General features: G+C 42.0%; 2 protein-coding genes and 1 pseudogene across 4 annotated transcripts; 2 read left to right on the top strand and 1 right to left on the bottom strand.

The window, feature by feature from the left end:
* The first annotated feature begins 32,464 nt into the window (after positions 1-32,464).
* LOC115583158 (Krueppel-like factor 15) lies at positions 32,465-53,464 on the top strand. 3 transcript variants are annotated; one of them, XM_030419655.1, is made up of 3 exons: positions 32,465-32,690; positions 35,165-36,620; positions 52,040-53,464. In XM_030419655.1, exons 2-3 carry the CDS (start codon positions 35,389-35,391, stop codon positions 52,206-52,208), a joined length of 1,401 nt encoding a protein of 466 aa, XP_030275515.1. In that variant the 5' UTR covers positions 32,465-32,690; positions 35,165-35,388; the 3' UTR covers positions 52,209-53,464. The 3 variants fall into 3 exon arrangements, with proteins under 3 accessions (XP_030275515.1, XP_030275514.1, XP_030275513.1); XM_030419654.1 differs by having other exon boundaries at positions 32,465-32,703; positions 35,169-36,620; XM_030419653.1 differs by having other exon boundaries at positions 32,465-32,703.
* A 7,296-nt stretch (positions 53,465-60,760) lies between these two features.
* On the bottom strand, positions 60,761-66,787 carry LOC115583390 (uncharacterized; annotated as a pseudogene).
* Positions 65,501-131,654, top strand: aldh1l1 (aldehyde dehydrogenase 1 family, member L1). Its single transcript, XM_030419652.1, has 24 exons — positions 65,501-65,519; positions 93,585-93,621; positions 94,397-94,535; positions 95,135-95,369; positions 95,450-95,615; positions 99,636-99,737; positions 100,022-100,111; positions 102,753-102,890; positions 115,420-115,545; positions 115,649-115,740; positions 117,912-118,059; positions 118,165-118,284; positions 118,423-118,550; positions 120,716-120,866; positions 120,991-121,061; positions 121,301-121,406; positions 123,186-123,273; positions 126,257-126,350; positions 126,444-126,543; positions 126,637-126,735; positions 128,853-129,018; positions 129,108-129,213; positions 129,353-129,552; positions 130,932-131,654. The coding sequence occupies exons 3-24, from the start codon at positions 94,409-94,411 to the stop codon at positions 130,985-130,987; spliced, it is 2,709 nt and encodes a 902-aa protein (XP_030275512.1). The 5' UTR covers positions 65,501-65,519; positions 93,585-93,621; positions 94,397-94,408; the 3' UTR covers positions 130,988-131,654.
* Positions 131,655-144,179: the final 12,525 nt, after the last annotated feature.

Genomic DNA, 144,179 nt, shown 5'->3' with positions numbered 1-144,179 from the left:
CTGCTTGTTGCTAGGTAAAAGTTACCAAAGTTGTTTGAAAAACTACTTGTGAAATGCAAGTGCTTGTGGCCGCCGCGCCCAAAGGCTGCCATTGTGTGGAAGAGTGAAATTCTGCCGCTACTGCTGTTGCTGCTGTTACTGCAATTTGTGCATGCAAGTGTTCTCCTCAGAGACCAGAACACAGTGAATCAGACTCCTCTGCCCTGAGGGGAGTATATCAGTGGGAGGAGCTAAAGAGCCCGCCTCCTAACTTCTTTTATTGTTGCGCGACTCACCCAAGAAGTAACGATAAGCGCCCCCTGTTGCTCAACCTGGGTAAATCACCCTAAATTGTGAAAACAGCGCCCTCTGCTGTTTAAAAGGGACGAAGCGTCCTAAATTGTGAAAACAGCGCCCTCTGTTGTTTAAAAGGGACGAAGCGTCCTAAATTGTGAAAATAGCGCCTCTGCTGTTTAAAAGAGCAAAGCGTCCCAAGTTGCGAGAATAACGCCATCTGCTGTTGGAACTGTAGGAAGGCATCTCAATGTGTGAATAACTCTCTCTGTGCTTGACTCCCTGGAAACAAATTCTATCTTTATCACTAATGAAAGATTGTGATGACAACAAATACATTTAATTAATCTGTTTTGAGGATTGACTTGGTTAATGGGACTGTGATTTTTAGTTTAACTGGCTAAACTCTTAAACATTAACTTGGTAAACTGAAGTATTAAGGCCTTTGTTACTGCCATACTTACTACAAGTGAATCCACAAGGAAATCAAATAATTAAATTGGAATTTACTCATTGGATAACCCTGACCTAAATTTGATTAAACCTTAATTTCTTTGAAATCCTCGAAATTTGATTTTGACATATGCTCCACGTATGCCAGTCCAACAATTAAGGTGTTAACTAATATCAAAGTAGCTTTACAGTCAGATTAAATACTTTAGCTTGTGTGTTAAAACACCGGCTTTCAGACTTTTAAACTTTAGACCCCACCGTTTGAACTTCGAATTAAATAGCCAAGCAAGCTCCACTCTTTATTAAAAACAATTCAAATTAAAGGCTCAGATCAGATAAATAAAATAAACAACTTGCATAAAATTGAATTGGGATCTGAATTGAAATTTTAAATTAACATTTTAAATTAAACAATTTATTAATTTTTTTAAATTTGAATTAAAAAAAAAAAAAAAAAATTTCCAAAATTTTTAATTTTTTTTTAATTTTTTTAATTTCTTTTTTTTGAATTTTTGGTTTTGAATTCTAGAATTTTTTTTTTGTTGTAAAAAGCCTAGGCTAAACCATGGCAGGAACTGACGACCCCAAAGCTGGGGGCTCAAAGGGTGCTTTAAACAGCTTGGAGGCTGTAATAAGAGAACTCACTTCAGACCTGCTACCCGATTATGCAGACATGGTCCGAAAAACCGACACTAGTGAGCTACCAGGGATGATGGATGCCCTTTTATGTCAGGCTCTAACTGAAGAGCTCAAAGGAAAAAACAAAGAGAAAATGATGGGGAGCTTGCTTGTAGTGATGTTGGCACAGCAGAAACACAGCGACCAACTGTTACAACAAGCATCAATGGAAATAGACACCAGGAGAACAAAAAACAAAGCCCTTAAGAAGCAATGTGAGGAGATCAAGGAATCCTTAACTAAAGCAAATGAGGCCTTAAACAAATCAGATGAATCTTTAAAACAAACAAAAGAGACCCTAGATAAGGCCGATGGCCACATTAGCCAGGTGGAGTCCCAACTAAAAGCACAAGAGGATGAGTATGCTAAACTACAGGACGAACACGCAGACCTAAAACAAGTCCTCAGCGCTCAAGGAGCGGAGCTCGATAAAACCGAATATGAGCTCACAGTAACGACCCAACGTGCTGACCATATTAGCCGCGAACTTGAAAGCGCAACAGAGCAAATTGAGGACCTGAAGCTTAAGCTTCAAGTCTGGGAGAAAGCCAGAGAAAATGAAAATCAATTCCGTCACGACGCAAACAGAGAGCTAAGAGAAACTAGAGAGCAGCTCCATGACCTCCAACTCGATAAAAGAGAGAAAGAAAGAGAGCTTGATAAAGTAAAAAGGGAACTAGAACATTCCCTTGAGTATAACTCATTTTCAAAGGCGCCCGCCAGGGCCCACGCGAGTGAAGAAGCCAAAGGAAACAGGTATGACAGGGGCGCCCAACTAGACCTGTCTCTAGGAGCTATGTCACCAATAGATCCCGGTGCTCGCACTCGGACCGATAGGGATCTGGGTGACCGAGGCAAAAGGTCTTCCTCCCCTCAGCCACTCTCTGTCTCAAGAGTGCATCACTCTCGAGCCCCTTCCGACAGGGATCTAGACAAAATCGCGCGAAACATAACCCGTTATGAACCCAAAGCAGGCGGTAAAAATGATACCAAAGCATATCTAGAAGACATCGAGTTCTATCTGGGAAGATTCCCAGATGCCACCGTCGACGACAGACTTTATCTAATTAGAGGGACCTCTAGTCAGAAAGTCAATAAATTCATCGACCGACAGACCCCCCGTGTCAAAAACAATTATGAGATCCTCAGTAAGGCACTGATAGATGAGTTTAAGAGCTATACGATAAAAACAGGCCTAACTGCTGCTTTGACTGTCAAGCAGGGGAGGCAAGAATCCCCTCAAGAGTACTATGAGAGACTCCACGAAGCCTATTTCGGGCCCAAGAATGAGACAGAGATGGAGGAGGAGCTGCACTTTAAGTCATTGTTCGTGCAAAACCTCCATCCCTCAACTAGTCACCATCTAGGTGTCATGGCCTGCCCCGAGACCCTCACTAGCCGACAACTACGTGAGATGGCTACGAAAGGTTTCAATAAACAAAGACAGGCTCTAGTCAAAACCCCTGAAACAAACATCTTAAGCGTGTCCTCCAAAGGCCCGCCGTTGGAGTTAGAAGGAGCACCAAATGCCGAACCACCCGAGTCCGCCGCAACCTCCTCTAAATTTCCCAAACCTCCAATAGATCGAGGATACTCCCGATCCGATTCAGATCAGAGACACCCGCAAAAGCCCCGGTTTGCCGGTTACGACCACCCAAGAGGTGGATCAAATTACCGCTTCTCCGACTCTCGTGACACACGGCGTCCTTTTAACCAGTGGAAGGGCAATCGGAGTTATAACAACAGAGAGCCTGACAGGCGCGAACCTCGAAATTATGGTTTTAATGAAACTCGACACCAAAACCCCTCCGATAGGAAAGAAATCGGGAAAAGCGGTCATGTCAACAGTAGGCCAGACCGATCTGGCATAAACAAAGAAGACGTAGACGCGATTCGGAGAGTGATCGAACAGGTGCGCAAAGAGGACAAGGAGAAAGCTGACCTCTTCTCAGTGGTTACTCGCATAACAGCCCCTGAGGAGTCAGCTCCCTCCCCTCCAGAAACCTCCTCCTGCCAACCCAACGTGGGGGTGGAGGAGGAGGGGGGTCATGATCTTGATGAACCTGAGCCCGCATTGTCCCCTGACCCGAGTCCAGGGGTCCAGAATGACACCCCGGAACAACCGGGCCAGGGGCATAAAGACTCCACCTCTAGTGCAGTCCTAGTGGTCCAACTAAACGCAAACGAGACTCCTCCCACTAAAGGTCCGCCAATTTTTCAGGGAGAGCCACCTTTCCACCACTTTCTGGGTAACCTCAAGGAAAAGGGGGTCGCACATAAATTTTACCTTTCTGCCACGCTCGAAAACGAACTTGAACATGAAGCGCTCCTCGACACGGGTGCAGATGTGACCCTGATGTCACCAGGACTCTTCAATAAGCTAAGAGCGCTAGCACACCAAGCCAACCGGGACTTGAAGCTACAGCAGTGCTCGCTTGAAATCCAACCCTACTCACCCACAGGTACCACATTGACAACTCGGGCAGTGATTAATTTCACTATTGGACCAATGAATCTCGTACACCCCGTGTATGTGTCTCCTTTTGACTCAATCCCTCTTCTAATAGGTAAAGACCTTCTCAACCGATTTGAGCCGCTCATTGACTTTAAACGCTTGAAAATTTGGGCCCAGGTTCGCGAACCTCTTCCCATTGACGCTCCTTGGGTTATTAAAGCCCAATGCTACAGGCTGGACGCAAATGCCGCGGGCCCCGAGGCTCTATCGGGCCAGCGATTAACGGCAGAGGCCAGCAAAGCGACAGAGACAAACAAAAAGGGTCAAACATCCTTGATGTGGCCCCGAAGAGAAGCTTTGGCTTCCCGAGATAACTTCTTGTGCTCCTTGGCAGACTCATCTGCAATGCACGACTTCTGCCCACAGGTCGTAGGCGGCATTAAGCTTGAGGACGCCCACATCGATGATGTGGTCCTGGCCCTCTGGGCCGAAAAATCGGCCATCAGCCGGAAGTTGTACGAGACATTGATGCAAAATGACCCAAACATTTGCTTTGTACATAAAACTTTCCGCTTCCCTTCAGACCCAGTACCGCAGTCAACCTGGATGGCTGAGGGTGTCTGCGCACTAAAGGTGCAGTGGAACCAAAGAAGTCTGACACATCTCTTTCTGGTCATTCCTGATCTGCCACATCAAGTCTATGTCGGATGCGATGTTCTCGCAAGACTGGACGTTCAAGTGGACATGGTCAATAACGTCTTATGGTCACTGATAATAACCCAAGACGCCGGCCCCGCTCCTTCTTTGGACAACATGAGGTCAGGGCAAACTATCCCAGAAGTTTGCCAAGCCATCAATGAACATCATATGACGGTTCCGGCCAAAACCACGAATGTGGCCATACGCTTAAACATCAAACCTGGCCAGTGTCTCGATCACTCACAGGCTTTCTTCCAACCATCCCCTTTGTTTTCCAAACTGGGATTAGCTCTTGAAGCCACTCCTTTGTTGGACCTACGCTCCCGGTCCACCCACCTGCTGGTGAATAACAACACCGCAGAAGAAATACTGATACCAAAATCAGTGCCTCTGGGTTGGATGATCAACACTAAATTCCACGATTTCGAGCTGAGAATCCCGGTGATAGGGATCTTACCTCGCGCTTTGCTTCCCGATGAGTCGGATGAAGGTGTCATGTACACTAAACCTTCAAAGGCTATCGCCTTATTTCCATCCTTAAAACTCACGACAAACGCTATCTGCCGTGTTGATCTTGCCAACCACAAAGAAATGGTTATACAAACCATCAACACATCGTCACTTGGCTCTACTCAGGAATTCCCCTCAGAGCCGCACGCCAAAGAAACCGAACAAATGTCTTCAAACACCAAGCTTGACTCTGAAGAGTCACCTGACGCAGCTTTTGCTGCCCAAATTGAGCAGGTGGTAACAGAGGCGGACGCCCTAAGCTGTGACGAGGAGCGTGAAAAACTTCGCAGTGTCCTGCGTAAATACAAAACATCATTCGCAAAAGATTCTCTTGACTGTGGTCTAACCACCATTCACTCGGTGCGCATTCCCACTCCTCTTGACGCACCCCCAACGTATGTACGACAGTATAAAATCCCACTGGCATCCTATGAGCCTGTACAGGAAATCATAGATGACCTATTAGAAAAGGGTATTGTTCGGCCCTGCAATAGCACCTACTCAGCACCCCTATGGCCGGTGTTAAAACCAAACGGAAAATGGAGACTGACTATCGACTACCGCAAACTCAACCAACAAGTTCCTCTATCTAGGTGGCCAATGACCCAGTTAGGTCAAGAGCTCCCCAAGGTTAGAGATGCAAAATACTTTTCTTCCATGGACATAGCATCAGGGTTCTGGACCCTGCCAGTACATGTTGAGGATCAACACAAATTAGCCTTCACCTTTGCAAACAGGCAATACACCTTCACCAGGTGCCCATTCGGTTACGCCAATTCGCCTGCCGAGTTCAACATCTTCTTAAACAAGGCGTGTCCCGACGCTCCAGGTCGAGGCACCCTGATATATGTTGACGACATCTTGATACGAAGTCCCACTCTGGACTCTCACCTGGAAGAAATAGACCACGTACTCACGCAGCTAACAGCAGCGGGAGCAAAGGTCTCACTTTCAAAATGTCAATGGTGTAAAACCAAAGTAAACTACGTGGGTCTCCTTGTTGGGCCACACGGCGTCGAGCCACAACTCGAACGTGTACAGGGCGTTGCCAACATTGCAGCTCCGACAAACATTTCGGAGCTCCGAAGCTTCTTGGGCGTGTGTAACTACTCCCGCCAGTTCATTGAGAACTATGCAGACCTGGCCAAGCCACTCACAGAGCTTCTCAAAAAGAACAACCCATTTGTCTGGGACGAGCAACATCAACAGTCCATGCAGGCCCTAAAAGAAAAGCTCTGCACGGCTCCGTGCTTGGCCTATCCAGACTGCACTAAGGAATTCCACCTGGAAGTGGGATTCTCCACCGGTTGCATGAGTGCAGGCCTGTACCAATTGCACGACTGCGATAAACGGGTAGTGGCCTACGCCAGCAAAACATTACTGGCCCCAGAGCTCAAATACACCGACTGTGAAAAGGCCTTGTTAGCAACCGTATGGGCTGTCAAACACTTTTCCAACTACCTCGGTGGTCAAAAAGTAATTGTCGAAACCCATCATCAGCCGGTGACCTTCCTCAATAGCCAACGGATCAGAGAAGGTGTGGTAACTAATGCACGTGTTGCATCCTGGTTGATGGCCCTGCAAAGTTTTGACATGGAAGTGCGCTACGCACAGAACAACAAAACGCCCCTTGGCACGGGACTTGCAACATGCCACCGATGCACCAATGACGTGCCCCCAAACACCACTCTGATCCTGGACCCCACACCTGCAGAACCATCACCCCACCACTACTTCGATCAAAATGTCTGCCAAGACATGATCACTGCCTATGTGGATGGATGTTCCTTTCACCACGAACTTAAAGTTCGAGCAGGTGTAGGCTTAGTTTGGATCAACAACACACCAACTGATCCTCAGCGGTTCAATCTTGGCTCACAATCTTCACAATACGCTGAAATTGCAGGTGTGTTAATCGCGCTACAAATGGCTGTGCTGCACAAAGTACAGACACTTGTACTCTGTACTGACTCAAACTACGCACGTTTGAGTTTCTCTTGCCACCTGCCTTTGTGGAAACAAAATGGTTTCACTACCTCCAACAGGAAACCTGTTAAACACAAAGAACTGTTCATGTCCTGCGACGCCCTGGTAGAAACGCACAACATGCAAGTCTACTGGAAAAAGGTCAGGGGTCACTCTCGTATCCCTGGACAGGACAAAGAGTTCAATGATCTGGCAGACACATTAGCCAAACAAGGTGCCCTTGATGGCACCTTGTGGCAATTTGACCACGAGTCCGTTCCCTGCCCTCCCACCCCAATGGTCTCTGTCGTGACTCGAGCTCAGGCTAGAGCCGCCGTTACCGGCAGTGCTCCACTTTCGCCACCGGCTACCGACACTTGCCTCTCACTCATTCCTGGCTCGGCTCCTTCCAAGCCGACTGCAGCCATCTCGGTAGCTCCCCGCTTCACAGACTCTGATTTGGTGACTCTACAAGCTCTTGATCCAGCTATTCGACTGCTTTTAATGTCATTATCCGATCCCTCCAACACGGTCATTTCGTCTCAAGACCTAGAAAACGTTCAGGGTTTACGGCACTTATACAATGCCCGTCCTTCCCTTCGCGTCGTCAAGGGCCTCCTAGTTCATGTCTCTGAGACACACACTTCACCTGCGTTCGTGGTGCCTCATAGCCACAGGGGGGTGATGCTAATGCATGCCCATGACTCTCCATGTGCAGGACATAGAGGTGTCAAAGCAACACACCAGGCACTCCAACAAGTCGCCTATTGGCCACACATGCAAAAAGATGTAGCAGACTACATCAAAGGCTGTCTGGTTTGCTGTCAATTCCAACCATCAAACCCACTTCACAGAGCGCCCTTACAACGAAAAGGCATCTCCTTTCCCTGGTCAAATCTCCAGATCGACTGGGTAGGACCTTTAGCCAAATCAACCAGAGGTAACAAGTACTTCCTAACAGTCACCTGCGCATTCACCAAGTGGGTGGAAGGCCTGCCAGCCCCAAATGACACGGCCCAAACAACCGCCTACTTGCTAATGAACCATATCTTCTCACGATTTGGTCTACCAAGCCGCATCGACTCAGACAGGGGGACACACTTCACCTCTGAGGTCATGAAGCAGCTGTGGCAACTGCTAGGGGTTAAAGCTGATCTCCACATTAGCTACCACCCCCAGTCTTCGGGCCAAGTAGAACGGGCAAACCGAACAATAATCAGCATACTAAGAAAGTATGTAGCGGCTAACCAAAAAGACTGGGACGTAAAGCTACCGCTAGTCCTTATGGCTATCAGAGCCACCTCACACAAATCAACGGGAGTCTCTCCCTTTGAGATGATGACTGGAAGGCAGATGACGCTTCCACTACACTTGCTTTACCAGCCAGGTGAGGCTAACATCGCCACGGCATATACCACACACCAGTATATGACTGATCTAAGCGAACATCTCAAAGCCACCTTCGCTTTCGCCCAGGAACATCTGGACAAAAGTGCGGAAGGACGCAAGGCGTACTACGACCAAAAGGCGTCCCATGACGAACTCCAAGTGGGGGACAAAGTGTGGTACTACATCTTTGCTCCCCCGACCGGGAGAGACAACCAGAGCGCTAAAAGGCTTGCCCGCAAATTTCTGCCGCACTGGGCAGGTCCGTACGTGATCACCGAAAAACTCTCGGCCGTCGTGTACCAAATAAAAGTCAGCAAAGGCAAGAAAGAACCGACGCTTAAATGGGTCCACCGCAACCAAATTAAGCCACACAAAGCCCCCATGGGAATTGACGGGGACACCAATGTCCCTGTTAGGTCGTAAAATAAAGGAAAGAGAACACCCCTTTAAACGTTTAAAAGGGGCCAATCACAAGTAGAAATTTCCTCCCAAAGAAGTTTTCACCGCTTGTGTCATTTCTAAATAACTTGAGAATCAGACTTTGCCAATTAATCTGGTGACTCAGCTCGTTTAACCAAATAGTGTTGTTCAGACTGCTCAAATAATCTTATTCAAAGTGGGGGTTAACCTTATAGGATTACACCTGGTCTCAAGTGTACAATAATCGGATGGTGTCCCTAATCATGTGCGTTCTCCCCATCAGGATGATGCTGCTGCTCGCCATCCTGACCCTCGGGTTGGTAATAACCGCGGCCCTCCCCGAGATAATTGAACCAGGACCAAAATCTGGAATCGTTCTGAAGGAGCAGGCTGGACTTTTGATTACCAACTGTCGCCTGCACACACAGAAAGTGTTTGTAAGATTGAACCCCAGGGAGGTATGCAGAAGACATGTACCAACCACCTCTGAGCTTACCGGTTGGGCAGGCCAAAGGTGGTACAGGGAGGTATTAGAACACGCCGAAGCAGACACAACGCACATGTTGCAGCAGCTGCAGAAATTCACTATCACTCAATCTGAGTTAAGTGGGTTTAAGCACAGACCCAAACGTTTTATCGCAGGGCTCTTGACCGCAGCAGCTGTTGTTGGAACCATTTTTAACCTGGGACTCTCAACCGTTAACGCTGTTAGCTTATCGACCGTAAAGCGTCATGTCAACGAGCTGCAGGATGAAATACCAGAGATCAGGGAACAAGTCTACCGGCAGCAAGAAGAGCTACGGACGATAGGACAGTCAGTTAAGGGCACCATCTTGGTGGTCAATTCACACAGCGTAGCCCTTAACAAAACCATCCGCGCCGTAAATTCCCTTCTTGCGATAGTATCGATCGACTATGCTCACACACAACTGGTAAGCATGTTGATGAATGATATGTTACGTGACATTGGGTCCTCAGTAGACAGCTTAGCCATGGGTAAGATCCCTCCATACCTCATTCCATTATCTTTGGTACAAGACATTCTGTCCACCGCCACCAGAGACGTGGCCACGCCTATTCAAGCCCACTTAGCGTACACGCTGGGTAGTGCGGTCCCGATTTTTGTGGACCCCGAGGAGAGGGAAGTAGGTTTTATTATAAACCTACCGATAATCAACTCAGAGAACATTTACCGACTCAAAGACGTGGTAAATGTTGGATCCTGGCAAGGTGACGTCCACGTTAAAGTGCAGACTCCGTCGCTGGTTGCCTATCACGACAACAATCCCGACCTGTATTTGGCACCAAACACCCGCATGTGCACTCTCACCAAAGACATTCACTACCTATGTCCCAGTAAACCTTTTATACGAGACAACACAGATGGAATATGTGGACTGAAAGCAATGTCAGCTGATTCCCGTTGTCCGACTCGGGTCACGCCACGATCACAAGTAAACCAGACTCAGGTTGAGATTGTGGGAGGCCGCTGGTTGGTTAATACTCCAGTGAGAACGGCTGTTTTGACCTATGACCAACATGACACCGCCACTAGAATAACTCTGCCCGACGAAACCCTCTGGATTAGTGTCCCAGAGAACGCTATCCTACATATTGATGACTTAGCTCTCTACTATTTGGACCCAAACCAATATGAGGGTGAAATCGAAGTATCCGAGTTTTTCGACCAGCACCCCCTTGAGCTAGATCCAAATACCCTCACGCAAATACAGTATGAGGGTACTCGGACCATCAACTTAACACCTGTCAATAATGTACTTAAGGAAATAGCTGCCCAGGGCAACAAACCCCTTCAACCCATTCACTATGCCTGGTCAACACCCGACACTGTCTTAGCGATCGTTGCAGCGTTAGGATATTTATTTACCTTTGGCACTGCCTTTTTCTATCTTAGGCGCACCAGAGCCTTGCAGTGCAAACTCAACAAATGCACCAATGGTTTATCTAGGATAGCCAGACTCGGAAGACCAGCCCCAAATTACCCCGGTACCGGGCTCGAGATACCCGATGACGAAAGTGAAAGTAGCGGACGTTACACATCAATGGCGCCGGCACTTTTAGAGGTTGTTACTGATAGTGTTGTATTCTAATTTCAGACACTCGATCAAAAGAAGATTAGTGCCTCCTAATACAGGAGTTAGAATTATTAATATGACACTACCTCATTGTATATAAACTTTGTTAATTGATTACCCTTTAGGCACATGTTAGAAACAAACACCAACTCTGATTATCACAGTGTGCCATCTGGAAGACCTCGACGAGGGACAGTTCGACTTCATTGATCCAAGTTCCTGTTGCCGCAGTCATTGGATCAAAGTGGGGGATATGTAGGAACATGTCCCTTTTTAACCTCTTTTATATCACAGGAGACGCGATCTTCAGGTCCACACAGACCCCCTCTGATCCACTTTCTCTGACACCCTAATGGCCTGACTCTCTTCCTCCCCCTCCCTCCATTCACACTCTGATGGTGGGTTAAACAACATGTGCTGGGCAATAAACATTTCTTGTGATAAGGGACTGCTGGCTGAGTTCACAAAGGGGGGTTGCCAGACCCCAAAGGATTACCGCTGAGAGTGGGAAGACGACCATTTGTCACCTTAAGTTCCCTCTTACCTGACTTATATAGGGTCTATGCTAACAGGACACTGGACATTCGAGACTCAGAAAGGTCTCCTTTTACATCTGGATTTTGTTCACTTTGACGGGCTGTTGATAATTCAGGGCGCAGTGGTCACTGAGAAAAACAAGGTCCCAATTTGTTATACCAGACTTGTCATCAACAGATACCCTCCACATCTGGTACGAGCCATCAAAGTGCCACACGTGTGAATTATGACACTCAACCCAGCCCGAGTCTTTCTGCATTCCAAACAGGAGAAAGGAAGAGCCTTGATTTCTGTCTTAATGCTAAAAGGGTATTTAATGTAATCTCATCTTTTACAGGACAAAATATCCTTACTCAGCTGGATGATAACCCAAACATACTTTTTCCCCCTGTTTTCTAAGTTCAAGGAAACTACAGTTAGTAAATTCAGGTTTAATCTCTGAAAGTGTGATGGAGCCACAGCTCCACCTAGTGGTAAGTCCGGATATAGTTAAGAGGAGAGTTTCTGACACAAATGGACTTTATATTTGTACTTATAAATATGATTACCTACCTCCAACATATATTCTTGTACCGAAAGTTAAGCTAACCTTTTCGAAATGTTTTTAAGCCATCAGTGCTGCTAAAATCGTATGCAATTGTGTGTGGGTCTTGTTATAACCAATGACTCCCCTTTTTACTTTATTAGGCAATTCCTGTCATGTTCTTTTCATGTTTATGTAACAAAGGTTGATGTAAAGACCATGGTGGATTTAGGTGAATAAGTCGATCGTGATCTTGAGACGTTACAGCGTTATTATATTTCCTTAAGTAATAAGTTCGCAATATCAGCTGTAATATGAGCCGTGACGTCACCGGAGGAAGTGACGTGACAGTCCGCCCTCAATTCTGCCTTCAGCGTAAGTGTTAAAAGAGCAGACTTCACGTCACTCTTCTCTTCTTCTTCTTCTTTTTCGTAACCCTACCTGTTTAATCTTTTCTACAACGCGTTTACACTTATAATTCTCAAACTTAATCTCCGTACTTTGCTTTGTTCGCGCCTCCGGACTTTTTCTCCGGAGATTTGAGTTGCTCCCAGAACTCTTACCAAGAAACGCGCAGTTATTTTGAAAATAACTTCTTTCCAAAATCAAAGCGAGAACGAGATTAATCCTTTTTGTATTCTTTTATATCGCCAAGTATTGCAACTCAGTAAGCCAGAAAAGCTATTTTTGTTTTTGTATTAAGTAACTAAGACGGACTCGCCAGGCCAGCGTTTCTTTCCCCGTTATTTTTGTACAAAGACCTAATCGATATATGTTCGGAGCTCCGCAATATCAGCTCAAGAAAGAGACTCTGACCAGAACTCGTGATTATTACAAGTCGGTGCAGTTAACTGCTCAAGAAGCCGTGAAGAAATCCACAGCCTAGAGGAGAAAGAGCATCCAATCGTCTCCGACCGCCTCCAGCGCACACAAGCAAGAACACTGCTGGGCCAGGAGCTGTCCTCAGGTGAACCGAGACGGCATCGCTCTCCAGCGGCTCTGAAACCGCCGCCGCCTCCCTGCACAGAGACGAAGCTTCTCCCGGCCGTCCAGAGTCCGGGATCCCGCTCTTCGAATAAAAGTAGGCTAAACATTTACACGACAAGAGTCACACTCGAATGAGATCAGAGTTGGTGTTTGTGGAAGCTTCGAATATATATAGATATATCTCACAAATTCAAAGACCTCGCCATATCGCCTCAATAGAATAAACATTAATTCGTAGTGATAAATTACCGGTTACTTACACTAAAACCCACCATCGTTTAGAATTCATCTTGTCCTCATTTTATTTCACAATTTCTGTTAATATTGTCACATATTTGAATTTTTATTTCACATCCTTTATTCTGCATTTATTTAGTAAATAAACATATTTAACCGCATGTCGTTGTCTGTGCTCTTTTAATTTGAGGTGGGAAACCGACGGTATAGTGGAAAGAATTCATGACTTCAGAATAGGAGCAAATTGAAATTCAACAGATCAATTCGAGACTGATCTTTTGTGTTCAAGCCAAACTTGGACAGTTAATATTCTGGCTAGTTCCCTCCGAGCTAGTCGCACAGAGAATCATCGGAGGTGGTGCCCCGTCTAAAGTACAATTGATTACCAGCAATTAATTAACCCTTTTTATCAAAGTAGTGTCTCCTACATTTAGAAATACATTTCAATATTATTAATTACATTTCATAACATTGCAAATTGAAAACTTTAACATTGCAAAACTTTGACAGGAAACACTCATTAATTACTCATCAGAACTACAGATGGGACCCATCTGATCCAGTATGCATCTCTAATCAGATCTCCTCAGCAGACACCCTCTTTGCACCACCATCCATATAGTCAGGCCACCTGCATCTAACTGAGCTCTCGTGCCACAGCATCACAGCTGTGCTCAGATCAAAGTCTTTTATTTCTTGGGAGCAGAGTTGGATAATCAGAAGATCGGACAGAGTGTCAGACAGAAGGCTGGACCGCCAAACTTTTAAAGAGCGGTGACGTGCACGCTACGTTGCTTCTGAGGGGAACTATTTTCTACAGCGGTGACGTTGGGGGAGCTACTTCAGTGCAACACACAACAAATCACCGGTTTAGCACTAACGTTTACTGTCATTATTTATCAATTTACAGCTACTCCAATGTTTTGCTATATCATGCATAATTTATTGCAAGAGCACGACCATCGGGACAAACATTTACCCACCCTGTGGCATGTATCCCTCCAAAATTAAGTCGCCAGGGGAAGACCGCTAGTTTACAGCCCTGGTTATAGGTCAGTGACCTGAAGATCCCATCACTGCTTTTTGCAGATGATGTGGTCTTGATGGCATCATCAGCTGTAGATCTACAACGCTCACTGGATCAGTTCTCAGCTGAGTGTGAAGCGGCAGGGATGAGGATCAGCACCTCTAAATCTGAGGCCATTGGAAACCAGTGGAGGAAACCGGTGGATTGCCTTCTCCAGGTGGGGAATGTGTCCTTGCCCCAAGTGAAGGAGTTCAAGTATCTCTGGGTTTAGTTCATTAGTGAGGAGATGATGGGGCGTGAGATTGACCGGAGAGTCGGAGCAGCGGGTGCGGTGTTGCATGCACTTCACTGCACGGTTGTGATGAAAAGTGAGCTGAGCCGGAGGCAACGCTCTCGATCTACCGGTCAATCTTCGTCCCTACCCTGACCTATGGTCATGACTGAAAGAATGAGATCGCGGGTACAAGCGGCTGAAATGGGTTTACTTCGCAGGGGGGCTGGGGTTTCCCTTAGAGATAGGGTGAGAAGCTCAGCCATCCGGGAGGGACTCGGAGTAGAGCCGCTGCTCCTCTGCGTGGAACGGAGCCAGTAGAGGTGGTTTGGGCATCTGATGAGGATGCCACCAGGGCGCCTTCCTAGGGAGGTGTTCCTGGTACGTCAAACTGGGAGGAGACCAAGGGTGTAGACCCAGGACCAGGTGTAGGGCCCTATGATTTCTGCGATCACGGAATCGCGGACGGAATTGCGGAATTGGACGATTAAAACGGAATATACTTTTTAACGCGGAATATCGTGGAATTTGACATAATTTCACTGACATGCTGTTTTCATGTGGAAGAGGAACGTTTGTCGGGGGAAAAATGCCTGGAGGGAAGCAAATCTTGGTGGCACAACAAGTCATCGCCGCCCCCCTCCCCACAGACTGAGCTCCCCCGTCAAAACAATGTAAGCATGGCGAAGCGGCTGCCCATGGCTCCGTCTTCGTCGGCGAAAAAACTGAGAGACTCGACATTAACCCCACGGTACAGAGCCGAGCAGTTCCGACTTGTATGTGTCAGGCGAACTGTTGCTTTGCACCGAAGCAGACCTGAGAAATCATAATTAAAGGTGCAATTCGTCTGAGTTAGCCACCTGTCCGATTCATATTATCGGCAATATAATACCAGAGTAACTGCTAACTGCTGCTAACAGTAGCTGCTGTTAGCTAGCTAGCCCCGTTAGCCACAACCCTCTTAGCTGACTCTGCCTGGGCTGGGAGCTCAGAGAACAGGGGGAGGGTTGGTGTTTTCACTGCTAGCTGGTTAGTATGTTATTGACATAACGTCACGAGTATAATTTCTCATTTAGTTGGTCATCTTTGCAAATATTTTAAAATATTTACAACTTAAATTTTCAGAACAATTTTGGTATGCAAACATTTTCTGGATCTGCCTGAGAGCTGACCATGTTTTTATTCAATGAAACCCATAAAAACACAAAATATACTACTGTATGAAGACATGATGAAGTCAAAATGTTTTTGATGCACTTTACTGTACTGTATGGTACAGTATTGAAGAAATATGTTTGTCACCTCAATTAATTTAAGGCAATTTCTATTTAATTTGTGTACATTTTAGTCCTTTACATTAAAAACACACTGTTTTTGGTAGTGTAATAAGAGTAAAAGGTAAAAAAAATCAGGATTCCCAAAAATTAAAACGGAAAAACGGAATTTGGGAAAAAATAAAATGGAATTTGGGAAAAAATAAAACAGATTTTATAGGGCCCTACAGGTGGAGGGATTATATCTCTTCTCTGGCCTGGGAGTGCCTGCGTATTCCCCAGCCAGAGTTAGCCGATGTGGCCGGGGAAAGGGAAGTCTGTGGCTCGCTACTGAAGCTGCTGCCACCGCGACCTGATTTTTGATAAGCGGTTGACGATGGCCTTCCTTTGAGCTAGTTGAGTATCTGGAGCGTCAGCATTTGTGGGTTGGATTACACTCTCAAAATGGCCAGAAAAAGAGAACTTTCTTCTGAAACTCAACAGTCTATTCTTGTTCTGAGAAATGAAGGCTATTCCATGCCAGAAATTGCCAAGACAGTGAAGATTTCCTATAACGGTGTGTACCACTCCCTTCAGAGAACACCACAAATGGGCTCTAACCAGAATAGAAAGAGAAGTGGGAGCCTCTGGTGGAACTAAACAAGAGGACAAGTACATTAGAGCCTCTAGTTTGAGAAATAGAAGCCTCACAGGTCTTCAACTGACAGCTTCATTAAATTGTACCCGCAAAATGCCAGTCTCAACATCCACAGTAAAGAGGTGACTCCGGGATGCTGGCCTTCTAGGCAGAGTGGCAAAGAAAAAGCCATATCTGAGACTGGCCAATGAAAGGAAAAGATTAAGATGGGCAAAAGAACACACACATTGGAGAGAGGAAGATTGGAAAACAGTGTCCCGCTGTAGTTAACCTTGAACCTAGAGAGGACTAGGAACATCAGTGGTTTACACTCTTGTAATGTCAGTTCCAGGTCTTTAATTAACTAATAAATACAAAACAGCGCTGCTTTAAATCAGTCATATTGGTAAAAAAATATAATGTTAAACATTTTACATATTCAGTATGAATCCGATCTTTGTGTTTCTGGTTATACAAACTGGGTTCACTTAACAGCATTTCTGCTGATAGAAACACTACAGGTGCTTTTTATCCTCCACATCCCTGAATCAAGTTGCCCCACCTCTGGGCTACATCCGCTGTGATTGTTATTTACCATGATAACACCTTACAACCAGCTTCTTCCACACAGCGCCGCCCCTCCCTATACGCAGAACATGCGCTGTGCGTAGGGCCCCACGATCCATGGGAAAAGAAAGAACAGTCTTCAACAGCATAAACACCCCAGCTGCTAATCATGAGACAGAAGAGTAGATCATTCTGTCTAGATGTGGACTGGAGATTAAATTTTCCAGCGGCCCTGATTATCATTTATGGAATGTCTTGTTAACTGCATATACATTCACCACTGTTGAAAAAGTTGTGGTTAATCGACCAGTTGGTGGTCGTATGTTGGCTCAGGTTTATAGCCTATCAATGTAGTTTTGGGTATGACGGAGTATTAGGGCCATAGTAAGAGGAAAACATTTTTAAGAAACTACGAGAATAAAGTCGTAATATTACGAGAATAAAGCCATTATATTACGAGAAAAAAGCCATAATATTACGAGAATAAAATCATAATATTACGAGAAAAAGTCATAATATTACGAGAATAAAGTCATCATATTACGAGAAAAAAAGTCTTTATACTACGAGAATAAAGTCATAATTAAGAGAATAAAGTAGTAATTTTATGAGAACTCTTACAAGAAAGAACAGTCTTCCCCCTGCGTTAAAATGAGGAATGTTGAGCATCTTGTGAAGTTATACTTTGGTATCGGTTTCACAAATAAGGAAATACTTAATCTTCTGGCACATCAGCATCAAATTATCATAAGTATCAGGACTTTGAAGCGATTGTGCAAACGACTGTGTCTATTTCGAAGAAAGAACCACACGGACTTGGAAGAAATTGCTTCTTTTGTGGAAGAGGAGCTGTCTGGTAGTGGTCAAATGCAAGGCTATCGGTGGTTACATCTGCGTGCCATTCAAAGAGGTTTCGTTGTTTCTCAGGAAACAATGAGGATGATCATCAAAATTTTAGATCCAGAGGGAGTGGAACTCCGGCGAGCACGGCATCTACGATGTCGGTAGTACAACAGCAGGGGGCCCAACGCACTGTGGCATATGGATTCGTATGATAAACTGAAGAAGAATGGCATTGCAATTAATGGCTGCATTGACGGATTTAGTCATCACATAATGTGGATGGAAGCATATTACACTAACAGTGACCCAAAAGTAATCGCGGACTACTTCTTAAACACAGTGACACGCATTAGAGCAGTGGTGTCAAACTGATCCAGTAAAGGGCCGTGTGGCTGCAGGTTTTCATTCCAACCAAGCAAGAACACACCTGATTTGGATCCAGGCCCGTCGCGAGAAGGCAAGCAAACCAAGCAATTGCCTGGGGCCCCAAGACAACGACTGGTTATGAATAAAATGCAACGACAAACTGTGTGAGCGCCCCTTTGATAGTCAATGCAGTAAAGTGCAATGACACTGTTATCGGGATCCCCCTCAAGGGGGCCCCTCTCAGTAGTCGCTGACAGCAGCCAGCCAGCCAGGTACGGACCTCTGCTGCCGGCAAAATTCAAAACCTCTGCAGTCATCACATGAAGCGTAATTATGCATCAGGAAGCCAGAAAAGAAAAAAGAGAAAGTAAGAGGAGGATAAGAATAAACAAGATAGTGGTAAGTGATACATTATACTGGATAAAATAGCTCTACTTGTCTTGTACAATCACTGTAATTTCGCAGCAGGTAGGCTAGCAAAAAATGTTTATGTTAGCTACCTTCATGTCCATTTTGCTTGGGGCCCCCAAATTCCTTGAAACGGCCCTGTTTGGATCAGGTGTGTTCTTGCTTGGTTGGAAGAGAACACACCTGATTTGGATCAGGTGTGTTCTTGCTTGGTTGGAATGAAAACCTGCAGCCACACGGCCCTTTACTGGATCAGTTTGACACCACTGCATTAGAGGCTGTCCACAGCAGGTGCGAACCGACCCAGGTACGGAAAATGGGCATGTCAGAGAAATGCAGCTGTTCCTGCGGAGGAATCACCAGCACCATTATGCGGGAGAAGGAAGCTTCATTTACGGATGCAGCACGTCCAATCAACGGATAGAGACATGGTGGGGGGTCTTGCGTAAACAGAGTGTGCAATTTTGGATGGACATTTTCAAAACGCTCAGAGATGATGAATATTTCACACGTAACTTCTTGGACAAAAACCTGATGCAGTTCTGCTTCCTCAACCTTATCCGGGTAATTGCTAAATAAAAGGCATGATTATTTACGGTACACTGTTTGTGAATCAAAGTGACACATATTCATACAGTTATAGAGAATCCGCAGGCTAAGCTATCTGAAAATCAAAATTGTCTTGTGTTGTCATGGACACGTGTACATAGTGAATGTCAGATCATCTCTGCCTGCACAGTTGAGGCCCATCACACTTTTAGGTGTGCAAGCAGAGTTTACTTTCAACAGGTAGATATAATCCCATATCAATTCCCAGTAGCAGTGTCTTCAAACATTTTACTGATGTAAAAGTCCAAAAACCCACTGTGACATAAGGTTGACTTTTCCATTTCATATCAGTCGAGAGATTGTTATAATGCACTATCCTTTTTAGTGTTTATAGTGGTCCTGTTGATGCCAAGCATTTTAATTGAATATTTATTGTCATGCAGGATGAACTGGATGAGGCTGTAAGAACATGGAATACACACCAAATAAGACCAAGGCCTGCCCATGGGACACGTGGAGGACGCCCTGTTCTCATGTTCAGCATGCCACAGCTGTATGCAGCAGAGGACAAACTCCAGCCTGTTCTGGAGGAGGAAACGGCTGTTTGCAAGGAGGAGTGCATCCCAAAATGGCAGTACCCCTGTGATGAAACTGTTTTTGAGCTTTGCATTCTCCTTATGGATGAAAACGGCTGGGATGCTCCTTTGGATGCATATACTGCAGCATAACTGTATTCACTACTAAGAAATGAGATACTTGAAAATCTTTAAATCGCTGTAACATTAGCAATTACCTTGCCTCGGTGGATCTGCCTAAGTAAGAGGTGGAAGAAGCATTCACAACCTTTACTTTTGTAAAAGTAGTATAACCCGACTGTGAACATTTTCCAAGTGAAAGTAATTCTTTGAAATTATCAATGAAGTGAAAGTATGTATCATCAGAAACAAGTACTTTAAGTATAAAATGTAAAAGTGCTCATGCTCATGCATGAAAATACCCCTGTGAGTTGTGAAACGATATTTCCCTCTGGTTTTACATAGATTTGAAGAAAAAAGTAGCATGGAATGGAAATTCTCATTTAAAGTGCAAGTACCTCAAATTTGTTTTTGAGTGAGTACTCTGTCTGAGTGAAAGTAATGTATGTAGTTAAAGCCCACTGCTACAGAATAAACATTTCAAATCTTTCTCAGATTACTTTAATCATTAAGAAATTAGTCAACTATAAAACAATCGCAAAAATATTCATTACAAACTTTTTCAGTGTGCAAAAAATGCCATTGATTATAAAACTTCCTTACACAAGGAATTTGCAAATGACCCAAAGAAAACTCATTGTCTTTGAAAACCTTTTCTAATCCTTGACCATGAATGAAATGTATCTGCTTCAAACATTAGCACTGTAACAAGTTCATCATAACTGAAAGCTATAGTGTGTAACTTTTACAGATAAATGGATGTCTGTTACATTCAAGCCCTTGCCAAACGAGTTCACATAATGCCTATCACCACTAGGTAAATCTCTCTGTATTTCACAGTATACAGAATTTTCTCCCAGCCGTGGCAGGAATATCTACCCTTGGGAAATACAGAGATATTTAGCTAGTGGCAAGGGCTTGAATGTAACAGACATTCATATATCTGTAAAATGTATGCACTATTGCTTGAACATTCACTCAGTTTCTCTATAATCGAGATAGTGAACAGTGAGCGTCATAGAACAGCCTTTTCTACTAAACAAGCATGTGTGTGGCTTAATGCGTGTGTGAAGAACATGGTAATCCCTTTAATGAATGCATGTATTTGTGAGAATAACTGTTTCACTCTATTTAAAAGTGAAAGCATTCAGACTGCAACACTTGATATCCTAACTCCTGACTACACAATGTCCATTACCCAGATGTTGCTCTCTAGAATGGAATTGAACTCACTGCGGAAGTCAGGGAAATGATCATAGCTGTCAGACAGTTCTAAGAGCATCCCACATGTATGTCCAATGGGCCTTCTTGTGAAACTAGTCTGAACTGTAAACTCAACCTTAATAACACCAGATACCAACAAATCAGAGCCAGTGCAGAACCTCAGAAATCTCCCACGCTTTTCCTCATTAAGTTCCCTGACATATCTTTTCAGGTGCTGTGCCACCTCTGCCTGCTTGGATGTCATCCCTGTAGGAAAGTTTAATACTCCTGCTACTTTCTTTGGGGTGGGTTTGAGGTCACTGTACATTTTGGTCAGTTCCCCAGAGTTGAGATGAATCTGTGGCTGTGTGATCTCCCTCCAGCAGTCGATGACAAACATTGGTTTCTGCACAAGTTCCTTGTGAGATATTTCATCCAAGATTTCTGGAAGAGTAGCAGCAGTGACCCTCTTCCTACATTCATATCTGTCAAGCACTTCAAGAAGGTCATCATCATCACCAGAGCTAAAATCATCCAATGCATGCCTGAGGACATCTCGTTCTTGTGAGCTCACAAACTGAAGAAAGCTTGTCTTCAGGTCACTGTGCACTGCCCCGTAACGCATTTCCTCAAGAAAAGGAGGGGCAAGTTTGATTGGCAAGTACTGGCAATCTTGAAAACCTTTCAGAATAATTCTCCCAATTGCTTTCCATGTAGCAGCACAGAAATCATGCCTGAGAAAGGGCACTTTCAAAGTTGTTCCAAGTGTACAACGTTCATAAAACTCTGCCCAGAAGCTACTTTAGACATCTCTGATTACACCAGACCCTCTACCCTTCTCTACTGAGTTGTCAGGAAGTAGACGTCTGACTTTCAGTGTTTTGTTCAAGATCTCAGAGTCAGAAAATGCCTCTACCATTTCACTGAAGCTGTTTGAGTGGTGCAAGATCAAAACTGTTTCAGGCAAAATATTAAGAGGACTTTGAGGTAACTCATCAGGTTGATAAATCAGTGTGTCACTGAGGGAGTCATCATTCACTGTCTATTGTGCACCAAAAATGATCTCAGGGTCAGAGTCATCCTCAAAAATAGAATAGTTCTTGCCCACAGAAAAAGCCATGGGATCACTGATGACAAGTGTTCTTGTTTCTTGACTTGAGCTTTCACGGGTTTTCTGTGGTTACTGAAGAATCTGCGAGGACTTCTTCATAAACAATGAACATGACCTCTGGAAGGGAGTCATGGGGCTTATCTGTCGAATCCTGCCAATCATTTCTGTCCACTGATTGTTCATCATCAGGCTCAGAGACACGATCAGCACAGCCATGGTCATCATCATCATCAGACTCTTCACTTAGCACTGATTTTGGTTGAGTTGATATGTAAAAGCGCAGAAGTGGGAGTTTAACAGTGTTGTATATCATTTCGATGGAGACATCCTTGGGAAAAGGATTTTGCTTGAAATCCCAAACATCAAATTCAAAATCAGATTCATGACCTTTGCTGGATTCTCCGTCTGGAAAGAACAGTGACTTTCCTTGTTTTAGTATTTCTTCAAATCCTGCCTGAATGTTAACTGAGATCATTCTTGTTCCCCCACCTTGCTTTGCTCTGACCTGTTTTGTTATTTTGCCATCAGTGTGAACCCATCCTATTTCAATATTTCTTGTCAGTGTTTTTGCTCTAGCTTTTTTGGTTTTGTTCGAGGTTTCAGGCTCCTCCTCCCCTGTGTGGTTTTCCTTTCTAAGTTTGAGCTTTTCCCTTAGCTTTTCAAGAAGTCCCTGCTTTCGCTTCGATGACTGTGTTTGACGCTTGCAAAAGTTGAACAAAGCAATCCTGTCTCCATATGATGGAAGATAATTTGCCAGTTGAGCATCTTCCATTAGCAGGATGACCTCTCTGTCAATCTGTAAATAGGGAAGACACATGTCTGTTAACTTAAGATGTAAAAGGACAATAAAGAGGAGTAGAGGAGTAGGAGAGGAGCGGGAGGAGGAACAATAGCCAAAACCAGTGGGTATTAAAAACGTCTCCTAAACATTCTGTTAAATCCAAATCATTTCCAGGCCTGGAAAATTATTTTTCTAATTTCATTACTTTTACAGGAATTTCATGACCATGGGAACCCTGCTTATCAATGTGAAAGTAAAACAAAATGACTGAAGAAAAAGTCGACAAAGAAACACCATTGTATAATAGATAGATAGATAGATAGATAGATAGATAGATAGATAGATAGATAGATAGATAGAATTACTTTAATGATCCCAGACTGGGAAATTATTTTGTTACAGCAGTAGTGGGTCCGCAAATAAAACATTTCATACATAAAATAAATAGAATCCAATATATACATAGTGTATATATACAGTGCACAGTGTGCTATAAACAGTAAACAATAATAATATATACAACAAAACAAAATATGCAAAATATACTATAACAATAATGATATATACAACAAAACAGTAGAGAGACCAGAGTTCTCTGTCAGGCAGAGGTGAGAGAGTTGTTGTATAAAGTGATGGATTGTGGCAGGAAAGATTTCCTGTATCTATTGCTACGACAGCGAAGCTGAAGCAGCCTCCCGGAGAAGGTGCTCCGCTGTCTGACCGTGTGAGCTGGAGAGGGTGGAGAGGATTATCCATGATGGATAACAGTTTTTTCAGTGTCCTCCTCTCCACCACAGCCTCCAGAGTGTCCTGTTTGCAGCCAATCACAGAGCCAGCCTTCCTGATCAGTTTGTTGAGTCTGTTGGTGTCGCTGGCTCCGATGCTGCTTCCCCAACAAACCACAGCAAAGAAAAGTACACTGGCCACCACAGACTGATAAAAGATCTCCAACATCTTGCTGCACACGTTGAAGGATCTCAGCTTCCTCAGTAGAGTAAAGTCTGCTCATCCCCTTCTTGTAAACAGCTTCAGTGTTAGATCTCCAGTCCAGTCTGTGGTTGATGGTAACACCCAGGTACTTGTAATCCTCGACCACCTCCACATCCTTTCCCAGAATGCACAGAGGTTGGAAAGCCGTCTTCCTCTTCTTCCTGAAATCTATCACCATCTCTCTGGTCTTGCTGATGTTCAGCCGCAGGTGATTCTGTCCAGTCCACTCCACAAAGTTGTCTACCAGTGCCCTGTACTCCTCCTCCTGTCCCTCACTTATACACCCAACAACAGCCGAGTCGTCAGAAAACTTTTGCAGGTGACAAGACCCGGTGTTGTACTGAAAGTCAGTGGTGTATAAGGTGAACAGGAAAGGAGACAGTACAGTCCCCTGTGGAGCTCCTGTATCACTAACCACCGCATCAGACAGAACACTGCCCATACGGACAAACTGTGGCCTGCCTGTCAGGTAGTCAGTAATCCAGGAGATCATTGTGTCGTCTACACTCATCACCCGCAGCTTCTCCCCCAGTAGCAGTGGCTGAATGGTGTTAAAAGCACTAGAGAAATCAAAGAATGTGATTCTCACAGTGCCTCCTCCACCATCCAGGTGCGAATGGGCTCGTTTCAGCAGGTAGATGACAGCGTCATCAACTCCCAAGTGGGGCTGGTAAGCAAATTGCAGAGGGTCTCAACAGGGCTCTCACCTGCGGCCTCAGGTTGGCCAAAACCAGTCTCTCCAGCACCTTCATGACGTAAGATGTGAGGGCCACTGGTCGATAGTCATTGAGGTCTGATGGTGTCGACTTCTTTGGAACAGGAACCAGGCAGGAAGTCTTCCAAAGCACCGGTATTCTCTCCTGACCAAGGCTCAGGTTGTAGAGGTGTTGTAGGACAGGAGACAGCTGGCTGGCACATGTCTTCAGGATCCTGGGGCTGATACCGTCAGGGCCTGCAGCCTTCTGCTGGTGGAGTCTCTCCAGCTGTCTCCTAACCTGGCCTGCAGTCACAGTCATGCGGGGGAGGCTGCTGGTGTCTTCAGTGGAGGACGAGGAGGTGGAGGAGGAGGTGAAGGTGGAGGAGGAGGAGGAGGTGGAGGAGGAGGAGGAGGAGGAGAGGTGCTGCACAGGAGAGCTCACATCAGAGGAGTGAGGGGGGAGGGGAGGAAGCATTTGGGGCAGGGAGGGTGTGTGGGGGTCTGGAGGTGTCATGGAGACGACAGAAGGCTGTGAGCTGAACCTATTGAAGAATCTGTTCAGCTCGTTTGCCCTCTCCAGGCTGCCCGATGACTGTCTGCCGCTCACCTTACACCCAGTGATCTGCTTCATACCAGTCCACACATCCCTCACATTGTTCTGCTGGAGTTTGGCTTCCAGCTTCCTCCTGTAGGCGTCTTTACAGGCCCTCAGCATATCCCTGAGTTCATGCTGCACTCTCCTCAGTTCTTCCATGTCTCCAGACATGAACGCCCTCTTCTTCTTGTTAAGAAGAGCTTTCAGGTCATTGGTGATCCACGGCTTATTATTAGGGAAGCAGCGTACAGTCCGGGTTGGCATGGTGGTGTGTTCACAGAACCTGATGTATTCTGTGATGCAGTCGGTCATGCTGTCAAGATCCTCTCCATGTGGCTCAACAAGTGCATCCCAGTCTGTCGACTCAAAGCAGTCCTGTAGTGCGTCAGCAGCCTCCTGAGTCCACCTCCTCACGCTCCTAGTGTGGACAGGCTGCCGCTGAACAAGGGGGATATACTTAGGGGTCAGCAGAACCAGGTTGCGGTCAGATCTTCCAAGAGGGGGAGGGCTGTGGGACTGTATGCATCCTTAGCATTTGCATACAACAGATCCAGTGTGTTACAGTCTCTGGTGGGGCAGTCAACATACTGGTGAAATGTTGGAAGGGTTTTGTCCAGTGAGACGTGATTAAAATCCCCAGTGATGACAATAAATGCATTAGGATGCTGCATCTGTATCTGGGCAACAGCGGAGTGGATGACGTCACAGGCCAGCGCTGCATCAGCTGAAGGAGGAACGTACACACCGATAATGACGGCGGACGTGAATTCCCGGGGCAAATAATAAGGCCTCATCCCCACAGTCAACAGTTCAATGTCCGGGGTACAGAGACGTTTCTTCACGTGAACATGTCCGAGATTACACCACCTCTCACTCACGTACAGTGCAATCCCTCCTCCTTTCTTCTTTCTGCTGCTTGTCACGTCCCTGTCCGCCCGAACAGTGCTGAAGCCGGGAATCGCCACGCTGTGGTCCGGGATGTTTGAGTGAAGCCATGTCTCCGTGAAACACAACACACTGCACTCACGATATTCCCTCTGAGCCTTTATCAGCGCGGCGAGCTCGTCCGTCTTGTTCCCCAGAGACCTCACGTTTCCCATGACGATCGCCGGTACAGCCGGTCTGTGTCTCCTCCTCTTCACCCTCCGTTTGACTCCGGCTCTGCAACCACGGCGTCTCCTCCGCAGCTCCTTCAGGACCTCAGGCCTGGTTCCGGGCAGCAGTGCAGGTTCACACAGCGCAATCAGCTGGTCGCGTGTGTAAACAATGCGCTCAGTGATGCGCTCCTGACCCTCCGTTGCTAGGGCTAGCAAAACCATCACAAAAAAAGTGCCGTAAAAATGTAAAAAAGAAAAAAAGAAAGGTGTTCGTCTTCTCTCAGTCTCTGGAGAAGAGTTGCCAAAAGTTCAGCGAAAATCAGTACAGAAATACAACAAAAACTACGAAAAAACTTAAAAACCCACGGGAGCTGCTGTTACAGGCTGCCACCTAGTACGGCGCCATAGCAACCTTCAAGCTAATAAGCTAAGTAGGACAGTTATTATCACTATTACTTCTATGCTACATATCAAGTAGATGGTATTGCCAAAAGTATACAATAGATAAACAAGCAGTGATGTCCAGTCAGTAAAACAAACATATCGGCAGCAAAGCTGTTGGTTTAAAAAAAGGATTGCACAATTGCACTGAAAACTGTCTGCATCTGGATAATGACTTAAAAATATAAACAATACAAATAGCCTTCATGACAACACCTACATGATAAGAGCTATTAAAGAAGGTATACACTGAAAATGAAAAAAGGAGGATGAGAAGACATGCACAAGTTGTTCTAAAGAAGATTTAACCTGCATTCTATCAAATATCTTGGTTACTAATTATGGGCAAGAAAATGTAATTCTGAAGATCCCTTTCAGGGTTGTACAAAGAAACTAGGAAACTAACTAGCATAATTAACCAGTTCATCTTGTACTCATAGCAGTACCTTTTGCTCTTCAATCCAATTCCTCTGAGGCACCTCGACCTCTCAGGAAAGTCACAATTTCCGACAGTTTCTCTGCAATCATGGATCTGTGGAGTAGAATAAACAGTTGGACAGCTTAATTTCAGTGAACTCAGGAGTCACAGATCAGAAGAAATAGAAGGATAAGAAGGAAAGAACTATAAAAATGAATATGCAGATATGTCATGTATAAGAATTATGAAGACTACTTTATGAAGTAAATTAATTATAAAGGTTTAATTTAAATATGAAAAAAAATAAAAAAAATAATAATTTGGACATCATCTTCATATTATAGCTAGCACCCAAGAATATTTGGAAACAGTGTCAAACCTAGGTAAAGATCACAGCAATGTTGACTTATTAAAAGGTGAAACTAGGTACAAGCGGAAAATTGTGCTTGCATTTCTAGTAGGGCTGCTCAATCATGGCAAAAATGATGATCATAATTATTTTGGTCAATATTGAAATCATGTTTATTTAACACGATTAATCATTGACTTTGGAAACATCATGCATTTATTGAACTTTTTAAGAAAATTATGATTTTAATTGTGAGTTTCAATGAAATACAAAAAGGCAAGAGCAAAGCTGGTGAATGAAAGTAATAAAACATTATTTTTTGATTATTTCGTGAAAAATGAAGACAAATGTCTGCCCCTTGTCCTTAAGTGGCTTTAAATCAACACCAGACAACCTCCTAGTTTTGTGTAAGAAGCGGTACACAAGACAGAACTAGAGCATCATTGTGAAATGGAATGAGGCGCATTAATTGTTTTATCTCAATTATCTTGTTTTCATAATTGTTGGAAACAAAAATTGAAATGAAAAATGAGATTCGATTAATTGTCTAGCCGTACTTTGTGGTGCATTTATGTATTTTTAAAGATGCAGCAAAAAGAAAGTTATATAGAAAAGACAAGTTGTTTTTCATCGGTTGTTCATGATTAGCACAGGCTTTTGCAATTGTTGTGTTTGACTGAGTTAAACAATATGGAGCTGCTGTGTAAAGCAATATAATCTATGCCTTCCCAAAAATGTACACAGCTCATTGGTAACATTGTTGACTTAAAGCTGTAACATTATCAGTGCAGTATTTTTGACCAAACTATAAGTATGTAGTATGCAGTATATAAACAAAATGGCACTTTCAGTAGGTTTATACTATACATACCTACTGCCTACATACCTACTGAATACAGACCCATTTTAAATGATCTTGAAAATATTGCTAATAAAATACAGTATATCAATCAATCAATCAACTTTATTTATAAAGCACTTTTCATACATGAGTATGTAGCACAAAGTGCTTTACACAGGAAACATAAAACAATAATAAAGAAAGCCCCTCCCTCCCACCCTCCGTACTATATACATGCACACATACGTACACACACATACACACACACACACACACACACACACACACACACACACACACACACACACACACACACACTTACTACAGGAAATAAGGAGACATGGCAAGGCACTGAGGATTGAGGAAACGCCACCTTTGGGGCCGTCCACACTGGGAGGAGTCACAGGCTGTGCCACGGGGGGCACCAGTGCCCAGGCCCCCCGACCCTGACAGACAACGACTGGCTGGGCCAAAGGGACCCAGGGACAGCACCCCCAGCAGCATCCCAGACACAGCTCCCAGTGTGGAGGACCCCCCTGAGGAAACTCTGGAGTTAACCCTTAAAAACTAAAAACATAAGATAGGATAAAAACCCTGACAAAAGATAATTTAAAGAAGTGAACAGTTAAAAGAATAAAATGCATAAGATAATGATAAATAAAATAAAATAGTATCGAAGATAAATAATAAAAATTAAAAAAAAATTAAAAATTATTTAAGATGAAAATAGTTTAAAAAACACAAAAAAAAACAAACAAACAAAAAAAAACAAAACAAGATAGGAACAACAACATAAAATACGATAGAACCACATAAGAATGGAATAAGAATTTAAAATATTAGTTAAAAGCCTGATTAAAAAGGTGTGTCTTTAACCTTCCCTTAAAAATATCAACAGTCTCTGCAGACCTGAGGTTCTCCGGCAGGCTGTTCCACAAGCGGGGGCCATAGTGGCTAAATGCCGCCTCACCGTGGGTTTTAGTTCTTGGTTTTGGTAGGGATAAAAGGCCAGAGCCGGAGGACCTCAGGGTCCGCGAGGGTTGATATGGTAAAAGCAGGTCAGATAAGTAGGAGGGCGCAATGCCGTTAAGACATTTAAAAACCAGTAAAAGAACCTTAAAATCGATCCTGAAGCGCACGGGGAGCCAATGCAGTGACTCTAAAACTGGTGTAATGTGCTCCCGCCCTCTGGTCCTCGTCAGCACTCGTGCGGCTGAGTTCTGTAATAATTGGAGATTTAGAGTACTCTTTTTGGGAAGACCAGAGAGCAGGGCATTACAATAATCTAAGCGACAGGAAATAAAAGCATGCATTAGCACCTCCGTACTGGCCTGGGAGAGAAACGGGCGGACTCTGGCTATGTTCTTAAGATGATAAAAACCTATTTTTGTCATATTTCTGATATGTGGAATAAAATTCAGCTCAGAATCAAAAATCACGCCCAGATTTTTTACTGATTGTGTTGGTTTAAAATGTTGTAGTTTTGGAAAAAGTTTCTCTCTTTGGCCTTCAGGACCTATAACTAAAACCTCAGTTTTGTCCTGGTTGAGCTGTAGGAAATTCGATGCCATCCATGACTTGATGTCTACAATGCAGTTAAGAAGGGCATCAATTTGATCTGTTTCATCAAGACACGGCAATGTACAGTTGTGTGTCATCAGCGTAACTATGGAAGCTGATGCCGTGTCTCCTGATGACATCCCCAAGAGGAAGCATCTAAAGATTAAAATCTTTAAACCAGTATTTCATTTGATGCATACCTATTCCTCCTATGTTCCTCTTCTTTTGTCACTTATGAGCAGTTGACATGCAGCTCAAGGTGCATAGTCATTAATTCAATTTATCTCGATGTATGGCACATAAAATATTGATTTTGTTAACTCAATTGTCCTGTGAACATGCATCTTGCCAAGCTACCATTTACCAACAAACATTCTCTGCTAAAAAGCTAGTCTGAACAACCTGGAACTGGAGCTAACGTTAGTTCCTGTCAGTCTTTGTTTACCTGGTCTGCTGTTTTCATCTGAATGGATCCGGTGGTCCCTTGCCTGGGAGAGAGACAGAGACAGAGACAGTGACTGCTAGCAGCCTAATTTGAGTGGGTCATGCTAAAAGATGGTACCGTTAACGTTAGCCTGATTTTGAGTAACGTTAAGTAACGTTACTATAATGTAACGTGCAGGAATGGCAAGTCAAAATTCACATATAGGCCTACTGTGGGTCATTTGGACAAGCAATAACAATGTAGACCACAACCCCAGTTAATGTCACACATCATCTGTTGTAACGTTAATTATGTTAGGCTAAACGCGACGTGACAGGATGTTGTATGACTTTGCTAGCGTTAAAAAAAGTTTGAAATATTCTCTCATGTAGTAACAAATAACTGTAACCAACCTGTCAGCCTGTTGGCTCAGCCAGCAATACTGTATTTACAAAATGTTTAACGACGAAATGATCAATACGTTATTACCTGTTGACTGTAAGGTACGACGGAGACAAACAGCGCAGCAGCGACTGCTGGTTTCAGCCTACTGTTTGGTTGAGCTGGTCACGTCAGAGCTTGATAATGTTAACTCTATCGAAGCTTTTTTCTCATTAAAACGACTTTTTTTCTTGTACTATTATTACATTATTCTCGTATTATTGTGACTTTATTCTCGTAACATGACGACATTTTTCTCATAATATTATGACTTTATTCTCGTAATGTTATGACTTTATTCTCGTAATATTAGGACTTTATTCTCGTCATGTTACGATTATATTCTCGTGATATTACGACTTTAATCTCGTAATGTTATGAATTTATTCTCGTAATGTTATGAATTTATTCTCATAGTTTATGACTTTATTCTCGTTATATTATAACATTTTTCTCGTAATATTACGACTTTTTTCTCGTAGCCCTAATATTATGACTTTATTCTCGTAATATTATGACTTTATGTATATGTATATGTATATATATGTATGTATATATAAATATATATATATATATATATATATATATATATATATATATATATATATATATATATATATGTATGTATATATATATATATATATATATATATATATATATATGTATATATATGTATGTATATATGTGTATATATTTATGTATATATATATATATGTGTATATATGTATATATATATGTGTATATATGTATATATATATGTGTATATGTATATATATATGTATATGTGTATATGTATATATATATGTGTGTGTATATATATATATATATATGTATATATATATATGTGTATCTGTCTCTCCTCTGGAATGTCTCTATATCTCTCTCTTCTCTCTCTCCGCTCTCTCTCTCCCTCTATCTCTCTCTCCTCGCTCTGTCTCTCTCTCTATGTGTTCTCTCTCATCCACTGTCTATTCGTCATATCATATATGTATGTATATCTGTGTGTATGTATATATATATGTAGAGAGAGAGAGAGAGAGAGAGAGAGAGAGAGAGAGAGAGAGAGAGAGAGATATTTTCTGGACACTAGTCCATGCCATCAGAACTTAGGTTCTATATTCCGACACTGCTGTTTGCTGCTGCAACGCTTTACATTTCTTCATTGTGGGTCAAATAAAGGATTATCTTAATTCATCATATCTCTCTCTCTCTCTCTCTCTCTCTCTCTCTCTCTGTGTGTATGTGTATATATATTATATATATACATATATACAGTATATATACATACACAGACACACACACACAACAGTATATATATATACTTACACACACACACACACACAGCACTATATATACACACACACACACACACACACACACACACACACACACACACACACAGAGAGATATGATGAATTAAGATAATCCTTTATTTGACCCACAATGAAGAAATAAAGCGTTGCAGCAGCAAACAGCAGTGTAGGAATATAGAACCTAAGTACAAAATTTAAAAGTGAATTTATAAAGATATTTAAATATTTAAATATCATCAAATCAAAAGGGGCGCCCTGCCTCCACATATGTTGTTCCGCACAGCAGAGCCTCTCAGTGACAGAGCAGACGACCCGCCTCCATCCCAGTGCAACCGACCAATGAGGCTGCAGAGCGGGGACGAGCCCTCAGCAGCAGCCTCTTATTTCCCACTACAGTAAACCTGTAACACACACTGGTAGTGATGTGACGGTCATATAGTACAACTCAGCCTGCATTAAGTCAGTCCAGTCTGAGCGCCAGTGCTGCTGCAGCTTCATGGCTAGTCTTGAGGGCAGAAGCTGCTCTGACGATCGACTGCACCGGATCAGAACACTCTGATCGCGCCCTCTGGTCCGGGGATTATACTTGCTGTGAGTCAACAAGGTAGGACTGCTGCTTTGGTTCATGTTTCGATGGATTCAGGGTGCGCGTGTGTGTGTACCAATCTGCTGCAGCTGCTGCACGAAAACATGTTTACGTTTAGAGCGGTGCGCGTGCCTACTCACGCGTTGTGCAGGCTGTGGGTCGGGCACGCGGTCTGTGCTCTGGACTGTTCTGGGCTCCGGACGGTTCTTGGCCCTTGATCCGTCTCTGCGCAGTTTAACAACACAGCATAGATGAATTAGTTTTGGGCTTCTTGTTGCTGCGCCTTTGACAAGATGTATAAACTCCCCCGCTCCATACTGCCTTCGAAGTCTGAAGCTAAAGAACAGTTAATGGTTATACTTGTAAAAAAAACAAAACAACATTATTAGGATGATACAAATATTGGGTAGAGTTACAGTTGTAGGGCCCGTGCTGTTTATTATTTCCTCTCCACCAAAAGATGAAATCACTCAAAATGTTCAAAAGCCATATCCATGTGATGACTGCTGTTTGAAGTCGGTCCTCCAGCTTCAGAGACAGACTGGACTGATCGTCCTCTGTCTGTGATAATCATACAGGCCAGCTGATTTACGCTTACAGCGAAGAAGCGCGCACTGCTGGTGATAATAATGTTACCAGTGTTTTTGTTTTTTTTCATATCTTTTCTGGACGGGTTTACTGTCGGTCACTCAGACCGTGCAGGGGCCCCTGGTAGGGGAGGAAGGGGATGGGAGGAGTGAGTATGACCGACGCTCTCTGTTCCAGGAAAACAACCTATTTGTGAAGTGTGTGTAGTAGAATATTATCAAAACAAATTAAATCAAGTGAACCATTAATAACATATATTCCTATAGCTATTGAGCCACATGGAAAGCAACAACAGTGTGCTGAGCAACAGGTCATAACATTGTAGCCTTGAACTTAAATAAGTGCCTGAAAAGTTGAATGAAAACCCTGTTATGACAGGAAATGTAGCAAAGCATGCAGTAAAACTATAGACAAAAAACAATGTATGTAGTCATACCATGGGAGATCTGTGTCAATAACATTTCACGATAACCATCATTAATATACATGGTAAATGTATAGTTCATTAAACTTAATGATAGTTACTAAAGTTGATTATTTATTTCACTGTTAACAGTACAATATTTTATGAATCATTTATTAGGACATGGGAAAGGTTTATAAACTTAATGATGACCATCCAGATAATGTTCATAGATAAGCTCCTCAGTATTTAGTAACCATTTACAAATTATTATGAACATCCAGCGTAAGTTAATGCTTTATATTAATGTCCTTCTAGTAAGTGTTAGTCCTGTGTTAACAAGGCCTTTGAAAGTCCTTAGAAGATGCTTATTAACCTCAGTGATGGCAAAATAAACATGTTTATTGTTAGATATTAGACATTTACAAGAAACATGTTAATACTTTATAGACTGCATAAGAGTATCTAAGGTATTTCAAACATATTTATTAAGGTGAATTTAAAGTCCAGTTTGTAAGACATCTGATTGTTGAGTCTCAGAAGGTCTCTCAGGAGGTCAGCCAGCCACCAACCCAAAGCATCAGTATTTGGCATTTAACATCAATTTGTTTTACAAATTGGACCTTTAGTCTACATATTATTTAATCTTTACTAAGCTTTTGTTTTGCTTAATTAAGATGAATGTGTACCGTATTATGTACTTATAAGTTACTATGCTTTTTGCAGCTTTTTACATAATAATCTTTAACAACTATTGCTTATAAATGTCTTATAATCCAACAATAGAAATCCAGTACTTTTCATTATTATTATTCTAACTTATTCTAACTTAGAATTTTCTTATTGCAACTAGTCAGTTACCTGGAAAACTAATGCCTGTTTTAAGAATCTTATGTAAAGTGTTACCAAATACACTCAAAATAGGTTGCTACTTAATTTCTTTTTCAAACCTGTAATTGACTAATAATCAAGTTCTTGTTGCTGCTCTATTTTTAGTTGAATGTCAATTTGACATTTTTAATGTTTTTTCTCTCTAACAAGTTAAAAAAGTAGACAAATCAAGTATCCTTGATAAAATATTCTTAAATCAAGGTCTACTTACTAGATTTATTTCGGAGCTCACGGCCTTTATCAGTGGGTGTAAAGGGTCGCAAGCAAAAGGCTGGGGACCAGTGCAGCAGATTATTATATGACAATAATACATTGGCACAGTGACTCATTATCCTTTTTGTTGTGTCACGTATATTGTAATGTGGTTGTTCTAAATGGCTGCCTCATTCAGATATTAGCTTGCAGGTCTAAAATGCTACAGCATTTTGCACACCGACTGTGACTATCTGCTCAGAAGTATCAGAGGATATGGGACCATATACATTTTTCATTGGATGCATAATAACCTCATACTCTATTTAAAGGCAGAATGTTCTTTTAAAGCCGAGCAGTGTGGAATTAAGATGATCAGACTTCTCACTGTTTATTTCTCTTTAGAAAGACTGTATCCTGGCTGGAGACCTTGGATTGTTTCCCTGACACTGACTTTTTCCACCCTGAGAAGCACGCCAGGTGTTCCACTATCTCACCCGAATAGGAAGTGTGGCCTTGGGTTTGTTTGGCCTAACTTTCCTACCAACTCAAGAAATAATTCACCTACAAATCATCCTAAACTCAGGCTTCAAGTCCAACACGAGACAGCAGTTTGGCACAATCCAGGGATGGTAAATAACTCTCCAGTCAGGGAGGGGACTTTTCTTCCTTACTTTGGCTCTCCAAAGGCCTATTGGCTATCGGATATGATGACAGATCTTGGCTCCTACCAGGTGATACCCTCACCTTTATCAGAGGATGACCTGAGTGAGTCATCCAGCCCCTGCTCCTGTTCCAGCCCAGACCCCCAGGTGCTCAGCTCCAGCTACGGCAGCAACTCTAGTGCTGAGAGCCAGGACAGCATCCTGGATCACCTGCTATCCCAGGCCTCTTTAGGAGATGCCAAAAATGTACTGACAGGATCTGTGGCACCTATACCATTATCCCCTTTTCTCTGGGACTCACAGCGAGATGAGCCCTCAAAACATGTGAAAGAGGAACATTTTGACTTCTTCACATGGTCTGATGTGAAGACAGCGGAAAAACCTGGAGGATCATTCCAGCCCACACTGGAAGAGATCGAAGAATTCCTGGAGGAGAATATGGAGGTGGTAACTAAAAAACAGGCGATCAGAGAAAGTTGCCCAGGGTTGGGAATGGGACTGAAGGAGGCTCTTGGTCCAGAGGTTGGACTGGATTCGTGCAGGGAAGGCTCCCCTGAGCCTAAGCAGGAGCCAGAGGACATGTATTCAGACCAAACTGTCCCCACTGCTGGCCTAGCCACTGCTGCCTCCAGTGAGACCAAAACTACAGTTAACCACACACTTGAATCCAGCTTAGGGGTCAAGAAGGCTTCAGTGAGCAAACCTTCATCAGCAGACAGTGGTACAAACAGTAGTGGGGTGCCAGTCATTCTACGGATTCAGCCCCTTCAGATCAAGCAGGAGCCCACAGTAGTGCCTCATACCCCTGTAGCCCAGCCCCAACAGCCTTCTGCAGCCCCAGACATCAAAATCGCACAGCTACTGGTCAACATCCAGGGTCAGACCTTTGCTCTGGTGCCCCACATCATGCCGTCCCCCAGCTTTAATATCTCCTCCAAGTTTGTACGGATTGCACCTGTCCCCATTGCAGCCAAGCCTTTTGGGCTTGGGGATAACTCAGCCAGCCAGGGATCAGGGAATCTTGTTGGTGGACAAAAGTTCCAGAAGAACCCCGTGGCAGATCTTATCAAAATGCACAAATGCACTTTTCCTGGCTGCACCAAGATGTACACAAAGAGCAGCCACCTAAAGGCCCACCTGAGGAGGCACACAGGGGAGAAGCCTTTCATCTGCAACTGGCAGGGCTGTGGATGGAGGTGGGTACTGGTGAGGGAAGAGTCAGCTTATTGAATAAATGTCAGTGTTTCTCCACAAATCAGATTTTAATTGGCTGTCCAGCTAACTTCCGGTTTAGCACCGAGCTTACTTGGATGGGGATAAAATGTGACTGGATGGCTCTTCTAGACTTTCCAAGACCGAATGCTCAAACCTGACGGGGTTTTAGGCTTTTATTACAGTTTTGCAGATGTGTCTTTCACAATGTTAGCTTTTGGGGAAAAGTCCCCAGTGAATTACATGACAATGTAATTACGCCACTCCAAACAACTGCGTGAAATAGTCTCCTCCTCTTCTTCCTTGGTTTTACCAGTGGACTAAAAACCACATCGCCATCGGCTGTAACGGAGTCTATAACCTCATGCTATTCAATGACCGGTGCGTTGTCTTGAGTGAGTGAGAATGGGACGCGCAGCTCCAAAAATACCAAATCAATATGTGGCGGACAATGCTGATATTATGGCGGACGGCCACAAATAAATTAATATGTGGGAAACACTGAATGGATTTCTGTTACATGTAAAGATACAACACCAAACACTCGTCTTCAAAGACAGAATTATCTCTGTCCATTCCAAATGACCATAATCAGCCACTGCAGCTTTTGATGCATTTGTTATCTCACCAGATTAGACTCTGTGATTGACCCCTATTTATGGCTGCTTATATAAAGCCTGAAGGTTTGTTTGTCCAAAAGCCATAGCAATAATAGCAGATTCCAGCATGTGTCTGCATGATTTAAAAAAGGGCTTGACTCCCATTTGTTATTGTGGCCTGTTTGCTGGAAACAGCAGTTATTGTCAGTGGGGCATGTCTAAGTGCTGTGCATGGTGTCATTTTGCTCAATAGAACCAAGAGCAGTGCAGATTTGAACTGACACTTTGTCACTTTATTGAATTGACCTGTCGCTGGTCATCAATTAGCACTGATGAGGAGACTTGGAGGGTCTTGAGAGCCAGACCCTACCCCACCTCCCCAATGCTCCAAGGTGACTGAAAATGAATGTCATTATTCTTAATTGGGTTCATTGCCATGGAAGCAAAGCTTTACTGGGTTTTTGTTTGTAAAATGCCAGCGATATGCTTCAGCAATGAGATGGCGCTCAGTTAGTCAAGTAGAAAAGCAGAGGAAAAACAGTCATACTGTGTTGTTTTTGCTAAGCCCTGGAGCTGAAGAGCTCCTCGTAACTGTTACGCAGCCTCCCAAGTGTTGATTGGGATGGTGTGAGGCAAATACATTAAAGGTTAGATTTTCATAATGTAACTTTGTGTCAGGCAGTGAGATATTTGGGATGTGCAAGAACGGTTGCGGTGTCTATTTTATGCAGATGTAAACCAAATCTGTGGGCGGGATTCACATGAGCACAAGATGGGCATTTCCTATTGAGACTCAACAGCTCTTCAGTTGCTGTGGCAATATGAATGTGTGTGTGTGTTTGTGTGTGTGTGCGCGCGCGTGTATGCTTAATATAAAGCAGTACGATCGAAATTTGGAACCTGCTGTGTGAAATGGAAAAAAGCAGTGAGAGAACTTGGATGACTACATCAGTGAGGCAATTGCTTTGGTCATTAAAGTAAAGCATCTTTCTGCATTCATCAGTGTTTTTATGTGTGTGTGACAGAGTGTGACTGCAGGCCAGAGTTGCAAGATCTAAGCTGGCTGTTGTCCTAAAGACATCAGGTCAACCAGTGAGACTGACCCGAACTGGTAAAATTAGTGTGCCATTTCTCTTTAGATAGTGCACCTCACTGAAAGGTCAAAATGATTCTGACTGGTTTCTGTGCTTGTAAGTCAAGACTTTTTAAAAACAAAACACAATTTATATTAATGTGATTTTATAGCCCACTTTTAATGACAAGTTTAGTGCTGCTGAGTAGGGTGACAGTTGTTGCATGGCTAATAGCTGACTGAATATGATACATTTCAAAAACCTGATGAGCTGGAAGAAATCAGCAACTACAGTGACAGTTTTGTGTGAACATTTAGGGCCCTATAAAATCCATTTTATTTTTTCCCAATTTCCGTTTTAGTTTTTCCCAAATTCTGTTATTTCTGTTTTAATTTTGGGGAATTCCGTTTTTTCCATTTAAATTTTGGGAATCCATTTTTTTTTTTCCCCTTTTACTCTTATTTTACTATTAAAACAGTGTTTCTTTAATGTAAATGACAAGATGTACACAAATTAAACAGAAATTACCTTAAATGTATTGAGGTGACAAACACATTTCCTCAATACTGTACCGAAGAGTACACTAAAGTGCATCAAAAACATCTGATTTCATCATGTCTTCATACAGTAGTATATTTTATGTTTTTATGGGTTTAATTTGGGTTTCATTGAATAAAAAAATGGTCAGCTCTCAGGCAGATCCAGTAAATGTTTGCATACCAAAATTGTTCTGAAAATTTAAGTTGTAAATATTAAAAAAATTTGCAAAGATGACCAACAAAATGAGAAATTGTACTTGTGACGTTTTGTCAATTACATACTAACCAGCTAGCAGTGAAAACACCAACCCTCCCCCTGTCCTCTGAACTCCCAGCCCAGGCAGAGTCAGCTAAGAGGCTGTGGCTAACGGGGGATAGCTAGCTAACAGCAGCTACTGTTAGCAGCAGTTAACAGTCACTTTGGTGATATGCCGATAATATGAATCGGACAGGTGGCTATCTCTCTCGCATTACAACTTTAATTATGATTTCTCAGGTCTGCTTCTTTGTAAAACAACAGTTCACCTGACACATACAAATCGTTCGGGAACTGCTCGGCTCTGTATCGAGGGGTTAATGTCGAGTCTCTCAGTTTTTTCGCCGACGAAGACGGAGCCGTGGGCAGCCGCTTTGCCATGCTTACATTGTTTTGACGGGGGGTGGGGACTTGTTGTGCCACCCAGATTTGCTTCCCTCCGTGCAGTTTTCCTCAGACATACGTTCCTCTTCCACACGAAAACAGCATTTCAGTAAAATGATGTCAAATTCTGCGATATTCCGCGTTTAACAATAGATTACGTTTTAATTGGCCAATTCCGCGATTCCGTGATCGCGGAAATCAGAGGGCCCTGAACATTGTGAACTGGCTACAGACTTGCTTTGTGCCTTTGATAATCCAATGCAACAGTCAGTGCGTTTACATGACACTCAAGAAAACCGAATTACTGCGTTAGTCTGACTATGAACGGATCTTTAAGATGCATGTATACACCTTAGTCTGACTGAAATCGGACCGGATCGGATTTCTCATAGTCGAATTACACCACGTTGATTATTCGATTGATAGTCGCATTACTCCTGCATGTATACGTTTCCAGCGGATCGGATCGGATTTTGCGTTCTGCGCAGGCGTGAGATTTTTCCCCGGGGCCGTGAGCCGGAAGTAGACGGACGGTGATGGCGGTGGCGGCGGCGGCTTTCCTCCGAAATCAACGCAAGAAAGAGCGCCAGAGTGCACAAGGTTTGTGTAATTATCATGTACACCATATACGAAGTATACAAAGATGTAGCTTCGTCTCGCTCTTCGTACGCCATCTTTCTTGAATGCCGAGGCAGCTGGTGACGTCAAGAGGTCAGCCGGAGGTGCGCCGTTAACACTAGTTGAAATGGGTACAGCGCCACCTAGCGTACCGGGGTATGACATGCTTACGGCCAGTAATTCGATTTTCTCAGTGGCATGTATACTCGGATAATTGCAGTTGTCCGATTGAGCAGCATAGTCGAACTATGGCTGTAATCTGACTAAGCTGTGCATGTAAACGCACTGAATGGCTGATGCTCATTGGTGTAGTAGCATTTAGCCATTTGCTAAACAGCAAACCAATGCAAAAAAAAAAACAAGATTTCATAGTTGAAGAAAACTTTGAAATTGGAATTCCTTGTGAGGGAAGATACTTCTAGAATCAGTGGTTTCACAAACTTCAAAGGCTTGATATTTCATTGCACTATATGAAAAGAATTTGGATGAGAGTCATGTTAAACCATGTCCAAAAACCATTAGATACTTAAAGGGGGAATTTGTAAGCAGTGTTGGGGGTAACTCAGTATTTCCCACACATTAATTTATTTTCTGGTGGTCTGCCACAATATAAACATTGGCCGCCACATATTAATTTTGTAATTATGGAGCTGCGCATAACATACTCATTCTCACTCGCTATTCACTGACAGTGCACCCATCAGTGAGTAGCATGATGCTATATTTCCCTATTGTTTTTCAAAGGATTATTAGGGGGCCAAGCCCGAGGGGCCGAGAGAACGAGTATGCAAGCAGACGCGTTTCCTAGGACCAGCGGTGCTAGGAACCCTATTGTAATTGTAAAGATCTTTATTTTTCCCCCGCTAAAAGTGGTGCTGAAGGCTAAATCGTGCAAGGGAGGGTGGTGCAATTTGGAGGGTTGGTGCAGACACCTGCACGCACCTCAGACACAAAAAACTACATATATCCGCCTGCAGGGGGTGCTTTAACCTAGGCCAACAGGTTTTTGCCTATAACTCCCACACCATGCCCACTTCCGCCTAAAAAGTTATTTTTCGCAAAATTGCAAAAACTGGAAAACCTACTTTTTCAAACTCCTCCTTGGGATTTTGTCTGATCTACTTGAAACTTGGCACGTACCCTCTTCAGCTGGACTTGACCTAATGTTATCAAAAGAATTTTGCATGGTCAAAAAATGCGCAAATTATTAACAAATACATTTCTGTAGCTAGCTAAAAAAATGTAAACAGTTGGATATCTCGGTCAAACCAAATGCTACTAACACCACATTTGAGATCCTTGGTTGCCATGTGACTTGGAAGGGATGACCCAAATTTGGCAAATTTTGGCCAATAGGGAGCGCTAAAAATATGGGACAGTTATATCTCTTGAATGGCTACACCAATTTTATGAAATTTGATCGGTATAATGTAGGGCCAATCCTGAGGCCATCTCTTGAAGGTGGTCATAACTCGTCAATATGGGCGTGGCTTATTACAAGATAAACAACAAACATTCATTTCAGCCAAACTTTTATGCTGAGAGCTTTACAATTGATGTGCTACATATAGAATAGGACACAGTTCGTCCATACCAAAAATTGCACATGTACTCCACTATGTGGCGCAATAATGGCTGCAATCGCGTTTTTGCCTGTAACTTTCACATTTTTAAAAAACACATTCGCAAACCTTATATCCATATGTTCCCTGAATAGAGCTGGGTTTTCTGACATAGGACATGCCCACTTCTGCTGCACATTTCGTTAGTTAAATCGCCACATATGCAAAACCTAGTTTTTCGAACTCCTACAATTTAAGCGCCATCTGCCTGAAACTTTGCATATAGAATCTCCAGATGTTTCTGATGAAAAGCTGTCAAAGAATATCTGCTAGTTATAACCAAACAATCTTTTTTGCTAGCTAAAAAACACATATTGTTTCATATCTTGGTCAAACTAAAGGCTTTCAACATCAAACTTAAGTCAATTGTTCATCCAGAGGCTCTGTGCTAAATTCATGTATTTCCCGAATAGAGCTAGGTTTTCTGACATAGGCCCTGCCCACTTCTGCTGCACTTTTCCTTTAGTTAAGTAACGATTGGTCAAAGCGGGCGTGATTTAGTACAACAAATCCAAATCGGCACACATTCAGCCATTTGCACTTTCAGTGCACTACCCATTACAGTGAATACCACGGCTCAGGAGTTGGCCTGTGTCCTCACTTTTGCCCCGAGTCCGTCGTTCTTTGGGGCCTACTTCTGTGGGCTCTGCGGTGTGCGGGGTTCGAGTCGTGTGGGGGTACTTGGCCCCCATTTATAACTGCTTGCAGTTCTAGTTAGAGGGCCAAGCCCGAGGGGCCAAAGGAACGCGTATGCAAGCAGACGCATTTCCTAGGACCAGCGGTGCTAGGAACCCTATTGTAATTGTAAAGATTTTTAGGGCCCGAGCAGGGAACCTGCAAGGACCCTATTGTTTTTCAAAGGATTTTTTTTTTCTTTGTCCCAAATGATCACATTTTTCACTGCCTGAACATACCCCAAAACTCGCCAAACTTGGAATATAAGTCACACCTGGCGAAAAATGTTATAATCTATTTTCGTCCTGAATTTCCACCACTTAGTGGCGCTGTTATTAAGGAAAGTGCGTTTTGAAACTCCCATATACTTTGTCGCACATTCAAAAACCTTATATCCACACAATTTGTTGAATCTCGTGGTATAGGCCCCAAGCCCATTTCGCAAAATGTCTCCTGTTGTAACCTACTTAATAAACCTACATTTCTGGAGGAGAGCAGACGGTACCTGTTTTGTCTCGCGCTCTGCCACCCTAATTTTTCACTCTACAGAAATAAAAATGTCAGTGTTGGGAAAGTTCACTTTCTATATGAACTAGTTCAAAGTTCAGTTCACAAATGTTAAAATGAACTAGTTCAGTTCATAGTTCATAATTCAAAATTTTGAACCAAGTTCACAGTTCCAAAAATGAACTAGTTCATAGTTCTTTTTTTTTCAATATGTTGCTGCGAGCTATTATTTTTCTAAATTATTGCCACAGCCCATTTAGAACCACAGACAGCAATTGTTCTATCAGTTTTAACACTGAAACTGCAGCTCTCCCACAATATACTGCAAAGAAGGTTGTCCAGCTGCGGCTGGGAGATGAAGACAACGGAGCCGCTACTGTACACCGTTAATGTGATTTGGGTGGTAGAGGATCTGTTTTGGCTCGCTGTTGCCGTGTCTTTTGATTTTTCATTCACTCGCACAGACCTTGAAAGGCTCGCTGGGTGCTTTAGTACAATGTGCCATTTCAGGTTCGCTGTTGACGTTGTTGATGTATGGAGTTGCTTCTTGAAACCCGGCGGGCAAAGTTTACACAAAAAGGTCAGATTTTTCCCACCTGGATCATCACTGACCTTTTCATAAAATAGTTTTAAGTAATCATACATATCATCATCAATCATAGATGTCATATTAATGGTGGAGGCACAGTCTGAGGTAGTGCTGCTGCCTTCATTTGTTTTTGCCTCCATGCTTCACATGTTGATGACGCATGCGGCGGTGCGACTCTGTGGTGGCTGGTATTGCCAGTGTTATGCCCGTCCAGGACAAATTAATCTGTGTTCGTTTGGTAATGCCTCACTGCATGTTTGGTATGCAGCTGTTTCTCTCTGAACTAGTAAAGTTTCGTTTTGACCGAAAGTAAAGCGAGTTGCGTGCACAAAACTCTCGTCCAGCGTCCTTTTAATACACAACAGCCAGATTGGATGTTTTTTCGCTACCTGTTCATGATGTGTTTTAGCCGGTTTTCGCCTGGAAGGCTCGGTGGAAATCTGGCACTGTCTTGAACGAAGTTAAACTGTAAGAACGCGCCGTTCACAAACGCCAGAATGAACGTGTTCACAATAACGTTCATCAGGCAGAAATACAGTACGTTCAGTTCACGTTCGCCCAAAATATGAACGAGTTCATGAACGATCGTTCATTGAACGCGTTCAGGCACAACACTGAAAAATGTCATCACAGAGTTCAGCTATGTCTCCTGTTGTAATCTACTTTTATGAACTCCTCCCAGGCGATGTCACCGGTTTGCATGAAACTTGCCATGCAGCATCTGTAGACCCTCCTGACAAAAAGTAATTCAAAGAATTTTGATAGTCTAAACAATACACAAGTTATTAAATAACAACTTCCTGCAGATTTGATTCAAAACAAGAAGTGTTGCATATCTCCACATTGGTGTGGTCTAATGATATGAAACTCAGATTGCTACTTCCCCATGAGCCCCTGAGGCCCTGTGCAAAGTTTAAGATGATGACCACAAGGTGGCACTCTTTAAATTGAAGTATTTTATATCTCCACAACGGTTCATCAGATCAACACAAAACTTAGTACAATTATTGTCAGTGCCCTCCTGAGGAGAGCTGATGAATTGTTTACCGATCCGCCACTAGGTGGCGCTCTGGTGGCCGTTTAATTTAATATTTGGCACTGTGCCCACACCATAACACTTATGGAAATTAAATTATAGAGGTGCTATAGAATGGCCCCTGTAACTCACACTTTAAAAATGACCAGCAGGTGGCGCTATTTTCAATGCAAAAGCGCTTTTGGCCCATAAATCTCACATTATATGTAGCACATTGTTGAACGTTATATTTACGCGTTCCCTGAGTTGAGCTGAATTGTGTAGTGTAGCCCATGGCCATTTTCGCTGTAACTTTCCATTCGCAAAAAAAATGAAAAATGTACTTTGTCGAACTCCTCGTAGGCAATTTGACTGATTTGCACCAAACTTTGCATGTAGCATGCGTGGACCCTCCTGACAAAAAGTTATCAAAATTATTTTTGATAGTCCATAAAACGCCCGAAATGTAAAACAACAATTTGTTGCACATTGTGTTGAAAACAGCTATCTTTCATATCTTTACAAAATACTGTCTCATTATCACATAAATTTTCATAATTGTGTGGTATGGCCTAATGATGGTCTGTGTAAAATTTGTTGCAAATCGGCCAATAGGTGGCGCTCTGGTCGCAGTCTAATTATTGTGAATGGGAAGTAAATGCGAAAATCTTCATATCCTCTTCAAAACTCATTGACTTTCAACCTCTTCTTGCACCTTATAGTTTGAGCAGCAGACACCATTCCACCTTTAAAACAGTCAGAAGACCTTGAACTATTAGACACATATTCGGCTTTTTAAAATCTTTTACGGTTTTGAAATCATCACAGTTTTTGTTTTAAGGATTTTTAGGCCGTCTTCTGATTTTGTAATGGGTGTGTACTGCGTGAGGTAGAGTGCGTGACATCATCTCTAGAGTGGAAAGCAGCTTGAAATCTGGAGAAAAAATACTAAAAAAAACCTGATCGGGACATTCCTAATTATGTCAGACATCTGTGTATTGTGTTACAAAGATGTGTAGTGAAGTTAGCATGCTAACCAGCTAGCCCCATTCCATGCCACCACTTTGAACCACAAGAGGCAATTGTTGAGCTGAACCCTAATGATGGTTGATGTGTCGTTCCAATGGACTATAGTACAATCCTGGCAACCAGCCACCTTTCATGTACTGTACTTGTAATGCTGTGTGTGTCCCAGTACATGAGGGGAGCTGCAGAAATGTGTGCAACAGCAATCCAGGCTGTTTGTTCCAACTAACAAAAGGCTCTTGTCTGTATACAAAAGGCAGGATGTAGTTTGGATGGAAGTGGTTGTGTGGGACCAGTGTGAGTCTGTGTGTGTGTGTGTGTGTGTGTGTGTGTGTATAAGTGTGTCCATGCGTGCATGTGTACACATGGGGGGGGGGGGGGGATAGTTACCATGACAGTGGGCTAGGAGCGTCCAGGCTGCCACGCTGAATGAGAGAGAAGAGAGGGATCTGTCAGGGTTCCTTATAGACCAGGAGGAGCAGGGAGGGAACCTACACTGAGTCAGCTATTGCTATATATCCAAATGTAGAATAACAAAGTGTCCTCTATAGTGTTGCACGGTAAACTGATACTAGAAAGGTACCGCAGTACCCAGCCGTTAAGAACAATACTTTTTCATGTTTTATTAGTATCGGTACTTCATGAATTTCTGCGACATGCCACTTTCAACTGACAGACATGCGGACTTGTTCAAAGAGTTCAAAGAGCTGCAGGTTAGCGATAGATAACATAACGTTAAATATCCCCCGGATGGAAGTCAAACAAGGTTTTTTTTTGTGACAAGCGAACTATTTTCACCATCAGAGTTGCACGAGGCAGTCAGGGGTAAAGCTAACTGTTTAACAGTCCGATGTGGTTCCACACATCTCTGTATACAAACATAATGTTCACACTGGTAACATGAACTTTACCATAGCATGCGCTGGTGTTCACAAGTATGCTGATCAACAACACCACTTAATTATCTATTTTAAGTCAATCAGTACTAGTAATATAATCATAGCATGTACATTTTGTCAGTAATTTATAATATTTATTGTAATTTACATTATCAGAAAATCTTCTGATGAAAGCACAGACCTCCACCAGGTCTGGACCATTTGTGTTGTACTTAAGTGCACTAATGTAGTTTGCAGGTTAATAATCCAGGGTTTGAACTTCATCAACATGAAATGCAAATTGCAAATTTCCCCTTTGTGGTACAAATAAAGTATTTTCTTATTTTATGAATTGCCAGATTTGCAGTTAATCTCATTTATGTCTATTATTTTTATGCTGAATAAAATTGTGGTTAATGTGCTGTAAATTATTTTTTACTACTGGCACAGAGCTTTTAATGAAAAATCAGGTTATTTAATAATCTCTGAGAGCAAACAAGACAAATGCACAAAACAAGAAGACACTTGTCTTCCTGGAAACAGATACAGAAGCTATAAAGCTCAGCAGCTTTTACAAAAATATATATACAATAAAAAGAAATAAATCATTTTAAGTTCCACATTCTGTCATCTAAAATTTATGCCATTACTTTTGATGATGTTTTAGTTTTCCGTCGTCCTATCGCTTCAGTATCGGTATCGAGATGTTTTAGGCAGGTATCGTACCGAAGTCATAATTTTGGTATCGTGACAACACTAATCCTCTAGGTACATCAACTTACCACATGTTGTCTTTTTCAGATTTTTATTTGAAAATTGTTTTGCTTATTAGACATCAGTAACATGCTCATGTCTCTGGCACTGTAGATCAGTGGCCCTGGTGTAGAGTCTGCGCGGGACTGTTTTCTTCATCCCACTCCTGCCCGCTCCTGCTGAATTTCTGACCATTACCGCCCGCACCCGCAACGTGTGTGTTACACTTCCGCCCGCTCCTGCAATGTGTATGTCCACTCCCGCCCGCACCTGCAAAACTCTGAGAATTTATGCCCACACAATAATAGAGATGCATTGATTTTGTGTCTTCTCCTGTCCCGCAGGAGAAAACACGTCATTTTATAGGCAATTAATAAAGACACTCATGGGGTTGTTTGTTTCGTTTCCCTGGGCTGCGTGTCTTTTGACGCACTGGTCAGGAATAGCGCTCCTATTTCGTTGTTTTCATTTAGTTTTTAATGAAATAAAGGCTGTTTCATATTCTATTCTCCTCCTCTGTATTTTATTTATTTTTCTACCTTTATATAATCAGGCAGTGATTGAGGTTAAGGTCTCTTTTCTAAGACAGACCTGAATAAGAAACAATAATGAGAACACAATCAGCAGATAGACAACGGTACACAATAAATTTAAATATCACTTTGTTTTATCAAAACTTTGCACCGTCACACAATTGAGAAGCTTTTCCAAATGTCAGACTTGCCTTGCTTATTTTTTCTGTTGTAGAGACCTTGTTTTAGCTTTTTTTCTACTGCATTTGTTGACTCTGTCATCCTGTCACTCCCGCAGTGTTTGTTTTAGCCGCCCGTTCCTGCCCACAGCAAAGTTCAAACCGCCTGCTCCCGCGAGATTTGGGTTGGGTCCCGCGGGACCCCAATCCCAATGCAGCCCTCTACTCTGGTGCACCATGCTAACACTAAATACCATGTCAAATGGACGGTCAGGTCACTAGCATCACCAATCTTCAGATAGTATTGATAGTTAAAAGATCACTTATTATCAATTTAGCACAACCACGACTGGATTTAAAGGTTCCATATTATACTGTTTTTCATCAATTTCACACAGCTGTCAGAGGTCCAACAACTCTGTATTCGATATGCATTGCCCCAAACCCATGCGTGGTCCTGAATTTCAGCTGTCTCAAAGTCACTCTACTGAGCTCTCCTGAGACCAGACTGTTTCTGCACCTGTACCCTTACATGCTAATGAGTTCCGACTGTCAACGCCTACTTGGAGAGCCTTGGCTGTCACTCTCAGGGAGAGGAAGCCCCTTGCGTAAGTGATAGCATGCTCTAATGTTTTACGGTGGATGTGATGCTATGGCTCGCGGAGATTTTTCATTCAACTGAACCAGTTTGACCCAAAATTGGACCCAGAAGGAGAGGCTCCTGAAGAAGTACAGACTCTGCGGCTGTGGCAGGACGTTTCAGAATGGTTAGTGTATCTGAATAATGTTAGTTTGTTCGTATTTGTTGTAACAGTTACTACCATGTAGCTAACGGCTAACAGCTAGCGCAAGCTGTGTTTGTGGTCTCCAAACTCTTTGTCACTGTTCGCATATGCACATGTTTCCAGACTTTTTACTGTGACAACCAAGCTCCCTCACAATATTATTAACATTAAACTTGCTTCAAACGCCATTGCATAGCGGACAGAAGCGGAGCTAACTATTTAGCCAATTTCCAGCTGACTTCACCGTGCTCGTTGGCAACTGTAAATACAACCAAACGGCGGCGACACTTATCAGTGGCTCGGGTGCAGTTGCTGGGTCCCATATGGTTGGGACTGATCCTTTTAGGAGAGTCTTAAAGCCAGCTTTATATTGACCCTCGTTACTGATGCAGTCCGATGTGAAATGGTTAGCATACACATACAAGCTAACACAAACGGCAGCAGGCACGTTGTCGTTGAAAATGATACGCGACCACTGTCTCTTCTATTTTTTCTGTAGCTGGGACAAAATATAGACACTGGTGTTGATTTTTACAACCAACAACAGAGCTATTTGCGTGTCTAGCTTTTAGCGACAACTGTTGCGAAACACTGCTGTCTCACCGCTGGACACACTGATCTTCACCTTGGGGATGAACGCCCCCCTCTCGGACCTCTCCTATCATTGCGCAGAGGAGGTCGGCCTATGAAAATGACTCCTTTCGTTACGTAACGACAGGAGCAGAATCTGAACAGCCTGTAGGAGCGCCGTTTTACCAGTGGGTGAGCTGCAGAGACCATGCAGGACTCGCTTGTTTTCCCCACTCTGGGAGTTGGCAGGCTCAGGGAGAACCAGTTTATATATGTAGAGACCAGAGGAAACGTGTTTTTCATAATATGAGACCTTTAACCTCAGGGCAAAAATGACCTTTTGGGACCTCGTTGACTCTGGCCCAAACACATTTACATGTCCATCATGTGTGCAGTATCACTGATGGAAGGTAAGTAATTACATTTAGTCAAGTACCATGCTTGTACTTTATTATTTCCATTTTTGTACATTTCATACTAACCGTAATCCTATCTGGTGACTTTAGTTGCTGCAGAGAAAAAGCAGCATATTTTGAAATTTACATGATCTTTTTCCCCTGATGTAATGTGAAAAACACTGATTCTGATAATCATAAAAATGCTGAATAACAGATCTGATAATTATCTAAGCTGATCAGTCAACCCAACACGCATTGATTCTATGGGAACAGGGTCGGATCCCTGCTAGCTAAAGCCTTAATAATAAATTACAAGCTAATAAATTTGTAATGTACCCACACAAGGGGAATGCTTAATTGGAGGACAAGAACGTTCATGCATTTATACTGGATGTACTGCACCCATCCATTTCATGGTCAGAAGATGAGGTCTACACAAGATTTTCATTCCTGGCTGCAGTTGTGCCAGCTCAATCCAATACTCTTTATATGGAGCATTAGAATGCAGTAGTGCCTTTTTAAAACTGAAGAAATGTAAATCCAGCTGTTCAAGAAACACATTCAGCTGACAAGAAATTAAATGAATCCTTTTAAAGAAAACTGCTTCAAATTGATTCAGTAAGGCCTTAGGTAAGACTTTGTGTGGACTTGATTTGATGAAATGCTGTTTGGGTATGTAGTAGAATGGTCGTACTGCAGTGTCTGCTTGTGTAAGATGTCAGATGTTGCATTTAACATACTGGTGTCTATTACTGCAGCAGCATTACTTTCACTTAACTGTGAGCAACTGTGAACATATGACAGAGTCTGACAGGGTTTTTCTGTAGCTCCTTAAGTGTTGCTGCTTAATTACAGGGTGCAATTATATCGATTCATCATCTTGTCAGGTCAGCAGAGCAAAATCTGGGCTGCAGAGCTCAGCTGGGGACAGTCAGTTTCTAGGAAGAAGCCTCAGAGCTGTCATCTCTTTGGCTCCAGCCAAGTAGCCTTGCATGCTAACCTGCAGCCATGCTTGCTTGTTCAAATGAGTTACAGGAAATAAGTCACAGCATCAACATGTGAAATATTTGTGGTCATGACAGATTATTACATTGTGAGATTCATTCAGAACATTTCTGTTTCTATATCCAACATGCACACGCTTAAATATGCCTGAGCCTTTTTTCAAAGAAAATTAAAATTACATTTATATTATATATTTCTTTTTTATGAAAAAAAAAATGTCATGTAATTAGCCAAAATTTTAGTTTGTAAACTGAGTAGTTAAACTACAAAAAATGACCCAAAAAGTAGTTGAAATACTTGACGCAGCACAAAATATGAATGTAGTTTAACTACCAGCAATTAACAGCAAATTGTAGTTAAGCTATGTAGTTCCACTACATGTAGTTTAGGTCTCACCAACACTGGTTATGGAACTAGTTACACACAAGTGGTGCATGAAAGTCTTTGCCAAACCATACACACCTGAGACACTTTTTTTCCATTATGATTTATTTTCTATGGGTTTAGTTTTAAAGAAGTATCAAATTGAATGACATTTGATATGTTTTCATACTGAGAGTTACTTTAATACATGTATATACACATTAAATGATTGAAAACATCTAAACTGATTTGATGACATTTTGGATACTAAAAGCAAGAGTGCATTAATGTTTAGAATCATTTTATAAAACCTGAATCTATCATTCCCTTATTCACCTTTAAACTTAAGCAACAAAAGTTGAATATAACAGCCACTAGAACGGTGCCATCTTGGAAGAAGACGAGTTTAGGTCTGGAGACATGCTTGGCCAGTCCATCACCTTTACCCTCAACTTCTTAAGAAAGGCAGTGGTCGTCTTGGAGGTGTGTTTGGGGTCGTTATCATGTTGGAAAACTGCCCTGCGGTCCAGTTTCTGAAGGGAGGGGGTCATGCTCTGCTTCAGTATGTCACAGTACTTGTTGGCATTCATGTTTCCCTCAATGAGCCGTAGCTCCCCAGTGCCAGCAGTACTCATGCAGCCTCAGACCATGACACTCCCACCAGCATGCTTGACTGTATGCAAGACACACTTGTCTTTGTACCCCTCATCTGGTTGTCGCCACACACACTTGACACCATCTGAACCAGATAAGTTTATCTTGGTCTCATCAGACAACAGGACATGGTTCCAGTAATCCATGTCCTTAGTCTGCTTGTCTTCAGCAAACTGCTTGTGGGCATTTTTGTGCATCATCTTTAGAGTAGGCTTCCTTCTGGGACGTCAGCCATGCAGAGCAATTTTGATGCAGTGTGCAGCGTATTATTATTAAATAATAATAATAATAATAATAATAATAATAATAATAATAATAATAATAATTATTATTAAAATTGGAAATTACTTTTTCCATGTGTCTTTGTCTTATATAAAACAGCTCCTCTTCTTCTCCCCTCCAGGTTTTCTCGGTCAGATGAGCTGTCTCGACACAGGCGGTCTCACTCAGGTGTGAAGCCCTACCAGTGTCCAGTGTGCGAGAAGAAGTTTGCCCGCAGTGACCACCTGTCAAAACACATTAAAGTCCACCGTTTTCCACGAACAAGCCGGACAGTTTGCTCAACTAACTGACGATCCACTCAGATCACTGGGATCACTTGGAAAACTCAGACGTCCAATGGGAACAAGGTGTGGGCATGATTACTCGGTTTGAATATGTGAGAGGAAGGACACCTTACTTTGTATTGTACTACTTTGCAGTCTGTGTTGTTCTAATTTACTGGACAAATGTAAATGGACTTTTCCATTACCACCCTGTAATCAGCAAAAAGTTGTTGTTGCTGTTGGTGCTGTGGTATGTTGTAGTCCTTTTGTTTGTTCTGTCCTTATCCCCTGCCTCAGCAGAAGATAAGGAAAGCTTATTTCCTTCAGTCTGGATTAGGTGATAGTTTTGGTCTGCCTGGATCAAAACAACTGCCTTTTATCTTTGTGAAAGCTCCCAATATCTTGGACATTTGTCATGATTGAAGTTCTTTCAGACCTTCATTAACTACTACCAGAGTCGCAGTTACTCTTCCTGGGGTCCACAGATGTTTCTGCTGTGAGGTTTCTCTGCTAGCTTTATCCTAGTTCTTGCTGCTTTGCACCACATTTCATTGACAGTACAGTTGAATAACATCTTCATTATTCAACTTGGGAGACACATATGTGAGCTACTGCTTGCATAACATAGTAAGGAATATCTGACGATAAGCTAATGAGACCCCTCTCACAGTCCTTAGTGAACCTGTGGAGATGCATGGAGGAGGATGAGAGAGCAACACAAGAAATGCAAAATTAAAACAAAACTAAAAGGTTAAGCGCACACTGATTGTTGAGTTGGCCTTGTGATGAGGGTTACATGATCTTTGATCATTGTTTTATGAAGCTAAGTGATGTGTACCTATGTGCTGCTCTTCTATTTGTCTGCTTTTCAGGCCTTACTGTACCACAAAATCCTTACTGGAAAGCCAAATGCCTTGGGAAAATCAGGCTTTTCAGTGATCCATAGTTTATTGGGGTGTTGGGGTGAACAGTTACTGTTCAAAAGTTGTCATAACATGGAACATATCAGTCAGTACATAACCAAGGAACTGAATGTCTCAGTCTGCTTTTAATAATTTAACTATTATTTTGCTCATGACACAGATGACACACAATCTGCCTAAACTCTGGTTTTTCTGTTACTGGAGACACCCTGACAGCCTTTGACCTCAGCTTGCAATAATGTTACATTGAGGTGACAATAGGCGCGTTCAAGTTGAACTCCTGCTGCCTGACTGCAGCAGCGAGATCTGCTGGTGACTGCAGGGGTGGAGATACAAACGCTGCTATGAAGTCGGACACTCTCTCTTACTGTAGACGTGACAAGACTTGGCTGAGCTTGCGGTGTTTGCCTTCTTCGTCTGGGAAGAAATGGAGGAAATTGAAATTCCATTAATGTTTGAGGAAAATCAACAACGACTGTGATCAGTTTTCTTACCTGATGCTATGGGAACTTTGCTGGCCTTTTTCTCATATTAGTCCCCTTCGGAAATTATTCAATCAGAGATGTTCAAAATAGTAGTCAACCACAACTTGTAGGCTGAGGGAATAGAGCAATGGAACTGCTGCCGTGTTGCATGCAGGCGACCGGGGATCAAGACCCGTGTCAACTGTGTCTTTTACAGAGGGTGTATTTATCTGATTAGTTTTATATATATATATGGACAGTTCATATTTAGAGAACAGAACGTGACAGCTTTGTCACAATAACAACTTAAAATTTGGGTATTTTGTAATTGCTTCACTTCAAAACGGTCACACAGTGGCGCATTAATGGTCCAACTGGTTTATCAAGAGTAGATGAATAGCCTAAATGTTGTCTTACTGTAAATGCTCATGTTCCATTTTCCTTGTAATGTCACCATTAAAATAAATTTGAACTTTGTCTATCTGGTACATTATAGTAAGTCTTGCCCAATAGCAATACAATACAATTACAACAGTTGTTAATTATTATGATGACAACTGTGCTTAGGTGCATGATTATATCACAGCTGAGGGGAATTTGCTGACTACATTTAACCAATATGCATAACTATAGACACATAAGATGATGCATTTTCTTATAGCAATATTATTCACAATGAATGAAATACGTTTCACTGAATGAATGAAATACAATAATCAGAACAAATGACTGAATCAGATGCCTTGTCCCGCTGCGCCATCTCATCACACGCAGAATAGCTCAGGATAATTCTTTGTATTGTTAATTTGACGGGAACAGAAAGGGTTAATAAGAGTGGATAGTACAGATAACACTGGACATAGCCGTTAACCACTTCTCCATCATCACCACAAGTTGACAGAACTGAGCAATTTATTGACAACATCTTTCAGGGTTGTCGTGTTACATGAAGGATTTTATAGATTTATTCATGTTAACTATCCCATTGGTGCGGCCATACGGCTGCTACTTGACTGCAAGTATGTGATGTTTGAAGTAGAAGAGGCACAGATAGATATGGAAATTCATCGAAACACACGTCATATACGTCGGCGTAGATGAGAGCCAATTAGGGCAAAGTCCTGACGTCATGAAGGTGGGTCTAGGGTTGCGCAGTACCTGGAGAGAAACTGCACAACTGCTCTGCAGCCACCTTGCTCCCGCAATAACTTAAGGTCATGTGACATTGGATGCGGAGCAGAAACCACTACCATCCAGGTCATCATGGACACATTTTAACCAGCATGCATCACGATTTAGGCAGCACCGTGCAGCGCTGCGTGATCTTGAACTCGCCTATTGATGGACAGACTACAAACTATGGTGCTAAAATACCAGGAAGATGAGCTTCTGGGAGACGTAGTCACAACATACTTTTCCAGGCCATCACACACTTTCTATTTCCTGATTGCTCTCCAACAGTGAGCCACACCCATTGTGACTAAGTAGGGGTGTGACCATGCCATCAATGCGTAATTCATTTATGTAAAGTCACAAATGAAAGGGGTACACAACATTTTTAATGCTTGTGTGAAATCAGGTGTTTTAACGCATCCTATGAATGTATGCAAATATGCAGAAGTGTACATTGCTGCATCCAGGAAACACACAGATATCATTCTGATACCATATCTTAAAACAAATCAGTGGATGTGAAGATTTCTAGTGTAAACCATAAATGTGTACATAACTTAACATTTCAGTACATACAAATATATATATTTTTTCTTTGTTCTATCCAAGATGCATTTACAAATAAAACTGAACAGAAAGAAATGTGTCTGTGTTGTCTTCAGTAAGTTGTAAACTGCTGTATTTAAAGCTTTAAAGGGGCAATACTTGTGTCAGTATGGCCAAAATATTAGTTATAACATTCATTCATATTGACAGAGTGTGAAGAAACAACAGTGTTGACCTTCTGTCAAAGACATTTGTCTACCTTGTCCTAACCCTGCCTTCAAATGCTTGCCATGTTTTGGAAATGACACATATAAGACCAATGACAGATGGTCATTGTCAGAAGGTTGACAAGTTTTTGGAAACAGAGGCTTGGATAATCAACCCTTGTTTCACCATCTTTTTCTAAATGTAATACCATCTACATGCTCCAGAAGCCACACAGTGACACCCAGGACATAATACGCAATACAGCCAAGAAGTCAAAGGAGGTATTCTTGTCACCAGGGCTGTAGCCAGGAAACAATAACATCTAAATGGTTCTACTTTCCCCAAAATCATATAAAAGAGTTCTGAACATTCTGGTTAGCCCGCTTTCCATGTTTAATTTGTTACAGTAATATTCCCCATTTTGTGTACATTTCTAATAAAGGTAGCATCAGAGTACTGCAATCTGTGCCAGATGCTCGGGTAAAAACTCAAATCTGAGCACACCCTGCTGTATGCTGATCTAAAGGCTATTTTCTTTACTCAAAATTGTTTTAATGCTGTATTTATTTTATGTATTTCTTCCATTTTTTGGGTCTACAAATGATCAGTAGCTCCTGAGCCTGTTGTTTAGTGGCTAACCCAGTTAGCACACACCAAGCCCCCTGAAAAAGCAAAGAGCTTTAAAGCCAATTTCATACTGTGGCTGAACACACAATGCTTAGTGGCTCAAAAATACTTTTTCCCGAAAAGGTAATATTATAAAGGGGGCAGCTGTAAAATGCTGATACAGTTTTTGAGTATCACAACCCTTGTACAATGATTATAATAATTTGAATCATTCAGCCCAATAACATTTGAAATGTCTAGAGTAGCTGCACCATGAAATAGTTTTATTCCTATTCAAGTTAGTGGACGGCTAAACAGGAAGTTAGCCGTCGGCAGGGGGAAGTTTCAGTGAAGGCTTTAATGTTCTTAGGGCCACACAATATGGATGATCTGATCATTTTAGACCTAGGAAGCTGGACAGTTTTGGCTTAATGAGCTGCTGAGCAGCTTTCATGAATGAACGGGACTCCACCTCCATCGTTGTATCCAGATTTCCTTTGTTACATCCATGACACACTCACAGCAGATTAGTGATGGAAACTGTGGTATTCATATAATATGTGCTTATTTATGTTTTTAACTAAAGTGTTTGTTGAACATTGCCAACTAGCCTTGTAGCCTGGACTTAATCACGACATCCCAAACAACTACGAACCCATCTCCAATCTCGCCTTTCTTTCTAAACTACTGGAATTTGCTTTCGCTTCACAACTCAAAGCCCATCTCTCTGCCGCTAACTTCTATTAATCTTTCAAAACCGGTTTCTGTTCCTGCCACAGCAATGAAACAGCTCTCCTCAAAGTCACAAATTACCTTCTCCCCTCTTGTAATGCTGGAAACCTCAACATCCTTATCCTACTTGACCTAAGCGCATCATTTGACACCATCAACCATTCCATCCTTCTCTCCTGCCTTAAAACCATTTTCAACATTACCAGCACTGCACTCTCCTGGCTGAAATCATACATCTCTGACAGATATCAGTTAATCAGCATAAACAACTGCAAATCGCCCAATGCTCCCCTCTCCCAAGGTATTCCCCAAGTTTCAGTTCCCTCCTTTTCATCATGCACATGCTCCACTTTGTCGCATAATCTACCTTCATGGACTTTGCTGATGACGTTCAGCTCCAGTTTGCCACCAAAGCCATCGCTCCTGCCACTCACTCTATCCCCACTGACTACGTCATTAAAATAAAATCCTGGCTTCAAACCAACTTCCTCAAACCTAACTGTGACAAATCAGAAGTCATCATCATTGGTCCAAAGTCTCTCATCAAATTCACCCATAACTTCTCCTTCTCCATCAATGGCTCCACCACTCTCACTCCCCACACATATGTAACCTTTGTGTCATCTTTGATCAAACCCTCTCCTTCCACCAACATATTAAACACATAACTGTAACAGCCTTCTTCTATCTCATAAACATTGCCTGCCTCTTTTCATCCCTCTCCTTTTCACCCTCACTCACACATTGCTCATGCATTCATACTACAAAAGTCTCATCTACAGTTCATCATCCAAAAAACTCAAACTACAATACATCCACATGACCGCCAGTCACCCCACCGCCATCTACAAAAATTCTCTGACGACTTTGCTATCGTTGGACTCATCAGCCTACAGAGAACTTATTCAGGACTTTGTGGACTGGTGCTAGCAGAACCATTACCAGTGCAACGCTGGGAAGACCAAAGAGCTGGTGGTGGAATTCCACTGGGATAGACAACCCTGCACACAAGTGAACATCCAGGGAATGGACATTGAGATGGTGACATCTTACAAGTTCCTGGGAGTTTACTTGAACAAGAAACTGGACTGGACTGATAACACTGCAGCAACCTATAAGACAGGTTAGAGCAGACTCCATTTGCTATGGTAAATGAGTCCTACCCCCTGCAGGTCACTATCACTGCACTGTGCAACTCCTTGAGCAATAGACTGATACAACCCAAGTGTGTGAAGAGGAGGTACGGCAGGTTGTTCCTTCCTGCTGCTGTCAGACTCTATGACCAGCACTACTCCCACACTGTAACGAACCTACAGTGAAATCCACAGTAATTACCTGGCAGCAATCGAAAAGTATCTTATTGTAAAAAAATTACAGTATTGTAACTGTACAATTAAACACAATAATTATAATTTACTATACTTTAGATTACAGTAGTATTTTGTAACTGTAAAATATAAGACAGTAATTGTTATGTACTGTGGTTTATATTAAAGTACTATTGTTGTAACTGTAAAATGAAACATAGTTATTATGTACTGTACTTTACTGTATTTTATGTAACAGTACCGTTATTGTAACTGTAAGTAAATATTAACTCTATTTTACTGCAATTTCTTTTATAGTATTGTTGTAACTGTAAAATAAAACGCACCAATTAATATGTACTGTATTTTTGGTTACAGCAATATTGTTATCACTTCCAATAAAAACACAATAATTTCCAAATATTTGTGATTACATCATTAGTGTTTTAACTGTAAAATAAAACACTGTAATTTTAAAGTGTTGTAATGGTTACAGAATTAGTGCTTTAACGGTACACAATTGTGATACTGTATTTTAAAGTTTCAATATTAATATTGTAACCGTTATCAAATTTCTTTAATAGAGTATGATTCATGTTATGCTGTAATTTACTGATTATCAGTATTCTGCAGACAAAATAAATGTTACTGCATTTTAAATTGACATTTAACTTTCAACAATATTTGGGACACCAGTTTCCAAACTATTTATTCCGTGTATAAATGCATTTCTAAAAACACAATTCTCGGTATGCATACCATACCATACCATGCATTCCACAACTGACAAGCAGCTGCAATCTCTGTACACATTTATAATATTAGTAACCATAAAACAATGGATATTAATATCCATAAACAGTGGCCATAACAAATCCAACAAAACATATGATCACTATCATATCACAAACACCTTATTCTTGCATAGAACATGTTGTAAACACATTGAATTTAGTAATCTTGGGATCTCAATAATTCCGTTATTCAGTTTCACAGTGCTGTTCCACAGCAACATTAGTAGTAGATTCTTGAAAAGTAAACAATCATAGTGAATAAGAAGTGTATAAACAACCCGTATTTGTGCAAGTGGTAGGTCAATATGCCTAAAGCAATGCTGTACTGCAGCTTTACAGCAGTGTTTCCTTAAAAAACCTTGAATCATGGTGCTGTGATCATAAGACAGTAAAAACTGTTCTTAATTTCATAACCAATTAATCATAAACATAACCACCATGTGCCAATGCCATACATAGTACCAGTGAAAGGTTTAGACACTTTCTCATTCAAGTGAATGGGAAGGTCTCAGCAAACTTTTGACTGGTATTGTATGTTTAACAATGCCATACATCAGCAAAATTTGACAAAACAGTGAAGTAATAACTCTCAGAAACACTGAAATTGTTGTTTTTACTGAAGAATGATAGTAGATCTAAACTATTTATTCTTTCACAATGTGGCCTTTTCTGATACCATATTTGACTGAATCCTGGTACATTAGGCTGAAGCAAATGCAACTTTAAATGATCAGAAACAGTAATCTTGTATTTTTCCTATGGTCATCCACAAGATTGATGATCTTTTTCTTCACATTCTGTGTAGAGTAAGCTTGTAAATGTGGGTACAGGCTTGTAGCTATGAACTGTTTTGTCTTTTGTATGCTTAAGTGTGAATTTTACCCCTCGCTTCTTGCTCAACTCCATCCCATGAAAGCTAAATTGCCATCATACAACTATTAAGCATAATGGGACTGTTCTTGTAAATTTGACTGTATGTGCAGAAAACAGCAGCATCTACTGTGCCTGGGTATAGGTTAAAACAACACATTTTTCTTTTGTTAAAGTAAGTGTTAAATAGCTCCATAATCTGATAGCAATCAGAATTACTGAACAAGAACTCAAGAATAAGAGTGGCTCGGAAGCTTAATTTTATGTAACTTGTCAAAGTTTGACAAGCCCATTGAAAAGCCTCGAAATATGCAGTCTGCTTCCATAGGCATAGATAGAAGGTAAATGGCGCCATGCGGTAAAATCTGCAAATTTTACCTCTTTTGAAGAGAAGGAGCCACTGTGATTGCAGAATGGATGTTTATTTTTCTGTTATAGCTATGCAATCAAAAAATGTGGTTATAATGGAAGTCTATGGGACGATGTCCGCTAAGGGTATAAGTGTGACTAAAATTGAAAAACTGAACTAATAATGCATCAAAATCAGTTTTGTTACTAATCTTTGACATATCCAAGGGTCTGATACCAGAAATCTGGCATACGCTTTGTTAAATTGCCCCCAAAAATATTAAAACAAAAAACAAAAAATGCAAAATTTTGTAGTTTTGATAAGAACAGAGGTTGACTGAAAGAACTGTGAAAAAAAGGTCTGAAAGAAATATATATATGATATATTTTTAGAGCAGTTGTTTTGAGAGGACATGTCCTTATTAAGGGTAAATGTGTGACTTTTTTGAAAGGATACCAGATTAATGAAGGGAATTTAATTAGTGCTAACTATTTCTTCAGTGGTAAGTAGTTAAACATTATTTAGACTAAGATCTCAAAACTTTGACCAAAAAAAACCCAAACCCATCTTCATGGATATGATGGCTTTTATCAGAACCTCACCTTAATCTAGTTGTTTTGCCAGTCAAATGCAGAGAAGGTATTCATGAGCAAAATGACGCGTGGACTCATATCAGATGTCTTTCGCTTTAAAGTTCTGCCAGTTTTCTGGCTGCTCTGGACATTGGCTATGCACTTGCTGGAATCCGGATTGATTCGGGCAAGGAACCTAATAGAAATAAAAATGGAAGTTAGTATATCTCTTGGCTATTTCGATGAGCACATCAGTTCAACAGGAATCCTCTCAGGACAGATCAAAACGTTTATAGAAAGATAAAACTCATATTTGATAATTATATAGAAAATATGTAGTTCAGGGTTAGGATCAACCTGAATGGATATGAACTTTAAGAGTCAAACATTTTTTGTCAAGGTGCCTCCTAACTGTTAAAACAGAGAAATGGCTTAGATGCCGATTTGAGTTTTGACCCTAAGACTTGTTTTGCCGTAGAGCAATTAGGTTCATTTAATGAACATAACTGTATGTATAAATCCTTTTAAAATTTTAACATTTCTCTGAGTCTGTGTTTTCATCTTGGAATACAAATTAATATTCTTTCACCACTATGAAGTGTTCTGGGATTTTTCCAAATATTTGTAGTTCAAAGTTAAGTTAGAATGTTATTGGCAATACCTCTGAACAAATTCCAGTGTTGTAACTGCTTCCACCTAATATTCAACATTGAATACATAGAAACTGGCGAATAAGACAGCCAAGTCAGTTGTGAAATCCTGCGTGGGAGGTGAATGTAGGATTACAACATGGCCCTCTATGGACAGCATCCATTTGTTAGCAGACCCCACAGTGTCTCCTGCAACAACAATTCAATTACAAGTAAGTAATGTCTGTCTATGCAGACCCTCTTCACTTGTGCACAGTGCAGCAGTGGCTGAGTGGGTAGGAGGGTGTCTGGTAATCAGAAGGTCACCGGCTCACCCCTGGCCATCCAAGTCAATGTGTTGGAATGTACTCCTTGGGCACTGTAGTAATGACACTTCCTCACTAGTCATACTAGGGTAAATCCAGAGGACAAATGTCACATACACCATGTGCGCAATATACAATGGCAAATACTGCCCAAACAATTAAAGGCGCCTAAATTATCTTTTTTCATTATTATGACATCTTAAATGGTATATATCTGTAAAGCTGAACTGCCACAAGAGTTACCTGACTATATTCTCTACATATGTCCACTTAGTTTTATTCATCTCCAAATCTGCTTTTCTTGAATGACAGTTTTACTTGGTGCAATGAGCCTTGGGGTGCTGGGAAGGACCAACTGTTCCTCTGCATCGGCATGAGTTGCTGTCACCTATGAGTATTAGAATTTAGATTAACAAAAGCACAGAAAAACACTTCATGCAATTATTACAGAAAGAATACCTACACAGTAAACAGTTATAGTACTTTCCACTGTATAGTATCAGCTCAAACTGACTTGCCTTTTTGGTTTTACACTAGGCAAAAGTAGTAGCTAGTAGCTGGTATCTTTTTGGTATAACCTCTGTTGTGGTTCAGAGAGAACTGAGGCGATACCAAAAGATGATGTGAAAACACTGCAGACTACTTTCATGTTTTAGAGTGGACTCACTTATATTGCATAGAAGATCCTTAATGTCATTAACAAACTTTTAAAATAACCATTATAAATGTGTATTGAATCAATGTTGCAACAGTATCGCCTATTTCTCACATTACATGTCAACAGTAATGGTTTTTGTTGGACCCCAGACATTGTCATTGTTCTTTAAAGCTCTCCTAAGCAGAGTGGTGGACATAGCTATGATGACAAGTTACAGTAAAATGAAAGGGCACTATCTACTGTGAGTACAGTTGTGACAATCTAGTACCATGAGAAAGTGGCAATAGATAGCAATTACATCATTTAAACATTTTGATCAGCATTCCAATGCACATTCATCTGATGAATCAACAAGGCACGAACTTGGTAAAAAAACAAAACAAAATTGCGAGTGGGTTGAAATACTGCAAGAGCCAAGTGTTCACAATAAAAAGAACTCTTTACAATAAGAGTTATTAGGGACCAATAGTGACAACTTACATCAGCAAGAAGAAGAAGGGCATCCTCTGCTACAAGACCATCGGTTCCCTCTCGGTCTTCCTTCAAAGCGCCTTTCAGAACAGCTTTAACCTCCTTGGTTCACTTCATCAGCTGACATCTGAAGAACTCCAGGAGCCTCTTCCCCTTTTTTATTCAAGTCTTCCTTCAGTCTGGTGTACAGGTCAACCCCAGTCAGGGTGGTGAAGTGGGAAAGTAAGAACTTCCAAGACAGGGAAAACGGCCACTGTTTACTTATGTCCTGAATGCTGGGGGTTGGGTCTGCATTTATGTCCTCTTACTGTTTTAGATATGGGATGGCTCAAGTTCCTTTACCCTTCCTCTCTCAGCTGCCCTTAGTCCCTCTTGAGTAAATATATCCACCATCTCTTTCCTCTTTTTAAGTGAAGAAGATGTTTCCCCCTTTGGGTACTCCTGTGGCTGCCAGTTAATACAACCATAACGGTCAATTTTAGTGCATTTGGCAGGTGGTGGCCGGTCATCATCACTTGTCTGTAACCTTCTGGGCTTCCTCAGACGGAGAGTGTGTTGTCTCTGTTGACATATTTAACTCTGGACTTCAGCTGCTTCAGTAAAGTGAAGTATCCACATCCAATCTTTTCCCTCTCCTCAGTGTTATCTAAAAAGCTGCCAGGATACATCTGAATTACAGCTTTTCTACTGCTGTGCAGTCTTTGCGTGTCGGTTTCAAGCAGTGTTCTCTCATGGAATCCACGATGACATGCACCATGTGTTGGCGATCCCTTGGCTCTGGACGATTACCAGCATCAGTGGCTCTTTTGAGAGAGGGCCTCATTTTGTCCCATCGCACCTGAAAACTGTCCACCCAATTGCTGCATCCACGTGGACTGATTAATTGACTGGTGGAAGGTAATGGCGATTCTGGGGGTGGCCTAGGGTGGCCGGGACCATCCCTGAAAATTCATTGGCCCCCCCTGTGGCCACCCCAGATCTGATAGCTAGTTGCCAAGTTCATCAACACAAGAAACAAGAGAAATGCTGTCAATCAATGATGACAGCTGATCAGCTGATTTAGGGCCAGTTTTACATTTTAATTAACACAGTAATGGTCGTACTGAGGCTGTGAGAGCTGATTTCTGGTCAGCAGACGTTTGGCCAATGGCCATGCAGGTCAGATAGGTGAGCCATGAGAGATGAGCATCTGCATCTGCTGCTGCTGCTGGTGGTCCGGTCCGGTCCAGTCCGGTCGTTAATTAAACAGGAGGACAGTCACAGTGACAATGTCAACAGCTGGATAAAAACGCTGAAATCTGTGTATTGAGAGGTAATATAATGTTTAGTTATGTCGTAGTTTCCTCTGAATGTGTAGGAAAACTTTATCTAGCACTAATTAGCAGCTAAAAGACACACTGCACTGCACTAGCTAGCTTAGCAGCCTGCAAACCAAGTTAAACATTTAACATCAGCATTTTTTTTTTATTGTTATTTGCATACCACCATGAAATATGAAACGCTGTTTTCTGGACTGAAGACTGAGGGTGTTATTAACAGATGTGTGTGTTCAGTAGAGCTAATGTTATATTTTGACCAACCAGTGTGTGAAATACAATGTGACAGTCTAGATTTAAGTAGCTATAACACAAGAACAAGCAGGGATTTATTTATTTGCTCTGTGATCTAAGGGCTGTTTAAAGACTTTTTGATCTTGGAGAAAAAGCACTTTTTGTTTAGATCAATTAGCTCATCATCACAGTTCACATATTTAGACTTTTAAATAGGCAGAGGCAGAGCAAATTGCATTCAAATGTCACAAATGCTTGAGATGCAATATGTGTTAATGTGTTATTAAAAGTGATCGAAGATGGCGGTAGTTATGTAAAAATAAACCCTGTAGTTACTATAAATAGACATAATTGGGCACATTATTGACACCTCCTTTCTTTTAGGCACAGTGGTGGTTCTAGACCAGTTTTAATAAGGGGCCAAGTTGGGGCCGGCTTTTTTGTTAGGGGGCACATACAACCCGGGTTAAAAAAGACAAATACCTCATTCAGACAAGGGGTAAATGGGACTTCAAACAATGTTTACAATTTCAACAATTTTGATTGGGTAGTAAACTGCTGAGACACTTTATTTCCACCTTTCCCTTTAGTACAAAATCATTGCAAGAAATCTGTCATTGTATTATTGATGCAGACTCCCTGTCGGGGGGGCCACAGGGGGGTCCAGACCCCCCCCCCCCCCCAGAACCGCCCCTGTTTAAGCATTTTAATAGGATCAAAGCTGTTATTTAACCCTTGTACTATGTTTCGCCCCCCTGCTTTGGTGTTCCCGGTCTGGTTTAACTGCTCTTACATTACCACAAAAAACATAATTCAAACATAATCATCACCAAATCTTATTTAACACCTTTTAATGCTGTAAACAATGTTTCCAACTAGTTGTGGACATGCATTACTGCAGTGAATGTACAAAGAACAGACATTGAAAATTATAATAATAATCAAAAATGAGACCAAATTCACAGAACATCAGAAAAAATCAACATGAATAGTCATGTTAGTGTATGTGTGTGTGTGTGTCAGAACCTCCAGCCTATTGATGTCTCAGATTTCTCAGATATCTATGTATTCCCACAGCTGACCAGCCACACCAAGAGGATCAGGAGATAGTGAGAGATGAGTGTGATCCAGCTATGCCTGGAGCTCCACCTGCTAAGCATGGTATGTCAAGTTCTGTTTTGTCCAGATGCGTCATTCATGAACAGTTACCTGAAGTTGTTGTGTACTCTCATACATGATTTAATTTTAAAAGGATGGTCCAACTTTGCCCAACGTGTATGCTATTTATTTGCTAATACACAGCAAACCCCACACTTAAAACATAGACAATCTATTTTTTAAGGGGCCGTCCAGACGGGCGAAAATTATCTTTTTTTTCGCCGTCTTCCTCGGCATCGTTTCAAGAATATTGAAAGGATCCACTGAAAATGACCGAAAAACGCTGTAGTTTGTATTCCAGGCCTCTAAGTGGTGCTTGACATCCACCAAAAACGAAGAAGAAAACACGGAGCATGCGCAGAAAGCTTGTGCGCTATAAACAAACAGACAGTAGACGTAGAAACCGAACACAACAAGAAGAAGATGAAAATGGCTAGTGCAAGGAAACCAGAATCGTTTGTGTGGACCGGTAATGAGGTCGAACTGCTGCTGCGACTCACACTCAACTACAAGGCATGTAAGTTGCAAGAAAGGCTCAATATCTTCTGCGGCACGAACACAAGCATGTAGTCCGCCATTGTTGTTGTTGCTGTTATGAGATGTCGCGGGGTTCAGAGGTCAGAGGCAGGAGGTCGAGAGGTGGGGCGATGGCGTCATCGTTTTGGAAAGTCATCATTGATTGACAGCATTTCTCTTGTTTCTTGTGTTGACAAACTTGGCAACAACCTTTCAGATCTGGGGTGGCCACAGGGGTGACCAATGTATTTTCAGGGGTGGCCCCGGCCACCCTAGGCCACCACCTAGAATCGCTATTGCATAGACCTCTCGCCACCCGCTTTTTGCATCTCGCACCAGTGCAGAATGTACACGCTACTGTGGAGTTGGCAGCACGTCGAAGCGGTGTGTTCAGTGAAACTTTTCTGCTGAACGGGTCAGACAAGAGGAAACGGAGTGTTTAGATATAGGCAGTTTGCTGTTGGTTTAAGTCTGGGCGGTGTGTGGGGTCCTTTAGATACAATGATAATTGTTTGTGTTTAGAAACAGACTGTTACTACTGAAACTGCTTACACGTTCAAATGTAATCCTCTGCAATCTCAAATGTTCGACTCGAGCAGTGTCATCTGAATGGAGGTCATCGGGTGTTTGGCCCACACGACACCCTCTGCCCCGACGTCCACGGCCCCGGCCTCGGCCTCAGCCTGATCCACCTCGTCCACGGCTCCCTCGTCTACCCATGCTCGCAGAAGCAGCTGCTGGGGTGTACTCTTCATCTGAGCCCAGTGTCTCAGTCTCAAAACTCTAACCATATCAATAGATAAAAATGTCACACATTTTGCAAAGAGACAAATGTAAATAAGCTGCTTATTTACCAGCATGACTGACGTGCTAAGCTAAGTACTACACTTTCTGAAGGTTATTTTTATCACAAAATTTGACTTTATTGCTAAATAAACATGTAATGAATTGAGGAACAAGTTTCTAGGTAAGGGATAGCCACATGAAAGTCACTATAAAGCATTTTATATTTAGTTGTGTAGAGTGTAGCTCATGTTACGTTATTACCATGCATGCGCATGTTGTTTACCTGGCCTCTTCAGTCACGTGCAGGTCCCTGAAAGTGTCATGCTTCTTTCGCAAACAGCAAGATTGTCCATATCTTAAGAGCTTCACAGCCCCACTATCAGGAGTTCTCAAAATCTTAGACTGTGGGCTTGATATGATGTTACAATTTGAAGTGAGCATAATGGATGGGGGACATAATTTACAGAACGCCAACATTTCTGTATTAAAATAGCATTTTTTGATTTGTAGTGTGTAATATTCAATTTCTTTGAGATACTGAATTGGGGTCTTTATTAAGTGAAGCCATAATCATTACAATTAAAATAAATTAAAGAAGACTTGAAACATTCCACTTAGTGTGTAATAAAACTATATATGTATTTGTTTAACCTTTTTGAATTCAACCACTGAACCTTTATGTTTGCAGGAGATTGGGGATGGGGTAAACCACTGCTTCTTTAGCATGGTCATGCATAAGTTACAGCATCTCTGTCGCTGTCTGTATCACCGCTGGCGCCCCTCACACAACGTTCCCTGTTCCTCAACAACCAAACTCGCTGCTTTCGGGCTTTTTACCGTTTCTTCCTGCACCAGACATAAAGCAAACGTGACAGCAATGTTCGCGAAAAAGCGTGGCGGACATTATTTAACCTAAGTCCGGTTTTGGACGTGCCGGTGCGTCCGGTCGGTCAACTCGGGAGTTGGGCTGTGTGGGTGGGCTAGCAGCTAGCTACACACGAACATCCACAGTTTCCGATTCCACTTTATTGTCCGCACGTCTCCGGATCTCCTCAGACCAGAACAGACTCGGTCCAGACTCGTTTAGTCTCATTAATCCACACCAGTCAGTTTAGATGTACAGAACGGGACCGAACCGCCGGCAAAATCCCGGTCCAGCTTGCTCCGCTGCAGGTATAAATCCGCTTGTTTCTTAAGGTGTGTCGTGGAGTCGGGCACTGATCTGCAGAGATATTTGAGGCAAACACACATGAATATGAATATCTATTAAAGAAGACAACATAAATAATGTTCTTACTACGCACTTTTGGACTATCCATCCCAGACTTGATTCATAGCATACCAAGACAGAAAAAGGACAACAACACAAGTAAAGGTGTTTTTACATTCACTATTGGATAGTTATAAAGTCAAAAAGCCTTCAAAACAAAGCACAATGGGATCACATCAGCTGCAATTCCCATGAGCATGTTGATATTGTAACTCCTGTGTACTGACCACACCCTTTTCAGAACCCTGTCTTCATTTTGATCACAAGTATACAACTTATTGCATAGACATGGCACGCAGGTGGTCGAGTGGTTGGAGCGCATGCTATGTACGCATATACTCAGCCGACCCCGGTTCGAATCCTGGCCGGAGGTCCTTTGCTGCATGTCACATCCCCCTCTCTCTCCTGTGTTTCCTGTCTGTCTACTGCTAAATAAAAGCGTCTATGCCAGAACAAAGCTTTAAAAAATACAACTTTTGCAACAGTATGTCACAGATTAGGACACTTGTCTAACTCATGTGACAGAACTCTGTCTACACAGTCATCACATTTATATTGTGTTCTCTGTGGTGTTATTTCCCTTTAGGAAATGCATGTGGCACTGTGCTCTTTGAAGGCCAACCTGACCACCTAATCCCTTCCACGTAACAAGTGTTTCACTAACAAGACCACGCCAAGTTGAACGGTTGAAATAGTTTATTATGTATTGAGACGATTTGGAGAGGACGGAACGAAAAGGGGGGGGTCGAGGGGGTTGGATGAGGAAGAAGGGTCGGGGGGTTGGATGAGGAGGAGGGGGCCGGGGTCGGTGGATGGAAGGGGTTGGCCGAGCCATCGTGTGGCCGAGGGGGGGGGGGGACGATCGAGACTCAGGGTGGGGGTACGTCTCGATGAGCGCGCGTCCTTATGGGCGTGGCTTCATCTTCCCCCCCGCTCGTGTGCTGGATGGCCCGGGTCCCTACTCTGGTGTCTCCTTGCTGTGGAATGGTGGTGACGAAGGCTGGGCTGCCGGTGGTCCTGAGAGAAGGGTTGGTGGGGAGAGAGAGAGAGGGTCTGGGGGGGGGGGGGTTATCAGAACGTGCGACGAACGGGAGAGAGATGGTTCGGCTTACCTTATGTAGGCTGGAATGGTGATGGGATCGAGCGTGGAGGTGGTTGGGTTGATTGGGCGCAGGTGATTAGATTGATGAGGCGCAGGTGATTAGGTTGACGAGGTGGCTGGACCTGGGTGGCAGGTCGGCAAGTGGATTGGCGTGGTCCTGTTCCTGAACTTTAGTTATAATAACTCCATTAGCACAGAATGACATATTTGTCATGGCAGGGAGACTGATAGGACTTTTCTTTCTTCATGTGCTGTTAAACAGTCCACCCCAGACAGCCACCATAACCCTTGAAGATGTGGCAGACATAGACATCAGGGAGACCATAAGACTGGAAACACCATAGAACCATAATACAGTTAATTTGTGGCAGTTTTTATTGTTTGATTTCTGTAGTCTGGTCCTGCATTTTTTGCTAATTTAGCTGTGGCAGATGTTAGCGTTTCTATTTTAAGTTTTGAATTTAGGCTTTTACACTTGCATATAAAAGAGCTTGAATGTTACATTACTCCTAATGAAAGTGGCTATATGTGTCATATGTTCATTTTAGAGCTCAGTAGCACAGAAAAATGCATCGCTATGGTCGAAATGTGAATTAAAAAATAAAAAACATGACCTTGAAAAGAGAAAGTCCCTTCATGTTATCCCTCTGACATTTTGAAGGTCCTTGGGCAAAACATGCGCCAGCTAAAGCAGCTCAAGCAAGGGCTCAAGGTCTCTTCAATTTGACCATTATTGGAAACTCGTCCAGATGCAGTTGTGTCATTGTTTCCACGTCAGGCAGCAGCTGGATGCAGTTCTGAGGTATTCAACAAAATTGTTTGACAACAATATATCTTGAAATGACAGCAGTCACATAAGCAACAAAAGAATGAAACCTGTGTATTTGTCATAAATATACAATGGATACGGAAAGTATTCAGACCCTCTTAAAATGTTCACTATTTCTTAAGGTAAAGTCCACGTCCTATGAGACAGCAATGATCCAGTAACAGCAGGTTGAAGGTTAAGACAGCATCAGCGGGCAGGAGAGGAGCAGCCAGAGATGATGCTGACTGACAGGTAGTAACGTTAATACAGGGACTGTGAGGTGATGGAGGGAACGCTAGCTCTATTACATGAAGAGCTCTCAACGGCAAACCCGACTGGACCCGCGGGCTCTGGCCGAGTTAACGTGGGGGGGGGCAGACAATTCATGCGGGTGTGTAGCGCTGTGTCGGGTTCGGACTGTAATTTTCAGGCCCGTTGAGAACTCTAATTACATGATAATGATGAGCAACGGCGATTGATTAGTATTGATATTAATTGGTGTTGCATACTTCTCAAAATCTGGCAGCCACGGCACCTTATTCTGATAAAACAGCAAACGGTCAATGCTGAGAAGTGTCGGATGAGCATTAAGTGTCTATTTTAGGCTCCATCATAGCATTTTAGATATTTAGGTTAAAGGTGTGTTGAAAGGCTGCATAGTCATTTGAATGTGTAGCAACCCTCTATGCTGTGGTTAAACATGTTTTGAAAAACAGATTTTAAAACTGCTAAATGATTAGTAAAAGCTTTGCAATTTAAGCATTACTAAAGTAGGTGTAAAAAAAGTATAAAAGTATTATGAGCAAAAGGTTTGCCCACATTGAACAAGAGTAGGACTGTCAAATGCTTTTAAGACAAGTTGCTTTGCATGAGTTCATAAAGCAGCCCTGTTTTTAGCCTGATATAACAATGTTATAGCTTTTTAAAGGGAGCACCTTTTAACCTGAAGAACTAGAATTGAGCTGCTATATAAGGGAAATTCAGAAAATACATAGAGATGATTTCAATAAAAAGGATAAAATAATCAATTGAACTACACTAGAGCTGCACGATACCCGCGGTACCCACGCTACCCCACGGTGCCAAATCGTAACGGTTCCTACTATATTAAAAATTCTACACGATGGTACTACCGTGGATTACTATACTACCGGTGCCAGTTTCCGCTACATAGCGGCCGCCTCTACTCTCCTCCCGGCTTCTCACTGCATGCCACTCCCTTGTAAACAAACCCAATGCTAACTACTGCAACCGAACTACACAGCTGCTGAATGATTGGCTGTTTGCCTGTTACTAGTGAAGTCCGGGGATATGATAGGCTGTTTCCGCACGCTGGGTCCGCCCGTCTGTTAGCTGATTGGCTGTTCGTGTGTTTCTGCCGGCAAGAACGAACTCCATGAAGACAGCTCCGGTTCGATAGAAATTCGCTTCAAAACTAACAACAAGCTAAAGTTCTGTCTCGCCCAGACGCGCGCACGGCTTACAGTCAAACACGAGACAACACACTCACCATGGCAGAAGCACCGGGTCCGAGCGGCGAGTCTGCCGCGGCGCCATCGTCAGTGGCACCACTAATTGTGCTCAAAAAAACAAACTCCAAAAGTCACATTTGGAACTATTTCGGCTTTAAACAAGGCACAGACGGTAAAGCAATAGACGATGGCCGTCCACTGTGCAGGCGCTACCACCAAGCTATAGGAGCCAAAGGAGGGAACACATCCAACCTCATAAAACACCTGCAGTGTCGTCACCCAGATTTATTGTCGAATACCAGGTTAGTATGCCCTGTTTATTTTCTCATTGGCTAATATTAGGCTATATGCTCCATATACAGGCTGAGGAATTAAGAGTTAAAGGATGCCAAAGTATAAAGCACCTAGAAAATGCATAAAAATATAGTTTTCAGAGGGAATCAGTTCCTGTTTATTGTATTTTGTCCTCTATGGTTTATTATGTTGGAGAAGAAACATTATTGTCAAATTGATTAAGTTGATTAAAGCAGTTGATTATTTATATTAGTTAAACATGCAGGGAAACTGAATAAGTATTAATGTCAACCATATAAAGTAGAAGTATTTAAATAATTTATAAAATAAGTATTTATAACTTGTACAAATACATTGCAGTTCATAAAAATAATAATAATAATAATAAAAGGCTGCAGTATCGCGATAATACCCGGAACCGTGATACTTTGTCTGGTACAGTATCGTGGTTACTCATTTTGGTATCGTGACAACTCTAAACTACAGAGGGCAGACAAAAGTGGTAGAGTTAACAATAGATGCTAAACTTCTGAGATCTAGGATGCCGATGATACATTATGCTTGAAATAGAATATACCTTTACTCAACTATGTGTTGAGTAAATGTACTTATATGCTTTCCACAATGGTTATTTGATAGACTTCAAAAGTAATGATAAACTGTAAATTTCTAATAAGCCTAAAGGCCGATTTTTTTGTCCCAGTCCAGCCCTGCCCATGGCTTATATGAGAGTGGAGGTGGTGCAAGCGGAACATCCTACATCATCGACATGCTTCCACACCCTTTGTTTGCCTGGCAGTTACAGCAGTTACAACTCATTTAGTTCTCACTTAAACGCCTGCATTGCCACAAGCGACACTGGATTTGGACTGCTGTGAAGTGTTCTGTTTAGTTCATTTAGGACCATACAGACATACTCTTCTACTAGTATTGTTTCATCCATTTGCCATTGCTACTTTAAAGTTTGTAGTTCATTAATAAGCTTACAAGACACACTGCCAGGTTGTTGGAAAAAGAAACCCTGACATACTGTTTTAACAAGACACACTGGCACATTGTTCTGTCAGGCTTGGGGGGGTTAAAGGGGGGACTATGGAAAGGGGAAGGTGGACCCAAATGCAGTTACAAACGAGAGGCAAGGATATGGGGAACAAAAGGCGAGCTTTATTAACAAAAGCTGAATTTCACAAAAACCAAGGGAGTCAAAAGTCAAAGTAACAAAAGAAAGCAAGGCAAAGTAGCAACAAAAACAGCAAGACAAAGTACAAATCAAAGGCAAAGTTCAAATCAAGAATGCAAATGGCAAAATCCAAAATCCGAAAACACATACCAGAGACGGGGGAACAAGGGACAGACAGGAGCACAGGAGCACAGGAGCATGGAGCATGGAGCATGGAGCATGGAGCATGGAGCATGGAGCATGGAGCATGGAGCATGGACGGACGGACGCTGACAAGAACAATGACCAGACAGGGAGTGAAGGGAAACACACAGACTAAGTACACAGACACTGATGACGAGACGAGGAACAGGTGAGGTGGACCAACAGGTGAGGTAACGAAGGGAAGGAGCACACGAGGACATGAGGGGAACAAAACAATAGACAGAGGGAGCCAGAGGGAACATAGGAAAAGACACAGGAGAACTTAAAGGACACATGAGGGCATGGAAAAACAAGACACAAGACAAGATACAAAGACATGGAAATCAAATACAAGAAGCCACAAGACAAAACCAGACAAGAACACAACAGACAGATTTACAGTCATGACATGTTCGAGCAAAACACACTGGCACATTGTTGTACTAACATCGTTTAACAAAGTTATTTTTATTCATTAAGAGCTACTCGTGCAGTGCCCGTAAGAAAAATGTATTCCTATAAAAAAGTGGGAGGTTAACTACCTTTTTTATGGATGGCCAAATGAGGCTGTGTTTGAAGTTGGGACGTCAGGGATAATTAGGTTTGTTGTGAAATCTGATATTCCAGGGTATAATTGGCCGTTTTTGACTATTTTTGATTTTGCCATTATATTTCACCTTAAAAACTATTGACCTGGTGTCATTATTTTCAGCACAACCTCACATGTGTGACTGTACAGTTATTTTTTTATTTTGACATACTGTATTAACACAATGGACCTAAAATCACAAAAAAAAACCATAAAATCCGAGTAGAAAAGCTAGATTTTTTTACTGTGAAACCCACAAATATGTTTAACAAACCATTTTTTTTACTTATAATGCTAATATAAATTGTTGTTTGCTAAATTTTTGCATACATTTAAAAAATTTACAAAGTTATATGTAACTATTTACATTTAAATGCAGGCAATGCTCAGGTCTGCCTGTGCTCCTTCCAGCTGAATAAAGAGCTGCACTGCCTGCTCCACATTCAGCTTCTCCTCATTGTTCTGACTCATTAGTGTAGCTAGCAGCTAGCTTGTTTCTTAAGATGGGCACTGCAGTGATTGGCTCTGGTGTGCACGTGGCTACAGTGTGCAGTGATTGGCTGTGGTGCTTATGTGACTGCGGTGGATCCGGTGGACAATGCTTGCTGAATTGTAAAGCATTTATGAAATAATTTATTCACGGTATCATTGCAGTCCAAACAAATGCGACATTGCACACCCTTGAACCACGCAGCAGCCACGTGGAAACTCTCAGGTCAGTCTGATCCTGATCCGCAGAGATATTTGAGGCACAGATACATACACACACACACACACACACACACACACACACACACAGACAGACAGAGATTCCTTGCTTTTATAGAGAGATAGCTATAGCTAAATACCTAAATTACTTGACTCACTAGTCGCTGTTTCCTGTGTTTCTATAGACATTCAAGATCACTGCCAGTAGAAACCACTATTTCAGATGTATAGTTAGGTCCATATATATTTGGACACTGACACATGTTTTGATAACTCACCTGTTTACTGGTATATATTCAAATTACAGTTATGTTATGCTTATGGACTGAAGCTTTAATTTGAGGGTATCCACATCTACATTGGAGGAATGGTATATGAATTACAGCTCCTTAAAGTGTGCCACCCTCATTTTAAAGGTAATGAAAGTAATTGCACAACTAACTCAAAAGCTATTTCATTGACAGTTCATTATTTAATTATCAATTAATCAGATAAAAGGTCTGGCGTTTATTCCAGGTGTATTGTTTGCATTTAGAAATTTTTGCTGCAAACCCACAACATGTTATAAAAGAAGCTCTCCATGCAGGTTAAAGAGGCCATCCTTTGGCTGAAAAAAAAACAGATAAAAACAAAAACAAATCACAAGGATAATATGTGTGGAAAAATCCAGTTTGGTACATTCTGAGGAAACATTAAAGCGCTGGTGAACTCGGAAACATAAAAAGGCCTGGAGGTCCACAGAAGACCACAACAGTGAATGATCACAGAATGATCTCCATGGTCAAGAAAAAAACCATCACAACATCCAGTGAAATGAAGAATGCTCTCCAGCAGGTAGGATTTACAATATCCAAATCTACTATAAAAGCAAATACAGAGGGTTCACTGCAAGGTGTAAACCACTAATAAACCTAAAGGACTGTATAATCAGACATTGGTTGACTTTTAGTTATCACCTCAGCATCCGTACACCAACATTGCATTCTGCAGCCCCACTGTGAATCCCTGTTTCCACAGGACATTTTGTGCTTTCTTGGCAGATCCATACTTTGGACCAGTGTTCCAGTGTTTTCTTAATACAAGTTCATTCTCTAAAAATAGAGAAACCACTGGGTGTGTGCCAGAGGAGGGATCCCTCACTCAGGACAGGCAGGTGCGCAATACACAGAGGAGGGGGGGAGGCTCTATGTAACCTAGCTGTGCCCCCTAGCAGTCTAAGCCTATGGCAGCATAGCTATAAAATGGTTCAGGGCTATCTAAGCCAGCCCTAACTAAAAACTCTGTCATAGAGGAAGGTTTTAAGCCTGGGTTTTAAGACTCCCTGACCCAAGGAGAGCAATTGAGGTATGTGTCTCTAAATGAGCATCTATTCATGCTGTGCACTGTGTAGTCTGAGATGGACCAACTCTGTTACAGTATTGTTTTTTCAAGTTAATTTTTATCATTTCTGAGAGTTTCAGAGAATTGTCTCAGTGAAAAAAGCATATATATTGAAATGACAGATCTTGGCAGGGTTATCAGAAACTGAATCCAAATGGAGAAATCTGAAATATCAAACACATATTATTTAAAGGAAGGGAACAAAAAGGTCTTTAAAAGAGACAAAGAAACATTCAAAGGAAGAGGAAAAGTTGACAGTGAATTTAAGGATGCAATAATTGTGAAGAGCAACCAGAGCTACAAGTGAGACAATATCTTCACTCTTATGTAAGCCCATTTCACATATTAAGCATCTTAAAGAAATCTGTGTCATGGCAACTGCTGCATGCTGATCGTGAACTAAACAGTAAATGGTAAATGGACTGTACTCCCTTTTCTAGTTGTTAGGACCACTCAAAGCACTTTTACATTACATATTTCATTCACCTTTTCACACACACTCATACACTGATGGCAAGAGCTACCACGCAGGGTACCAACCTGCCCATCAGGGGGAAGCTAACCATTCATTCTCACTCGCACACCATGTACGGGGAGCAATGGGAGCAATTTGGGGTTAAGTTTCTTGCCCAAGGACACATCGACATGTGGACTGAAGGAGATGGGAATCGAAGTGCCAGTCTTCCAATTGGATGACGACCGCCTTACCTATTGAACCACAGCCAAAAAACATATACTTTTTTTTGATGCAGTAATGACACAACAGCCAGGTCAGTTGTGGAAATGAGGAAAGGTTTGAGTAGGCCCAAAGTTAGAGGATGAACCTCAGCATTGTCTCAGTCTGCTGTGAGGGAGCATTTTGGGGGAAGTGCTACTTAGGAGGTGAATTAGGATGACTCTACACATGCCCTGTGCGCTGCATATATTCGAGTGCAGCTAAATATTTGACCACTCCCATGGATGATGAGGGTCCCATTTGGTCCACAGCAGCGTGAAGTTCAGCCAGGCCTTCAGGTGTAAGAGGTCAGTCACTCTCAGGGACATGGACACCACTGTCAGGATCGCTGGGTATGAGACCACTACACTCCCAGTCAATCACTGGGATGCGCAAATCCCATAACATAAGGAGTAATTACTTATCTTGACTCATTCCATGCATCCTGAGTGTGCTTCACAAATACTTACCCCATCATTGTATGAGCTGTGCCGTAGTCCCATGTGCCACAATTGGTCTGGGGTGAGGTTCCTCTCTGTGGAAAGAGGGTGATTGTCCCAGCCCTCTCTGAATGTGTCCAGATGAGCTTGGAGGCGAGGAATGAACACAAAGTGGCAGCAGAAGAGGTGAACACTACTGGACAGGTCAAGAAGACCATCTTCCTCCAGCTGGTGCAGCATAGTGTAGAATCATGTAGCATGTGACTGCTGTGAAAACATCTCTCCACAGACGTTCAATTCTGTTTAAAGGACATGATTTGTATTCACCATTTTGAATGATGTAGACAACAAAGTAAATGTCTGTGACAATGTTTGGGGATTGACGTGGGCAATGTGGCTATTGATGTTATTGTTGTTGATAATGGCAGTCATCAGTAAAGCTGTTGTTTGCTCACCACAAAAATGGGTTAATAATGGGTATTTTTCATATGATAAAAGTGGGGAGGGTTTGTAAGTACTGTAGGTGCATGTGTGTATCTTTGTGGTTACCTCTGGTTATGCACACTTTTCCCAGCAAGGAAGCTTTTTCTTCCAGTTCCTCAAACAGAAAACATCAGACGGACAACATAAACGTTTTCCACTCCGTGGTCACCCCGAACCCTTGAGAGATGATTGAGGAATTTGTGAGGACTGAAGTTTTTAATTTATTGTAATGGTAGATTTAAGGCAATAGGAGAGGTCACTTTCATGACAATGTGAGATATTGTATATACAGCTCGAATATATCGATTTAAATGCACAAGATTTACCTTTGTGGAAAGCCATGCTTCTCAACAGCTTCACTGAAGAAGGCAAGGGTTGTGCAAGCCTTGTTATTGTTGCTAACCCCAAGATACATAATCTACGGAAATAATAAAGAATACCATATTGTATACAAAACATACATATTTTCAAAGATTGATTTAGCTAAATATGAAAACATAAATTGATTAAACCTAGCACACTTATAGTCTGCATTTTCAGATGAAAATACAGATGTCAGTTCAACATGGTACTAGTGTCCTTAAATAATCACTATGCCATGAACGTACATTCTGTAACAATATTCTTCAAATTATAATCCCTACCTTCCTTGAGAAGCCATCGATCCCACCGAACATCACGATGTTGTACCTTATTGTAGATGGGGGTAAAACGAGTATGATCATCGAACCATTTATTTTGTGCATTTACAATAAGCCCTTGAATGGGATGGTATGAAACAAAAAACTAACCATATAAGTTTGTGGTTGGTGTCTAGGTGCATCAGGGATCTGGGGCCTGGGACACAGTATGCCCTGCGCACCACACAACGCAACTCAGACATCCTTCGCCCTTTTTACACAGCGTCTCCGCATTATCTCCGGAGCGGTGGTTCGCCAATTCTCTGCCAATGGTGATTCACACAGAGTGAAGCATCTCCGCCTTCACGTGTGTAATTCACACAGAAAGCCGGCGCTGTGGCTCCTAAATAGGCATGACGGTTTTCGTCATGTTGATGACATCGGTGTTTCTCCAGGTGTTTCCCTTGTCTATCTAAACCCACGGACAGTTTATAATCATATAGATGCTGTTATAATGTGTAGTGATTGAGATCCTGACCCACCAAACATCCTGGAAAGTGACGGAGTGAAGTTTTTCGCGCTAAATTACATAATAATACATAATCACCATCAATAAACAGGACGCTGTCTGACTCTGTCACTCGCGGGGACGGAGGCTGTTTTCTGGGGGAAAGTTCCCTGAAGTCTTGCTCCGGAGGGCTGACGGTCGCGGTGATTTATTTTCATCACAAACACTCGGTGAGTTAAAGTTTTTTGCCGGTGACAGACGCTGTTTTTTGAGCAGAAATGTGAGAAAGAGTCAGTAGGACAGACGGGAGTACAGGCGGGAGGACAGACGCTTCTCCACGTACAGCTGCAGTATTTGTTTTCCTCATATAAGTTGCCAAAGACAGTTACAGTTACTACGTTACTTTTTTTCGGTCCTGTAATGTTGCTTTGTGGGACATTTCTCTGTATTTAGTTGAGTGACGGACTTGTGCAGTTATCAGACTGCACGACTGACACGCCCCCACTCTGCGCCTCCGGATTCTCCGTTCACACTGGGACGGCTCACCAATAATGCGGCCCTGATACTACCTCTAGAGGCAGATCAGCGCCGGAGCGAAATTTCCCCCCTCTCCGCATCTGAAACGTTAACACAGAGGAGGGTGCGAAGAATTGGCGCAGGATCCCCGCATACAAACGGCAGTATGAAAGAGGCTCTTGGCACAACCCCTAAAGTGTTGACTCTATGCATTGATGCATGGATCTGGCGCCACTGCATCCGATATCCTTGCGCTCGTAGCAGTCCAATCCGGCATTTGGGTTGGTGGTGTGGATATCTAAGATCAAGCTGTCTAGCTCCCTATGTGATAATGTACTGTATAGACCCCTAACAGAGAGACCAGTCTGTCATCTGTCTCTGGAGTGTCGACCTGGAAAGTCCTAAAAGACGCGCTATACAGGTTACTGATATCCCATACCAAAAAGCTCAGACACATATTCCTTTGTTAAAATAAGTCTAGGGCGACCAGTCTGTCCTCTCTCCAGAGAAACTGTAACAACTTGATCTTGTTCATTTTTAGCAGCCACAAGGGCGTGCAATTCTGCTAACAAACGGAAAAAATTCTGCGGTATCTGAAGCTGGCCAGAACACACGCTGAGTATGACAAGCTCCCGAGAAATGGTGAGCTCTAGATAATCTTATAATCTTAAGGGGCCCTTTGAAGCCAGCCTGACAGCTGGTTGTAAAGCCGGTTCAGGATATGGTCAAGCAACATTGCCTAAACAGGAGGAAATGACAAAAATTCATTGGGTGCCAAAAACAAACATGTTTAAAAAGCTTATCACACTTCCTTGGGCTAACTACGGAAGCAGCTTAGGTGTTGACTGAGTGATGTATACCGGAAATCAAAATACATTACTGTATTTCAATTTGTTATGGCAAGTCAATGTCTCATAACACAAAATGCAACAACATAAATATGCTTTACTACGTTGCCATCTTTAAAGCATGGATATTAACTAGTCTTTTTATAGATCCATGTTTTAAACCTAGAAAGGTTTATCTTGTAAAACAGCATAAAAGTTATATGAATCTGACTCTCTTCCTTCCACTTCTGTTGTCTGAAAGCTAAACCTGCATGAGCCAATCTGACCTGGGGTCACATCTCTCACACACGCGCCTCGTAAGCTCTTGTTACAGTTTATGACAGATAAGACTACAACGATACGACACATACGTGTAAGTATATTCATTAAAAACAAATGCACATGGCTGGGAGGAGGGTTAGCAAAATGGGAGAAAAGTGACAGGCCGCTAAATTTCTCAGCTTTGTGTCAGGTTTATTTATTAATGTGGTTAAAAATACAACCTACCTTGAAAGTTGCCTATACCGCTGTCTCTGCTGCTTTTAGTTAAACATGCTGAATCCACTGGTGGGAACTCTTCTTCTCCTTGTATCACTCCGCATGTAAACAAAAGCCCCTCTCCTCTGATTGACTGCGGGACAACAATCGTTTTGCACCACACATCTCAGTGGAGGAGCGATTTGTGATTTGTAGTTGAAGGAAACAGAGTCTGTGACTCGTGGGGAAGATTCGCACAGTTGTACTTAACGATTTGTGTTTGTGTTTTAAAAAAACACGTATTTTCTTGAGAAATTATTTAACATACATTGAACATTTATTGCACAAGTTCACATTCAGATTTGCACATATTCAAATTTTGTCCATGACTTCACATTGTTTGATCAGGTACACAAATATGTTTTGCACCTAATATACTACAACAATAGGAGCAAAAATGTGAGCATGTCAGTTTTTTTAATCTGTGACTTGAATAGGATTTGTGCACCTGTAATTAAGAATTTGTGAATGTGTAAGTGTTGTGTTGTATTTGTGGAGAAAAAAAAATCTACAAGTACACAACCCATAGAGTATGTGACGACAAATTTACATACACAATCACTGTACACAACTACAAATTCCGCTGTTATAGGTGCTCAAACCTTTTGCACCAATAATACCTTCATATTCTCCGAGAGGGTTTCTGACAGTTGCAGAAGTTCTTTGTTTATGCAAACTGATTGTTGCAGCAGCTGTTTGGGTGGCTGGTCTCAGATGATCTTGGAGGTGAACATGCTGAATGTGGAGGTCCTGGGCTGGTGTGGTTACACGTGGTCTGCGGTTCTGAGGCGTGTGATAAAACTGTGTGATAAAACTGAACATTTTAGAGTGGCCTTTTATTGTGGCCAGTTCTTGCATGGCCAGCATACTCACTGGACATGTCACCCATTGAACATGTTTGGGATGCTCTGGATACGACACGTAAATGATACGTATACGACAGCGTGTTCCAGTTCCTGCCAATATCCAGCAACTTCGCACAGCCATTGAAGAGGAGTGAACCAACATTCCACAGGCCACAATCAACAACCTGATCAACTCTATGCGGAGATGTGAGGCAAATGGTGGTCACACCTGATACTGACTAGTTTTCTGACCCCCCCAATAAAGCAAAACTGCACATTTCAGAGTGGCCTTTTATTGTGGCCAGCCTAAGGTAATGGCAATGTGCAATATTCATGCCGTCTAATCAGCATCTTGATATGCCACACCTGTTAAGTGGGATGGATTATCTCGGCAAAGGAGAAGTTCTCACTAACACAGAGTTAGACAGATTTGTGAACAATATGAGAGAAATAGATCTTTTGTGTATATAGAAAAATTTTTAGATCTTTATATCTATATATCTCTATCTATATATCTCTATCTCTCTCTATATACAGGGTTCGTACACATTTTTCAAGGTCAAATTTAAGCACTTTTTAAGCACTTTTAAGGCTCACTTTCAATTTTCAATTTTCCAGCACCTTATCGCTGAGGTAAAATACATATCTACAGGAATATATACACTCATGTTTATTTTTTTTCACTTTTTATCACAATTATGTTCATTGTATCTAAAATGATGTTTCATAATAGCAAGAAGTTTAGAAATTAAAGGAGAACACAAAGTTTTATCCAAAAAAGGGGAAGCCACTTGGCATTCTTCAGGAACACTCGCACCGAGACAAAGAGAGACCTGAGAGCACCCTATAATTTCCTTTTTTGCCATAAATTTTTATGTTTCAAAATGCAGTGTTGGGAGTAACGCATTACAAAAGTAATGCAATTACTGAAATGTATTACTTTTTGCTGTAGTGCAGTAATGTAAGGCATTACAAAAAAAAAAGGTAATATTTTACTCAGTAAAAATCTCAGTAACCTGCGTTATAATGCATTTTAAACCGGAAATTAAGTATGGAAGCAAATTTGTACCATAATTCAAATTAAAATGCATTTACAGAAATGCTTTTTCATTTTAAGAATGTAGCTGCATTTTTTGACTCATAAATAAAATTAGTAATAAATCATCCAAATTGCATTTTCATTTTCTCCTTCAAGACTGCTCATTGTGTAACTTAATTCAAATGATAAAGAAAAGGACATTTAAGATTTAATATTCAAAAGATGGCCCAGCAAATAGGTACCAAAATTCAATTTGAAATGAAAAAGCATTTCTGCTAATGCATTTTAATTTTCAGATTTGACATTTCAAAGTCAGAGCTGCATTTTTTGACTCATAAATAAAATTAGTAATAAATCATCCAAATTGCATTTTCATTTTCTTCTTCAAGACTGCTTATTATGTAACTTAATTCAAATGATAAGGAAAAGGACATTTAAGATATAATTTTCAAAAGATGACCCAGCAAATAGGTACCAAAATTCAATTTGAAATGTCAAATTTGAAAATTAAAATGCATTAGCCGAAATGCTTTCTCATTTCAAAGTCAGAGCTGCATTTTTGACTCATAAATAAAATGAGTAATAAATCATCCAGATTGCATTTTCATTTTCTTCTTCAAAACTGCTCATTTTGTTACACAAAGACAAAGAAAACTGCTTTTTCGTTTTGAAGCCCTCCCCCCGCAAAAAAGGTCCAAAATTCAATTTGAATTCGCAATCCCAAGCGGCGCAGGAGAGTGACGTCAGCGGCCTCTCTTCTTCAGTGTTGCCAACATGGCGACTGTCTCGCTAGACTTAGCGACTTTTCAGTCCTTCTAAGCGACATTATTTCGAAAAAGCGACTAGCGACAAATTTCGCGACTTATTCAGATCATCGGGGGAAAGGCGAGAAATAGATTATATTGTAATTCACATGCTGCTCAGAGTCATCGCAGTCCACGGCTCCTCTGCAGCAGCGGCGGGGTCTCTCCTGTCCCCTCCCGCGCGGCTGCGCAGGCGACAGGCCGGTGTGTGGAGGCTGGCTGGGACAGGCAGGAGCGTGGATCTGATATCGGATAGCTGCCGTTTACTCTGTTTTGATCTGTTAATGTTAGGTGTCCTTAGCAAAGGTGAGACCCAGAAGCGGACAGGAGGCTGTAGCTGGATGCAAGGAGTGTTTATTGTAACACGGACAAAGTCAGAGTAGGAGGGGGTGTGCACGGGGAAGCCACGCTCTGGGGCGCCGGAGAGCTGGCAGTCCTGTCGGCACTCGGAGGAGCGCCGGGCGGGTGGAGCTGGAGCGGATTGAGTGGATTGAGCACTGCTGCTCAGTTTGTCTTTGAAAAAAAAAAAAAAAAAAAAAGCAGAGGAGAAGACAATAGGCTACCTATGTATTTTTGATTCAATAAAAACTACATGAAACTGATTGTGTATCCATCTCTTATAGCCATAGACGGATTATCATGACCACGGGCCTACACACGCAAACTGTGCGCACGCAAAGGCTGTTACATTATTACATTGAATGTAATAATGTCCGCAAACGTGATAAACCTCAAACACCTACTAATACTGACCGTGCGTGCAAAATCCAGCTGCTGACCCTCCGCTCCGCTGTCACACAACAGATCCCCCGTCCGCGCTCCCTCTCTCTCTTATAATTGTTTGCCCGAAAAATAATTTCCATGAAGAAAACATCGCCTGACATTTAAATTTAAATTCCCATTGACAATACAAATTTCAAGAAATCTGGATGTATTGCTCATTTGTAAACACAACACTTATCAGTCTATAGGCAAGAATCTAAAGGTTTATTAATTCAATTCATTTCAAATTCGCTTTATTGGCATGAATGCCACAACAACAACATTGCTCCAAGCACCAAGAACCACGAAAAGAATACCTAGCACAGTACCATTATACTTGCTGTGTGTGTGTTTATGTGAAATAATAATAATAATAATAATAATAATAATAACATGGAACATTATCACAATTAAGTTATCAATCTGCGATGTAAAGAAAATGCAAACATTACAGACTTCTAACCATTTTCTAAAAGTGTCTATATTTTAATTGAGAATAGTTTTTTTTATATAAATTACACAAAAGGAAAAGAAAATGTCATTTGTTTTACCTATTTCAGCCATAAGCGGTCATATTGACCGCACATCATTTCGCGGGATTTCATTCATTGTCTCTCTTGTCTCTAACTTTGTTAGCGGTCTCCAGCTGTGCGACTGTAACACAACATTATATGAAGAAGGACTAACACTAATAGCCTAATTGATTCTTATTTCTTCCACTTACAGAACTGTTTACGACTCGAAACAATGTTATTATATATGACGTTTCTAAACCAAATGTCGCGGCTTCAAATGCATCAAATTCCCACATTCAGTTACGCAGGCAGCTGTCCAGGGTGCTGAACCTGGTGACAGACAAAGGCTGCACTCTGCGTTCTGATGTTTGCTGGGCAGATCTGTCCCCCTTGGTTTCTCATCCACTCTGTTGTGGGAGATCTCCCACAGAGCAAAAGAAATACACAATTTTTCTCTCTCGGCTGAACTCTGGCTTGAGCCCACTTCACCCAGGCGCGAGCCTGCAGCCCCCGCTCCTGCTGACAACAGACCGGGGGATCTATCATTTAGCATGATAAAATAATTTCAATTCAACATAGCCATTTGTCCAGCTGAAGCATAATGAGCGTTATGTCATTATTAATATGAAGCAGGCTTGTTTTGCGGTTAATCAGCCACATGATCCGTTTGAACCCACAAAGCAAAAAAGGATAAATGTGCAGCCTCCGTTTCCTTTCTGATTGTGTCCGTTCGGAGTGTGTGTGTGTGTGTGTGTGTGTGTGTGTGTGTGGGGGGGGGGGGGGTTTCCCCAATAGACTTTTCGGAATAGCGGGGTCTTTGAAAAAAAGGGAAACCCCGACATTACGATGAATTGAAGTCTATGTTCGGAACAGCGGGGTTTCGGAAAGGCGGGGCTCCAGGCTATAAAGCGGCCGGTGATTTTGTGACCCGCTGCAGGTGCGTGGGTGTGGGAGAGAGAGAGACATAAGCTTATAGCACTTTGTAGAAGAAGCTTTATAAAGTTCACTCCATTGACTTGTATTAGTTCACGGGGCTGAGCTGCCACATCCAATATGGGGGCGACGTCGACGTACGGTCCAGCGTTGATACCTTCAGTTTATTACCGGGAATACTGACTGTAAAGTGCCATGTGTGTTTCATGGGTCTGACTGTGAGTCTGCAGTCTGACCCACCGTCACTGCCAGCAGCTCTTCAGTGCGGCTTCATTACGATCACCGTAAATGTTAGAGAATTTCGCACTGGAAAAAAATGTGCGGCTGATTTCCCCGCTGTTTCTGAAAACATGTACCACAGTCTATGCTACCAACACAGCCTTCACACTCTCCTCTTGTCCCTTCTCTTGCTCCAGTGTCGAATAAGCACACCGCCGCCCCCTAACGTAGATGCGTAGCACGGTCGGTCAGACTGGGGGCTGAAGAAGAAGAGAAGCCGCTGACGTCACTCTCCTGCGCCGCTTGGGATTGCGAATTCAAATTGAATTTTGGACCTTTTTTTTGCGGGGGGAGGGCTTCAAAACGAAAAAGCAGTTTTCTTTGTCTTTGTGTAACAAAATGAGCAGTTTTGAAGAAGAAAATGAAAATGCAATTTGGATGATTTATTACTAATTTTATTTATGAGTCAAAAATGCAGCTCTGACTTTGAAATGAGAAAGCATTTCGGCTAATGCATTTTAATTTTCAAATTTGACATTTCAAATAGAATTTTGGTACCCATTTGCTGGGTCATCGTTTGAAAATTATATCTTAAATGTCCTTTTCCTTATCATTTGAATTAAGTTACATAATAAGCAGTCTTGAAGAAGAAAATGAAAATGCAATTTGGATGATTTATTACTAATTTTATTTATGAGTCAAAAAATGCAGCTACATTCTTAAAATGAAAAAGCATTTCTGTAAATGCATTTTAATTTGAATTATGGTACAAATTTGCTTCCATAATTAAGTGGTGTGTTGTTTTTATACAAATTCGTCAACAACTTCCTGTAAGTGCTAGAGAACAATTGATCGGGGAGAAGATGACTGGAAGGATGTGAAGAACATTATTGTTAAGTGCACTTTGTGTGCGAAACCAAAAGATCTCTCTACCTCGTGAAATAGCACAAGTAATTTAACGAAACATCTAAAACGGTGCCACACTAACATTAAGCTAGTGACCAAAAGAAAGCAAACTGAGGATGAGAGCGGAGAAAAAACATTCTCCCGTTCTGCAATGCTTGAACCTCGAGAAGTGAGGAGACTGGTAGCAGAGTATGTTGTCGAAGATATGCTGCCACTTTCAACAGTGGATTCTCCATCTTTTATAAAAATTGTGAGCAAGATCCCTGTCCAGGCTAGCAATGACAGGGTAAGCTATCATTGCCTCAACAGGTTAGTGCTGCTGGGCTACTGACTATAATGTAAATATAGCGACATAATGTCAGTCTGTTTCACGTCAGTCTGTATCCAGATAAAACATACAAAAACTTCTGTTAAACACAATAAATATTAGCTAAAGGGCCTTACAATGTAGGCTGCCCCCCAAAACCCACACACACACACACACACACACACACACACACACACACACACACACACACAACCACACAACCAGCTGTTTTTGAAAGGTCTGCCCATACTGAATTTGAGTGATAACATCAAACATTTTGGGATGTACGACCACTTTCTGCCCCATGAACAGATGTAGGCTATATTGAAAATCAATGTGTGTGTTTTAAAAACTTTCAATACAATGTAGATGCATTCTAAGAATATGTACTGTCCCTGATATATAGAGGAAGGTGGGACATGTCTATGCATCATGCATGTTTAATCACATCTAGAGGACATAAGCTTTTAGAAAATGCTTTCCCTTATATTAATAACGACCAAGGTGTTGACATACAAAAAGTTTTGACACATATTGATTCTTCAATGTAACTCTTCTCATGGGACTGAAACAGGTAGTGCACCCCAAATGTTTCAATTCATGTTCAGCAGGGCCAGACCTTTCAAAAACTGTTGTTTTCAGTGTTGCTGGTTGTGAATTTTGGTGAAAGTAACTTAAAAGTAATGCAATAGTAGTGTCATGCCTTACAATTCAAATACAGTAATATTATAGTGTAATAAAGTTACTGAAATGACAGTAACAAGTAATAAATAATGCATTACGTGTTTGGAGTAACTTGTCCAACACTGTCAAAATGTGTCACCTATCTGTAAGAAATCTGGGCTTGTCATCTCATCTTACTTTATTAGAAATAAGTCATGAGAAGTGGAGAAAAGGGAACATTCCCCTTTCACACTTAAAGCTCTGACAGATGTCAGTGCCTGGTGTGACATTACAGAGACAAACTGAACAGTCAGTTTCTGACTCGGGCACTTTAGCTCTGGTGTTAACCAGTGTGAGTGATTCCTCTGCTGACAGCCTGTCAACAGCAGGAGAGATGCTGTGTGCTGCACAGAGCGCTGTTCGCTTATTCATCAAAGTTATTAATATTGAACATGTCATCAGTCCAAACTGCATCAAATTCAACCTTCTCCTCAGCCATCCTTCTATTGCTACCAGGCTGCATGTGTGACGATACACACACAGGCCACAGACTGCATACACAGTCAGGCACTAACTTAACGAGGTCACTAGTGATGGTAACGGCAGTTCCTTTTATTGTACTGAATCTCTAGAATCTGTTCATTAAAATGATTCGTTCAAAAGATTCATTCACCGAATCGTTCAAGTGCTCTCCAACTCCCTGAACTGATAAGCAGCAAAACGATCCGTCATTCAGTTCATGATTCAGCCCTGAGGTTCACGGTCACTTACTGAGGGACGGTGCGTTCACAGACTATAGTACACAATCATTCGCGGGAGACGCAGTGCTGCTTTGAGTGGTATACTCAAAGCAGCACTGGTCCTCGTCTTAATTTTAAAATTATTAAAAGGTGAAAGTGTCCTCTGTGCACAGTAAAATCAATTAACATGATGCTACACGGATGTTAGCAACACAGCGCTAATTTTAGCAGTACGGTCACTGAACGTGAATCAACTCCTCTGCCCTGAGTGAGTGAGTGAGTGACACAGCGCCACTTTCGGCACAGTACGTGAACGAGAATCACGTCCTCAGCGACGCGAATCATGAGTGAGTGACAGCGCGTACGTGATTGTAAGGCGTTCCTCGTTCGGAACGACCAGTTGAGGACGTGAATAAAGTTTGCGCTGTCACTGAATCAGTGTGAACGTGAATCACGTTCACGAACGTGAGTGACGGCGCGAACATGGTTCATGAACGAGCAACGTGGGCCCGCCCTCCCATGGGCTCACCACTCGCGGGAGGGTTCAGAAGGGGCCGGTGCAGTGGGATATGGGTGGCAGTCGTGTGCGGGGGCCCCGGCGACCCAATCCCCGGATGGTGACTCTAGCCATGGGGACATGGAATGTCACCTCGCTGGGGGGGAAAGAGCCTGAGCTGGTGCGGGGGGTTGATCGGTACCGGCTAGAAATAGTCGGGCTCACCTCCACGCACAGTCTGGGCTTTGGAACCCAACTCCTTGAGAGAGGCTGGACTCTCCTCTACTCTGGAGTTGCCCGCGGTGAGAGGTGGCGAGCTGGTGTGGACTTGCTTATAGCCCCTCAGCTCAGCCGCCATGTGTTGGAGTTTTCCCCGGTGAACGAGAGGGTCGCTTCCCTACGCCTTCGGGTCAGGGATAGGACTCTCACCGTTGTCTCGGCTTATGGGCCGAACAGCGGTGCAGAGTACCCGGCCTTCTTGGAGTCCCTGGGAGGGGTACTGGAGAGTGCTCCAACCGGGGACTTCGTCGTTCTACTGGGGGACTTCAACGCCCACGTGGGCAGCGACAGTGTTACCTGGAGGGGTGTGATTGGGAGGAACGGCCTCCCCGATCTGAACCCGAGTGGTGTTTTGTTACTGGACTTCTGTGCTAGTCACAGTTTGTCCATAACAAACACCATGTTCAAGCATAAGGGTGTCCATATGTGCACGTGGCACCAGGACACCCTAGGCCGGAGGTCAATGATCGACTTTGTGGTCGTGTCATCTGACCTCCGGCCGTATGTCTCGGACACTTGGGTGAAGAGAGGGGCTGGGCTGTCAACTGATCACCACTTGGAGGTGAGTTGGATCCGCTGGCGGGGGAGGAAGCTGGACAGACCTGGCAGACCCAAACGTATTGTGAGGGTCTGCTGGGAACGCCTGGCGGAACCCTCTGCCAGGGAGATCTTTAACTCCCACCTCCGGGAGAGCTTTGACCAGATCCCGAGGGAGGCTGGGGACATTGAGTCCGAATGGACCGTGTTCTCCACTTCCATTGTTGACGCGGCTGTCCGGAGCTGTGGCCGTAAGGTCTCCGGTGCCTGTTGCGGCGGCAATCCCCAAACCCGGTGGTGGACCCCGGAAGTAAGGGTTGCTGTCAAGCTGAAGAAGGAGTCCTACCAAGCCTGGCTGGCCCGGGGGACTCCTGAGGCAGCTGACGGGCACCGGCAGGCCAAGCGTGCGGCAGCACGGGCAGTCGCAGAAGCAAAAACTCGGGTCTGGGAAGAGTTCGGGGAGGCCATGGAGGAGGACTACCAGTCGGCCTCGAAGAAATTCTGGCAAACCATCCGGCGCCTCAGGAGGGGGAAGCAGACCTCCACCAACACTGTTTACAGTGGAGGTGGGGAGCTGTTGACCTCAACTGGGGACATCGTCGGGTGGTGGAAGGAATACTTCGAGGATCTCCTCAATCCCACTGACACGCCTTCCATAGAGGAAGCAGAGGCTGGGGACTCAGAGGTTGACCCATCCATCACCCAAGCCGAAGTCACTGAGGTAGTCCGGAAGCTCCTCAGTGGCAAAGCACTGGGGGTGGATGAGATCCGCCCTGAGTACCTCAAGTCTCTGGATGTTGTGGGGCTGTCTTGGCTGACACGTCTCTGCAGCATCGCGTGGCAGTCGGGGACAGTGCCTCTGGACCCTATTTAAAAAGGGGGACCGGAGGGTGTGTTCCAACTATCAGGTGATCACACTCCTCAGCCTCCCTGGGAAAGTCTATTCCAGGGTACTGGAGAGGAGAATTTGGCCGATAGTCGAACCTTGGATCCAGGAGGAACAATGCGGTTTTCGTCCTGGCCGTGGAACACTGGACCAGCTCTATACCCTCCGCAGGGTGCTCGAGGGTTCATGGGAGTTTGCCCAACCAGTCCACATGTGTTTTGTGGGCTTGGAAAAAGCATTCGACCGTGTCCCTTGTGGCATTCTGTGGGAGGTGCTCCAGGAGTACGGGGTCAGAGGCCCTCTGTTAAGGGCAGTACGGTCCTTGTACGACCGGAGCAGGGGCTTGGTTCGCATTGCCGGCAGTAAGTCAGACCTGTTCCCAGTGCATGTTGGACTCCGGCAGGGCTGCCCTTTGTCACCGGTTCTGTTCATTATTTTTATGGACAGAATTTCTAGGCGCAGCCACGGGCCGGAGGGGATCTGGTTCGGGAGCCACTGGATCTCATCTCTGCTTTTCAAGGATGATGTCGTCTTGTTGGCTCCTTCGAGCCGGGACCTCCAGCATGTCCTGGGGCGGTTTGCCAGCCGAGTGTGAAGCGGCTGGGATGAGAATCAGCACCTCCAAATCCGAGGCCATGGTTCTCGACCGGAAAAAGGTGGCTTGCTCCCTCCAGGTTGGGGGAGAGTTCCTGCCTCAAGTGGAAGAGTTTAAGTATCTTGGGGGAAGGATGGAGCGTGAGATTGACAGGCGGATCGGTGCAGCGGCCGCAGTAATGCGGTCGTTGTATCGGTCTGTCGTGGTGAAGAGAGAGCTGAGCCGAAAGGCGAAGCTCTCGATTTACCAGTCAATCTACGTTCCTACCCTCACCTATGGCCATGAACTTTGGGTCATGACCGAAAGAATAAGATCCCGGATACAAGCGGCCGAAATGAGTTTCCTCCGCAGGGTGGCAGGGCGCTCCTTTAGAGATAGGGTGAAGAATTCTGTCACCCGGGAGGAGCTCGGAGTAGAGCCGCTGCTCCTCCACATCGAGAGGAGCCAGCTGAGGTGGCTCGGGCATCTGTTTCGGATGCCCCGGGACGCCTCCCTCGGGAGGTGTTCCTGGCATGTTCCGCCGGAGGGAAACCCCGAGGAAGACCCAGGACACGCTGGTGTGACTATGTCACTCAGTTGGCCTGGGAACGCCTTGGGATCCTCCCGGAAGAGCTGGAGGCAGTGTCCGGGGAGAGGGAAGTCTGGGTGTCCCTGCTCAGGCAGCTGCCCCCGCGACCCGGCCCCGGATAAGCTGACGAAAATGGATGGATGGATGGATGTTGTGGTTTAGCTAACGTTAGCGGTTAGCTTAAACAAAGTGTTTACGTGCAGCATTGGCATAAGTTACTCAAAAAGTCTGAACTTACATTTCATGCCACTGGAGAACGCAGACTCTCCCATTGCACACATCTGCAAATCTTTTTTGGAGACCTTGCATGACGCCAGTCTTTGATTCGGTCCTCGTCTTAACCATTGTTTGTACTTAAAATTCTCAAGCCAATGCTCGTTAAAACAGCAGTCTCCCAGCATTTTGTCATATCCTGCTGTCTCTCTTTGAAGGGGGCAGGGCGGGGTCACACACAGACTGGCAGGTCGCAGAGAGGCTCAGCGGAGCCCAGGAGAAAACATCTCCACATACGGTTTTCTTACTTTTTTATTTCTCCTTGTAATAAGCAAACTATCCAGTCTATCTCAATTTTGTGAAAGACATAGATTTAGATGATTACGATGATGATAATGATGATGAATCGACATATACATAGTCATGCTATGCGGGGTCGAGGTGAAGTCTGAACAAGTGAGTCTTGAGTCAAAGAATTGGATCCTTCCCTTAATGATGTTATAATGTCAAGCACTTTCAAGCACTTAACAGACCTTGAAAACACAACATTGAAATTTAAGCACTTTCACGGATTTCAAGCACCCGTACGAACCCTGGACTCCCCATCCAAGGTTACTAAAAATGATGATCCAGTGTTCTTTATTGCTTTAATTTTATTTATCATGTGTGCTGTCTTGAATGTAAGACGGCAGATTTTACAAATGTGGTTTGATGTAAAAATCAACAAAACTTTGATGTTGGTCCTGTGACAGGCTTATTTCCGCTGATAAATAAAACTGTTAAGAGTGTAATTGTATATGTTTGGCATGAAAGCAGACTTGGGCTTGAATGGTTTCTTGATGTATCCTGCTGAGCATACAAGCATGTAGCTGCTTGACTGGGGTTGGTATGATACCAAACTTTGAGCTGGAAGTTATGATTGAACTTAAATAAAACTAAGACCTTCAGAAGAACAAGGACATGGCAGGTTGAGAGTGGGATGCCTGAAATGTTGATCACTTGTTCTTCCTGAATTGTGTTATTCCTATGGCCCTATTAAGACTAAGCCTACAGCACACGGTTAGCGGGCTAGTGCATTAAGGGAAGGATCCAATTCTTTGACTCAAGACTCACTTGTTCAGACTTCACCTCGACCCCGCATAGCATGACTATGTATATGTCGATTCATCATCATTATCATCATCGTAATCATCTAAATCGTCATCAGCAATTAGCAACTGCTTTCTCTGTCTGTCTTTTCTATCTTTACTTATAATTGTTTTACTTCATTCTTTTCAAGTTTTAATTGACTTCAAGATGAATATTCTTTTTTTTTCTCAATTGAACAATTGTTTGACCAACTGATTAAAATTTCATAGAAATTATTGTAGGCATTGTTATCAAAGTTGCATAGGAGTAGGCCAACAGTAAATAAACAGCAGTATTTCTATAATATCACGTCTCTTTGGGTATCAAATCATTCAAGAGATGTTTTTTTTATCTGAGCTTACTTGATTATTTTTGTAAATTGTGGATGTATGTTGAACACTTCCACACACATTCCTCTCTGTTGACATTCTTAATGGTCATTGAAAAAAGTAAACTAACATGGCAGGAAACCCACACAATCAGTGTTAACTCGGATGTTTCGGTGATTAATCAGAGTTGACATTATTGTGTGGCTGGGCTTGTTCACAGACAGTGGCAGCTGATAGGCTGCCCCCTGAAGCCTCACGGCCCATCCCGTCCAATCACCCTGCTCCATTTGCATGTTATGTAACTGACGCCTGCATGTGTATCTGTGGGAGGAAATTTAAAGCAGCTGTCTCTGTCTGATCATTCTTTCTAGGCAAGAAGAGGAGTGCTGGTTCTGCAGACAGGCAGGGGTAAGGATCATACTTTAGTTTGTTCCTTCTCTTTCCTAGTTCCTTGCATGATGCATGATGCTTATAGGTGAGAGAGCAGACTGCTAATCGGTTGCATACAGATTCATGCACACAGATTATTTGTCTTTATATTAAGAGATAGTTTCTATGCAGCAGCTGTGGAGACTATTAAAACTGCAGTGCAACATTATGGCTGCAGAGGGCTGGTGGTTCGATATGATTACTCTTCCTTATGTCAGTTTGTGCTTAAACTTGATAGATAGTGTTAAGTTTTTCTATCCAAAAATACTAATGGACACATGAATAAATATTCAGCACATGGTGTTCTTTCTTCAAACTGTTTCTTGCTGAAGCCACCACACAGTTTGCTCTTTGGACTCAGTCAGTCTGTCAAAACTTGGTCACGTGAGTGACTTTTGACCTCTCAGTCTTTTCAAAACAGCAGACCACACATAGTTTATCATGAAAGACCTGCACACACAGAAAGCTAACAGACGCACACCTTTGATGATTGTGTGCTGAAGTCAATGAGTTGAATTCTCTTCCTGGTCTCTTGTAGCTTTAAGCACCCTTTTGCCAGAGAAAGCGTGAAGCACACTTGCATTTGCATTGCTTCATACTATAAAAAATATACACAGCTCAGGAAACCCTCTTGCTATATAAAATGTCACTTTTGTCCCATGTTTGACACAACCCATACAGTCTGATTCCTTGTTCCATTTACAAACTTTTTTCTGGTGGTCCTGCTGTGTGTTTCTGCCTCTCCATAACACAGAAAGCTGTGAGGATGAAAATTGCAGTGATTGGTCAGAGTCTGTTTGGCCAGGAGGTTTACAAGGAGCTGAGGAAGGACAGCCACACTATTGTCGGAGTCTTCACCATCCCTGACAAGGATGGCAAGGCTGACCCACTGGGTGAGCACTCTACTCTGACTGGGACCTCCTTACCTTTGCCAAAAAGGCATGTAGGAGCAGTTAGAATAGAATTGAATCTGTCACTGAAGTCTCAAAAAAAAAAGTCATATGTTTCTGTACAGCTGCCAGATGGAATTTGGACTCCTCACTCCACCGGTTTTTATCACTTTGGTCCCCTTAACTCCTGTAAAAGTTGCATAATCATTACTGTTTGTGTCCAAGTACCTTTGCCATTACCTGTAGTCAAACTTTATGCAAGAAAAACTTTAATAAGAAATCTTAAAAAAGCTGTAGATGTACTTTCATTACTTATACCCAAGACGCCAAACTGATTTGAAAAGACATTAATTAGTGTGTTCGCGTCACCCTTCAGACAGAGTGCTCCAGAAATGTTTTGTAGACTCCAAAACTTAAGCATAAGTTCTCCTCGTTCTATCAACATGGGAGGAGATCATGACTGGAATTAACTTTTGGGTGAACTGTTCCTTGAAGACATTTAACACTACACTGACAACAAATGTACAAATATATGTGTGTATAAAACGAAAACCTTTTTGTGCAGCACAGTTGAAGAGCATAATAATTATTTTGTCACACAGCAACTGAGGCGGAGAAGGATGGTGTTCCTGTATTCAAGTTCCCCCGCTGGCGTGTGAAGGGCAAGGCCATCCCTGAGGTGGTTGCTCAGTACAAGGCCACTGGTGCTGAGCTCAATGTTCTGCCCTTCTGCTCCCAGTTCATACCCATGGAGGTCATCGACCACCCGAAACACGGCTCCATTATCTACCACCCCTCCCTGCTGCCTCGCCACAGGGGAGCCTCTGCCATCAACTGGTGAGTGATACACATGTTTATCAGGTTGGGGTAAACATGGTGACACATGCAGTTGTTTAGCTGCTGTCTCCGACACACAGGACCCTGATCCATGGTGACAAAAAGGGCGGGTTCACTGTGTTCTGGGCTGATGATGGACTGGACACCGGACCAATCCTGCTTCAGAGGGAGTGTGATGTTGAACCCAATGACACCGTAAACACAATATACAAGAGATTCCTCTTCCCAGAGGGAGTCAAGGGCACAGTAAGTATAGTGATGGGGAAAGACATTGTGGGTGAAAACATTTGTTGAAACTCACATGTTTGATATTGATAGCATTATTCCATATTCATGATTCAAGATGTTTATTGTCATACACACAGTGGAAACATAGTTTGCACCAGGCAATGAAATTCCTAATTTGCTAGTTTCCCTTCACACCAAATAAACTTAAAAGAAAAATAGATACTTAAAAATCAGCTTTTATATATACTACTATCAACACACATTTTACAATGTATTAATAGTATAATGATATAGTGATTCTGTGATATTTGATACATAGTAAGATAATCAACTACTACAAATTACGATGTCCTTTGAACTTAAGAACATAAAAATACCCCTAAAAACAATTATGTTTTTATAGAGTTTCACAGATTTTGACATGATCTAAGATGACAAAATGTGTAAAAAGTGCATAGTCTTAGCTCAGTGCCTCTTTAACACACACACACACACACACACACACACACACACACACACACACACACACACTACAATCCCTCATGTGCTATCATTCCAGTATAAAACAGCCATAAACTGGCTAAAGACAGAAGCAGAACAATTTAAAGGTAAAATGCTTCAAGGAAGCATACAACCGTGCCTCACTAAATAATTTTTCAATCTTATACGATATTCCTCTTGTGATATGATAGATTGGCGTATCAATATTTTTTCCCACTCCTTCTGACAAGGCTCACATTGCCTGTTCACACATCTTGCACACATATAGCAACATAACGGTTTTTGTGTAGTGGTGTTTGAGGCCAAGCAAAAAAATGCAACTCTTTACGAAACAAATTAAGTGATATCAGACACCCTGTGTCATTATCATTTTAACCTATTGCAGACCTGCCAACCTTGAAGAAATTTTATGAGTACAACTCCCCACCCCCCTTGCTGCCACCAGCCCACCGCCAAGTGACCCACCAACCAGTGAGATACCTAATTCCATAATACATAATATACCCATAATAGATTTATTGTCAGAAGATCTGGACTAGTGTTTCAGTCATAAAGAAAATAGTTTACATTTAACTGTTTTAGCTAGCTGTCTACCTGTTACTTCTCACACACACACACACACACACACACACACACACACATACACACATACACACACACACACACACACATACACACACACTTCATTCAAAGGAAAACTAAACTAGCATGTAATTTATATACAGCTACATCCTTTGGCTAATCACTACCTCCTAGATTAGAATAAATTATTAATTTGTAGAGGAAGGGAGTGGATGATTGGCTGTATATGTAGTGAAACTACACAAATGTTATCTTATATCTAGGGCTGTCAGGCGATTAAAACAATTAATCTAATTAATTACAGGATTTGTAATTAATTAATCTAATTAATCGCATTTTAATCTCATATCTGCTAAAGGTACCCAAATAAAGAATTCGAATTCTAGGACATTACAAAATTGTATTGGATGACTAATCAATTGAATACACTAAGAAGAGAAGATCTGAAATCCACATTTTTATTCGTGAAGTGCGTTTCATAAATGAAATTTAAAAGAAAATGGTCAAGCACATCCCAGCAAACCAATTAGGCCAGGTGCATTATTCAGACATGCAATACAAATACACTTATATAAATAAAATTCAGAAATAAATTAAGGCTGAATCTCAAATAGACACTTAAGCAGACTCTTAATCCCGACGTGTTTAGCGTTTAAATGATAAGTCAAGCTGGAGCAGCTTCGGTGATAGGAGAATTCTTTTTTGCAAAAGCTACAAATCACCGCGTTCTTGTTGATAGTCCTGTCTTCGTTCTTTTTATAAATAAACTTGCCGTTCAAATGCCCTAGCAACGATGTGCTCGCCTCGCTCCCCTGAGTCGTGTCCAGGGTGTCTGTTGTCACCCTGCTTTGACTAGCGACGCAGGTGGGAAGTGACGAATACGTCCGGACAAGTTCCTCGGTGCTACCATCATAGAGCACCAAGGAGTGAGCTAATAAATAGGCCTAAGTACTTTGTTAAAGGAGTCATCACCCGGAAATCGCAATTTCTCTCATTAAATCATGCATATTGGTGTTGGACCTCTGTTGAAACTTGCCTGAAAAGCTGGAGTTTGAAAGTGGCTTATTTTTTTCGCTTTGGCTCTTTTTCAGGAATAGCACACAATAGTGCGCGTTCCTAAAGCACGAGATTTTGACTCTGCTCCTGTGGTGACGTTAACACAGGAGGCTACTTGCATATGCATCGGCTCACAGCCGTCCTCAGCCAGACTTTCTGAGTGAGCACGCCGAATCTGCCTATTTCTCTGTCATTTTCACGCCATACATCGTGACCGCCAGCATTAAAACTCAGGTCTTACATGTAAAACACGAGTGTGAAAAGTAAGAAGGAAAAAAAAAGAATTTACCATTCAAAGACATCCTGCCGTAAACGTGTCTCTTCCACCGTCTCTGCCTCTTCACTCTCCCGTTCGGTTTCCGACTCCGGCTCGTACATAAATGCCTGAATTCCGTAAGGTTCGTCATTTAGTGTGTGCGCCATGACAGGGGGCTGTTTATGTTTGGAGTCTGTGTGCATGCAGACTAGCCCCCCATTCCGGCTCTGTTCTTCCTGCGGCCAATCAACGCGCGCCTCATTACATATTAATACAATGCACATCCGGACCGGTTAAAACCTCGCACATAATCTCGCGTGAGAAAGTCGCAGTATGAAAAAGTGTCAGAACAAGCTCTATGTTTGATTTAAAAAAAAAAAATAATAATTCTAATAAGTTTTAAGAATTGATCCAAAGCAATCCAAGAGGGACTGGATATGTAAAAAACCAGGTGATGACTCCTTTAAAGATGTGAGTCAGACCAGGCCAACACATAGCATTCATCTAACTGCTGAAGGGGAATCAAGTAGCCTAAGTAATGATTTACTCTCAAAGCACCAACTTTAAATAGGCCTAAAGCAACTACTACAAAAGCACAAGAGTTAAGCCTGGCAGAAACACGATTATAGGCTAATGAATAATATGGGTCAGATAATTTCAGACAGGCTTTTAAAAGGGTGTCATTGCATTAAACAACTATTGTGTCAGTTGGCCCAGCCAATTGGCCTATGCTATGCATCATTAACTTGAGCTAAAATAGCTTGTCACGGCTGTACTCCCTGTTATGATGTCATGGTCAGTTTTAATGTTCATAAATTCAATTAGGATAAAACAAAAATGGCCCAACTGTAACCTAAATCATGTTCTGTAATTACTCTATTTATTTATGTTATGTTAATCAGCACCTAGCCTATCTAAAACCTTCTAGATTTCTAGACATTTCATCACATTTCTAATTGAATTGAACTCGCAGAGCATTTGGTAGTTGAACTACCAAAGTATTGATTAATACAGGATTAACTGACCTTATACTGATGGTAAGCTCTTAAATTTCAAATGAAATCATCTTGTACAGTTTTATATCTGTTTATACCATGGCTTTACATTCATGAGTCATATATTAATACTCCATTGAATTGTGTGATTGATGGCAGTGAACATTAACATTACATTTCCATTGGGTAGAATTACAGAGCAGACCTTTCAAATCAGTCTGAGCTTGTACAGCACTGACAATCAAATTGACATGAGTTACCCTCATTTAAGACACTTCTAATGGAATCCCAAATCAGAAACATTACAATGTGGTTCATGAAATAAACGGCTTCTAAAAGCAACTCTGTGTGATTTGTAGTAAATCAAACAAAACCAGTGACATGTCCTTTTAAGCAGCAAGATTAAATAAAACTTAACACAATAACAAAGAGGAATTTCTTTGAAAGGCTTGACCAATCACAACATGTAGCTAAATAAAAACAGACAAGTGGAGAAATGAGTGTATTATGTAATGGACTACTGTTCTACTGTCAACTGCCTGTGGCCATCTGCCTCCCAACACAAAAACCACTGTGATGGCAAAGTCCATAGAGATAACGCTTATGTTTGGCTTCACTGACTTTCGGAGTGCATTGTTCTGGTTCCAGGTGGAAGCCGTGAGGCTGATTGCAGAGGGGAAGGCCCCCAGGATAACCCAGCCACAGGAGGGAGCAACATATGAGTGTATTCAGAAGAAAGATAATTCCAAGGTAATATACAAGGACAACCAGATAGAGAAATTATTTCAACTCATAATCCATTTATGAAAAAATTTATAAAGCTGCTGTTAAGTGGTTTAGTTTGGTGGTTTTGTTGTATTTTAAGCTAACTTCCTGTATGTTTTACAGTAAGCATCTCCTCCCTCCTCTCTATCTCACTACATGAATGTTGAGCATTAATTGCCAGACACGGGCCTGTTCATCACTGCTTTCAGCTTTAATTGAAAATTGAATCTGAAGACATTTTTATAACAGATCCCTCTGTGTGTTGGCAGATTGACTGGAACCAGTCAGCTGAGGCACTCCACAACTGGATCAGAGGAAATGACAAAGTGCCTGGTGCGTGGGCAGACATTGATGGACAGGTAACTCATTTATCACACTCCTGGACCGAATGCTCAGTCCTAACAGAATGAACAGAAATCATGTAACTAAAACACTAAGACAACTGTGTGTGTGTGTATGTGTGTGTGTGTGTGTGCATTGACATGCCATCACCTGTGGGGCCAAAAAGGAGTTAGCCCGACAATCTCAGGGGGCCTGCTTCACTTTTGGGGCCCAAAATTCGGGTCCCACAAGTTCTTTACTTTAAATCAACTCCAGAACACCTCCAGAATGCAACAGCAAAGTTTCAGAGGGGGTTCCATATGTCAGGATTTGGGAGATTTGTGTGTGTGTGTGTGTGTGTGTGTAGGTGGGTGGGTGGGCGTGTGTGTGTGTGTGTGAGTGTGTGTGTGCGTGCGTGCGGGTGGGTGGGTGTGGGTGTGTGTATGTGTGTGTGTGTGTGTGCGTGCGTGTGTGTGTGTGTGTGACAAAAGAGGGTAGGAGAGCCAAAATGGTGGACATAGAGAGAGAGAGCAAAGATAGCCATCTTGTGTCCAGGATGTTGAACTGGAGGTAACCTTGTGAGACTTGAACAAATATTTGCAGAAAAGTGTCTGTCAACCTAACATGCCTTGATCACAGTTCAGTTTGGACAGAGCTAGACAGTGTGTGTGTTTGTTTACCCTACAATCAATTTTGTCTACTCTGATGCATTTTCCTTTTGTCAGAGTACACAAAACCCCAGCTCCTCATGAGTCACACCACCTAGGCCTGCAGGACGCGATCGCTGGTCTCCTTCACCTCACCATATAGGATAGAGGCCACCTAAATAGCTATGACGTTAGCAATTGTGATGAGAAATTACAGGAGCTAATAAACTACCTGACCGACCTGGAGGTGAAGCTGCAGTGCACCTTCCAGAGGTGCTTGGTCAGATAGCGCTGCTATATCACGGCACAGCCCAGCTGCAAGCAAGCAAGATGAAGAACAGCCTGCCCATCTATTAAGCCACACAGTGTTATAACTCCTTCCTGCGACAGGAAGTCCAGGCTGGTAAAGAGGATTTATTTGTGAATGTATATGAGTCAAACCTTCGTGTAAAAGCATAAATATGACGAAAGAGACACTTTTAAGATTTGCGGTAGTTTTTGTTTTCGGGCAAGCTCATTTTCAATGGAGTGCTGGGGCACTCTTACTCTAGCATCAAAATTGCTATTTTCAAAACACTAAGAAGGCTCGACACAACTTGAAACTTTGCTCGTAGTATCACCAGGGTCTCTACACATGAACACGAGCATTGAGAACAACTCACGTTAGCAGCTGTAACTTCTGCGCGCTGCCGTCATGGTAGACAAAAAGTGTCGATCCCAGAGTGCGACCTAACCAGAACCCTTGAGGAGCTGTCCATCATTATCATAGGGCGCACTCGGGGATCGACACTTTTTGATGCTAACGGCAAGAGTTTAACTTTAACACATTAGTTTGTTCAAGCCTTGCACAGGCACCTCCATTGACCAGCCCTTGGCATGACGTGGCTACGCCCGCGATCTTGAACAATCTCTGATGTCAAGAGATTGCATCTGCCTTTCATCGGTTTTCTGTGATTATTTGTGCATGTGCTTTGTGGTAGTGGCTGGTTGTGACGGCCAGTGCTCAGACTACTTTCCTTTTAAAGTGAACTATTCATTTGAGATTGTTTGTTGGTCTGGATATTGCCTGATTCCAGTGTGATGCTCTGTTTTATTAATTAATTAATCATTCTTATTACTAAGTTTTTGGTACAACAGAGGTATAACAGTATAATCTTATAATGTAATCATGTAACACATTTTCATAGAAAGCTGCTCAAATATAATTGAAAACTGACTTGAATTTTTGCATCCAAAGCGTAAAGAAATCTTAATCTCCCTTTTGAACAAACAAGTTTTGATTCATATTCCTGGGTAGTCCTTTGTAAGGCCCTCCTGTTAATTGTCTTATCAATGCATACTTATGCCAGGCCAAGGAAATGAATCTCATTAACACTGTGGTTTTTAGCAGCATAAAGCATCTTATATCACCATTAGAATGTTCAAAGATTCTAGTTTTTGGCTCCAGTCTTGTTTGGATGAGTTAAAAGCCATTGATGCAGGTGTTTTATGTAACTTTAACCTGAATGAAGTTGCCAGTTCAGAGATACTGCAAATGAAATGCCCAGCTAGTTAAAGAATGACACTGTGCATGCTACAACTCCGCTTCTTTATCCACAAACCGTATTTTGGAAAGTTATCAGTTAGAAGTCCTTATTTCAAGATATGGAATTTATTTTTCTTAATCACCTGACTGTGAGTAATGGAATCCTACACCAATAAACACATTTTTACTGATGTTAGAATAGTAGAATATATCTTTAATCTTGATGGGACTCTGAGGAAAAGGGTGGTGCTGCATGTGCACTTAACAATAAGGGCATAGCATCATTTGGATGAGACTCAGATGACAGAATCTGGTGAAGCAGATTTGCTAAGATTTTGCAAATTTAGTCATGAAATACAAAAAACTTAGATGTCACGTTTTGGTGCTCTGCAGTAATGCCTGTAGCTGTCAGTGATTTTTAACATAACATGTTCAATGACATTAACAACAGCTGAGTTTCAATAGATCTTGGCTTCACTAAATTGTTTTGTGTCTCTCTTCCTGTAGAAAGTGACTTTCTACGGCTCCACTCTCGTGGATAACAGCTCTGCAGCGAAAGGTCAGCCCCTGGAGATCCCTGGAGCCAGCAAACCCGGCATCATCACCAAGGCAGGCCTGGTGCTGTTTGGCAATGACAATAAGGCAGTAAGTTCAATTCCATAGCTGGGTCTGAGGAGCTGGGCACCAGAGACAACATTTACTTAAAGGGATATTCCGGTGTAAATTTACTGCAATGTATTGTTGTTGTGCGGTCATTTCTGAGGATGCTAAAACTACGTAAGCTAGCAGTCTGCAAACTGTATTTCTCGAGAGGGAGTCTAACACAGTTTCATGGTGTGTTAGACCATGGATTAAACCGGAATATCCCTTCAAGGCTTATATTCATGAGATAAATAATACTTTTGCCGCATACTATCAAACCCTATATAAATCAGAATTATCAGAATAAGAGGATGATCAAACTCCCTTTTTCAACCAACTCCAAGTCCCTACCATATCTGGAGACGATAAATACTGGATGGAACGAACACTCGAAAGTCAGAAAATTTTAGAGGCGATAAATCGCATGAAAGGGGGGAAATCAGCAGGTCCTGATGGACCTCCAATTGATATTTATAAATTATTTAAAAATAAATTGATAAGTCAATTGAAAGATATGTATGAAGAATCTTTTCAGAAGGGTTCCCTGCCCCCCTCTTTGAGAAACGCACTTATTACCTTGATATTAAAACCAGACAAACCTCCTTCAAAATGTAAAACCTATAGACCTATCTCTCTTTTGAAGTCAGACACAAAAATAATTGCTAAAGTTTTGGCGTTAAGGCTAGAGAGATGCCTCCCATCTCTAATAAATATTGATCAGAACAGATTCATAAAAAACCACCAGGCATATTATAATATTAGAAGAATTTTAAATATAATTTATGAAAAAAAAGAGACTCAAGAGATTCATGTATCCTGTCACTGGATGCTGAAAAAGCATTCGACAGAGTCGAATGGCCATACCTTTTTGAAGTGCTCTCCCGCTTTGGTTTTGGTGTTTACTTTAGGCAATGGATTTTATAATTATTATAATTATAATTATGACCAATAACATTATTTCCAAACCATTTAAACTCCATCGTGGGACCCGACAGGGTTGCCCCTTATCCCCCCTGCTTTTTATTTTAGTATTAGAACCCTTTGCCATTTCCATTAGTAATCACCCTATTATTACAGTTTTTATTGATTGCTTTGATGCAACAGTCAACTCAAACTCCACATTTTCAAAACAGTTAACACACAGGCCGAAACAGTGGCACTCATGGTCAAAATTACTCATTTTGTTTGCAAAAGGCTCTAACCGTGCCAAAACATTTAAAATATGCAACAAAAGCTAATTTTGCTTTCAAACAACACAACTTGCAAACAAGTGTATGAGCTCTTCCAATCAACCATTACACAGTGGACAACAAAATACAAAATACAGCACTCAGTGCGAATTGGTGCACCATTGCTTGTCATTGTGACCTATTACTCTACGTAACTTTCATGCCAGTGCCATTTGTTGTCAAATTTGCCTTCTTGCAAAGAATTGAATCCAGAATCAGAAATGCTTTGATGCATTTTTTTGATTCCATTGATTCTTTTTTTTCGAACTGTGGCTGAAAACTGAAATACTGTAAATATTACACAAAATACATGGAAACCAAAATAAAATCTATTAGAGTATAAGAAAATAAGAAAGCTGGTAGTCTCATAGTTCACAAAACATTTCTGCAGCTTCACAGCAAGCATTTTCCTGAACAACTGACGTGTTTTAAAACATAGAAAAGAAGTTAAAGATATAAAATATTACAGTAAAGTATAACAATCTATTACTGTAGAGTATAAGAAATAGCCACTATTGATACTCAGTCTCTTCTGTCTTGACGATGGGGCCACATGGCCTCATCCACATCACATTCATTATCCTCTCTTGCAATGAACCGAGGGAAAAATCTTCTTGCATGCCATCCAACCTTGACATTCCTCTGCACCTATTTCTCACTCTCATCTGCCTTAGACCTCTTCAATCCATGTTGGCAAAGAACAACACAGCCGCTGCACTTTTTAAGGCCTGCAGACTGATTGCTCATTGAAGATTTGTGTTTAGGAGTGTCAAACAGGTGCTTTAGTGATTTCATACTGATGTAGGTAGTTTCTAATAGTTAGGAACAGATGGTTTCTGTTTTGTTACCATAGCTAAAACAATGGAGTTTGGACTGCTTGAATGACATCTGTGTTAACAGTTCTGCAAAAGGGTGGGGAAAATGTGTCAATTCAATGAGAAAGGCTTAACACATTTGCAAGAGGTGTCTTGTGCTCTGCTGAGACAGTGATGATGAAAACCGAGTGGATACCAGTTTGTTTAAACAGGTCAAAGCAATCAATAAAAACTGTAAAGGAATTTAGGTTGCAGATGTAGCGCATCACATAGCCTTGTTCGCAGATGATACATTTCTCTTTTTGATGAACTCTTTCTCAGCCCTTGCTGATGTGATTAATAGGTTTGGGAAATTCTCAGGATACACAGTTAACAAAACTAAATCCTCTGGTCTCTTCCTCAATGAGCGGGAAAGACTCCATCCTACAGTCCAGCACCTGTTTATGAACACACCTCAAGGATTTAGGTACCTTGGTATCTTTATTCCTCCCAATCTGAACTCATTTATCTCTGCCAATTACGATCCAGTAATTTCAAAGTCAAAGAATCTCTAAGCAGATGGATCTACTGGATCAGGATTGGACGTATGAGTGCTTTCAAAATGAATGTCCTCCAAATTTCTTTATCTGTTCCAGTCAATCCCACTCCCGCCTCCTCCTTAATTCTTCCAAAATATGAAAAAAACTCTAACAAAGTTAATTTGGAAAAATAGGTGCCCAAGGCTCCGACTTACACTACTATATTTTCCATTTGACAGAGGAGCCCTAAGGGTACCAAACCTAGTATGGTACTATTGGGCAGCCCAGCTTAGAGCTGCCCGCTTTTGGTTCTCATCACATCCATAGTTACCTTGGGTAAAAATGGAAGCATTGTCCATTACAGGGCTGCCGTTAGATTCATATTTATATTCTGACTCATTCAAGAACTTGAAGAAAGTTACACTAAATCCATTTGTGAGAAATACCTTGATGATATGGCATGAAGCTCATAATGCTGTAGGTGACATCCCACCTTTGTCCTGCCTTGCACCTATCTGGGGGAACACAGAGTTCAAATCTGGCACGAAAGATTTAGGATTCAAACAATGGTCACTTAAAGGGATTAGAAGGATCATAGACCTATATAATGGTGATACACTGATGTCCTTTAACAAAATCGATAGATTCAACATCCCACAGTCTCACTTTTTTAAATATCTACAGCTGCAAAGTTTTATTCACTATAAACTAAATCATTCATCTAATTGTCCCACTTTAACAGTGTTAGAACGGTTTGCAACCCAGCGTCAGCATAGCAAAGGCCAGATCCCTACACTTTACAATATATTCTCAGCTCATGCTAAAGAGCATTAGCATGAGCACATAACTTTGAATTTGTTGAACGTAAGGAAAATAACTTGACTGTAAGGTGCACAATTGCCCGCGTTGGAAACTTCTCTCCACCGCTGCAAACACTACCTCAAACTTAACGAAGCACCTATAGAGACTGCACGCACACACAAAGCTTGTTGCTTAGGAACTGTGGAGCAACATGAATGAGACGAACCAGAAGGTACTGACAACATCGTAATCTGAGATGAATATGCTTGTTGCCTCGTACATAGTAGGGCAAGTCGCATGCAGCAGTATGTTCTGCTCGTGTTGTTTGACGCTGCCATTGTTATCCCGCTACAGAGCACACAGTGACAGTGTAGGGGACTGTGCCTGTCTGAAAAAATGCAACCGTCTATAAATCGTCCAAAAGTGCATGTTTTCAGTCTTATATCTTTGTCGTGAATGTCTGCACTCTGAAACAACTCATGGGTGGAACAGTCTGAGGCATTTGTTCACGCCAAGCGGCCCGAGAGTGGCGTGGAGACCTCAGGTGCTATGGAGTAAGATCGCTGTCAAAAATACGTGTGCATGATTCTAACATTCGTATTCGTAATGTTAAACTTTTGTGTGCAAATAAAAATGTTGTACACAAAATTCTACTGTCATATACACAAGTCTGAGAAATTGTTTGGGTTAGGATTGTTTTTATGTGAGTATGAATCTAAAAGCTGTGAGTGCAAAGTCTTGTGAGCACGACTCTAATTTCTACGCCTACGAAGTCTTCACTGTGAACACGAATTCAAGTTTTTGGGTACGAGTAGAAAAGTGTTGAAATGACGTCACGTAGGTCACAAGCAGGTCACAGGGGAAAATAATCGAACTCCGATTACTCCAAACGTGCATGCGCCAAAGCCTTGGCTAACAGCAGTGGACCGGGTGGAGATGCCAGCTTAGGTGAAGCATCACAGGTAAAGTCAATAACGTGTATGTCCAGTATTTATTCATAAATTTGTACTATTTAAAATAATATGCAGTTCATGGACTTACAGACTTACTGCTTTAGCTTGCAAGCTAACGACATGTCGGTGACGCGAAATTAGTGCTACTATTACTAGCATTAGAAGTTGGCTTGTGCTAGTGAATTAGCACTGACCTGCAAAATATGAAATAATTAATTTGAGACATAATAACATAACAAAATACGACTTTATCGATAAATTGTGTCAATTTCTGTAAAACAGACAGTTGCTATAGATGCCGCTCTGATCGGAGGAGCACAGATGGAAAGAGGCTAAAAATGAACTATGCGGGACATTTGCCTTATGGTTCATTTTTGCGTTAATTAAACAGCTTCACAATAATAGTGCTGGTTAAATTAACGACTTGTAACTTGTTACATGGAGAATGGAGCCTCCGACCCGGTGTCCCAGCTCTCGTCTCTGCAGCACCGCGACACAAACGCGCCCCGTAACCCGTAATCTCTTGTTTATGACAGATACGACTACACAATATACACGTCATAATGTGTGTATGATAATCCATCGATCCACTGATTGATTTCCCGCTGGCTTCCTTGTAGACAAATGCACATGACCGAGAGGAGGGTTAGCAAAGAGGAACAGAAACTGGACTTATATGATGGACAGATGTATGTCAATTTAGCTTGCAAGCTAAAGCAGTAAGTCTGTAAGTCCATGAACTGTATATTTTTTGAAATGGTACAATTTTATGAAATAAATATTGGATATATACGTTATTGACTTTACCTGTGATGCTTCACCAGAGCTGGCAGCTCCACCCACAGTGCCGGCCCTGAGTAATCTGGTGCCCTAGGCAAGATCATAGCCATCAATTTCACAATCATTGTTCATACACTCACACAGAAACTGCATGTATGTATTCCAGATTTTATTTATTTTAAGTCAAAAATATCACACCAAATAAAAACCGAAGAAAGAAACAAGTGATAAAAATACAATATAAATAAGGCATTGCACAAAATTATTTCTCAGCCTCAGAGTGCCGTCTCTCTCTTATCTATTGTCAGCCACTTTGCAAAACGACCTCCAACTCCTCCATGTTGCCAAGTGGGTATTATGCTCCTGGCTATCCTCATGAACCTTCAGCAAGTGGCTTACATTTTTCCAGTCCTTTAGTCCTTCCTTATTAAGTCTGTATTCTTTTGGAGAAAACATTTAGCAGCAGAAGCAGTGCAAGCTATCATATCTGTTTGAGTACATCAGCCAGCTTCTTTTGATTTTTTCAGCATTGACTAAGACTCTGTTACAGAAGTCATGTTGAACCTCTCCCATCTTTGTTTTTGGAAAATGTCTAACTGCTTTTTATTTGAACTGGTCCTCTGTGAACTAGTTAGAAGAGATGGCCAGTCAGCAGGTCTGTTGGTGCCTTTAGTCCTGATGCAGTGTCACTCTGCTGTGCTGAGGTAGAGGGACAGGAGCACCTGATGCTGTGTCACTGGGCTGGTGAAATATTTTGAAACTGCATCTGAAGAGAGAAGAGAAGTATATGTGACCACTGAATGTTACATTTCAATAAAAAAAACAAAAACAAAAACAGATGCTTGATGTGTGCTATACATAAGACTAATAATGAACATATGATGAGATTCATTCAGTTTATTGTCATTGCAATACAATTAAGTCTAATCAGAGTACAAGTGCAGTGTGTATATATATGTGTGTGTGTATATATATATATATATATATATATATATATATATATATTCATTCGCCTATGAATGATATGGGAAAGCTAAGATGTGGAGTATTAACAGTAATACACTTTAACACTGATGTAAACTTTAACAAACATATACTGTGACACAATAAACCAAAGGCTTACAACTACACTATTACAAAGGGGATGGAAAACTACTAGCATTTCAACTGACATACAAGCAGTAAAGACACCTGTAAAATAACATCTGAACAGGCCTAACGTTAACTTCCCAAACGTCCCTGATGAATTTAAGTGGAGTAACATTAACACACGGCGACTCGAACTATTTATTGATTATTAAACAATGCTGCTATCGTCCGACGTAAGCTAGCAAGCTAACACTCTGCTCCAACAACGGTAACTACGATCATTAAACTATTAATTTCCTTTCTCTTCATCACATTGACGTTACTGTACCTCTGTCTTCTTCACGTCTTCCTCTTCTTTCCTTCTTTTCCTTCACTGGGCGCCGGATGGTTTCAGTCTTTTGGACCTTGTGGTTCCGCTGCAGTTTCAGTAAATCTCTCTCCTGGTCTTGGGGTCTCGGTCCGGTCAGATTCAGGCAGCTCGCCTCTCGACCTGCCCCGCTCACAGAGGACAGGTACAGTGCACTGTTTGGAGTGATCGAGGTTCGATTATTTTCCCATGTGACCTGCCTGTGACCTACGTGACGTCATTTCAACACTTTTCTACTCATACCCAAAAACTTGAATTCGTGTTCACAGTGAAGACTTCGTAGTTGTAGAAATTAGAGTCGTGCTCACAAGACTTTGCACTCACAGCTTTTAGATTCATACTCACATAAAAACAATCCTAACCCAAACAATTTCTCAGACTTGTGTATATGACAGTAGAATTTTGTGTACAACATTTTTATTTGCACACAAAAGTTTAACATTACGAATACGAATGTTAGAATCATGCACACATCTTTTTGACAGCGATCTTACTCCATAAGGTGCGAGGTCAGTCAGCTGTGGCAAAGCGTGAGACGCCCAGATCAACCTGTGATACAATCATCTGTAGCGACCGTCGACCATGGTTCATAGGAAAGCCCAGACATGTATCTCACTCTTCTCAAGGTATAACGACGAATATCAGAAGGGAGAGGATGTATCTTCACCAGAAGTTAGGGCAGGTGTCAACAAACTTCACTATCAAAGGAGCCTTTTTTGCCTTCAAGTCCCTCACCACAAAAATCTGGAGCCGCAAAACATATTTGTGAATTATAATAAAGGTAATGCCGCCTAGAAAGTCTAACTTAGCCTATCAAGTCTAACTTAGCCTATCAAGTTTCATAATAAGCCAAAATGAACATGATGTGGCAACTCTGCAGTGGGCTACTTATGATTACAGTGAAATATACTTGAACTTCACATTTCCATTTCAATGATGCCATGTTTTGGGGCAATTATGAAATAAAAGAAGCAGCCTACAATAAAAATGTGAAAATGTACCAAATAAAAAGTAGCCTCATTTGATAATGCATAAAACACACAGCGGCAGGCAAAATTTAACAGTACAAGTATATAAGTGAATGAATAAATAAACAAACAAGTAAAAAAACACAGGACAGGTTACATTTTATTTTAGTCCACGCCAGTGAGTTAATCCTTTTTTTTATCCTCAACCACATACAGAGATCAACCCCAAGGCTTGAGGATTAAATGCAATGCTGTTAACTAAGGATCATTTAATTGATCACAACTTGATAAAAACAGATACAATTCTGTGTAGGCTAAACATTTTACGTCGGAGAATATCAGAATCAGTGTAGGCCTAAAACAATGATGATGATAAAAAAGGGATTAATTTTCATGTGAAGATGCACGCAGGGAGCCGCTGCAGAGGTGTAAAATAGCTTACCTGTTTGCCAAAATCTGACATCTGTGTTCCTTTCAGATTGAACGAACCACATGCTGCATGTGGTATTACACCAAATGTGTTGGTCTACTGTGTGGGACTACTTTTGTGAAGGCTGTGACAGCTAAAATAAAGTCCTGCATTACTGACATTACTGTTTTCTTTCCTTTTGTAACAAGCTCACTCTTGGTACTGTGTGAGAGCCCACATAGCGTGTGCATTGCATCTTGAATGTAATATTGTCCACCACATTGACATATGTTGGATTTGTTTTCTGCTGTAACACAGGGCTGGTGTGTGTTTCTAATAAACTCAAAATCACATCAAGTGTTCTTTTTTTTTTTTTTTTTTTTTCTTTTCACCACACACAATTCTCTCTTTTTTTTTCTTTTCTTTTCTTGAATAGCTTTCAAGCCCAGTTGAGTCCAGTGTCTTTAAATGTCTATTCTCATGGGCTGACGTGAGAGTCTGCCTGATCTAGTGACATATACATTGTGTTCAGGCGTCTGTATGGCGTGTGTATCTGCGGTATTGACAGCACTGTGGGAAACAGTATCATTTATGGTGGAAGCCTCTTCAGCAGATGATGGCTGCTGGGTTGCTCTCAGATGTGATTGAGTACTCCCGAACAGTCCCTCATCTGTTTCAACAAGGTATGACCTTGAGGCCGCTGTCTGCTGTATAACTGTTCCATAAGAGTTGTCTGTGGTGACCCAGATGCTCTGGCCTGAGTTCAACTCAGGTCGGTGGCGTGCTCTGTGGAGCTTGTTGTAGTGCTGCTACAACAAGCTCCACGCTCTGCTGTTTTTCTCTTCCCTTGTGTCTCCATCTTTTGGACCTGTTTGATGTTGGGCCAGACAACAGTTTGGGCAGTTGTTGCAGAGAGGTTCGAATTTGTCTCCCCATGAGGAGCTGTGCTGGAGAATAGCCATTCTCCAATGGGGTGGCTAGGTAGCTGAGCAGGGCTTTAGCATAATCACCTCCTTCCTTCCACAACTTGCTACAGTTCCCACTGCCTGTTCTGCTTCTCCATTGGCCTGCGGGTATCGTGGGCTACTGGTTAAATGAGTGAAGTCGTATTCACTAGCAAAGTCCTTGAAGTGTGCACAGGCATACTGTGGCCCATTGTCTGACATTCCACCTCTGGAACACCATGACGGCCAAAGATGTTCTTTGCTATTACTGTGCTGGCTCTTGCAACATTGAGGTAGGCAACCTCAGTGTACCTACAGAAATAGTCAACCACTACGGGGTAAGTTTTCTTTTCCCAGGTGAATATGTCTGTATCCACACGTTGCCACGGCATCTCAGGTACAGGAGTAGTCAGCAGTGGCTCTCTCTGTGTTGTTCTGTGTCTCATGCATGTGGGACAGTTTTCTACCCTCTGGCTAATGGCAGAAGAAAGCCACGGCCACCAGACTGATTTACGGGCTGTAGCACGACACTTAACTATACCTTGGTGGCCATGGTGGAGGATGTCGAGTGTGTCTTCTCTCAGTGAGCTGGGGATGACAATCCTCTGAACCTCAGGACGCGAGGGGGAAGCACATCCAGTGCTCTAGTACTTAACAATGGGACAAGGGGTTTGTGATCTGTCTCAGTTGTAAACCTCATGCCCAGCAGGTATGATTGAAGGCGCTCACATGACCTGTTCACAGACAATGCTTCCTTCTCAATCTGAGCGTAGGGTTTCTCAGTATCTGACAGAGCTCTAGAGATGAAGACTATTGACCGCCAGTCTCCACTCTCTTGCTGCTGCTGAAGGAGAACGGCTCCGAGGCTGAAGGATGATGCGTCTGCTGATAGCCGTGTCTCTGCAGTGGGTGAGTACACAGCAAGGACCCTCGGTGAGCTAGGCTCTGCCTTCAGCTTCTGGAAAGCCTCTTGCTGGGGTGCTCCCCAACACCATTCTGTTTTCTCTGACAGCAGTTAATTCAGAGGACAACAGAATGATGAGAGGCGTGGGAGAAACTTGCTTAAGTAATTAACAATGCCCATTACTCTCCTTACATCTGCAACACATGACGGCTCTGGCATTTCCAGTATGGCCTTGACTTTGCCTAGGTCTGGGTTCACTCCTCTGCAGTAACCCAGTGTCCAAGAAACATGACTTTGCTATTGGAAACCTCACATTTATCTTTGTTCAAAGTCAGTCCTTCCTCCCTCAGCCTCCTGAGGACCTGGTGCAACCTGGTGTCATGATCAGCCTGATCCTTGCCATACAACATGATATCGTCCGAGTGACACACTGTGCCAGCACAGCCCTCCAGCATTTGCGTCATCCGTCGTTGAAAATGCTCTGGGCCAGAGGAGATTCCAAACGGCAGCCTTTTGAAACACTAGCGACCGAATGGGGTAATGAATGTGGTCAGGAGTGCACTGTCCTCTGTGAGGGGAATTTACCAAAAACCTGACGTGGCGTCCAGTTTGGTGAAAACTTTTGCTCCTGAGAGTGCAGCTAGAGTGTGATCAACAGCTGGTAAAATATGTCTCTCTCTCTTGACCCACTGGTTCAGGGATGTCAAATCAACACACAGTCTGAGTTTCTCTTTTGAGCTAACTTTGGGCACTACTACTAGGCCTGCACACCATGAAGTGGGTGTCGTGACCTTACTTATCACTCCCATTGCTTCCATACGATCCAACTCTGCCTTGACTTTATCTCTCAGTGGGACGGGGACTCGACGTGGCAGAGACAGGGCATATGGTGTGGCTCCTGGTTCTAGTTCTATCTTGTATGGATCCTTCAGCTTTCCGTGTCCTTTGAACACAGTGGTGTACACACAGTACACAGTTCACTCACGTGTACTGTGTGTACGCATTTAACAAGTGACAGAGCCTCCATAGCTGGGAGGCCTAGCAGTGGTCTCATCAGTTTGGCCACAACATAAACATCCTGTTCAGTTGTCTTTCTCTGATTTCCAGTTTTCCTTTGAAGTACCCTTTTACATCCAAACGTTGTCTGCCTGGACCATACAGAGGGAACTTTGGCGGCAGGAGGGTCCCATGCTTATCTGCAGAGTAGTGGTGTTTTGGTATAGCTGTGACTCCAGCTCCAGTGTCAAGCTTGAATTCCTTTTCCTCTCCATTTAATTCCAGAGTTTCTGTCCACTCATTATCAACACTGTCAATCCCAATCGTTATCTCTCCAAGGAACGCATTATCCACATCATCATCTGTTGAATCCTCTTGGATCTCATTGACACCACCTGCATTCCGACATCTGCGTGCATAATGTCCTTTACGTTTTACATTTGCGACCTTCTGTGTCTTTGGCGGGGCATTTTTCCCATGGATGCCATGTTGCATGTCAGCATCTCCCACAGCCTGAGTCTTTGTTTTTATTTTCTGACTTATATGTTGAACTGAGTTTTTTTTCCATAAGCCCCTTTCTGTGTCTTCCTCCTCGTCATAGCATCCACATTGCCCGACTGTCTCTCTTCCATCCTGCCTCGCAGTATAGGCTGCTGCTTTTTTATTTCCACATGGTGGCACAGTTTGGCAACTGTTTTTGCTAATGTGAGTACAAGATCCATCCACAGTGACTCTGACAGATTTGCATCTTGTAGTCCAACAACTATTCTATCCCTGATCAGGTTTTCAAAAGCACAATGTTCTGCTAAACTATAGACAGCCATTATGAATGATTCGGCACTCTCTCCTGGCTCCTGGCTTCGTCTATTAAACCGTGCTCGTTCGAAAATGAGGCAGGACATTTAATATGTCTTCAGCTTCGTCCCCTAGAGTGTACGTCAGTGTATTCACTTGGTATTCTTGCGACTGTTTACTCAGGCTTGATGCGATTCTAAAGTGCTCAAAACGTCTTATCTATTTTGGCCACCTACTTGCGTTACCAAAGTCAAAGTTGCCTGGAGGAGCCAGCTGGATGTTGCCTGCTGTGGGGACAGGTGCTGCTGCTGTCAGTGCTGCAGCGGGTCCTGCTGTCTGATCTCCATCCATGTTGTTTCACAGTTTGTTTCCGACTCTTCTGTCGGACTCACCCTCCGCTGCTTTTACACTCGCGAACTCACGTCCGGTCCGGTGGACGCTAGCCTCTTTAGCACCGTTCTTTTACTCTCACGGACGTCACATAGAGGCTTACTCTTGCACTTTTCCCCCGTCGGATAGCGTCAAACACTTATTCCAAGATTATTTCTGACACCATGTTGTGTTATTATTATAATAACGAGGCAGGGAGATAGGTTAGTGTGAACTTTACTTGTTCTTTAGCTCAGGTAACATCCGGGTCTCAACCCTTCAACAACAAACACTCGCATTGGTTGCTATCTTTCACATCACTTAACCCCTTACACAACAGTTAGGACCTCCTACCTCATTAACGACTCTGTGCTTGCTTATGTCCTGCATGTCCTAAACATGTATTAAAAATGAACAAAAACAGTCAGCACACTGAATGATTCATGAATACAGTGTCAGATGTTTTCTTTTGTTGGCACAATGTATAATTTATACACAGACTATAGCACTGCTAATCTAAAGATTTTAAAGCAGATTATAGGTGAAAGTGGTTTCACATTTAATCAGTCTTTTTGATCATGCCATGTCTCAACAGCTGCTGGTGAAGAACCTGCAGTTCGAGGATGGGAAGATGATTGCTGCAGCACAGTACTACAGCTCAGGGAGCAGCACTGCTGTGGAGCTCACTGAAGAGGAGAAAGTCTTTGCTGAACAGATGAAGGTATGGTCTCCTCTCCTCCTTATACTAGGGCAGTTCAAGATCTTAAAATCTATTTATCCACAAAAAAAGTCCCACAATCACATTTGACAATGTTTCCTCACAGGCAGTGTGGAAGAGTATTCTGTCTAATGTCACAAGGATTGAAGACTCCACAGATTTCTTCAAGTCTGGTGCTGCTTCCATGGATGTAGTCAGGTAATGAAAAGAGGATGAAAGATCTCCTTAAATAGAATTCATCTAATTTATCTGGTACACTTTAGTTATTTAGCTAACTCTCCAATCAGCAGCTGAGTCTCAATTTAAAATGATCCAGACTGAATTATCGACCTCTGATTGTACTACCATGGAATTTTCTACAGATGTTCATCGTCCCTGGAGAGTAAATCCTACCGACTTTTCCCCTAGTCTCACCGGCACATTGACTTGATGGTTCAAAATGAAATATTTCCATGAAAGTAGTGATATATTTCCTGATCCTCCGTCTTTTCCTGTAGTGCCACCAGCAGGTCAAAGTCTTTCCTTCTATCCACCTTATTCCTGACTTTGCGAGTCTACCCATGGTTCATAGCGGTAGTCAGGTATGCTCTTCCGGTCCGGACTGGTTGAACTCTGTGTTTACGCTAGCATAGCTGTCATGCTCGCTCTAAAAACAGCTATTAACACAAAGAAAGCACAAAATGGACAAAAATTGGAGGTGGACACACAGTAGGGATCTTTTAAAAAGTCTTTAGGACAGTTCTGTAACAGTGCTTCACTCGTCAGTTCTCACATAGTGGGTAGATGACATGAAGCAATGGCCCGATGTTAGCTACATTGACAGGGCACGGACATGTTTGTCAAAGTTGTCGATGTTCTACACAAGACGTTTCTGAAAAAAAAGTTAAATTTTCTTGAATTTTTATGGCAACTAACAATGGCAAATGTTGTACCTGAGCTCATTTCAAAAATAATTTGGCATTTATGACATAATGCTAGTTGTTTTGGACTAGCTTGGCCGCGGCGGTCAGTCATGCAGTTGCAAGGCACCTGGAAACCGAAAACCGCCGGCAGAGGTAGTTATCTGTCATGGCAGCACCCATAGGCTTCTGAGGAAACGGGTGGATAGATAAATATCTTAACATCCAACATTTGGGACCATGCATGTGGAAAAAAATGTTCCAGAAGATGTACAAGGCTGACTGGTGACTTTTCCAATAAGAGGATTGACTTTATTTGTCTTTGTTAAAATATGTCAACAACCATTGGACGGTCTGCCATGAAACTTATATATTTCTCTAATTTATATATAGTTCCCTGGAGGATGGATTTTAATTGCTTAATCTCCTGATTTTTTTTTTTATCTAGCACCATGATCAGGTTGTCGTAAAAAGACTTCTCTTTTCTCGGTTGGTCCAAAAGATTTCAAAGATCAAAAAGTCACCAGGAGTCTTCAAGGCTGAGTGCAATAGAACTGTATTTGCCGGCAAAAAAGAGCGGGATCAGACACAGACAAAATCCGTGAAAAAACCAAACTGACCCGAGGCTCAAAGCCCCGAACATCCTCTTTTAAACACAGAAAAGTGGGTGTGTCCGTTCGGACAACATGGCCTCAACCAATCATTATTCTGCTTAATTTCTGCTGACACTGTTATTTCTCGATGGAAAAATACCATATTTCTTATGGAAAATCCCCGTACCTCTAGTGGAAAAACCCTGTATTACCTTCTGCACTTGCGCGTACATGCAGAACTGCATGTCGACCAGTTGCACCTCGCCTCGCTTTGTTTTTTACATTGGGGCTTGCTCTGTGCCGCTATCACCGGCTCTTAGAAACTCTGGCCTTGAGGCCTTCAGGTTTTTGATAATTCACTCCCCTCCTTGATATATCCCATTATATCTGACCACTCTTGGCACTGCATTTTTAAACATAATGAAAGTGTTACATATTTGGTTATATGATGTTATTCTTAGATTTGTGGTTACATTTTCACACTTGACATCATCTGACTATAGCAGCTTTAAACAGTAGATGCACTTTTCAGTCAGCTGGTGCCCAGTAGTATGTTTCAGCAACTCTTTCACACTTGTTACCCTTTGTTTCTTACTTTTATCATTATAACATTATCAGTTACCATTAGTCCCTATTTACTAACTGTAGTTATTTTATACTGACCACTATCTACTTACTATGGTTATTTTACACTACAAGGTCAACATTTCTGTTTGCTCAATACTTTGATTTATGACCAAATACCTGCAAAAGGGTAAGGGTTAGGATGGGGCTGAAGGAGTTCGTTTGAAAACAATTAGCTTACAATACCACCGGTGAGCAGAGAATTCCCGTGAATTAGTCTTGTTTCTTCTCTGTCTGCTATTGTTTTCTTCAGACTTGTGGAGGAGGTGAAGCTTCAGGCCAGTAGCTGCCAGCTGCAGAATGAGGACGTCTACATGAACACCACTTTCCAGGAATTCATCCAGATGTGCATCAGGAAGCTCCGTGGGGAGGATGATAAAGAAGAACTGGTGGTCGATTATGTAAGCGCAATTGGCAGTGTTTGAATTCTCAGAACTACTGTTACTGACTGGTAACAGAGTAGACAGCGTGATGACTGCTGTCTTATACACTGTTTAATTCATCAGGTGGAGAAGAACATCAACAACATGACCATTAAGATGCCTCATCAGCTGTTTATTAATGGAGAGTTTGTTGATGCAGATGGAGGAAAGACATATAAGACCATCAACCCCACAGACGGCATGGTAAGGATGGAAAGAGGAGATAAGAGACAAAATGGACACCACGAATATTGGTGTAACCCCTCGGGTGGAGTGCTGCTCTTCAGTCCGCTGGCTCTTTGATGTGATGTTCTAAGGTATCTTAATCTGTTTGTCCTGCAGGCCATCTGTGACGTGTCTCTGGCTCAGATAAGTGATGTGGACAAGGCAGTAGCTGCTGCTAAGGAGGCCTTTGAAGAAGGAGAGTGGGGCAAAATGAACCCCAGAGACAGAGGCAGACTCATCTACCAGTTAGTGCAGTTGCTCTCACCGAACTAAATTCTGGTCATTATGGTTTCGCTTTAAGCTCTCAAGGCAAAATATCAACGCAAATTTGTAGGCCACATACTAAACCATAACTGCTTATTCTGTGAGTACCATGCATCCAGGTCACAAGTCATTGAATGAAGAACCCCATCAGCTTAATCTTGTCATGACAGCTAGTAACCTTTTTTTCTTAATGGAGTTATTGAATTTTGGATGAGTTGTTTCTTGTTTGCATCTAAGGTGTGAGTACAAAGTAATACACGCAGGCACCACAATTCACAATCCTGCTGTCAGGTCCATGTTATTCCACATACTAAGAATTGTAGCAATGTGCCAAGAATGATAGTGAAAAAGAAACTTGTAGGAAGCAATGAAGAATGTAAACAATATTTTAAAATATTCCAAAATATCAGTTTTGCAAATGTTTAATATAGAAGGAAATGCTTTTAATGTGTTTGTTATACTTCTATGACATATCCAGTGTGTTTTGGTGGGAACATCAATTGGTTAACAAGTAAAATTCAAAGTAGGTCTAACTGAAGGTAATAGATAGATAGATAGATAGATAGATAGATAGATAGATAGATAGATAGAATTACTTTAATGATCCCAGACTGGGAAATTATTTTGTTACAGCAGTAGTGGGTCAGCAAATAAAACATTTCATACATAAAATAAATAGAATCCAATATATACATAGTGTATATAAACAGTGCACAGTGTGCTATAAACAGTAAACAATAATAATATATACAACAAAACAAAATATGCAAAATATACTATAACAATAATAATATATAAAACAAAACAGTAGAGAGACCAGAGTTCTCTGTCAGGCAGAGGTGAGAGAGTTGTTGTATAAAGTGATGGATTGTGGCAGGAAAGATTTCCTGTATCTGTTGCTACGACAGCGAAGCTGAAGCAGCCTTCCGGAGAAGGTGCTCCGCTGTCTGACCAGTGTGAGTTGGAGAGGGTGGAGAGGATTATCCATGATGGATAACAGTTTTTTCAGTGTCCTCCTCTCCACCACAGCCTCCAGAGTGTCCTGTTTGCAGCCAATCACAGAGCCAGCCTTCCTGATCAGTTTGTTGAGTCTGTTGGTGTCGCTGGCTCCGATGCTGCTTCCCCAACAAACCACAGCAAAGAAAAGTACACTGGCCACCACAGACTGATAAAAGATCTCCAACATCTTGCTGCACACGTTGAAGGATCTCAGCTTCCTCAGGAAGTAAAGTCTGCTCATTCCCTTCTTGTAAACAGCTTCAGTGTTAGATCTCCAGTCCAGTCTGTGGTTGATGGTAACACCCAGGTACTTGTAATCCTCCACCGCCTCCACATCCTTTCCCAGAATGCACAGAGGTTGGAAAGCCGTCTTCCTCTTCTTCCTGAAATCTATCACCATCTCTCTGGTCTTGCTGATGTTCAGCCGCAGGTGATTCGGTCCAGTCCCCTCCACAAAGTTGTCTACCAGTGCCCTGTACTCCTCCTCCTGTCCCTCACTTATACACCAAACAACAGCCGAGTCGTCTTATCTTAGAGTTGTCTTTAATATTTAAAGATATATAATAATATGCAGTATTTTTGGATTAAAATTACTTTAAATGTCAAGTCCTGTTATAGATGTCGTATAGAGTTGTGTTCTTAAATTATCAATTTTTTTTCAGTGTTCAACCCAGAGAAATTTTCTCTGTTTCATTTCCGTCACCATGACTACTGGGTAAACACCAGATGATATAAAAAAGAGTGAGGAAGAAAGTTGGGGAACATGACTTAACATAATATAACATGTTAAAACAGGACTTCATCCAAGAACGGCCTCATGTCAAATAGATTTTCATTGGCAATTGTGGTTTAAAAATGAAGACAGCAACTACCATGATTCCACACTACTTCACACCATCATCAAGCTATAACTGTTTGTACTCATTGCTTGGATTGAAGACCCCAAATGGCAGCAAATTACATACCGTTCATTTCATTGATGTTCCCTGTTTGTGAAAACATACTTCAATGATACTATTAGCCCCAATGTAATTAGGTCATTCTGTACAACTGGACAAAGAAAAATAATGAAATGCTGCCACATTTTCAAGCACAATCAATAATGTCTGTGACCCTGTCTCTCCTCTGCTTCTCCACCCACCCGCAGGCTGGCTGACCTGATGGAGGAGCACCAGGAGGAGTTGGCCACCATTGAAGCCATCGACTCTGGAGCTGTTTACACTCTGGCCCTAAAGACTCATGTGGGCATGTCCATCCAGACCTTTCGCTACTTTGCTGGCTGGTGTGACAAAATCCAAGTAAGAGAGTGACACTCATAAAGTCAGATAAAACTTGAACACTAAATAAAAGTAGATTGTGGCCAGCCATTTATAGAATATGCATACATACATGGAAATACTAAATTATGTTATATTTTCACAGGGCAGCACCATCCCCATCAACCAGGCCAGGCCCAACCGTAACCTCACCTTCACCAAGAAGGAACCAATAGGGTGAGAGATGGATGAGTGGTTTTTTTTCAGTAGAAATAGATATCATTCACTTGTTTCTCTTTTTTGTCCCAAGTAAGTAAAATGGGAATAGAAGCAAAAACAATCTTGAACATATGAGGCTTAAAGGTGTTACCTTGAATAACAGAATCATCCCAATGTTTTATTTCCAGTATTACATGAATAGGATATTTTTTACAGCTGAAAAAAAGCACCTGCATCCTCTCCTGTTTTCTTCTCAGAGTGTGTGCCATTGTGATTCCCTGGAACTACCCTCTTATGATGCTGGCCTGGAAGACAGCAGCCTGTCTGGCAGCTGGAAACACAGTTGTCCTCAAACCTGCTCAGGTCAGCTTCCACGCTGGCGGTCGGTCCAGACAAGACTAAAAGACATGGCAGTGTAGTCCACAGTAATCCTGTTGAGTGAATGAAAACAAGACTAAGAGTCCTCTGCCATGCTAGTAGCCTTGTTAGCCACGTCACTGCTCATAATGACACAATGACGGGGCTAACATGGCTAACGGAAGTAAGCAGCAGGTAAATATGAAAGGTGTGGTACTCTGCAGAATCTGTCAGTTGCTGTTTGTACACACACCTTTCAAATTTGGCCTATCCTCCCCGGCTCAAGGGGCGAGACACAAAGAGAGAAAGCAGCAGTGGTCAAGTAACTTGTGCTCTTTTTCCACCACATCTACCGGCCTGGTTCTACTCAGTTTGACTTGACGTGGCAGGGATTTGTTTTTCCACCAAAACTGGGCTACCTGCATGAAGGTGTGTCCTCCACTAATGAAGTGCTTGTGTCGCTACCACAGTACTATCGAAGAATCACTGCTAACAAAGTGGCTCTGCTTATTCAGTTATGAGCATGTTTCATTTCTCAACGTCTTCACAATAAAAGCAGCACCAGCATTAGCCCAGCATGACTCCTGAAACTGCTGAAAGTGAACACAAAGAAAACATTGAACAAAGCTGATGTTTGAAAGTACAAACATGATGAGAGAACCTAAATAGATTAAATTAGAAGCTACAAAAGTACTGTGAGCTGTAAACACTTACTTTTAAAAAAGGTTTTCCTCTCAGGTTTCCCACACAGGCATGAGTTGATTATCGATTTTGCAACACACAATAGAGAGTGAATGAAGAGAGGGAATAGCGTTGGTGAGAACAAAGCAGGGAATCAGAGAAAATTAAATGTTATTCGCACATTATGTCATGGTAGTTACATTCTACAACACAAATGAACAGACACAAACCTCCATTCAACCCTGCCGATTTTTTGTGAATGCAGCTAAAATTCATGCAAACCTGAGATGTTACCTGGTTACCCTTATACTCTGTTTACTGTTATCGGCTGAGAACTAAACACCACTTTCTAAGGGTTAACACACAAACATTTCAGTAAATAAACACTGTAAAACAAAAAGAATATATAAACAGATGGCAGGTACTCTGCAAATATAAACTCATCACAAAATGCACAAGTCATAAGAGTCATAAATTATTTCTGTGCAAGTCTATCCATCATTTCCCTTTTTGTAAAGGAAAATCCAACGTAGTTTACGTTTAACATGTTCCCCATCTTAGTTTACTATTTTATTATGCTAACAAAAGCCGAGTTGGATGGGAATTTCATGAATTCTGAAGGATGGGTCATAAACCAGAGCACTGGAAACAATGCAGTTTTTAACTGATAATGGCTTGAGTTTTAACAAATCAAGAAAATGATTACAATGCATCCTGAAGGGGAACATGAACTGATATGCCACCTATCAGCAATCCATCCAATACTGGTCAAGACACTTTGGTCGAAACAACAAGTATAAACCTCATGGTGGCATTAGAGGTCATTGTGATGCATTGTCAAGTAACCATTGCATCTGAATCCAACTTTGTGCTGATCTCTCTAGTGGATGATGAGATGTTGTGAAGTGGAAACTGAAAACATAAATACATTTAGAATGAATCGTCCTGGTAACACAAACAATTAAACAAAAGTCATGGCAGTCCACCCAGAAGTTCTCAAGAGAATTCAGAGTTCTCGACCACAGCAGTGGACCTGCTGATAGACTGACATTGCAAACCCTCTTCAGTTGCTAGTGTGGCTAAAAACAAGTCATTTGTTTCCAGGTGACTCCACTGACAGCATTGAAGTTTGCTGAGTTGGCAGCAAGGGCGGGGCTTCCCAAAGGAGTGATTAACATTCTGCCTGGATCAGGTAGGAACACACACTTAGCCACTGGTCACTGTAGCCTGACGTTGACAAATAATTAATTAATGACATAATTAATTAATGACAAAAGCCCCAGAGAAGTTTTTTTTCTGATAGAGGTGAAATCACCAAATTTGGCACTGTCAAGACATGTGCCTACATATGACAAATTCCAAATATTTGATTTCACATAAGGGAAGAAAGTTAATATTCCAGCGCACACAAGAACAGATTGACCCTATTTTGTTATATATTACATTAAGACAAAAAGGAGCCAACTATGCGTTTGGCATGCTGCTTCTTCAGATTCCTTCTGTACTTAATAGTCAGCAGGTATTTCCTTAAATAATCAGGTGCTGAGCAGCAAAGAATCCAACAAGTCAAATTCCACTGTACAAAACCATAAACCTACATTTGGTCAGCTGCAAATATGGTTTGACCCTGAAAAAATTCTAACAAAAGGTTTCTCAATGGTTTATGGTAGTATCAGATGTACTTAAAATAGGGCTGTCAAAGTTAACGTGTTAATCGCGCGTTAACGCAACATCCTTTTAACGCTGTTAATTTTTTTAACGCGCGATTAATGCTCAGTATTAAAAAAAAAAAAAACGCGCATTGTTTGATTTACGGCCGTCAGTGGCACCTGTAGTCTTGATCCAGAGGGTGGCAGAAGAAAAAGAAAGGGAATCAGAAGAAGAAGAAGCAGGGTTGGCATTCGGGAAAAACACGGTGGACTGAAAAGCGAAAGTGAAAGTAAATGGAGAAAGGACTTATGAACGGCAAATTCACTTTCAAAACACTGCCAGATGGTTCGGTCCATAGGACAAAAGTTATCTGCAGGTACTGTCGACATGAAATGAGTTACTACTGAAGTACGTCGAGTCTAAAATATCATTTGCAAGCCAAACACACGGCAGATGCAGAGAGCCCACCGCCCCCCTCGTCAAAAGCTGACATCACCATGTTTTGATCCCATTTAGGGTGAGGGGATATTTTTTGAGCCTTTTATTTGAAGTGCATGATTTTAAGTGTTGAATAAACATTTTCATAAAGCAAGCATATTTTCCCTTTCTTATGTTGTTAAAAGTATTAAGAACATGAACAAAATACATTAAGGTACATTTAGAACAGAAAGCACCGTTTAGCTCAGTTGGTAGAGCGCGCACCCCATGTGCCGAGGCTCTGCAGGCACATGGGGTTCGGGTTCGACTCCCGGCCCGGGTCCCTTTGCTGCGTGTCACTCCCTCTCTCTCTCTCTCCCTGTTTCCTGTCATATCTTCAGCTGACCTATCAATAAAGCCATAAAAAAGGCCAAAAAAAAAAAAAAAAAGAACAGAAAGAAATGTGCCAAAAAATTGCCATTAATCGCAAGTTAACTATGGACAAAATGCGATTAATCGCGATTGAAAAAATTAATCGTTTGACACCCCTAACTTAAAAACATGCTCAAAGTTTACCAAAGTTTGACTCCAAGAAAGGCCCCATTTTGAAAGTGGCAGCCATCAGGTCCTTAAAATGACCATAACTCCTTTGTATTCCTCCTAGACCAGGAACACTGGTGCCTGATACATGTTTTGGCCATGTAATATTCTAATTGGCATGTTTGCATGATAGCTAAGTGATTATAAGTACAATTACATATTAAAGCAATTGGTTACCACCATATCTATGTGAAAAATAAGTACAATTTCGAGAATAGATGTTTTCTTTATTCCAGTTAATGTTATCTCAAAAGTTACAAACTGCTTTTAACACGCTAGGATTCTTTCAGATCATTCTGCATTGAGTTTCTGAATAGAATTTGTAAAACTATTGTCAAATCCCAAACCCTGGAAATTTAATATTATGTTATTCTCAAAAGAGGATTTTACAACTTATATAAAGGCTCATTTAGAAACTTTTTCTCAGGTGCACCAAAACAGTGCAACATGCCCATTAATAATATGGGACACACTGAAGGCTTATGTTAGAGGATGTGTAATTGCCTTTTCCTCATTTAAAAAAAAAAGAAAACAAAAAATGAGTTGAAATGCATTGAACAAGATATAGTTAATTTGGAGAGGCAACACTATTTAACCAAGGACCCCAATTTACTAATGCAGATAGATGATCTTAAATTGAAATATAACTCCATTAATACATACGATAGCAAATTGGCATTGAAGAAATCAAAGTAATCTTATTTAGAACAAGGGGAAATGGCAGGCAATTGTTAAAATTAGAAAACAAAATGGGTCCATTACAGTGGACCATCTTCAAATGAATGGTGTCTTCAAATCATATTATTCTGAATTGTATACCTCTACATCTGAGCCGGATGAGTGTAAATCCTTTCTGGATAATATTTTGCTACCTGTTTTAACACAAGTTGATAGACAAAGTTTAGAAAAAGATATATCTTGGCAATGGCAATACTTCAAAAAGGCAAATCACCAGGTTTAGATGGCCTGCCAATTGAGTTTTTTAGTCAATTTTCAAATGATTTATTGCCTCTTTTTCTTGCTATGATCAATGCCTGTTTTAGGAGAGGCTCCCTCAGTCTTTATGTTTGGCATCTATAACCCTTCTCTTAAAGCAAGATAAAGATCCTCTCCATTGTGCCTCTTATAGGCCAATTTCAGTTATTAATGTAGATTACAAAATCATTGCCAAGGTTCTAAGACTACGGCTTGAAAGGGTTTTACCGAGTATTATTCATCTAGATCAAACTGCGTTTGTTCATGGTCAAACCTCTACTGACAACTTATGCAGGTATTTGATAAATATATTAAATAAATATTATATAATAAATATATTAAATTTCGCTCATCTCTTTTTGACCATGAAAAAGAAAAATGCCTTGTCTTTATATATTTTTCTGTATTTTAAAACTAAAATCAAATAATCATTAGTTTTTTGTTTTTTAATACCCATTCCTGAAAGGAAAATCGAATGGCCAAAAGATACACGGACCAAATATATATTTATCAAACTCCTCCTTTTCTCCTAGGTGCTCTGGTGGGACAGCGCCTGTCTGACCATCCTGATGTCCGTAAACTGGGCTTTACTGGTTCCACTGAGATTGGCAAACACATCATGAAGAGGTGAGGGCTTATGCACATTTTTTAAAAACTCTGTCAAAACAAAATGTAACATGACTTCTCACCCTTGTCTACCTGTGTTTTCTTTGTCTAAAGCTGTGCAGTCAGTAATGTAAAGAAGGTTTCTCTGGAACTGGGAGGAAAGTCTCCCCTTATCATCTTTAGTGACTGTGACATGGACAAAGCTGTGCGCATGGTCAGTTCATTCATGGGAGCATAATCTTTGTTTCTTTTGCACACATTGAGACAGTTGAAGAGAAAACCACTGTGTGTTCTGGTTGCATTTCAGGGCATGAGCTCAGTATTCTTTAACAAGGGAGAGAACTGCATTGCAGCTGGCAGACTGTTTGTTGAGGACACCATTCATGACCAGTTTGTAAAAAGAGTGGTATGTGTCTTCTTACTTCACACTGCTGATGTTTGACATTTGATTCACCCTACTGAACAGCAAAAGCTTCTTGGTGGCATTTTATACATTTTTCATCCTTATCCAAGTGCATGTGTCATCTGATTTATCAAAATGTTTTTTGAGCTATAGTTAAGTCTTAAGATCACTTGGTTTAATTTGTGCTTATGTTTCTGCTTCCTTGCATATGCAGTTTATAATAATCCCATTTGTAATGTACACACTTGTGATCTGTGTGGTTTCCTCTTATATAATGCAGTACAAAAGAAAAAGAGATAATCAAACTTCACAGAGACTGTAAGGGCGACAGAAGCAAGGCAACACGTATTATTCAGTGAACTAAATATTGGTTCAACAAAAAAACACACAGCTTGGGACTGTCACCGCTACACATTGCTCATAAAGCTCAATAAGAAATTTCAGCACAGGCTTAGAAATCTGTGTAACTGCAAACCCCAGACATAACCAGCAGAACTACTTGAGTCATGTCAAGACTTAGTCCCTAAGAGATAAGATCATTTACATTACACCTGTTTTTTTTTTTTTTTATAGATAACTACATATACTTGTTCTCTGCGTATGTCATATTTAAGATGCGTTGAAATTATTGTCAGTATGTTTTTCTAAATGAGATCATTAGATTTGTACAGTTTGTCACTAGTGCCACTGCCAACACACGTAAATCTTCAGAGGGGGTTTTCGTGAGTTTTGGAAGCAAAGCAGTTTCACTTTAGAAAAGAACAGTCACAATGTTTTCACTTCTCAGGGAAAAATGGACAAACAACTAATTTTGTACATATTTGTTGCCAGATGTATATACCAAACCATACATACGCAATTCCTAACATATTTATAATGTGTGAAGAGTCAAAAATGTGAGAACCTCATCCCTTGATTCTACAAGATACGTCCTCTCTGTCAGGGCACCACCACAGCAGCGGAGCTGATAGGGTTGACTGTATTCTATATGTTAACTTCCACCGGGTCGACTGTGCTGCGTATCTGCCACGTCCCAACTCTGGCAGTCCTCCGGAGCAGATACACAGGAATTCTATTTTGGCCAATGCCACAGCCACGACGCACATTTCAGCCAAATTCAGCACAAAGCACACAGGAAGTCACACACCCAAATAACAACATAACAGCTGGTTAATTTTGAAAATAAAAAACTCTGTGTTCTCACCAGCACAAAAATAAACCTGCATCCAGTGGAATTGAGGAGTCATGCTTACTTCACTCAGAGAATAACAATAACTACCTTGTATGTCTTGTCAGCTAATACAAATTTTAACCCTAAAGCTAATCTGTGTATTTAGGCTAGTCCAGTGATGGTGGTTGAGATCACTGCCACAGTTACATGTGATGCATGAATGAATGATACAGCCACCTTAAACAGACTGATAAAAATCATTTAAGATAATTACAAATAAATATTTTTCACTAATAAAATGTTTTTATTATAATAATAAATAAATAAGTAAATGAGTACATTGAATTTTACATACATTTTTCAGATATAAGTTACAATGTGTTGTATTATCATTTTGTATTATTATTTCTATATGTATAGTTTAGTGTATTCATCCAACTTCACTCATAGAAAACCTACTTGAAAAAACTCTTCTCAGTGAAATCCAGCATAATCTATTAAAAAAACACCTTGTGTGTTACAGCGCCACCCTGTGTTGTTCAGAGGATGATGGACTAAACTTTGGGTTGTAAACAATTAATGCACTGATATTTACCTATCATTTCACATTTCTTGATAGTCACATAGTCATAATATGAATTGTTTGTCAAGCGGTTATTTCCCAATATACAGCAGCTATACAAGGCTAGCTTCACTGAGCCAGTCTTACTGCAGCCAGGAGGACAGCAGGACTCAACAACAGACACAAAGTCAAATAGATGTGATTGAAATTCAGAAATAGAATTCAGTTCACTCAGACCCACATACTGGAATGAGAGAAAGACAGATTTAAGAACAAAAGATTTCTAATCATAAAATCCTTTGCATGTTGACTTTACTAGGGTTTTGGGATCTACAGGGTGCAGCTTTACCTTTTGTGGTCGTCTTATTTGGATGTCTTGTCTTTCAGGTTGAGGAGGTCAAGAAGATGAAGATCGGTGATCCATTGGACCGCTCCACAGACCACGGCCCTCAGAACCACAAAGCCCATCTAGACAAACTGGTAGAGTACTGTCAGAATGGCGTCAAGGAGGGAGCCACACTGGTCTGTGGTGGCAAACAAGTGCAGCGACCAGGTAAGGCAATGCTATCTGCACTGAAGCTTGACAGTTTAGTGAGCTTCACCTTTGATATGACAGATGACTTGTTAAATGTCTGCCTCCAGGCTTTTTCTTTGAACCCACGGTGTTTACTGATGTTGGAGACCACATGTTCATCGCTATAGAGGAGTCGTTTGGCCCGATCATGATCATTTCCAAGTTCCAGTGCGGGTAAGACTAACTTACGATTACTTCATTCATTCATTTACCAATTAACCTAACCTAATCACCTAACTCACCCATTGTCTTTTCTTATTTTTTCCACTGTTTCTCACTCCTTCCCTGTGTCCTCTCTGTCTCTGTTCCTTAGCGAGGTGGACGATGTCCTGAGAAGGGCCAATGCTACAGAGTATGGTCTGGCATCGGGTGTTATCACAAGAGACATCAGCAAAGCTCTGTATGTCAGTGAAAGGCTCCACGCCGGCACAGTGTTTGTCAACACCTACAACAAGACTGACGTGGCATCGCCTTTCGGAGGCTTCAAACAGTCTGGCTTTGGCAAAGACCTTGGTAAAAGAAACTGCTGCTGTCACTGAGTCAATGTGGTTTCTTTTATTCGTGTACATTAAAAGAATTTCAATTAAAAGAGGAAGGAAAAATATCCCTAAGGCCAAGGCAGGCCCACTAACGATTGGTTCGATATTTTGGAGAAGACTATTACCACTTGAGAAGGTCAATAACTGACTGAATACTAAATATGTAGCTAGAACCATCTTCAAGTTGGCTTTAATCTGCCTGCCACCACCTCTACAGGTAACTTATTAATATGTTAGTTCTTTAAACTGTACAAGAAAGAAATGTGAGAACAGTTAGAAATTTTATACGTGTAGAGTTTTAGAAATCTTCTCATTTCACAAAATGTTTAACAAATGTTGGATTAATAAGATTAACATGAAAGATAAATTGAGATGAATGAATGAGGTATTTAATGGAAGAGAATTTAAAATAACAGTTCACCCCAAAATCAAAAACGCTTACATGAAGTGTTTTTTGTTTTTTTACATTGTTTTGGTGTGAACTGCCAAGTTTTAGAGATATTGGCTGTAAAGCCTTCTCTTGAAAATAATCAAACAAGATGGCAATATTGTTCAAAACGTAAAAAAGAACAAACATTTGAAAACCACAACATGAATGTCTCTTTCCAGAAATCAAGACCTGGTTACTCAAGATAATCCACATAATTTGCTCAGGGCATTTTTATGTAGACACTAGTTTGTTTCTACCAAACTACACCTGTCAAACCGAATAACTGGGCAGAAGGAAGTGTGTGTCTACTCATGGAAGAGAGGCTTGTGTGGGAGGTAAAAATGAATGGCGTCCTTCTTGCTGTAACATTAGATAGCACAGTTAGCTAACCTCTCATCCATTAGAAGATGCACCCTACCTTCTGTATCCTGATACATTTTTTGGGGTGTACTTGAGTAGAAAGAAAATAGTTGACTTACAAAGCTATGCAAAAATATTAAAGCTGGCAGTTCTCCTATATAACTCTGAAGCAGTACTCAGAGCTTAGTGTATCTAACAGTTCACCAGTCCAGATGTTGGCATTTGAGCATCGATGAGCTGGTTTAAGGAACAATACTCAACAGACATGGAGAAGTTTTTGACATGCTGCATTGTACTACATTACAAATAAGACTACTGTTATACTGACCAGCTCTTGGCCGTTTCACTGTATTTTAAGCTAGTGTGGATTTTTTATGGTGGCGAGTAGCTCCATTAAATGACAGTATTTCCACAGCTGTTCACTGTGTTGAATTACAAACATCAGTCTGTGTGATCCCTTTTTCCTCAGTGGTTCACATCTGTCTGTAGAATTTGGACAAAGTACTCAAGTTTGTCCTGATTGATATCCATACTTACTGACAGTGTCCATGTCCCTCCAACAGGACAAGAGGCTCTGAACGAATACCTGAGGACAAAAGCAGTGACCATTGAGTATTAAGTCGAATGAGAGCCAAAGGAGATGGTTAGACATCAGCTCCCTGCTGACAGAGGAGACATGCCTGGACGGAAGCAGAGGGTCACTTGGATAATTTAAGATAAATTCCCATTTAAAATTTAATTTAAAATAATTTCCCAGTCTGGGATCATTATAGTAATTCTATCTAAAGTAATTCTATCTATCTATCTATCTAATGGCATCATCTCACCAAAATCACTTCACACCTGTGGAGTTGTTCTACTCATTGTCAACTCCTGACTGTAATACTTTATTTCCCTCATCATGCTAATCATTTACATATTCAGTTGGTTCAGTCCTCTCAATAACACACCACTGAGCCATTTTGTAGTAAGTGTTGTACTAAACTATGCAAATCAAATAGGTTTCTGGGTATCCCAGGTGACTTTTGAGGCTGTTTTGTAATCAGTGTGATTGAGTTAAAGAATATTTTTAACAGATTGTAATAAAAACGTAAAATGTCATATTTCTAATACATTTTAAAATCATTGATGAAATTTCCATGTTCCAATGTTCAGCCCTCACTAAAAAAACTAACAACCAGATCTAAAGTATGAACAAGATTGTGGGTTGGTCCATAGACTTGTATGAATCCAAGATGTTCAAGTGACTAAATCCATGTGCAAATTAAAATCACGAACACTAAGAATTTTGTTGTAATTTGTATTCATATTATATAAAAAGCTTTGAAAAATCTATGTTAAACTTTGGACAGTTATTTGGAACTGTCCAAATATATACAGTGATTTTTAATATGGTTGACAGTTAAAAACAGTAGTAAGATATTCATAAGAGCTACAAACATCAAATGCCTACACTTAAAGGCCTTAGACACAATAGTAACTAACCCCCCTTTCCCTCTTTCCCCATCTGCAAGAAGAGGAAATGTCATTTAGATGAGGACAGCAGGTGCATTGGAGTTCAGCCAAGTTTCAGAAAAACAATAAAAAATTCAATCAAATTGGTGGTGCAAGAAGTTCATTGGCTAGGAAGGTTTGGCAGCAGGGCCACCCCTAGCCAAATTGGGGATCTAAGCAGAATTTTATTTTGAGCCCCCACCCCATTACAAAATGACTGTATCACGAAATACCATTTATTAGTAGGAACAAATCAAATGAGCAGCCTCTTTCAACAATGGAACAAGCCTTTTACAGATGACATGGTGCTTGATGGACTTGGTGACGTACTGGGCGCTGGCTCAGCGTCACCCTTAGTAACAAACTTAAGCATTGATCTTGTTATGACAAGAAATCCATCATTCAAGCATATTATTAAAGGGATATTTACATTTAATCCATGGTCTAACACAACGTGAAACTGTGTTAGACTCCCTCTCGAGAGATCAAGTTAGCAGACCGCTAATATGGAGTTTTATCAACCTCAGAAACGACCGCACGACAACAATACACTGCAGTAAATGGATCCAAATATAAACTGCCACCAAAAAGCCACAAATAATGCTCAGAACAGCACCAAACTTCAGCAACAGTACAAATAGGGTCTCAGCACATAGTCCGGGGCATTAAAACTCCACTAGCTTAGCTGGATTTCTACTGAAAAGCTGACTAAATTTACCACTCTTCTGCAGCAGCTTCCTGTTGACGGGAAGTTCCGACGACACGATTACCGAGTCCAGTAGAGTTCCGCGGCTCATGGATGAAAATGTATGATTATGACTCCATGGAAAAGCAATCAAAGTTCATATGTGTCTTACCTGCCAGTTTATAACAGTTATTATCGAGAGTGGACAGGGAAAAGAACGGAATTGAGCATTTCTAACCGCACGTGGTAATTGTTGTGTCGGGACTTCCCCGACCCGGAAGCTGATAGAGGAGAGTTGAAATCTGTTTTTAGCTTCACAATAGAAATCCAGCTAAGCTAGCGGAGGTTAGATGCCCCGGACTATGTGCTGAGACCCTATTTGTACTGTTGTTGAAGTTGTGCTGTTCTGAGCATTATTTGTGAATTTTTGGTGGCGGTTTATATTTGGATCCATTTACTGCAGTGTATTGTTGTCATGCGGTCGTTTCTGAGGTTGATAAAACTCCGTAAAATTAGCGGTCTGCTAACTTGAACTCTCGAGGGGGGGGGTCTAACACAGTTTTACAGTGATTTAGACCATGGATTAAACTTACACCGGAATATCCCTTTAAACCCTGTCTTCCACTCGTCCCCCTCTTTTATCTGAATCAGGTGGTAGGCATTTCGGAGGTCTAGCTTAGTGTACACTTTGGCCTGTTGAAGTTTATCGAAGACAGAGGACATGAAAGGGAGAGGGTAACGATTCTGTACTGTAATGTGATTGAGTGGACTGTAATCAATGCAGGGTCTTATGGCCCCTACACACCGCCCAGACGTCCAACTGCCTTATCCGACCACTCTCCGACCACTCTTTTGCCTCTCGTCTGACCCGTTCGGCACAAAAGTTGCATTGAACATACCGCTTCGATGTTCTGCCAGCTCCACAGTGGCGTGTACATCAGAGGAGGCTCGTCCATAGAGGCAGAGGAGGTTGGTCCTCCTCTATTTTTGAGAGGCAAGAGGAAGATCAATTTTATTTTTAAGAAAGAGTAACTGGTTGAAATAAATCATTACCAAATCTCAGTATCATTTATAAAATATTATATATATATTATATCATTAAAACAGTTTCTTCTTTGGAAGAAAATCCACTTAAAACGGTTCAACAGCGGTAGCTGCAGACGGAGGAGACAGAGCAGTCTGTGAGAGGAGCAGGGAGCAGGAAGGTGGGGGCTAGAGGAGGACGGAGGGCTTCTGTCCTCCGTGGGAGGGATCTCCTTCCATTCACTCAGTGCATTGAGGATTTTTTCATGCTGTTCTATGATTGGCTAAGACACGTAAAATGACGCGCTAAGGGAGGAAGTCCTCCCTTACCAATCAGCAACCACAATACAAGATTGACAGCAGGTTGGTCCAATAACAGTTCCCAAATTTCATTCTCACATTTATACAACCGTAAACAAAAAATACTTGTATGTATTGTACAGCTTTCACTGCCAGCCATGCTCGGACAAGAAATATGGAGTTTTCAGCGATATTGGAATCGGTTTCAAAGGACATATAAGCAAATTTCTGAAAGAAAAAAAACTGTTCAGAGGAATCAGCGAGAAGCAGTCAGAAAGATAATTCATAGTTTTTGTTTCTTTCGTTCATCCTGCTGGAGGACATAACGTTAGCGGCACGACCGGGACACAATACAGAGCAGCAACACAGTTACAGAGCACACAATACAGAGCAGCAACAAAGTCACTGTCATCATCTGTGTTTAGTTAGTGCTAAGGGGGTAGCGCAGTTGCTTGCCATATAGGTGACCGGGGTTCAAATCCCGGAAGGGATACTAATGTGTATCTTTTTTTTGTCTTGTATATTAGCCATTTAATGAAATGTTTTTTTAAAGAAGTCTTGTAAGTTATTGTGTTATTGCTTAATTTTCATTGAATATAAGAATGTAGGGTTATGTAGTTGACTTGTATAAAATAACATGACACTGTGGACTGGTTTTCCTCCTGTCCTCCCCAATTTTTTCAGTCACCAGCTGCCACTGGTGTACATTCTGCGCTTGCGCGAGATGCAATAAACCAGTGGCTCTAGTGTTAAAGACGCTGGACTAGAGGTTTATGCACGCAACTCTCTTTACTTTCGATCAAAACGAAACTTAACTATATCAGACAAAAACAGCTGCATACTAAACATGCAGCGAGGCATTACTAAATGAACACAGATTAATTTGTCCTGAACGGACATAATAACAGCTGGTCTCGTGCCAGTACTCCAAAGCATGAAAACAAGAAATGACGGAACGGAGTGCGTAGAAAACCAATGCGCACACAGTATTCCGCCCCTCCCACACACCTCGCTGATTCGCTAGCACACCGCCAATCAGAGAATCCAATGGCTCAGACGTCCGACGGCCCTCCTCCTCAGACTTCGCATGCTCAGTCAGATCCGACAACGTCCGCGCAGCTCCGAAAGCTTCCGACGCACCTGAACACACCAAACATATTTGTTCCCGACCTCGTCCGAGTCTCTCCAAACGCTTCAGACGTCCAACGGTTGGGCCGGTGTGTGGGGGCCTTTAGAGACCCGTCTTTTTTCCCCACAAAGAAAAACCCTGCCCCTGCTGGTGATGATGAGAGACGATCAGGCCCGCTTCTAGTGATGCTGTAATGTAGTCTCTCATGGCTTCTCTCTCCGGTCCAGAGACGGAGTACAGGCGGCCTTTGGGGATAGTGGAACCTGGGATCAGGTCTATGGCACAATCGTACGGACGATGAGGCGGGAGAGACTTCAGGACCAGATACTCTGAGTCTGTGGCAGGGTTGGCAGAAAAGTGGTTAATTTCTGTGACATTTTCCCTCTGGTTAACAGAGATAACACAGTTCTTGGTACAACCCTTTCCCCATTCTATGATCTTTCCTATTTTCCAGTCAATATGCGGGTTATGCAGAAACAGCTATGGTTGTCCCAAAATCAGGGAATGGGATGGCGAGGTGATTAAATAAAAACGAATGTGTTCTCGGTGGCGGTCAATGTGCATTTGGATGGGCTCACTAATCTGTGTGATAGTGAACAGTTCTTTACCATTTAATGACCTGGCCCTGATGGGTTTAGCTGGCTGTTCTGAGTTGAGTCCCAGCTCCTTCGCTAAACCCCAGTCCATCAGACTCTCATCTGCCCCTGAGTCAATGAGCGCCACCAGATCGGTGGCAGTGTGATGAGTTACGGTACCTTTCGTGAGAGTGTGTGGTACAGGGCTTGAAGCTGTGACATGACTCACCACCTGGGATCTCTTGGCTGAGCATGAGATGGCAAGATGGCCGATCTCACCGCAGTAGAAACACCTCCCCTCCAAATGCCACTTTCGTCGTTCCTCCAGTGTCAGCCGAGCTCTCCACAGCTGCATGGGCACCTCCTCTTGATTGGTGCGGAGGTGGGGTTGCGGCGATCGATGAGTAGCCGGCCAGCTCGGTGTAGGTGAGCCTGATGGTCTTTCCGTTGCTGCCGGTCTCCGGCCTCTCTGCTGTCTAAGCTGGATGAGCCTTAGTCCGTTCTAATTGCAAGCGCGATGAGGGAATCTACGTCGGAGGGTAAATCCAGAGGGACGAAAAGTTCTTGTATAGGGGCTGCCAGCCCCTTCAGGAACACGTCGTAAACAGGGTTGTAAATTAACACCCGCCAACCCGCCAAATGCGGGTTAAAAATCATTTTGGCAGGTGTTAATAAAAACTTACTAGCCAGTTTGGCCGGTGATGCATGAGGCGATCATGTCAGTCAGAGCCGCTCTACTGTTCTCACTCCCTGGGCAGCAGCGTGGGAATTTCACGGCGGCCCGCACTTTGGCCTTGATGCCCCGTGAAAAAAAAATCATTGTACGACCACAGTGGCCTCTTTGCCCCTAGCCCGGACAGCGTAATGTTCTTATCGTGAATTACAGCCCCCCGAGTGCACCGTACTCACTCATAGTAACTTCAGTGAGTTCGCGGTGCGCAGCAGCAGCAGCATACATTGCTGACTTATGTGGTAGGATTTAGTTTGGTAAAGTTGGAAATATATTCACAGATTCGAACCTCCCGGATCAATAACTCATAAGTGAAACCTTTTTAAAACACAAACAACATGTCTTTCCTACCGTAGTAAGGTAGACAACGACCTACAACCGTATTTTCATCAAAACGAGCACTCCTTTGTGCCCTGTCATGTGGCCTTGGTGCCCCTGAAAAAAAAAAAAAAGTGAAGGCCAAATGGCCTTACCCCTAAAATGACGAAATTCCCATCCTGCTGGGCAGTACTGACTACATTTCCCATGAACACTGTCGTGATGCTACATGATGACGTATAAGACCCCCATTGGCTGCGTGCAGGCAGTGCAACCAACCAGCGTGAGAAACCATGGAAACAGAAAACACAAAGAAGAAGAAGAAGAAAAAGAATGAATGAACGGAGCAGAAACTATCAAAAGAAGGGAGGGAGCTAGCTAAAGTAAATTAAAAAGTAGCCTAAACTTAAACTAAATGCGGCATTGGACAGACGTCTGGGGGCGAGAAGAGGAAGGAGGCAGGGGATGAGATTGAGAATATCAACAACAATGCGTGGGAAATGAAAAAAATAAAGTTCAATGCCAAATGGCTGACGGGTCGTGATTGGCTTGTGTTTGTTCATTAAAATGTTGTCATGTTTTGTAAGGACTGCCGCATGTACGCAAAAGAAAAAATCTAAACAAGCGATTTTGTGGTGGGAACTCATAATTTTAAAGTCGAGGCTGTAAAGGACCATGAGAAAAAATTTGGCTAGTGGAAATTCTGATTGGCTAGTAACTTTAGAAAGATACCAGCCAAATTGGCTGGAAATCAAAAAAGTTAATGTAGAACCCTGGTTATTAGAGTCACTGCTTAGAAATGGTTTGGTTGGTCTGTAAATCACGAACATGTAGCTCGATGGCACTCCTCAGGTAGTGTGAAGTAGTCTGTGATGTGGTTTCCAACTCTGTACTGAATCTTGGGAGTATGACACAAACACATTCTTTTCAAAAAGGTCAGTTATGTTACATATACCACTATCATGCCATTTCTTCCAAAATACTGATGTCTTTCCAATTTCAATCGTAGTAATATGCCATAGGGAGGAGTATGATCGCTTACAGTGTGACAATTTAAACATCTTATGTATTTTAGTCCAAATTTCTTTGGAGTGTGACATGATAGGATTGGGTAATTCAAGTGAAGATTAGGAAGTTCTATCTATAGGCAAAAATGGAGATGCCAACTTATTTTCAATAGCAACCCAATGTAATTTATTTTCTTTTGTCCAGTGTTTGGCCATTTTGGCCATTTCGAAGGAAATGTAATATAATCTTGGGTCCAGCAATCCCAGTCCCCCTTTATCTTAATTCTGGGTTAATTCCCCTCCCATAAGAAGTCTTTAATTATCGTGTCATATCATTTAAAAAACTGGGGAGATATAGTAACTGGTACCATCTTAAGTATATAGTTGAATTGCGGTGAAATCATTTGTATGACACTAAACCTACCCCATAATGTAAGCCTAATTTTTCCATATTTATCTAAATTGTTTTTTATTTTCTGTTGTACAGGTTCAAAGTTGAATGCCAGCATTTCTTCTCCATCTTGGCTTAGTTTTATTCCCAGATATTTCATCCCTTTTGGAACCCATTTAAACCTAATATTTGTCACTGAATTCAAATGGCATAATCCCGAGATAGGCATGGCCTCTGACTTAATTAATTAATCTTGTATCGTGATAATATGGAATATGATTTTATTGCATCCATGAAGTGGGATATTGAATTCAGTGGGTATTTTACCAGTAGCAAGACAAAGTAGCAACAAAACCAGTAAGACAAAGTACAACCAAAAAGCAAAGTTCAAATCAAAAAATGCCAAAATGCAAAACTCAAAGTGAGAGGAGGGAGGAGGCCAGGTGTGGTAATGAGCGGGGGAGGAGCACAGAGGAGAAACATGGAGTGAACAATACAACAGACAGAGGGAGCCAGAGAGGAGAACATAGGAGAAACTTAAAAGACACAGAGGGTCATGGAAAATCAAAACAAAGACACCACAAGACATGATACAAAGACATAATTCCATAATCAGAACATAGCAAAAACAGGATTCTAGAGTCATGACATCCTTGAGGAAAATAAAACTAAAATTTTTGTTTATCAATATTATTACTCCATTCTGCTTACTGGAGAAGAAGCTGTGATACAAATGTACAACCCAACCCTTTTGTCAGCACAACCTCACGTGTGAATTTACAGTTATTTTTTAATTTTTACATACTATATCCGAGTTGGATAAAGTTAGATTTTTTAATTTGAAAACCACAAACATGTTTAACAAACCCTTTTCATCACTTGCAGATATAAACTGTGAACTATAAAATGTAGACATTTTGCAAACAGCCAGAGGTGGGTAGTCTTTTTCGCCAATCAAACGTAGCCACTAACAACGTTTGACTCCGTTTCACCAATAAAATGGAGCCAGGCAGTCACATGACCACACAGAAAATCTCTGCAGCACCGCATGGAAGCAAAGTGAAAGAAAGCAGAAACCAATGGCAGAAACAACGGCATGTGATTTAGAATCAGAAGAGCCAAAACACCCCTGGCCTCACATTCAATCTATGTTTACCTTACAGGCTATAAAAAAAAACAGCTATGCCATATGCTGTCAAACATGTCTGCCTGGACTTCCGGTGACGATGCAGCGCGAGTAACAGCTCTTCACGACGCTGCCGCTCCTAGAGACTAAAAAGTTCATATCTCCAGTCAGTATATATATTTTGAACGCTGAAACACAGCCCGGGAGATGAGAACACATGACCGGACGACTAAGAAGCCAACAGCGACCCTCTAAAGCCACAGCGAAGACCAAAATGTCGCGCTCACCCAAACAAGCTAACTCTGCTACAGCTATGGCTTGGCCGCTAGCTCTCAACACGGAGAAGACGAAGACAACCAGGTCCTACGAGAAATTCGCAACATGAATCATAATCTTGAAATGAAAATGGACAAGGTCATCGGGGAAGTGGCTGCCATTAAGGGCTTAGTGGACTCAGTTAAGGCTGACCTAGTCGAGCTCAACAGCAGAACTGGGGAGGCTGAACAGCGAATCTCCCAGCTAGAAGACGACAACGTCAAGATGAACAACACAGTGGCTAGTATGGCAGACACCATTTCAAGGCTTGGAGAAAGGCTACAGTATCAGGAAAACTACAGCAGGAGGAACTCGATCCTCGTTAAAAAAATGCTGGGTGAACTATTCAAGGAGACGCCTGATGCGGCAGAGGCATTGGAAATTGAGAGAGCCCACAGGATGCCAATGAGCCAGCAAGGCAAAGGAATCCCCACACAGCGGCCCCGGCATATCCTGGTGAAATTTTTGCGCTATACTGATCGAGAGAAAGTACGCGCCCGGGCACAAGAAGTCGGAACATTTACCTGGAATGGGTCCAAGGTGGAAATTTTCCCGGACTTTTCCAAAGACATACAAGACAAGAGGAACAAGTTTACAGAAGTCTGCCACATCTGCATGAAGAAAGGATGGCGTTACTCCCTACAGTACCCCGCTGTGTTCTAGGTGACGATTAACGGAGCACGGCGCCAATTTGAGGACGCAGAGGAGGCGAGACGCTACATCTCAACACAGCACTCGGCTGAAGAAGCGGAGTAAAACACGAGACACCGAGATTTTGTCTGCTGAGGATTTAGTGCCATTTATTCTGTGCGGTCCGACGCACGCCGACCTTGTTTGTAAGTAACCCTACTTCCTTCTCTTTTGAAGGTAGTGTGGGATAAAAGACTCATCTTTGACTCTCTTTGACTAATGGTCTGCTCAAAACTTTATTCTGATAACAATGGACAGTCACTCAAACGCTGTGATATTTTCCTACCTGGTTTGTCTACTGACCGATTGCCTTTTCTTTACTCTTCCATGGGATTTAAATTGACAAGTAATTAATGTCATATTTTGAGAATACTGGACACATATCAGCCTCAGTGCTTTGTGATGCCTTTTTGTTTTGTGTATAGAGAACCTAATTTTTCTACTTTATCTACGGCCTCAACCCTTCACTTTGAGAACAAGACGCCAACAGTCTCAGTACCCTATGACACTTTTTTGATACTTGATTATTTTCTGTCCTATTTTTTTTCTTTTTTTCTTGGTACTTTACATGGGCTACAGTTAATGCACTGCTTTGACAATAATAGCCTATTGCAGCTCTAGCGACCAGCGCCGATTTTTGCTCTCATTTCTGACTGGATCCTTGTTAATTATATAACTAACATAGGAGTGGCAGCTCCTGGTGGATCGCAAGCCACTTCACACGGATGAAGGAAACACAGGGGGTTTTAGAGTTTCGGCTCAATGTTGTGGGGGGGGATTCTGGGGAGCAGGGATGCTACGTTCTGTTGAGTTTGCTGGGGAGGGGACCACCAGTCGGATGTTCTTGGATTATGACATGTACTCCAGTTTTTCACATGGCTTCGAATACATTAAATCACTGGCTAGACGTTACCTACTCATCACATGGATAATAAGATGATAAAGTTTACGTCTTGGAATGTAAACGGGTTAGGGTCCTATAAAAAGAGATGCAAGACGCTGGATTATTTAAAACAAAAACAGTCAGATGTGATCATGCTCCAAGAGACACATCTTCTAGAGAGAGATACAGCTAGAATATGCGGTAGATGGATAAGATGCTCTTATCATAATTGCTATAATAAAAGACAAAGGGGGGTGTCCATATTATTTTCCAAAAGCATAGACGTAAAGGTGGACAGAGAATTCAGAGACAGTAAGGGGCACATCTTGATACTTCTGGTTAATCTTTCTGGCCAAAGGGTGATATTAGGGAATATATACGCTCCAAACGAAGAAGACCCAGATTTCTCTCTCAACATCAAAAAAACTCTCCTAGATTTTGGAGACTTCCCAGTCATACTAGGAGCCGATTTTAATCAACCTCTGGACGCTTTTTTAGATAAATCCAAAACCGGAATATCTAGACCCTACAAAACCACGAGCGCAATCAACTCGCTTTGTAGACAAAACGGCTTTCATGATATATGGAGGTTACTTAATCGAACTGCTCGTGATTATACGTTTTTCTCCAACAGACACTCTGTCTATTCCCGTATCGATTATTTCTTAATTACACATTCCTTTATTGCAAATACAGGGGCCTGTAGCATAGGAGCAATAGCTATCTCTGATCACGCCCCGGTGGATCTTGTGGTCACAATAGGTAGCAAGACCGAAAGAACTAACACATGGCGAATGAACACTAGCATCCTACAGGACAAAACGACATGCGAGGACCATAAAAATCACATTAATATATTTTTTGAGACTAATGAAGACAGCACTAAACAAATCTATGTTTGGGACGCCTTTAAAGCTTACATGAGGGGGGTCTTGATTCAGAAATCCGCCATCTTAAGGAAGCTTGATCAGGAAAATATCCATAAATACGAGGAAGAAATCAAACAGTTTTGGACTAAACCCACCGATGCCTGCCTTTCAGATCTAGTCAGAGCTAAATATGAGCTTAACAAAATATTTTCCAAAAAGGCTGAATATTCTCTCTTTAGACTCAAGCAAAAATGGTACGAGTCAGGGGATAAGCTGGGAAACTCTTGGCTAACCAGCTAAAGACCAGAGAAGCCTCTTATCAGATTGCAGGGGTCAAAAACAAAAAGGGCAGACTTGTCACCTCTCAGAGGGAGATCAACCTAACCTTTAAAAATTTCTACAAAGAATTGTACTCCTCAGATGGAGAGCTAGATATGGATAAAACTAAAGCTTTCTTCGAGCATTTGAATTTACCTAAAATTGCTGAAGAAGACATGCAATGGCTGGACCGACCAATAACAATTAAAGAACTACAAGACACAATTAAGACATTACCAAACAGTAAATCCCCGGGTATCGACGGAATACCCTGCAAATTTTATAAAGTATTCGCTGAACAACCTTCCCCTGAACTACTCAAGACCTTTACAGCAGCCATCGAGGGGAACGAGCTCCCACCTTCAATGACAGAGGTGGTTATCTCAGTTATTCTGAAAAAGGGGAAAGACCCACAAGAATGTGGGAGCTACCGCCCCTTTTCACTTCTGTGCTGCAATGGAAAATTGCTCACAAAATTACTGGCGATAAGAGTCAACCACATTATAAAATCTATTATCCAAGTAGGATTTGTAAAAGGTTGCAAATCATCCGATAACTTTAGGCGCCTTTTACATGTAATGTGGAATGCCAAGGATCTCCCACTCTCGGCTGCGGCCTTGTCCCCTGATGACATACTGGTCCTAATATCACACCCCCAAGACACCATCCCCCTGTTACTTGATACTGTCAAGAAATTTTCTGAAATCTCGGGATATAAAGTGAATTGGAGCAAATCGGAAGTAATGCCCCTATCAAAACATTGTCAAAAAAAAGATTTTCAGGAATGGAGATTCAAATGGATCCACAAAAATATGAAATATTTAGGCATTCTACTTAACCCTGAACTGGTCAACATGATAAAGGACAATTTTGACCCTTTGTTGCAGAAGATTCAGCTCCTCTTCAAAGCCTGGGATAAACTTTTAATCTCATTGTGGGGCCGTGTCCAAGTTATAAAAATGATGGTAGCCCCGAAGCTGATCTACCCCTTAAGTATGCTCCCTCTGAACATCCCTATAAGTATTTTTAAGTCTATTGATAAGATGTTCTCAGAATTCATATGGGCAGAGAAAAGAGCTAGAATGAGACTTGCTAGACTACAGGCCACAGTGCATAATGGCGGTCTTAGGCTCCCCAACATGCAGCTTTATCAAGAGGCTTTCCTAACGGCTCAAATATGCTTGCTCAGGTTGGAAAGTAACAACAGACCGTTGTGGGTTCAGATAGAGCAGGAGTTGAATAAACCATTTAATGCAGCCGACTACCTAAGCCAGAGTTCCCAGATAGACAACCCAATTACGTTACATACCAAAACCATATGGCATAAAATACACAAAAAAGAGAAATCCTCCGCCTTCTTGACAGCTCCGCATCTCTCTGGAACAACCCTTTATTGAGAATAGAGGGGAAGCCACTTTACTGGAAAGACTGGCACAATAGGGGCATTATGAGCATTGGGTGTCTCTACCAAGGAAACATCTTGAAATCTTTTGAGACTCTCAGGGAGCAATTCAATTTACAGAAGAATGATTGGTGGAGATACTTCCAACTTAGAGACTGCTTATTTAAAATCAGCAAATTTGAGTCAATGCCCCCGTTACGTTCAGACATAGATGAACAAATTAAAAAACACAGTGCCTTGCAACATACAGCAAGCTCAATTTATACCTATCTGATAGGCAAATGCAGTGTAAACACTGGAGTACTGAAAGCAGTGTGGGAAAGAGATCTAGGGATCGTCTTTGATGATGGCAATTGGAACACATTAGTAGAGCAAATGCTTCTCCCTATGAAAGACGCCAGATCAAAGCTGACTCAATACAAAATCTTAAATAGGATTTATTTTACCCCAGTGAAGTTATAGACGATGGCCCTGATACCATCTGGGGCATGCTGGAGATGTAACGACAGCCCAGGCGACATAGTGCACATGTTTTTCAGCTGCCCTTTACTGACTA

The sequence above is a fragment of the Sparus aurata genome, chromosome 6 (assembly GCF_900880675.1).
Source record: "Sparus aurata chromosome 6, fSpaAur1.1, whole genome shotgun sequence".
Lineage (NCBI taxonomy): Eukaryota > Metazoa > Chordata > Actinopteri > Spariformes > Sparidae > Sparus > Sparus aurata.
Note: the sequence above shows the minus strand (reverse complement) of the source record. Positions and strands in the feature narration are given on the sequence as shown.

Excerpts from the sequence above, each read along its gene's own strand:
- LOC115583158 (XM_030419655.1), top strand. The coding sequence starts at position 35,389 with ATGGTAAATAACTCTCCAGTCAGGGAGGGGACTTTTCTTCCTTACTTT. Across the intron at positions 36,621-52,039 it reads TGGCAGGGCTGTGGATGGAG|GTTTTCTCGGTCAGATGAGC; the intron begins GTGGGTACTGGT and ends TCTCCCCTCCAG.
- aldh1l1 (XM_030419652.1), top strand. The coding sequence starts at position 94,409 with ATGAAAATTGCAGTGATTGGTCAGAGTCTGTTTGGCCAGGAGGTTTAC. Across the intron at positions 115,546-115,648 it reads TCTTTGCTGAACAGATGAAG|GCAGTGTGGAAGAGTATTCT; the intron begins GTATGGTCTCCT and ends GTTTCCTCACAG. Across the intron at positions 118,551-120,715 it reads AGAGGCAGACTCATCTACCA|GCTGGCTGACCTGATGGAGG; the intron begins GTTAGTGCAGTT and ends ACCCACCCGCAG.